Source organism: Erythrolamprus reginae, chromosome 6, assembly GCF_031021105.1.
Source record: "Erythrolamprus reginae isolate rEryReg1 chromosome 6, rEryReg1.hap1, whole genome shotgun sequence".
NCBI classification, from domain to species: domain Eukaryota; kingdom Metazoa; phylum Chordata; class Lepidosauria; order Squamata; family Dipsadidae; genus Erythrolamprus; species Erythrolamprus reginae.
In genome coordinates, this window is record NC_091955.1 from 67,176,357 (window position 1) to 67,290,482 (window position 114,126).

The window sequence follows — 114,126 nt, forward strand, 5'->3', positions numbered from 1 at the left end:
TATGCAATCCTTTTGTGGTCCACATTCTATAAATCAACTGCATCACATTTATGAGGACTCTTTTTATGATGCAGCCAAACAGATTCTAAATACAGTGGAACCTCATCTTACGAACGCCTCTTCTAACGAACTTTTCGAGATACGAACCCAGTGTTTAAGATTTTTTTGCCTCTTCTTCCGAACTATTTTCACCTTACGAACCCAAGCCGCTGCTGCTGGGATGAAGGGGTTTCTTTTTTCCCCCTTTTTTGAAGAAAGAAAAGGGAGGGGCGGCTTGGAGGGGGAAAGAGTTTGCATTTTAAAAAGTAGGAGAACAGCGTGCTTGCACAGGCACTGAAACGGTGTCTTTTGAAGAAAGAAAAGGGAGGGGCGCCCCCCTTGCCTTTCTTCCTTCCCACTCATCCTTTAGCCTAGCCTTGCTTCTTCCACCCGCCCCCTTTAGCTGCTCCTCCCTGCCCTCTGTTCGCCTCCCTTCTAAAGTTTGGGATTTTCCTGAAGGATTTGCACACATTATTTGCTTTTACATTGATTCCTATGGGAAACATTGTTTCGTCTTACGAACTTTTCCCCTTACGAACCTCCTCCTGGAACCAATTAAGTTCGTATCATGAGGTACTACTGTACTGTATATATTTTAAAGTGAGATTAGAATAATACCATCCTAATTCAATTTATCCATCTGGTTTACCATCCCACTTCGATTTGCAATTTGCGATTTGAGAGAAACTGTGTGCCTTCTTCATCAGGCAGCAAAAAAATTATTTCTACCACCACATATGCCATTTCTATTGGGAATTACAAAAATGGACTTTCAAGCTTCCCATCCCTGAAACCAACTGACCCTTCCTGATTTCTCAGGTAGGTACTTAACAATCAGGAGGAACAAATTCCCACTTTCGTCCGATCCTTCAACTTTCTTTCATTCCACAAGTTTCCTAAGATTATGAATAAAAAAATGATACATTTTTCAGCCTGAAATATCATACCAAAACCAAAGGGTTGCAGCGTCAGAAAACGGAGATATGTAGCCAAGACGGTACTTAAAATTCAGAAATTGCCATATTTTGCATACCAGGGTACCTTTTGACTTATTCTGTGTGGGGGCACATGAAAAATGCAATGGTGGGTGGATTATGCATTTGGCTTGACATTATCTCCCTTGACTCTGATGGAAATCTTTGGCTCTAGGCCTCTGTTTAAATGTCTAGCCAAATGCTTTAAATTCCGAAAAATTGGCTCTATGTTTACCATGGCACTAGGAGTTATTTAACCAGATGACTCAATGATCACTAAGCAATCTGGTTTGAAATTTCCTAGGTAAAGGGAGAGTAACAAGAGGAGGTCAATAGCAAAGTGATAAAATCAATGCAATTACCTTTCTTCAGCTGACCAACCAATCAGCAAGATATACTTTGTTTTAGATCAGAATAGCCATAGCTTCTTCCTTTATGTCTTTTACTGTAAATCCTAAAGCTAGAAGCACAGAATCAGAATTGAAAGAAGGTGCAAAGATCCTCTAAATCCAGCCTCATGTGAAGGAATTGAAATTAAAACATTCTAGTCCGATGGTTTCCTGTCCAAATTTGAATATATTCAGAGAAGAGTAGTCCACCTTTTCTAGATCAGGGGGCTCCAAGCTCCACAACTTTAAGACTTGTGGACTTCAACTCTCAGAATTCTGGGAGTTGAATTCCACAAGTTTTAAAGTTGCCAAGGTTGGAGACCCCTGGTCTGTATAGCATGTTTCATTGTTGAACTGTTCTTATTGATAGATAAGGCACCTGTTTTCCTATAACTTAAACTCATTATTCTGTGTCTTGCATTCTGCAATGAGAAAACTTCGTCTATATGGACATTTTTACATCCGATAAAAGAGAACTTATTCACAGAAAACTGTGAAGCTTGCTTTGCAAAGTTTTATTCTTGCAGAAACTTTGGATGGTAGATAATTATTTAAGGATGAAAGCGTGTCTAAATAATTAAATTATAAAGCATGACAGTCATGCTGGCTGGAAGAATTATGGGACTAAACTCCATTCATCTTAAAGCTGCTGAGGATGAGAGGTAAACAAAAAAAGGCAAAAACAGGAAGAAGAAAAGGCTACTAATGCAATATAATGAAATAATGAAGCAACTGTAAAAAAAACAACAACCCCGCAGCAAGAATGTTGAGTCCATTTTAAAGTTTTGAAACATCTGTGCAAACAGTAAGTTTATACACGAAAGAGAAATGATCCCAGCATTTGTACAAGTTGAAAATCATGGAGGCAACCACTCAAAAGACCTTCTCTTGTTTTACAAATTTCCCTTTAGAAAAAAAATAATAATAAACCTTACCAGAGTTCCTGGGTGTTGATGCAAATACTGCAAAATAAAACAGCCAAGCGAAGGCAAAAATGCATGGTCTTTTACACCCTTGTGTCCTTCCCAAAGTAGGTGTGTCAATATCCAAAATTGCTCAGCTGGCCTAGCTTCTGTTGAAAAATTCTGAATTGGAGTTCACACATCTGGAGGATGCCCTGTTTGAAGGAAGCTCTTTGAAAATACAGTGATACCTCTACTTAAGAACTTTTCTAGCTAAGAACCGGATGTTCAAGATATTTTGCCTCTTCTTAAGAACCATTTTCTACTTAAGAACCTGAGCCCGGAAAAATTTCCCAGGAAATTTGAGAGCGGCACAAAGGCCCAGCCATTTTCCTGACATTCCCCCTGGGTTTCTCTCTCTGGCGCAGTGTATGGGAGGCAACCTCACACCAGGTGTATGGGAGACGCGTGCTCCTCCTCGCCGCCTCAGAGTTCCTCTTTTTTTAAATTTAAGCCTTAAAGTTTGGGATTTTCTTGATTCCCCTCACCTCACCTTCTTCCTTCGCCAGCGACTGTCCTCCTCCTCTTCTTCCTCCTCCTCCCACCCAAATTCCGAGCTTTTATTTCTTTCCTAATGGGTTTGTACGCATTATTTGCTTTTACATTGATTCCTATGGGGAAAATGGCTTCTACTTACAAACTTTTCTACTTAAGAACCTGGTCACAGAACAAATTAAGTTCTTAAGTAGAGATACCACTGTATAAAGAAAGAATTAATGAGAAAACCCATTGGCAATGTTGGGAGGGATAGCCAAAAGAACCTTTCTAATAGCTCTAGAGAAGCATGGTTAAAAATGGAAATAGATGACCTATTGCCAATAGGGAGATTGTCACAGCTAAAGGAATCACGCACAAGGGACAAAAGTAAATATTTCCAGCTTACTTCAAGGGCTTCCTATGTGCTTCCTCAGAAGGAAAGCTGATTAAGAGATGATGTGCTTTCTTAGCCAATACATTGCAGGAGTTGCCCTGTTTCTCTCTTAAGAACAAAAGTCGGATCCAGCATTTACCAGCTTCCATGCTGGGCACAAAGGAACTGCACATTCTCCTGCCAATCTGGTGGGAGCTGGCCCGGAGCCTTTTGCTATCCTTTTAATTGTATCTGATGTAGATTCAAGGGTTGAGGAAGGGAGAATGGGCAAGGGAGAGTATTAAAACAAAGCTGCTTTTTTTTTTGGAAAAAGAGGACCAGGAAAACAACTCCTGCGCTCCATTGTGGATGCCAAAAAACGATCACACAAAGACACATTTCATTACTGAAATTTCATCACACAAACGTGATTAAACGCCAGAGGGAGTGGGGAGGCCAAGTAGATTTGTAAGTTATAACTCCGCAAATTAACCTATTATTGGCATAGCTGCTGTGAGCAAACAAGACAGAATTCCTTGTGGTTTCAGTGCGTTTGTCTGCTGACAGTTGTTGCATTCTTTTAACTTCCACTTCACATTATTTCTGAAACTTCTCCCTTAACAAACTCAGTACTGTATTTCCAAATATAAATTCCATTTGCATGTGTGTTTAAATATTAAAAAAGGGGGAGTAGGTAACCTGAAGTCCTAGGACTGTCTACAGTTTTTGCCCTAATTTCACAAGCTCCCTGGAAAAACATCTCAGATCTGGGGCAAATCTGATGTACCCCTCCAGTAGCAACTCCTGGGCATAAAGTAGAATTATGAAAGAATTTTGCCACAGTTGGAACAAATCTGGATATTGCAGCGGGAACCTTTCTTCAGAGTCTGGTTAGCTTTAGTTTCACTCCCAAGACCCTGCATCTGAAACAATTGAATGTTGCATACAAAAAACCCAAGTTATATTTTTAAAAAGAAGTTGCATTAAAAGAAATTGCACTTTAAGAAAGCATGCATCAAGTTTGCATCAAGAGCGAAAAGGAAGGCAATCTGCATCTTAAGCAAACCTTTTTTGACAACATGCATTAACTTGTAGTAGCAGTCCCCAGTACTACTCTGCCGACTGGCATCAGCAGCAGAGTGGGGGGGGGGGGGGGGATGGTTTTGCGTGTGTGCCCACTGCTTTCACAAAATGGAGCTCTGCCTACTCGCCCACTGCTTGTGCAGCTCAATGGACTTGTACGTGGACCAGAGAGGTTGGAACTCCGATTTATAGGAATGATGTTTACAAAGTCTTTGTAGATTATGCCAAAATATCCTGATTTTTTTAAGCAACAATACTGACAATACATTTGTTCTTTAAAGCTAAAAAAAAGTTTGTTGCAGAAAGTAAAGCATTAGAAGCATAATTTTTTTCCATTGCAAAAGTACTTTTAAAATGTTCTCTTTCACCGTTTGAGTGACACAGTGGATTTGGAGGTTTATTTTGCAATACAGTTCACTTATTTACGTTAAGTTTATAAGTTCCTTTTCCTGACATTTTCAGGGATTGTGTTGTTCTTCACAATATTATGAGCATGCAGTTAAGTCAGGCTATGCCAGATAGGGTGGGAAAGAAATGAACTGAGACATAGGTACCATAAAGCATAGATTACAGATGTCAAGCTGACTCTCGCTAGATAGCTCATCAAGGCAACTATCCTTTTTTTGCTGTAGAACAGCCCACTGTAAGGGGATCCTGTTGATTGATAAGAAGTCAGGGCAGGAAAAGGAACAATGGAAGATTTGATGAGAGTTGCTCTGTGATACTCCTGAGAAGCCCAGTGAGCCAGCCTTGATCAGAGGGGAAATTGGGGGGTTTCCAAGGCAACTTGTTCCCGGGCACAAAGGCATGTCTGTTTGGTAGCAAGCAACAGAAATGCCTCCTCTACTACAGGCCCCTGGAAAAAAGCATAGGTCGAAGGCAAAGGGGTCTTTCAGTTGTCTCAAAGGGCATCTGGAAGTTTGGCAGCTGCAGGATCACTTTAAAATCACTTGCGCATAACAGGATGATTAGATACAACACTGAGGAAGCTTCTCCTGCACCACCTTTCTAGTTTGCATTTTATAGCATTTGAAGGGCGGCAAGTACCTTGCTTGGCTCGGCAAAAACAACCACAGAATTAAACCTACTGGGTCTTCAAAACAATAGAAGACTGAGTTATAAAAGCACTACAAAGAGAGAAAAAGAGAGAGAAAGACAGGCAGATTGCTGGTTTTCTTTAGCATTATTTTATATTAAAAAGTAAGCATCCAAGACATTTATAGGGGGATTTGGTATTTATTTACACAAGATATATATATATTGTGGAGTTGTAAAGTTGGAGCATGGAAGAGATTTAATCTGTGATAATTAGTTCATCTACACCCCAGTCTTCATAACTTCCATCCGGCAGGTACCTGCGGATAATTATAGGAATCTTCCGAGCCCTGGAGGAGGGAAGGAGACATTCATAGTCAAGGACACTAAATTGTTGGTATTCAGCAAAGATTACAGTAGTATAATAAAACATTTGAAAGCCTCCAACCCAAATCTAAAAATTCAGCCACAGAAAATAATTTACTGTTCCTTGCCATATCTTAAAAAATAAACAGGAAATAATCTGAATGTAGGACTTCTGAATCTTAATTTTCCAAAGAATTTTCCTAAGACAGACAGAAGTGGGATCACATAAATGACCCTTTCTAATACGCATTATTTAATTGTGTAGAGTGTTCATATAGTGTAATGACATAAACCAAAGAAATGTTCTATGTTTTAAACTATTACAAACTTTTGGCAAACTGAACAACCTGGAACCTAAAGGAAAGAAATTTAAATCCAGTTTAATCTAAATAAGACTTTTTAGGTCAACAATGTAATTAGCCAGCCTGGAATTTGTCCAGGACATCAGGTTTATAATCTTTTCAATACATGAAAAGTAAAAACACAAATTATTTTTTTAAGTTACAGGAGTTCAACAGAATGGTCTTGAAGCCATAATCAGAATAAAATTTTACAGGGAAATTCAAACATTATGATTTTGTATTGGGGTGCCAGTTATAGCTTCACATACTTTAAGTAAACATTATAAGAAGTTTAGTTACGTCAGGGGTCCCCAAAATTGGCAATTTTAAGACCTGTGGACTTTAAATCCCAGAATTTTCCAGCCAGCATAGTCTTAAAGTTGCCAAGTTTGAAGACCTCTAAATAATGTTTGGGTTTACAAACTTTTCTATTAAATAATGTACAAATCTTACATTAGGTGCATAGAAATCTAATAAATAAATAAACAAACAAACAAACAAACAAACAAACAAATAAATAAATGTAAGCCAAATATGAAGAAAGAAAAAAGTAGCTTTTTAAATTTCTTTCTATAATGGGAATTCATGAATCTCAAGCGCATTGTTAAGAGTACAGCTTATTGTCATTTTTCCATTTCTACATAATATTAAATCTGACATTATAGCTCTCTAATCAACGACACTTATAAAAAAAAAGAGAAAAAAAATTATTATCTATTTAAGCCCTGAATTTCAAAACAGTCTGAAACATTTCAATGCTAATAAAAGGGAAATCATCTACTGTGATTATACTTCTATGTTAAAAATCGAAGATGGCAGGAAGTAAATCAGTGACGGCGAATCTTTTTTTGTTTGCGTGCCGAAAGGGTGTGAGTAGGTGTGCTAGCATTTGTGCATGTGCCCACACCCCTTCCCTTCCCCCATGCATGCGTAGCCCATGTGCTGCCCCACACATGTGCACAATCCTCCCATCCCTGCGCATGCACACAGGCCTCACTGAAGCCTGGGATGTGAAAAAACAGCCAAATGGGCAAATCAGACGTTTGGCAAAACGGACTTCCTGTTTGCCCATTGGGCTGCTTTTTGCACTCTAGAGCAGTGATGGCGAACCTATGGTACGGGTGCCACAGGTGGCACGCAGAGCCATATCTGCTGGGACGCAAGCCATTACCCTAGCTCAGCTCCAACTGGAAGGTGTGCTGGCCAGGTGGTTTTTCGCTCGCACAGAGGCTTTGAGAGGGTGTTTTTGGCTTTCAGAGAGCCTCCGGGGGGAAGGGGGAGGGTGTTTTTATCCTCCTCTTCAGCTCCAGGGAAGCCTTTGGAGCCTGGGGAAGGCAAAACATGAGCCTACTGGGCCCACCAGAAGTTTGGAAACAGGCCGTTTCTGGCCTCCAGGTAGTGGGGGAAGCTGTTTTTGCCCTCCCCAGGCATTGAATTATGGGTGTGGGCACTCATTCATGTGCAATAGCGTGCACATATGCTCTTTTGGCACCCAAAGAAAAAAAGGTTCACCATCACTGCTCTAGAGCAGAGGTCCCCAACCGCCGGTCCGCGGACCGGGACCGGGCCGTTGGGGCTTTTCAGCCGGTCCGCGGCGCCAGGGCCCCCTCGGCCTTTCCGCACCACCAGCGGCGCTCTCCCCGCCAGCCAGCCAAGCCCCGCGCCCGCCGGAACCGGCTCCTCGCTCTCCCCCCGCCGCCCACCGCGTTTGCAGGAGGTGGGGAGGGTTGGGCGGCCCGCCAAGGCCAGGAGGGACGCCGCTGCCTCCCCCCCTTCCCTCTCTCCGCCCGCCGCTGCGCCTCCTTGACGCCGAGAGGAAATGCCGGCAAAGGCTTTCCTCAGCGGAGGCCGGCGAAGGTGATATTGAATGTCGGGGGAGAACGGGCGGTTGCACGCGCTCCCTATCCCCCTGCTAGCCCACTCGGAATATTCAAAATAAGAAAAGCCTTCGCCGGCGAAGGCTTTTCTTATTTTGAATATTCCGAGTGGGCTAGCAGGGGGATAGGGAGCGCGTGCAACCGCCCGTTCTTCCCCGACATTCAATATCACCTTCGCCTGCCCCGCCTCTCCTGCAAACCCCCTTGCTGAGAGCCCGGGGCGAAAGTGCTCTCGCAAAGGTGAGGCGAGCAGGGCGTGCGCGCGTCATCGCTGAGAAGAACGGAGAGAGAACGAGAGTGAGTGAGAGCAACAGACAGCAAGATAGAGAGAAAGTGAGAAAGAGAGAGTGAGAAAGGGGGGGAGAGAAAGAGATAGCAAGAGAGAGAACAAGAGAGAGAAAGAGCGTGAGAAAGAAAACAAGAAAGAGTGAGAGAGAGAGAAAGCAAAAGAGACAGAAAGAAAACAAGAGAGAGAAAGTGAGAAGAAGAGAGAGAAAGAGGGGGAGAGAGAGAGAAAGAGAGAGGGGGGAGAGAGAGAAAGAGAGGGAGAGGGAGAAAGAGAGAGGGAGAGGGGGGAGAGATAGCAAGAGAGGGAGAGAGGGAAAGGGGGAGAGAGGGGGGAGAGAAAGAGAGAGGGAGAGAGAGAGGAGATAAAGGAAGAGGAGAGAGAGAAAGGAAGAGAAAGAAAGAAAGAAAGAGGGATAGAAAGAGAGAGAGAGTGAGAGATGCTCAGTGAGCCTTTCTTTGAAGTTGCCTTTCTTTCTTTCTTTCTCTTTCTTTCTTTCTTTCTTGCTCTTTTTCTTTCTCTCTTTTACCTTCCCTTCCTCTATTTCTTCTTTTCTTTCTCCTTCCTACCTTCTTCCCTTACTCTCCCCTTTCATAAGTTTCCTTGCTTCCTTCCTCTGTTCCTGTCCCTTCCCCCTTTCTTTCTTTCTTTCTTTCCTTTCCTCCCTCCATTTCTTGCTTTCCTTTTCCTTCCTCCCTTCTTTCCTCCCTCATTCCCTTCTTTCACTCCTTCCTCTCTTACTCTCCCCTTTCACACCTTTCCTTGCTTCCTTTGCACCCTTCTTTTGTTCCTGTCCCTTCCCTCTTTCCTTCCTTCCTTCCCACCCTCCGTCCATTCATTCACCCATTCCTCTCTTGATCGCCCCTTTTACGGCGCCGCTGACAGCTAGCTCCCCCCCCCCCACCGGGCCATGGAAAACTGGTCTAGCTTAAAGCCGGTCCCTGGTGCAAAAAAGGTTGGGGACATCTGCTCTAGAGGGTTCAGGGAAGCTTTCCTGAAAGTGCCAGAGTGCAAAAAAACAGCACAATGGGCCATCCGGCTCTATGGAACCAACTCCCCCGCCGATGTCCTTACTACTCCCACCCTACTGGCCTTCTGAAAGGCCACGAAGACCTGGCTGTGCCAGCAGGCCGGGGATTCATTAAACTGACATCTGTCATGGCCAATTATATTGTATGTATGTATATATGGTGCCTGGATTAATTGAGTTATGGGGTTTTTAAATTGGAGTTTACAGTTTTAGATTTTCCTTATTTGACTTCTTTTTTATCGTATTTGTATTTTTATATTGTTGTAAGCCGCCCTGAGTCCTTTGGGATAGAAGTCGACCAAACAAACAAACAAACAGGAAGTGCATTTCCTGAACTTCCTGTTTGTCCTTTGGGTGGATTTTTGCACTCCTGAAATGGCAGGAGGGCGAAACAGCCTTCCCCAAGACCAAAAATCAGGTGCCCAGTGTATGAATGTATGCTGGAGCTGACAGAGGGCAACGTGTCACATGCCCTCCGATATGGGTCCACATACCACCTCTGGCACGCGTGCCATAGGTTCACTATCACAGGACTAAATCATAAATTATTTTAATACTTTTAATTAATGTACCTGGAAAGATTATGATACTGAAAATGTGACAATAATGAATTATAATATATTATTGTTTTTATAATTAGTACTTTATTCCTATTCAAAACAATATTACCTCTACTTAGGCAAGTAAAGGCATCTACAAAATGGAACATTCTATGTACCTGTAGATGTCTCTTGTTGGACAACAGAAATTATTTCAGATATTTTATATGTGCATAAAATTAACTAGCTCTCTCCTCCCCCCAATAATTGCCTTTTTGTCATAAGTTTACTGAAAGAGTAGTAGATCCTTGCAACAAACTTCCAGCAGACGTGGTTGGTAAATCCACAGTAGCTGAATTTAAACATGCCTGGGATAAACATATATCCATCCTAAGATAAAATACAGGAAATAATATAAGGGCAGACTAGATGGACCATGAGGTCTTTTTCTGCCATAAGTCTTCTGTGTTTCTATGTTTCTAAGTTGTATGTTAAACATGTAGCTATAAATATTTACTATATAGAGAGCTTCCTCTCATCATCAATGTTCTAAAAATCATGTTTTAAATTGTATGTGGAACCAATACACGTCGGCAAGATTTCAAGCTGCAGAAAATTATCTTGATCTTAAGGACAACTAGAAGAACAGAAAAAGTGAAACTAGCATGTTCACCATACAACCCCTCCTGCTTTAAAGCAGAATGTCCAAATCTAATTAGAGAGGGAACAGTTTATGCACACCTGCACATGGATAAAACCTCTCAACTTACTTCAGTTCTTTCATTGCAATCAGCAAGGGATCTCTTTCTCCTTCAAGCTCTACCATTACTGGGGCACACATCCTGAGGGGGGAAAAGATTTGAGAACTTTTACTGCAACTGGAGTAAACAGAGGATATTAAAAGTTATCAAGTTAAACGAGAATAAGATATACCATTTGGTTTCCTGTCAAACGTGTAATTTGCCTGGAGTTTTTACTCTTGAGAACCTATGCTATAATCTCTGCTTTCTGACATTTTAAAGATTTTCATTTTAGAGCAGGGTGTGTGTGTGTACTTTTGAATCAGTCTTCTTGGCAAAGATTTTCAGAAGTAGTTTTCCACTGCCTGTTTCCTAAGGCTGAGAGAAAGTGGCCCCCCAATTTCTAGCCTGGTACCTTAACCACGAACTGGCTGTTTGTTATTTATTTATTTATTAGATTTGTATGCCGCCCCTCTCCGAAGACTCGGGGCGGCTAACAACAGTATAAAAAGACAATGTAACAAATCTAATATTAAAAAACAATCTAAAAAAACCCCAATTTAAAGAACCACTCATACATACAAGCATACCATGTATAAATTCTATAAGCCTAGGGGGAAGGGAAATTTCAATTCCCCCATGCCTGACGACAGAGGTGGGTTTTAAGGAGCTTGCCAAAGGCAAGGAGGGTGGGGACAACTCTGATATCTGGGGGGAGCTGGTTCCAGAGGGTCGGGGCCGCCACAGAGAAGGCTCTTCTCCTGGGTCCCGCCAAACGACATTGCTTAGTCGACGGGACCCGGAGAAGGCCAACTCTGTGGGACCTAACCGGTCGCTGGGATTCGTGCGGCAGAAGGCGGTCCCAGAGATATTTGTTGGATATACTTCAATAGTAAAATGTTCAAATTAATTATACTTTTAAATTACATATAGAAGTGGTGGTGGTGAGATGGGGTTGCTATTTTGGGCATAAAACAAAATACAAAAATAATAGTAAGATAGACTAAATTCTCACACATGGATATTATTGTCATTCACCTCTATCAAACCAATCTCCATTGGCTTATCAAAGCAACTGTCTACCATGTGATTTCTTCTGAAATAAAGAATAACCAGCCGCTAGTCCTCATTTACTGACTAAAATTGGGACCAGCTACTTCATCATTGACATAGTTGTAAAGTGAAACTTCATGTGACCATACAGTGTTACATCAGTTCTGGATATGGTCATTAAACAAATCACCCATGGTCACTAAGTGAGATGTTACATTATTGCAACTTGCAACTCTGATTTTACTGGAAGCCAGCTATGAAGGTAGCAAATGTTGATCATGTGGCCTTAGAGGTGGACCTCTTGCTTCAGGATCAGGCGATTGTGAGTTCAATCCTAGGTAGAGGCAGATGTAGGGTCTTCTGCTTGGGCAGAGGGTTGGACTAGATGACCTGAAAGGTCCCTTCCAACTCTATTAATATGTTAAAAGACGATGACCATAAAAATGCAAACTGGTTGCCAAGCATCCAAACTGCAACCACATGACTGCAAGGACACTGTGACATAGATTTCAGAACTGGTCATAAATCTACTTTTTCAGCACCATCATAATTTTGAATGGTCACTGATTGTACAGTTGATAAATGAGGACACCCTGTAAGTTTTGGCTTGTTAAACTTCCAGTATGATGCTTCAAATAAGCTCAAGAGCAATACATGCCTTCAAGGAGAAATATTGGGAACATATTGGATATTGAAACATCTATCTGTCTTTTAGTGGCTAATTATTCTAAATATTTCATTTTCCACAAAGAAAAGTAAAATTTTCCCGTCTAGCACCTTCAGAATGGGGAAAAGATTTAAACTGAAAGACATTGTATAACTCCCAAAAATGCAATCTTATTTATGGACCTCTGTTTTCAGTTGCTCATCTTTAAAGTTGCCCCTTAGGAGTGGTGTGATGGCCTAGAGGTGGAGCTCTCGCCTCACAGTGTTTAATCCTAGGTAGAGGCAGATATTTCTCTCTCTGGGCACAATGAGAATATATCTGCTGAACAAAATTCTGCACTGGCAACTTAAAGGGAATCGGTTTCCGGTCACAATTCAAAGTATTGGTAATGACCTTTAAAGCCCTACATGGCATTGGGCCAGAATACATCCGGAACCGCCTGCTACCGCACGAATCCCAGCGGCCGATAAGGTCACACAGAGTTGGCCTTCTCTGGGTCCCGTCGACCAAACAATGTCGTTTGGTGGGCCCCAGGGGAAGAGCCTTCTCTGTGGCGGCCCCGGCCCTCTGGAATCAACTCCCCCCGAGATTAGAACGGCCCCCACCCTCCTTGTCTTTCGCAAATTACTCAAGACTCACCTTTATCGCCAAGTATGGGGGGGTTAAGATATTCTTTCCCCCTAGGCCATTACAAGTTATGCATGGTATGTTTGTGTGTATGTTTGGGTTTACTATAAGGGTTTTTAGTTGTTTTATTAATTGGATTGTTACATGCTGTTTTTTTTATCATTGTTGTTAGCCGCCCCGAGTCTGCGGAGAGGGGCAGCATACAAATACAATAAAAGAAGGAAGGAAGGAAGGAAGGAAGGAAGGAAGGAAGGAAGGAAGGAAGGAAGGAAGGAAGGAAGGAAGAAAAGAAAAGAATCTGGCTAGCTCCATTTAGTTGCCCAGACTCCACCCAACAAGAGATTATGCGGTTGTTAAAAGATGATGATGATCTTAAAGTTGACCCTTCTCTACCACTCTTACTGCCCGATTCTTGAATGAAAGTTAAAATATTCTGCTAGCAGCCTTCCCATTATCCATATATTTCTCTGTATGAATTCTGAAAGACATGTACATAATATTTAGAATAAATATCCTATTTTTAATTATACCGTGTTTCCCCGAAAATAAGACACTGTCTTCTATTAATTTTTGCTCCAAAAGTTGTGCTACGTCTTATTTTCGGGGGGGTGCCTTATATTTCTCAAATAAGACAAATTCACAGGCAGAAAAGCTGAAACCCCCAAAGAAAGTGTTCCGTACGGTACACTGATTACGGTACGGTACCTGTCAGTATGGCACCCACACACACAAACGACGGCACTTATATGGTACAACAGTATACTCCCGCTATTGCAGCTTCCGACCACCAGAGGAACTACAGTCTACGCACTGTAGTGGAGACTGTAATGGCGGTGAGACAACAGCAGACTGTGTCTGCTGTACTGGACGGTACAAAGCGATGGAAGGGGCCAGCAGGGGACGCCACATTATTACGGTACCGCTATGAACAGCTTTGAATGGTACCCTATGTTTTTCCACCGTACCGTATGTAAACTTGACTACGCCTTGTTTTCGGGGGGTGCCTTATATTAGCAAATTCTGCAAAACCTCTGACATGCCTTACTTTCGGGGTACGTCTTATTTTCGGGGAAACAGGGTATCTCACTAATAGTTTAAATACATGCCTGCCAAAGAGCTATGATCGTGGCAAAAGCACAGCTGAAACTGGAAAAACCTTCAGACAGTAATTGGGATAAAAAGACAAATAACTAAATAAATATATATATATCTATATTTACGCTATCTGTAGGGCACGGGTACCAAGAACTCTGGCCCGCTCATATTTGGTCATATAAGGAGTAGTGATCCGCTTCTGATTTGCTTGTTGTCGCTCTCCAGATGGCAAGATTTCCACATTTTCCTGACCCTCCTATGGAATAATACAAAGCAAATGCGATCACACACAGCTATATACCCTGTCGTCTGAGCAGTCGTGCAATTGAAACTGAGAATATGAATGGAAAATATTAAATAAGGTTCTAGGACAAGAATGCTATTAATAAATGTACCTAATACATGATGATAAAATGTAAAACAGACACTAACTTACGAATTCATATATTTTAACCCACTTTCTAAAGTTCACATTTTATACCACTTAAGCATTAGGACTTTAAAGATCTAGGTTACCAGTATAAATGTGTATCCTATTCATTGTCCTTAGCTTCCAGTCAAAGAAACAAAATATATGCTTTATATATAGAACAACTTTGAGGGACACAAAAACACTCAGGATTTTATTATTCTGCCTTACTATGATAAAGAGTATTCCTAGAATCCAATTTCTTGACCTGGCCTGCCTCAAAGGACTGACATAATTATTGAAAATTTATCCAAATTTCTCTCTATCCCATCTGATTAAACAAAATCATGGGGAGGTTATTTTGAATTTGTTTCTCGTGCTTCCCTCTAGGGACTGGTGTCAGCTTTTTGCAAAGCCCTTCTTTAATGGTTTCTCCTCTTAAGTGGCCCTTTCATGAGTTCCCTAAAATCAACTAGGTATTCCTTTATACCGTAATAATGCATAAATACAGCCTTCCAAAGGTATTCATTTTGCCAGCGAAGAATGCCAGAAGTTGAAGTCTAATACAGCTATAGAAGCTATTTCACTTAAAAAATATACAGTGATCCCCCGAGTTTCGCGATCTCGATCATTGCGAAAGGCTATATCGCGATTTTTCCACCCGATGACGTCACTCCCTTCCTTTCTCATCTTTCTTTCTCTCTCTCTTTCTCTATCTTGCTTCTTCCTCTCTCACACTCTCTTCCTCCCTCTCTCATCTCTTTCTTTCCTTCTCTCTCTTTCTCTATCTCTCCCCCTCTTGCTCTCGAGCGGCAAGCGAGCAGCTGGGCGGGCGGGCGAACGGGCAAGCGGCAAGCGAGCAGCCGGGCGGGCGGGCGAACGGGCAAGCGAGCAGCCGGGCGGGCGGGGCGAACGGGCAAGCGGCAAGCGAGCAGCCGGGCGGGCGGGCGAACGGGCAAGCGGCAAGCGAGCAGCCGGGCGGGCGAACGGGCAAGCGGCAAGCGAGCAGCCGGGCGGGGCGGGCGAACGGGCAAGCGGCAAGCGAGCAGCCGGGCGGGCGAACGGGCAAGCGGCAAGCGAGCAGCCGGGCGGGCGAACGGGCAAGCGAGCGGGCCGGGCGAGCGGGTGACGGGCAAGCGGCAAACGATCTTGGGGTTTCCCCTTTGCCTGGGTGGCGGGAAGACCCAGGGAAGGTTCCTTCGGCCGCCCAACAGCTGATCTGCTCCGCAGCGCGGCGGCAGCGAGGAGCCTGGGCAACGGGGAAACCCCATCTTCGGCTCCTCACTGCTGCCGCGCTGCGGAGCAGATCAGCTGTTGGGCGGCCGAAGGGTCTTCCCCGCCGCCCACACGCAAACTCCACCATCTGCGCATGTGCGGCCATGGAAAAAGGGGCGCGCATGCGCAGATGGTGTTTTTACTTCCGCACCACTACATCCCGAAATATCGATTATCGCGAGGGGTCTTGGAACGGAACCCTCGCGATAATCGGGGGATACATCTTTTATTTCAAATCATTCACCAGATTGAAGGCTATTTCAGCATATCACAAGCTAAAGTCACTTACCTCCTCAACATTTTCTAGATCATCAAGTCCTTCATCTTCTTCCACATCATCAAAATCATCTCCATCAAAACTAATAGGAGAAATGTATTAATATTTATGGAAAGTTCTCTAGCAAAACCCTAAAGTATGTTTCTTTTAAGCACTACAAGCTAAATATCACAGATGCTGTCAACACCTAAATTAGCTATCTTGACAAAAACAACATAGGACTGGATTTGATTCATATGTGGAAGTAAGATCACTAGGAAATCCCAGGTTTATAGATCAGGCTGTGAATGGATCACAGAGGAACATGTTTGTCTTTAGACTGGGAGAAAATTAACTTGCCCTTCTTTCAAATTATGTGGCACAAGCCAGAAAAAAGAAACATTCTTGATCATTTAAAGGTCACTAAATACATAGGTATGATTTTTGAATCTACAGCAATTCTGTGCCCTGAGTAATTCTCGTTGAATGTACTCAGTGATGGTGAATAAGCATCAGCTAAGTTTAAGTTTAATCAGATTTGTGTGCCCCCCCCTCTCCGCAGACTTGGGGCGGCTCACAGCAATAACAATACAATGTAAAACAAATCTAATATTTAAGTTAATTTAAAAAACACCACAAATTAAAACCAATCATACATACTAGCGTACCATGCATAAATTTTTATAAGCCTAGGGGGAGGGAACATGTCAATTCCCCCATGCCTGACGACAGAGGTGGGTTTTAAGGAGCTTACGGCTAGGAGGGTGGGGGCAACTCTGATATCTGGAGGGAGTTGGTTCCAAAGGGTCGGGGCCGCCACAGAGAAGGCTCTTCCCCTGGGTCCCGCCAAACGACATTGTTTAGTTGACGGGACCCGGAGAAGGCCAACTCTGTGGGACCTAACTGGTCGCTGGGATTCGTGCGGCAGAAGGCGGTCCCGGAGATATTCTGGTCCAGTGCCATGAAGGGCTTTATAGGTCATAACCAACACTTTGAATTAGGATTTCAAAATTTGCAACTTCAGAGATTACTACAACCTACTGATTCCTTCTTAAGTTCTAAGGAATTTAGGGTCAAATCATACATGAGTCAGGGAATCCACTGGCATGACTGCTTCTATTTAACATACTGTACATAATATAGAAAATGCATTCTGTTCTCAAATTCTGTCCATCTGGTCAGGATAAACTGTTTGAGCCAGAGCATAAACTTAATTAAAATACACATATTAGTATATATATTTAAAGGTCTTGATTTGGCTAGTTATATCTCAATCCCTCTTGTACAGAAAAAATAAAATTATAAAACAAAGGATTCTTGACTTTAACCGTATTTCCGCTGCCACATCTGAAAGGCGTATTACTAAAAGTGTGGGTCATTTAGCTTTTATTTATTTTATTTTATTAATTGGACTTATATGCCGCCCCTCTCCATGGACTCGGGGCAGCTTACAACATTTCGATAAATGTTTCAGAATAAAGCATGCTGAACTAGACAGATCCAAATTTATATATATGTGGGAGACACTATACTTTCCAGTTTCAGTGATGAGCAGAGAAGGAATATGTCATGCCAGTTAAAAATATTTAACTAAGAGCAGTTGCAGGAACTGGGCATAGCCAGTCTGGCTAAGAGAAGGACCAGGGGAGACATGATAGCAGTGTTCAATATTTGAGGGGCTGCCATAGAGAGGAGGGGGTCAGGCTGTTTTCCAAAGCACCAGAGGGCCAGACAAGGAATAATGGATGGAGAGATTCAACCTGGAAAGACTATCTTTGAGACCACCTTCTACCACATAGCTCCCAGTGACTGATAAGGGCCCATAAAGTTGGTCTTCTCTGTGTCCCTTCAGCTAAACAGTGTCAACTGGTGGGTCCTTGGGGGAGAGCCTTCACTGTGGCTGCTCCAACACTCTGGAACCAGCTACCTCCCGAGATCCGGACTGTCCCCACCCTACTGGCCTTCTGGAAAGTTGTAAAGTCCTGGCTTTTTCAGCAGGCCTTGGGCCATTGATCAGATGGTGTATGATCGAAATCTGACCATAAATTGTATGCATGGTTTTTAACAGTTGGATTTAAATTGTTTTTAAATACTTTTTAAAAGTTTTAATATTATCTGTATGTTTTAATTTTTGATTGTGAGCTGCCTACAGTCCCTAGGGAGATGGGCAGCATACAAATGGAATAAACCAGGCTGCAACGCCTTGGTCTCTTCAGCCTTGAAAGACGGCGTTTAAGGGGTGACTTGATCGAAGTGTATAAAATCATGCATGGGATAGAAAAGGTGGATAGAGGAAATATTTTTTCTCTATCACACAATACTAGGACAAGGGGGCACTCCCTAAAGCTCACAGGTAAGAAAGTGAGGACAAATAAAGGGAAATATTTCTTCACCCAGAGGGTCGTTGGTTTATGGAATTCACTTCCAGAAGAGGTTGTAACAGCTGTCAGCCTTGATAGCTTCAAGGTAGGATTAGACAGAGTCATGGATGCCAAGTGTATTGGTGGTTATTGAAACAGATATCCAAGTGCCGCCTCTATATTGGTTGAGGCAGGCAGGATTCCCTTGGGTACCATTTGTTGGGGGGTCAGGGGAAAGGGAGGGTTTTGCCTTATCTTTCTGCTCAAGATCCCCATGGACAATTGGTGGGCCACTGTGTGACATAGAATGTTGGACTTGATTGGCTTTGGCCTGATTCAGCATGGCTCTTCTTATGTTCTCAAATAAATACAAATGGAATAAATAAAATAAGGAGGTATTTCCTGACAGTAAGAGCGATCAACCGCTGGAACAGCTTGTCTGCAGAAATTGTGAGAGCTCCAATTCTTTCAAGAAGAGATTGGACGGCCATTTGTTTGAAATGATATAGGGACTCCTACTTGAATTGGGGGTTGCACTAGATGACCTACAACTGTGATGACGATCCTGTGGCACACGGAGCCATATTGGACAGCATGCAAGGCGTTGCCCTATGTCAGCTCTAGTACGCACTAGCCAGCTGATTTTCGGCCTTGGAGAAGCCCTGGAGTGTGAAAAACCATCCAACAGGTAAACTGGAAGATTGGAAAAATGGACTTCCAGTTTGCCATTATGCTGTTTTTCGCACTCCGGGGCTTCAGGAATCTTCCCTGAAGGCTCCAGAGTGTGTAAAACAGCTCAACGGGGCAAACCAGAAGGGGTTTTTTTCCAAACGTCTGGTTTGCCTGTTTGCTTGTTTTTTCACCATCCCAGGCTTCAGTGAAGCCCGTGCGTCTACATGGGAATGGGGCAGAGATTGTGCACATCTGATGGGGCAGTGGGGGGGAGGGAATGGGTGTGGGCACAAGCATCATAATAATAATAATAATTTATTAGATTTGTATGCCGCCCCTCTCTGCAGACTCGCTAGCACACGCATATATACCCTTTTGGCACGCGAACCAAAAAAAAAGTTCACCATCACTGACCTGCAAGGTCTCTTCCAACTCTAATAATAAATATTTTTTTAAAAATATCACTGTGGTACAAATATCTGAGTAAGTATAGATGGGACTTGGATTTAAATTTCTCCTTAATCACTCCTTGACCCAGCTCATTCTCATTTTGGGACTGGTTCAACAGTGAAAGCAAAATACACACCTTTAAATAACAATTGCTATTGTTATTAACATTAAGTGTTACTACACTGCTCAAAAAATAAAGGGAACACTCAAACAACACAATATAACTCAAAGTAAATCAAGCTTCTGTGAAATCAAACTGTCCACTCAGGAAGCAACACTGATTGACAATCAATTTCACATGTTGTTGTGCACACTCAACTTTGTATAGAACAAAGTATTCAATGAGAATGTGTTGTTTGAGTGTTCCCTTTATTTTTTTTAAGCAGTGTATTAAAGCACAGCAACAGGGGGGGGGGGGGGACAATAGCTGAAAGTTCACAACCTGAGGTTGAATCTAGGGCAGTCTCACCGCTGGGTTTAAAGGGTCCCAGAAGGCTCTTTGCCAACTGCAGGCGGCCTGGGCCAGTGTTTCTCAAACTTGACCTTTGAAGATATGTGGACTTCAACTCCCAGAATTCCCCAGCCAGCCTTGCTGGCTGAGGAATTCTGGGAGTTGAAGTCCAAATATCTTCAAACGGCCAAGCTTGAAGTACACTGGTCAAGCGAACCTTCCTTCCACCCTGGACCAGCTCTCGAAATAAGAATTAGCCTCAACGCCCCGGAAACGCCAAACTGGTTAGATACAGGGCTAGGCAAAGTTGACTCTTCTATGACTTGTGGACTCCAATTCCCAGAATTCCTGAGCCAATCATGCTAGCTCAGGAATTCTGGGAGTTGAAGTTATAGAAGACCCAACTTTGCCTACCCCTGGGTTAGAAGATACGCATTTCTCATTCACCGCTTACTTATCCTCGTTGTCCGACATGTTGAGGCCTTCCCTCGTTCAAGTACGGACCCTCACGGTAATCAATCCCCACCACAAAGCGAAGCGGCCTGACGGGAGACGCGAAGAGCCCTGAAGGGGGGAAAAAACCTCCACCGGCGAGGAAGGAAAAGGGGAGGGGGATGGAGGCAAACACACCCACGCGCTTGCCGTCGAAGCAGCACGCACAGAGCGGTAACACTTCCGGGGGTCAGAGTTGACATTGACGGAAGCGAGCGCCGGAGGGCGGTTGTCATGGTGACGGTAGCCGCCAATTCGGTAAGAAAAGTCCTGCCCACCACCACCTTCTCAAAAAAAAAAATACATTTCTTCTTGGCAAACCTCGCACGCTTCTTCTCACCCAGTATTGTTATCCCTCCCAGGAAAGGGAGCCGAGATCGGACGGGGAAAAAAATCGGCTGCTTGTGGGAATAGCCGAGACTTCAAGTGGGGGTGGCTGCAAGCCGAGAAAGGCACGATTTTCACGTGTACGCTTTTAGATTTTATTTTTATTTTATTTTTATTTTATTTTTATTTTATTTATTTATTTGTTTGTTTGTTTGTTTATTTGACAACATGTAAAGGATAGTAGTTTGTATAAACATAAGACAGAATACGTGTGTGATGTGATCTTAAGAACTGTATAGCTCTTTATCAGTTTCTTTCAGAGTACTATATTACAATGGCTTCTCAAGAGAGGATCAGGCCTGTGGTAAAAGGAAGTGGATTTTGTCATGTTCCCACTGTGAAGGAATATAGCCAAGAAACACATGAGTTGTTAAAAGGTAATCAGCAAGCAGAATAGAAGTTTCCCAGGAAGTAATGCTCCCCACTCCTGGGTATTGCTGCATTTTAAATTACTACTACTTAAATTACTTTTTGTGCAAATTGAGGGTAAACATTAACAATCCCTGGTTTTTGATGATTTTAGTAACTAATGACTATAGGAAAAAAGCCTGTGTTGAATTTCTTCTTTAATATGAGGCACTGATATAAATTCTTGCATACTTTTCTCTGCAGCAGCTAATCACAAGATCTGGTCATGCCAATAAAGTTATATGCTAAAAAACAGTTGCAGAAAAAAATACAGCCTTTCGAATACTACTTGCTTAAAATAAAAAATCCTGAAAAAGCTTCACTTTGGATTTCTGTATTCTAGATAACCACAGTGATAAAAATAATAATTTTGGAGAGAAAACCCAATTAGTTAGAAATTCTGAAAAGGGGTTTTGAATCTAAATTACACACATTCTACAACTGGATGCCCTTCAATTATATTTATATCAAAAAGAGAGCAGGAAGCTATCTCATTGGAAAAAGCTATTACAGATAGATTGGACTGTAGCCTTTTAGCATTTGGGGTACCTTTGCTCAAGATTTGGCGTTCCTTTTTGTATGTAGGTACCATTTGGGTTAAATCTTTTTCTGCAAAGGGAGTAATGTTGCTGATCTGTATATAATTTTTTTTCTCTTTCAGTGATGATGCAAGAATCTAAACTCACTTGTTTCCAGCAACGCCATCTTCTAAATTGCATGAAACGTAAGTATGCTTACAATTTAACTGCTAATAGTTGTGGTTTTCAGATTTCTAAATTTAATTCAGACCTGTGACTTTCTCCAACTAAAAAAATAAATGATCCCCTTGTAAAGGAAAGTTATATAAACTCAGGAAGTCAACAAAACATTAGTGGAAAACTGTAAATCACAAATGATGAATACTTCTTAATAAACTCTAGTTTATCCAACTGTCTAGGATGATAATAAATCTTCTGTAATAGTTTGGGATTTTCAGCATGTACTATAAAGATAGGTTGAGGGACTATTTTAGTTTTAAACAATTCTGAATTCATATTAAAAATGAATAATACCTATTACTCATTTTCTTTTATGCATTTATAAGCATAATTTAATAATAATAATAATAATAATAATAATAATATCAGAGAGTTGGAAGGGACCTTGGAGGTCTTCTAGTCCAACTCCCTGCTTAGACAGGAGACCCTACACTACTTCAGACAAATGGCTATTCCAACATCTTCTTAAAAACTTCTAGTGTTGGAGCATTCACAACTTCTGGAAGCAAGCCACTCCACTGTCAGGAAATTTCTCTTTAGTTCTAAGTTATTTCTCTCCTTGATTAGTTTTCCACCCATTGCTTCTTGTCCTATCTTCAGGTGCTTTGGAGAATAGCCTGACTCCCTTTTCTTTGTGGCAACCCCTGAAACACTGTTGGAACACTGCTATTATGTCTCTCCTAGTCCTTGTTTTCATTAAACTAGTCATACTCAGTTCCTGCAACCATTCTTCATATGTTTTAGCCTCCAGTCCCCTAATAATTTTTGTTGCTCTTCTTTGTACTTTTTCTAGAGTCTCAACGTCTTTTTTACATCATGGTAACCAAAACTGAATGCAGTTTTCCAAGTGTGGCCTTACTAAGACATCATATTAACACTTCATGTGATCTTGATTCTATCCCTCTGTTAATGCAGCCTAGAACTGTGTTGGCTCTTTTGGCAGCTGCTGCACTCTGCTGGCTCATATTTTAATAGTCAACAACTATTAAAATATGAGGTCCCTCTCACAGTTACTACTGTTGACCACATATACTGTACTTATGCATTTTGGTTTTGTTGCCTAAATGTAGAACCTTACTTTTTTCACTATTGAATTTCATTTTGTTTGATAGCGCCCAATGTTCAAGTCTGTCAAGATCCCTCTGTATCTTGAGCCTATCTTCTGGAGAGTTGGCTATTTCTGCAGGTTGGTGTCATCTGCAAATTTGAAGAGATCCCCACTTGTCCCCTCATCCAAGTCATTGATGAAGATGTTGAAGAGCACTGCATACTTCCCTCCATGTAGATGCAGTTCTAAATATATTGGAAGACGTTTTTTTGGTTATTTCTTACTTTTGTCGCAAGCCTTTGTTGATTGTGAGTCTTAGCTTTCCTCACTTCATCTTTACAGGCTCAAGCTACTTGCTGATATTCTGCCTTAGTTATTCCCATTCTTTCCCCTTTTTATACTTGTCCCTTTTGTCTTTCAATTTGTCACAGAGTTCTTTATGCAGCCATGCTGGTTTCTTTCAGGACCTATTATTTTTGTTCTTCATTGGTATTGTGCTAGACTGGGCTTTTATAATCTCCCTTTTCAAAATTTCCCAAGCTTCTTGAGTTGTTTTCCCCTTGAGGATTCTCAACCATGGAATCCTTCCCAAACTTTCTCTAAGTTTATTGAAATTAGCTCTCTGAAAGTCCAAGACTCTAGTTTGACTTTGTTCTGCTGCTTGTGTTTGAATTCCAATATTGCATGATCACTTGCTGCCAAGATTCCTGTAGCTTCAACATCTATCATGTTATCTCTCTTAGTGAGAATTAAGTCCGATATGACTGATCCCCTTTTTTCTTCTCGACTTTTTGGGTAACAAAGTTGTCTGCTAGATTTGTTAGGAACCTGTTGGATCTTCCACTTGGGGAAGAGTTTGTCTCTCAGTTGATGTCAGCTTACCAGTAGTTAAAATCCCCCATTACCATGTGCTTCCTACATACCTTAGCTAGCTGACTAGCAAAAAGTTCATCTACTTCCTCTGTTTGGTTGGGTGGCCTATAGCAGTGTTTCCCAATCTTGGCTACTTAAAGATATTTGGACTTCAACTCCCAGATTTCGCTGGCTGGGGAATTCTGGGAGTTGAAGTCCAAATATCTTCAAGTTGCCAAGGTTGGGAAACACTGGCCCATAGAATAGACCAGTGATGGCAAACCTATGGCATGGGTGCCACAGGTGGCACGCAGAGCCATATCTGCTGGCACGCAAGCTGTTGCCCTAGCTCAGCTCCAACATGCATGTGTATGCTGGCCAGCTGATTTTTGGCTCACACAGGGGCTCTAGGAGGATATTTTTGGCTTCTAGAGAGCCTCTGGGGGAATGGGGGAGGGCATTTTACCCTCCCCTGGCTCCAGAGAAACCTTTGGAGCCTGGTGAGGGCAAAACAAGAGCCTACTGGGCCCACCAGAAGTTGGGAAACAGGCCATTTCTGGCCTCCAAAGGGCCTCGAGGGGGCAGGGGAAGCTGTTTTCACCCTCTCCAGGCATTGAATTATGGGTGTGGGCACTCGCGCGACAGCACGCACCCACACTCTTTTGGCACCTGAAGGAAAAAAAGTTCGCCATCACTGGAATAGACCTATGGCAATGTCATTTGCTCCACCCCCTTTAATATTGACCCAAATGCATGCAAGATAATTTTCATTATTGTTGTGCTCTATTTCTGTAGAGATATAGTTATTTCTTATATACAGTGCAACTCCACCTCCTCTTTTATTTGGTCTATTTCTTTTAAACAATTTAAATCCCTCTAGATGTACATTCCATTTGTCAGTTTCATCCCACCAAGTTTCCATAATGGCAACTATATCGTATCTTCCCTCATTTACTTGAATTTTTAATTCACCCTGTTTATACCTCATACTCTGCATTGGTGTATAGACATTTACGGTAAGTCCATTTTGATTGACCTTGTGTTTACTGTCTACATGACCTGTGTTGTGCCTGACTGCCCCTACTTTCTTGCCACCCGTTTGATTAGTGCACATGGTAGGGCAGACACTATTAAATGTTTGGCTTTGCTTGACAGCAGGACTGAGAAACCTACCCCCCCCCCCCCGCTCCATCTATCACATTTACAGAATCCCTCCCGAAATACTATATGGGAACACATATTTTTACCTAACAATTTAACTTGGGGTCAAAACTAGACATGGCCAAGAATACTACATGGAGGTTTCCAGAGGTGGGCTGCTAAGGTGGAACGGTGACGTGTGCTCGCCCCTGTGGCTCTGAGTGCTAGCGGAATCCAGCGCAATTATGCTACTTCACCTGGGCAGATAGCTAAATCATGCGCGGACACGCGGGTGCAAGCACATGTCACCTTTCCACCTTAGTAGCTCACCTCTGGAGGTTTCTAAGAAGCTGCCAGAGCCTGAACTAGGCTGAAAAGAGGTTCTTGCCATGTATATTTAAAATGGTACATGCATACATTTAATTTACATTTAATTTTTTTCTGACCAATATCTGCCCTTCTTTCTTAGGCGGTGATACTTTCCCTGTACACTGTTATCCAACATCCAGCAGAGAACCAAAGTTGCTGAAACCTGTACCACCAAAAGTTATTTTGACCATCAGTCCCTTTGGTAAACCTCATCTTCGGCCTGCAGAAATCTGTCGTGCAGGAGATGCATATAGCAGAGAAAAATTCAAGCCTCAAGCCACTCGTAAGCAAGAAACATTTGCAAATGATAAATGCAGGAATGGAGAGATAAATAATTATTGTAATCATCATTACTTACACGTAATCCTTGTTCAGCTACTGTACAAGCTGGGCAGCAACCACCTGTAGTAACAATGGGATGAAAATGTGGTTTTGCAACCTCTGGAAATATAACTTCGCAACCAGTGGACACATTTATGGCCTTTGAAGATGTGTTATGCACTGGCCACACCTGGTTTAGCAAAGGGGAGAAGAGTCACGACACATCATGTGACGCAGCTGTGGGTGATGCAAGTCTGTTCTAAGTGATCTGCCAGATTAGTGCAACAGAGAAATGTCTGAAAAAGAGAAAATGATAAGCAAGGGAATGTCTTGTGTGGGGGAAATACTATCTCTAGCTATCTCAGCAGCTGCCATTTGAGTATCTGGGTTCATTTGTACTCATTTGCTTAGGCATTTTAAAGTTGTCTTCTTTTGAGCATAGTCTGTCCTTTATGTTTTGTGTGGTATGGTAATTTTTATTTACTACTTATTAATTTAGGATAAGGTTGATCAAAAAAAATAGTTTTCTTAAAATGTATAAATGCCTGAGATTTGAATCAAACCACGAACTGCTGAGCATTAAGCGTCAACAATCCAAATTCAAACAAGTCAATGGTCCTTCCTCACAACTCTGTGTGTGGGCTGGAGAAGGGGTGGAAAGAATAGTAAGCTATCCCCTCTGGGAATTCTCATCAACATTCTTATAAAGAGCAATAATATTTCTTTTGTATCTACAGGAGACTTGGAGAAGGAGAAAGAAAAACTGCAAAATATCTTAGCAACAGGAAAGGGCAAAGTAGAGAAGAAAACTAAGAAGAAACCAGTCAAGGTAGAAGAAACAGTATCAGAGTTGGACCGATTCGATGAATGTAAGTGGATCCCCTTAGCTAAAAGCAGTGACCTGATATATTCTGGCAGGGTACATACAATACGTTAGCCTAGGAAAAAAGGTTTGTTGTAGTTAAAGAGCTCAGGCATTTACACCTACATACACCTCCGGAATAAAAATATAATACAAAGAATTGCAAATAGAAAGCCTGTGGCAAAACAAAGCAAAGATAATGCCAATAGTAATGGCATTAACATTAACATTTAGATTTATATACCGCTTCACAGTGCTTTACAGCCGTCTCTAAGCAGTTTAGAAGCACAGTCCCAAACAGCCCCAACCTCAAAACCTGCCAGCAAGCTAATATGCTGAAGCTGACCAGGCTAAGGACTAGCCAGATGAACACCTGGTAGGCAGAAGTTTTCCCCCCATATTTTCTTCCCCAAAACTAAGATGCGTCTTATACTCCAAAAATATGGTAAATGCTAAGTTGTCTTTGCAAAAGATTGGTCATACTTCCAGGGTGAAGCACAGTAACACTACTCGTATCCCACTAATGCAGTACAGCAGGATCATTATGTTGGCATAGTGTTATAGACTACCAACCAGGATGACACCAAACCATTTGATGCAACAATACCCATAAGAGATTTCTATATATCAGTTTCAGCAGAGCACATGCAAGGCAAAGCTTATCAGGAACAGGGAAATCATACAATAGACTTTTAAGATGTTTTCCCCATAATAACAGCCACTCTGCCACGAAGCATGGCCTCGCAACGCAGGAGGAAGCAAACTGGCAGCGAGGTTAGAACCCACCCCTGAGTTTCCTAATTAGATTTATTATTTTATGGTTGGGGGACACCACAATATGAGGAAATGTATTAAAGGGCCACAGCATTAGGAAGGTTGAGAACTATTGTTCTAGAACATGGATGTCAAACCCGATCGTATCACGGGCCATATTGTGACATATCATGATGTTGTCTTTGTGGAACCGGGGTGGACATAGCCTGCATGTGATGTATCCAGCTCAGTTTGATAGGACTGTTCTAAAAGTTTTGTGATTTGTTTAGATGCAAACCTAAGCCATGCTTCCATATGTTCTGCCATGGGGTTTTTTTTAATGAGAGGCTTTCTCCTAGCAACTCTTCCAAAGAAATCATACTTATTCAGGTTTTTTTCTAATTGTATTATATTTCAATATTTAACATGCTGCCTGAGACCTTGTAGTGACATAGTCTGAGATGTAACTCTTATTTTTTTTTTGCAATTTCTCTGAGCATTTCACAGTCTAAGATTGAGGTGAATTTGCTGGGACATCTACTCCTAGAAAAATTGGCAACTGTCTTGAATGTTTTCCACTTGTGTATAATCATCTCACTGTAGAATAATGGACTTTAAATTGATTGGAAATAGCTTTATTATCCTTCCTAGATTGATGAGCTGCAACAATTGCTTCTTTAAGATCTTGCTGATGTCTTTTCTCTTTGCTGTTGTCTTCACACACTCCTCTGTGCTGGAGACCAGCAAACTCCTAAAATTCTGGCATTTATAGCGATAATCTCATTTGCCTATGATCAATGGATCAAGGGTACTTGGTTAGTAGCACCTGACTGATATTTGGCCCCTTCATATCTATGAAAGCAATAAGGATGAACTTAGTTTTTCACACATAGCTGCTCCATTTTGCCTTTCTTTTTGTTAAGTAAATGAAGACATGGTGTAATATGTCATGTGTTGTTGTTCATCTAAGATTGTATTTATCTACTTTTAAAAACTGCTAAGGATCAAATGATTTTTGCTGTTGATAGGTAAAACCATAGAACTCAAAGAGGGTGTTCTTTCTCACTACTGTATAACACATTGCATCTATTTTCCCCAAAGGAAGCAATGGTCATTAACAGATTTAAGTAGTGCACATGAAATTAATGTAACATGTTCCACTGTTGTTGTTTTCATGTTGCTGTTGAGAGCCCAGAGTTATGGGCCGTAAGATGGGCTGCTACAAAAGTCTTTTAAGTAAAATAAATGGAAAATTAATGATTTAAACTTCAGAAGAACAACAACGCTTCTGCCTTTTAGTCTTTCATTCCATATTGCTTCTTTTGTCTTTATACTCAGTGGTGAATGAAATTCAAGACCGACAAAATTTCCTGTCAGAAATGGAAGCTTTGGGACAGGGCAAAGTGTATCAAGGAATTATCCAAACCGAAATATCGCAGGTACCTAGTAATTCTGACCTTTACAGGCTTAAATGCAATCTTTTTTCAATATGAGGCTTAAATGCAATCTTTTTTCAATATGATCATGATTTTTTGAGAAAGTAGGGAAAGATTTGGCAGAGGGACACGTGCCTATCAAAAGGGAAGAAGAACTTTTAACCTTGCTGTTCTGTTCGCATTTACTATACACTTACACTGTTTCAGGTATAACGAAATGTAACAATCAGCTTGTAGCAAAAAGGAAACAAAATGAAAAAAAAAAACCCACACTCATAGTAAGAACCCCTCAAATGAGGAAAAGTCAATTAATCACAAGTTTGAGATCTGCATGACAAATAATCTATAGGTTTCAAATTTCATTTCGGATCATGTTGACCCGAGCAGAACAGCAAGGCTAAAAAACATTATAGAGATGATAGTACATCTCCATCCAGAGTAAGACTTGTGTATTATCTTGTAAGAAAATTAAAATTTCTTGAATTCTTATTATGTTTCCTTTCTCTGCTGTTTGCAGAAGCTCCGGGAGATGGAGGTGATTGACAAGCAGAGAACTGCAGAAGTGAAAGAGGCAATAGCCAAGTCTTCCAATATAGACATCAAACATGACAATCCAAGCACTGGTCAAGTAGACCAGTAGTTCTCCCCCCACCCCGCACCCCCTAAGGATATAACTCCTCATCCTTACTTTTTCTGCTGACATAAGAGAATGTGAAGAATTTCGTATTAGTACAGTTTTGGCCCTTTTGTGGCAGATATCTATATACTATACTTAATCTCCAGGAATACTGTATGAGTCCTGAAAAGTGGGAACAATCTGTTTCAATATGTAGTGGCCCGAAGCCTTTTCAAAAATGTGATTCAGAAAAAAAGGATTCAAATGAATCGCTGGGTTTAGAATGAATATTAGCTTGCTTGCCTTGACAAATGAGAAGAAAGGATTTCTACGTATTTCATAACTGGAAAACAGCATCTCTGTTTCTATCATTTTAGAAAAATGCTGCTTTTTACAATTAGAACAGTACAACTCTTAGAATAGATTAAAAAATATTGTATATATGATTCTGCCATCTACTGGGATGCTGCTTCCAGTCAAAATTGCAGTTTTTCACTCATCTTATAAATTGTTAAGTAAACAGTGGTGACTGTTGTATTGGACTGTGAGAGAGAGAGAACCGGAAGGTTTTAGATGGCAGCTATTTTTGATGAATGCTTTTTCAGTAAAATTACAGGCATAGGGCCATCTTTATTATGACTAAGTGACTATTCACACGTCTGTCACTTGTTAAGAAAAGACACAATACCATAACAATAAATGGTTTGTAGTATGGGATGATTTTCTCATGGTGCACTTTTTACTTTGGTCCAGCAGCTCACTTTTGATAGCTGTATATTATTCTACTCATTAAAAAAAAAAGTCCTGGGAATTTTGTGGTTTTCTACTTTGCATACTTTGTGTCCACTTTCTGCCAAGACCTCTCAAACTATAGAAACAAACACAACAGGTACAAAATATAATGTTTTTTATCAGTTTTATTATTGATTTCATCTGTGCCCATCAGTGGAGACAGCAGTTAAACACAAGGTAATTATGTTCCCCAGAATCTGGTAATTTCTGATGGGAATGCATCTGAGGTTATTTGAAAAGATTGACTTGTTTTGTTTTATAAAAGGAAGAGCTGTGCATTGGACAATCTTGTATTGGAGAGCAAGAATCAGATGGTGGCTACTGTTCTGATAGAGCAAAGGTGTCAAATTTGCGCCCCCACCCTGTCATCATGTGACGTATTGCAACTTTTCCCCCTTCTCTAAAATGGGAGTGGGGGTGGCCAGGGCGTGATCCATCCAGCCCATGGGCTACAAGTTTGACACTCCTGTTGTAGAGGTTGAGAAGGTGGTCCCAAACAGAGCTGACACCACCAATGAATTCAGTTCTACTTTAAAAAGGCCAAAACCCTAGCGGCTGCTTTCCAGATGTGTTGATTTATCCATCATTCCCAAACTAGTATTAACATGTCGTACTGGCTGACCAGATGGGAAATGGTAGCATAACACATCTGGAGGGCTCCCAAGTTAGGGAGGGCACTCCAGATTGAAAATCACAGTCGAGGACTGTTTGCCAATTCATCACATTTGAATAAAGCAGCACAGCAATTTGCTAATAAGAACTCAAACCAGCACCTACAATATTATCAACATTTAACTCAGACCAAACAAACATCTCAATAAATAATCCCTCAAGTTAGAGAAGCCGGAAGAGAAAAAAAGGACTCTCCCCTCTGAATTCATACATACACACAAAACGAAAAAGCTGAAAGTCAGATAGGGGGTGGGAGTTTGGCTACAAAAATTATAAAGATCTTTTGCACTCTTGGGGGGGGGGGACGACGTGCACATAAACCCTGAGGGGAGGGAGCTAAGAAGAATTACAGTGGTACCGTGTTGATATTGAAGACAGCTTGACATTCTCTCCTGGCTCTAATGTTTGGCAGGCAATGAGTTATTGTCCCAGCCTGCTTGTGTCCCCTGATATAAATAGCAGCAGCAGAAGCAACTAAGAGGGTTAAAAAGATCCAGTCGTTTTCCATTCACACCTGCACAAATCTGCCCTGTGACAGCAGCTCCCATTTGCTTTACAACAGAGGCCAAAGCTGTCTTAGCCTTTCCTCTGTGGTTTGTTAACTGGTTGCCAAGAGAATCAGCATTCACAGCATAATATCTTCTTTGGAGGCAGAGAAATTTTCCAGAAATAGAGCGCTGGTCAGATTTGGGGGCTGTTTTTAACAGATTTTATACTAAGACTTTTTGACGGTCAAAATATTTTAAAAAGTTGAGCCTTCAACAAAAATCTGCCCTGAAAGGCCAATTTTTTTAAAAAAAATTGAATAAGCAAAGAGGAGCAAAAGAATGTGAAAAGGAATTTGAAAGAGATAACCAGAGGCTCCCAAACTACAATGGGGATTCCCTTCCTCCTCCCTCCCCCAAAGAGATTATTAGGCACATGTGACTATCACAGTTAAAAGGAAGAAGAGAATTAGTGCAACTTTCCCCATAACACGCATGATTAAAAGTTCTGAACAATCAAAGATATAATAGGTGCACGACTGAGGAAGTCTAAAGCTATTTTATTTGTCCATTCCCATCCCCACCCTGAAAGGGAAAATGGCAAACAGCTACTTCCTCCATGTCTGTCCCTCTCTGTAATGTGCTCATAAGACTTGCCATATTTCCCCCTTTTCTTAACACCTGCTGCTGTGGAAGATGGTTGGATTTCTCCGAGATAAAGCCAGCTTTGGTGTATGGCAAGGCACAACCTCTTTTTTTAAAAAAATGGGCAAAAGCAGGAAGCCATCCTACTTGCCAGGCACAGCATGCCCAGCTAAATGGGGCTGAGCAGTCAAAGAGACTAGCAGCCCCATTACTCTTTTTGGTTGCCAGATGCTTTAGCTTTTTTCCTTGGGGGATTTGCTTTTTGAGTCAGGTTTATTTCCAAGTAACTTCAGCACTTTCATTGGTTTGAATTTTCCTTTCTTCTTGCTGTCAGCCTCGGAGTCCTTGCGAAATTCTGGAGAGAGAAAAGGGTTAGGGTTAGTGGCATGCAATGTAGGGGGGATTAAGAGCATAGAAGATTCCCTTAGAATCAGCCAGACTATTCCAACTGTCTGCTTAAACTGAACAAAAAGCTCTTCATTTTCAGAAACTATTCTTTCCTAACCTTACCTGCAACGCTCTCTACATGGGGCTACCTTTGAAAAGTGTTCGGAAACTTCAGATCATGCAGAACGCAGCCGCGAGAGCCGTCGTGGGGCTTCCAAGATTCGCCCACGTTTCCTCAATACTCCGTGGCTTGCATTGGCTGCAGATCAGTTTCTGGTCACAATTCAAAGTGTTGGTCATGACCTTTAAAGCCCTACATGGCATTGGACCAGATTACCTCCGGAACCACCTGCTACCGCACGAATCCCAGTGACCGATAAGGTCCCACAGAGTTGGCCTTCTCCAGGTCCCGTCGACTAAACAATGTTGTTTGGCGGGCCCCAGGGGAAGAGCCTTCTCTGTGGCGGCCCCGGCCCTCTGGAACCAACTCCCCCCGGAGATTAGAACTGCCCCCACCCTCCCTGTCTTTCGTAAACTACTCAAGACTCACATGCCACCAGGCATGGGGGAGTTGAGATATTCCTTCCCCCTAGGCCATTACAAGTTATGCATGGTATGTTTGTGTGTATGTTTGGTTTTATAATAAGGGTTTTTAGTTGTTTTATTAATTGGATTGTTACATGCTGTTTTTTATCATTGTTGTTAGCCGCCCCGAGTCTACGGAGAGGGGCGGCATACAAATCCAATAAATAAATAATAAATAAATAAATACCTGATCAAGCACTGAACTAACCCAATATCCTTTGTATAACATGTGGAAAGACTTTCTTAGATCACAGTTGCTTAAGCAATACATCCAGAACATGCCTCAATGATAGGATTTACAGGAATGTAAATTTTATAATTTAAAATGTACATTTAGTGACTAATATTCAAAACTTGTGCATAGATATTATCTAAGAATCTAAATACATGTACTTGTGTGATTTCTAAAACTTAGATAATATTGGAATCGGAGGTAGCAAAGTTTACAGAATCTGCAGTTGTGTTCAGATTTCCACTCCCTTCTTATATTGGATTAAGAAAAAAAAAGATTTTCAGGTGGAAAATATTAAGAGCACAACAGCCATTGAACTTATTCATTACTGAACCTGCACCACTCTGGGAATGAAAACAGAATCTCAATTTAGAATTATTACACTGTACTCAGAATCAATCCCATCCAGTATGTATGCTGTGATTCTCCAGGTCAAAGAAAAAATCATTTTCTCTTGACAATGAACTGTTCTTGTTAACAGAAAAAGTTTCTAGCTTTTATGACAAATCACAAAGGATCCTGGATTTCCAATATTTTTGGCAGAACGTCTATGCTTTCTATTTGTTTTTGATCCACAGCTACCAAAATCAATGTAAAATAACTAATTAAATGCATGTTATTGAAAAAGGTTCATGACCTGCATTTTTTCCTTTTGAGGTATTTGCTTCAAAGGGAAGGAGGATTGACCTCTTCTATACTGGAACTGGAAGAAAAAAGGCAGATTCACTGGTACAATGCCTCAGTTTATCTCCTCTTTTCACCTAACTTTCTTTGATTTCCAAGATAGCAAGAGCTATCATGAGCTTTTCCAAATATGCCCATGTTACACCAACACTCCGCAGTCTGCATTGGTTGCCGATCAGTTTCCGGTCGCAATTCAAAGTGTTGGTTATGACCTATAAAGCCCTTCATGGCACCGGACCAGATTATCTCAGGGACCGCCTTCTGCTGCACGAATCCCAGCGACCAGTTAGGTCCCACAGAGTGGGTCTTCTCCAGGTCCCGTCAACTGAACAATGTCGCTTGGTGGGACCCAGGGGAACAGCCTTCTCTGTGGCGGCCCCGGCCCTCTGGAAGCAACTCCCCCCAGAGATTAGAATTGCCCCCACCCTCCTTGCCTTTCGTAAGCTGCTTAAAACCCACCTCTGCCGCCAGGCATGGGGGAATTGAGATACTCTTTCCCCCTAGGCCTTTACAATTTTATGCATGGTATGTCTGTATGTATGTTTGGTTTTATAATAAGGGTTTTTAACTGTTTTAGTATTGGATTATTATTATATGCTGTTTTATTGCTGTTGTTAGCCGCCCCGAGTCTGCGGAGAGGGGCGGCATACAAATCCAATAAATAAATAAATAAATAAATAAATAAATAAATAAATAAATAAATAAATAAATAAATAAATAAATAAATAAATAAATAAATAAATAAATAAATAAATAAATAAATAAATAAATAAATAAATAAATAAATAAATAAATAAATAAATAATAATAATAAATAAAAGCTATCTGCTACTCTCCTGTGTTGGCAAAGGGAAATAAGCTAAACCAACACAACTTCCCTCTCCCTTGGTTCATGGTTGCAAATGTGCTGCCACTTTTGACAAAGATGTACCCTAACAACATAGAAGTGTGCCAATACTACATACTGCCAAAGTCAATTTAGGATGGAGAAACATTACTTTGTATTTCCCATTTCAAATTCCTCCCATCTGCAAGGAACAAAAAGTATACTTTACTGCTAAGATGTATTATGGAAAACAGGATAAGTTACCTATTTGGTTTATATTTTATACTTCATTAAACTATTAGCATTTTTTTTAGGATAGAACTGAAGTTGGTCTGGGTATAGATATTAAACATATTTTGTACAGAAGACAAACATATTTAATAGTTAAACAACAATATCAGTGCCTAATTCTGCAAACAGCAACTGCATCTGAGACTGGGAAGTCTGAATGACTAGGCCTCATTCTTCTTACCTTTTTTTTTAATCATGGCTTCCAACATTTTATCTTCCTCTTCCTCCCTGGCAAAACAAGCAAAACAATCAGATCCCGTTTTAGTCAATGTAGCCAGTCGGACTGATTAGAACAAGAATCGTGCTCCTAAAGCAGCGATGAGCTGCTATTTGGTGACCAAAGTCTGGGTTTAATATTTTTCAAGTGGATGAAGGTCCAAATAGGGAAAATGCATCACACGTATGCTATTGCCTGGGTTTTACAATTTTTTAAAAAAATTGTTTTTAGTTCAATTAAATCCATTTTGGGACATTGATTACATTTTGTGAATGTATCCTTTCCTAAAAAGATAGCTAATGGTGGCAGGAGATTCCAGAAGCTGTATATTGCCCACCCCTCGCGTATATAAATTAACACACTACCCTTTTGCCCAAGTTGCTAATATCACCTGGCTTAGCTTATCAAAGAACTGATGGTAAGAATCACACATTCAATTATGCTCTGCAGTGCTACATCAGCATTTCCCAGACCAATTGTTTTCAATGAACCAAAAACACAGCCATTCGCTTTTCATTTCACTACCTTTGCCGATCCTCATCCAGACTGTTGACAATGGCATTCCGTTGTTCAATAATAGTTACAAGCTCTTCCATCAATACCTTCTCCCTGATTCGGTCATCATCTGTCCAGTCTTTATCTAGTGCCCAACAGAAAGAAAGAGAGGAAACAAATTATATAATAAAGACAATTTATGCTCTATAAAATGTTACATGAGAAAAGTGCTTCTGACCCCCATTTATGCATCTTCTTCACTACATATTAAATGCGGTGAGAATACATTGGTACCTCTACTTACAAACTTAATTTGTTCCGTGACCAGGTTCTTAAGTAGAAATGTTTGTAACAAGAAGCAATTTTTCCCATAGGAATCAATGTAAAAGCAAATAATATGTGTGATTGGGGAAACCACAGGGAGGGTGGAGGCCGTTTCCTCCTGGGAGATCCCTAGAGAGGCCCCACGGAGGCTTCTCCCTGCCTTTTCCGGCCCTGTTTCCTCCTGGGAGATCCCTAGAGAGGCCCCACAGAGGCTTCTCCCTACCTTTTCCAGTTACAGTTTCGGAGGCTTGGGTTTGTAAGTGGAAAATGGCTCTTGAGAGGAGGCAAAAAATTATTGAACATCCGGTTCTTATCTAGAAAAGTTATAATTGGGGGTTTTGTAGGTAGAGGTACCACTGTATATAAAAGATTGGGCAAATTTTGCTTTCCTATCTTGCTTCTATAGTGGCATCTTCAGTAACACAGCACCATGATTCTGTGGAAATCCACTGCCATTAGAACAAACGATAGTAGATTTACAAGTTCCTATATTTTATGTGCCATTGAGGTTTTTTTGGCTGAAAATGAATGAGAGCTCACCAAAATATATATTAAAAGGGGGGATCGAATAATCATAATCCCAAACATCTGGACCACCACTTGAACACTATTGGTATTGACAAAATCACCACCAGTCAATTGCAAATGGCAGCTTTTCTTAGAACAGCTCACATCCTCTGACAATACCTTTAACACCATCAAACAACATCTGTCTATCCCAGGTCTCTGGGAAAGATTTGATAGGGGTAAAAAATGCCAAATCCAGTCTAAACATCTGGTTGACTATGCCACCATAATTATTATTACCATGTATATTAAAGGATCGGCTGTGGGTTGTCATTTGAATGTTGTTATGAATCAGTAAGTTCTGATATCTTTCAACAGGTCATTATACTTTCAACCTATTTTGGGAGTTTCTTTTTTGTTGGATTCATGCTTTTAGGGCAGAAATAGAGGGCATACAGAAAAGCTCTTGGTTAGAAACAGATACTCTGCTTTTACAGAACAGTACTCCCTGCTGGCAACCAAAATATGGTGAAACAAATAAAAAAACATAAAAAAGCAATAAACACAATTCAGTCTTCCTCCATGTAATTCCTCCCAGATGTGTCAAACTGTAATTCTCATCATTTCCCTCCAGTACAGTCCATGCATGACCGATACTGGATTAGGAAATAACCAAGCCCAATGAGAGAACAGATGCTTACGATTTAAATAATTTCCTAATGCTACAACATATTTCATTTAATTTTTTTTTCTTTTTAAAAAAGCAAACAGCAGGCTAACACCCTTTAAGACTTGCCAGGTTTATTAAGAAGACATCGCAATTCATACTCCACATCAGCTTGACGCTGCTCCAAGTTCTGCTGCTTAAAACTCGAAAGAAGAAACAGAGCATGTATTATTGCTTTAATTATTGTAAAAACTGATATACCATCTTTAAGGATTGACACAGTTCTCTCAAATCTTCAGTAAAAGAAAATATTCTTTATTCTCCGGTATTTTTGCACAATTTCTGCTTGTGGCTGCCTCCATATTTGCATTTCTGTTATCATTATTGAATTTGTCGCTATTGAAATATTGAATGAAATCCAGGTAGATCACTTTTCCAAAGGTCAAAAGAACTACTGTGAATACTTTATACTAATTATCTCTGGGCTTCCTACAAATAATCAACTGACCATTTTGAAACAATATTGAATAAAATAGGTAAGCCAGGGGTCCTCAAATTTGGCAACTTTAAGACTTGTGGACTTCAACTCCCAGAATTCTCCAGCCGGCATAGCTGGCTAGAGAATTCTGGGAGTTGAAGTCCACAAGTCTTAAAGTTGCCAAGTTAGCCATTCTGCTTTCATTCTACGCCCCATACATAGGAAATCATCCAACTAATAAACTGCTTCTCACTGTAGAGATTTTAGGAAGAGAGCCACATTAATTTATAGTGGTGAACAATGTGAAGGAGTCTAATGGCATATTTATTCAAAAGTTAAGACTTGCTGAATTCAATGTACAGTGTTCCCTTGATTTTCGCGGATTCGAACTTCGCAAAACGCCTATACCACAGTTTTTCAAAAATATTAATTAAAAAATACGTCGCGGGTTTTTCCCCTATACCACGATTTTTCCCGCCCGATGGCGTCATATGTCATCGCCAAACTTTCGTCCGCCTTTAATAAATATGTTTTTTAATAAACTTTATTAAATAAACATGGTGAGTAATAATCTGAATGGTTGCTAAGGGAATGGGAAATTGTAATTTAGGGGCTTAAAGTGTTAAGGGATGGCTTGTGATACTGTTCATAGCCAAAAATAGTGTATTTACTTCCGCATCGCTACTTTGCGGAAATTCGACTTTCGCGGGTGGTCTCGGAACGCATCCCCTGCGAAAATTGAGAGAACACTGTATTAGTAAGCATGTTTGGGATTGCAGCTTATATTGTACTCACATATAGATAAGTTCAGACTCCCGACGCACTAGCATATGTTTCTCATGAATCAGCTTAAACCAATCCACCAGCAAACCGTCTTCAGGGACATCTGCCAATTGGAGACAGGACAGGGTGAGGTCAGAAAAACACACTTCCTTCCCTTGTCCAGTCTTAGGAGTAGCATCAGCTAGCCTACCATTCTCTATGCTGCGGAGTTTTCTTTCCAGCTCAACTCCTCGGTGTTCTAACTCATCCAGCTGTTGCTCAATGCTGTCCATCTCACCATAAATATTCTCCACTGGGACATACTGATCCGACTGAACCTATAAAAAAGAAGAAAAAACCCAAAGAACTGCAAATATCCCACACAAGATTTGTATATCGTATCAACTACAGTGATCCCCCGGTTATTGCGTCCCCAACCATTGCGAACAGGGTAATTTGCGATTTTTGAACCCGGAAGTCAAAACACCATCTGCGCATGCATGCCCTTTTTTTCTATGGGCACACATGCGTAGATGGCACCCGGCAGATCAGCTGCTGGGCGGCTTCCCTGGGTCTTCCCCCTCTTGCTGGCGGGAGGGCGAGCGGCGGGCATCAGCAAGGAGTTTCCCCACCGCCCACGCAAACTCCTCGCTGCCGCCCGCCCTTCGCCCGCCCACGCCGTTCATTCTCGCCGCTTCCCACCTGAGTCCTGAAGCGAATTCGCTTCAGGACTCAGTTGGAAAGCGGCGAGAGCGAGCGCTAGCGAACGTCTTGTCCGCCGCCCGCTCGGCGTCCCGCACCCACGCCGTTCATTCTCGCCGCTTTCCAGCTGAGTCCTGAAGCGAATTCGCTTCAGGACTCAGGTGGAAAGCGGCAAGAATGAACGGCGTGGGCGCGGGACGCCGAGCGGGCGGCGGACAAGCCGTTCGCTAGCGCTCACTCTCGCCGCTTTCCACCTGAGTCCTGAAGCGAATTCGCTTCAGGACTCAGCTGGGAAGCGCGAGCGAGCAGCGCCAGCGAACGGCTTGTCCGCCGCCTGCCTGCCCACTAGCGAGGAGCCGAAGATTGGGTGGCGGCGCGGCTGTTTTAAAACGTCGCCGCCGGCATGGGGGGCTTCCTAGCAGCCCCCCAAACCCGGGTTGGGGGTCCGGGGGGTGCTGGCAAGCCCCCCATGCCGGCGGCGACGTTTTAAACCCTCGCAACGAGCGGGGGATCACTGTATTTCCAGAGTAGACAGAGAGAAATAATAGTTACTGACAATAAGACAGAAGAAGGACAGAATTTAGGAGAAGATACAAAATGCCAAATTCCTTCTGACTTCTTGCCATTGACTGCCTAGCTTCATAACCGTGAAAGGCAGGCAGGGAATTGTTTATTGTCTTTTATTTAACTGAACATTCATAGAAACATAGAAACATAGAAGACTGACGGCAGAAAAAGACCTCATGGTCCATCTAGTCTGCCCTTATACTATTTCCTGTATTTTATCTTACAATGGATATATGTTTATCCCAGGCATGTTTAAATTCAGTTACTGTGGATACGTCTTTCGGCAAATCTGAATACATGCTTATTATCTATGTAAAGGTATTTACAAATTTAAAATAAAGAATGAATATTACATGCACAAAGTTTCGGAACACCCTTTTAGTCACCACTTCATAACACAGCCTTGGAAGAATTGAAAACTTCCAAGTGTTTCCTATAGTCAGAAAAGTATTTTTCTATTTTCTTTCTTAGATTTTTTTTTCACATCTCACTGATAGAAATAACTTTTTTATCTTAAACATTCTTTTGGGAAATTCAATTTCCAAAATTTGCCACCCATAACTGGCATTGAAAATGAAGAACGGTTGCGGGAACTGGGTATGTCTAGTTCAGGGGTCCCCAACCTTGGCAACTTTAAGACTTGTGGACTTCAACTCCCAGCTATAGTAGGTGGAGAATTCTGGGAGTTGAAGTCCACAAATCTTAAAGTTGCCAAGTTTGAAGATCTCTGTCTAGTTTAATGAAAAGAAGGACTATTGGAGACATGATAGCAGGGGTCTCCGGGGTTGCCACAAATAAGAGGGAGTCAAAGTAATCTCCAAAGCACCTGAGGGTACAACAAGAAGCAATGGGTGGAAATTAAACAAGGAGAGAAGCAACTTAGAACTAAGTAGAAATTTCTTGACAATTAGAACAATTAATCAGTGGAACAGCTTGCCTCCAAAAGTTGTGAATGCTCCAACATGGAAGCTTTTAAGAAGATTGGATAATTATTTATCTGAAGTAGTGTAGGTTTCCTGCCTAAGAAGGGTGATTGGACTAGAAGACTTCTAAGGTCCCTTCCAACTCTGTTGTTGTTGTTAAAATTCTGGAAAATGAAGCTTATCTAAGCTATCTTAGTATTCAATCCCTCCCTTAGAAGATTAGTAACCCTCTTCCAGCATCTGTTAAAAAAAAGGAAGTTCAGGAAGCACCATGCAAAATTATTTCCCCATTTATCCCCAATTTTAATTACCTTCCGTTTGATTAGTGGGAAACCATGTCCAGGAGCAGGAGGCCTTGCTGGTTTGGGTCCCTTTGAAGCTTTCTTAATAGAGGGGGAAGCGGCAGGTGATGGCTTCCGGTTGAAGGGATTCTCCTTACAGGATGACTAGGTACAATAAAAACACATGATTCTATCAAGACTGTATAATTATCTTCTTTAATTGTTATTGCCCTTGGTGACAATTTTATACCTAAATATTTAACTCTTTTTACAATTTGTAGTTCTAATTTGTTTTCTAATATTTGCTTTTCTTTATTTGTTAAATTTTTTATCAATACTTTAGTTTTTTGTTTATTAATTTTTAATCCTGCTACTTTACCAAATTTAGTAATCTCATTTAATAAATTTTCACCAGATTCAATGGGGTCTTCTATGCTTGGATCTTATATTCTTGCCCCTTTATTTTCAACCCTTTAATGTCTTTGTTAGATCGTATCTGTGTTAATAAAACTTCTATAGCCAATACAAATATTAAGGGGGAGAGAGGGCATCGCTGTCTTACTCCTTTTTCAATGTTTATATTCTCTGTTAATTGTCCATTGATAATAACTTTTGCTGATTGTTTAGAATAGATAGTCCGGATGGTTCTTACAAATTTTTCTTTGAATTTCATCTTTATTAGCTGATTAATAAAAAAATTCCAATTTAAGTTATCGAACGCTTTTTCTGCATCTAAAAATATCAAAGCCAAATTTTTCCCCGGGTTTGCTTCGTAATATTCTAGTAGGTTTATTATATTTCTCAAATTATTTTTAATGTTGGGTCCCTTTGAAGCTTTCTTAATAGAGGGGGAAGCGGCAGGTGATGGCTTCCGGTTGAAGGGATTCTCCTTACAGGACAACTAGTTACAATAAAAACACATGATTCTAGCTGCACCTTCATTCTTTAATGGAAACATTCCAAATGCATCGATAAAGAGTGTATCCCCTTCAAAAAAAAAATTCAAAATTTTCCCCTCCAGGTCAAATAAGTGGGAACAGATGAATATATTGTCCATCTCATACATCTAGATCAGTATGAGATTTCTGAAGTAAAGGAAAATAGATGCTATAAGAAGCTGCAAGTACTGTGGAAACACTAAAAGATTAGACAGTATTTTTCTGCCAAACATTAAAAGCCAAGAATCTAAGTGTTCTGTCGGGCTCTCTGATAGGAGCCTCCTGAAAATTCAAGGATACAAATTTCAGACACACACACACACGTTTTAAAATTCAAAACAATGTTCTTTATCACAAAAGTCAAAATAAACTAAGCACTCTTTTTGTATTGCAAAGAGCACTCTTCCCAAAACAACCGGGTAGTCTGTACAATGTCCCTTAAGCAGTCATTAAGTACTTAGCCAGCAGCTGTGGAGAAACTTCACACCCCTTCTTCTTCCAAGGAAGGGAGACACACACACACACGCTGCTCTGCTTTGGTTTCAAAGGCATGAAAAAGCAACAAAGTCCAGCACACAAGATTCCTGATGAAACTACAACAGATATTCTTCCACAATGGCTAAACCCACATGCTGCTATTTATAGCAGCAGCCCTAACTACTGGAGCCCCACCTAAACACAGGTGGCCTCCCTTATTTCCTGTAATATGTTCTTACTTGGTCTCTTCTACGCATAATTCTGTGCTTGAGTGTGTCCAACATGTCATTATCTGAAGCTATAGAAGATAAGGGAGATTGACTGCCTGGGCTGTGTGCCAAGCCCCCCTCTGCCGAGTCACTCCCACCTTCTTCTTCATCTGAGGAAACTAAACTCTGAACTGATTCTGTCGGCAATAACACAGGCCTGTGACATGTTGAAGTTTCCCCTGCAGCCGCCTCCCCATTCCCTGGGGCAGGAGCTGGGCCAGAGCCAACCACAGCACTAAGACTGTAGGAAGTTCCACTTTTAACTGTCAATCCATCTTTTAGAATCAAACGGGCAATATCACAATTTAAGACAAAAATTCTTCCAGCCCTACTATTCAATTGAATGGCAGCTTGAATTTGGACAGCATAATTTAGTTTGGGAACTGAATGTTGAGCAGTCTTTTTGTTTGTTTCTTTGTCTTAGGTAAGAGTCACTGCATAAAAACAAAAGTACCATTAGGCAACTATCTTATAAGAACATGGGTACATCTAGTTCAGTTTTATTATTACTGACTATTGTGCCAGATTCCATGACGGAGTCCTCCCAGACCTACCTGAAAATACAATCCTTACTATGCAAAGGGTGTGCTCCACTATTGAGCTCCACTATTCTTGTCTTCTCTTGTTTACATAATTTGTCCCATTTCTGGGGAAATAATTCAGAAGCAAATAAAATGAACTTTTTGGTGAAGGCAGCGTCAAGAGTATTCTCGCTCATCAAAGTGAGATAGATTTTTGCTCTCCAAATGAGCCTAGCTCTTTAACCCTCCCCTGAGTAAAACCAAGTTTATTTCTTTATTTCTTTATTGGATTTGTATGCTGCCCCTCTCCGTGGACTCGGGGCGGCTAACAACAGTGATAAAAACAGCATGTACAAATCCAATACTAAAACAGCTAAAAACCCTTGTTATAAAACCAATCATACATACAAACATACCATGCATAAATTGTACAAGCCTAGGGGGAAGGAATATCTCAGTTCCCCCATGTCTGACGGCAGAGGTGGGTTTTGAGGAGCTTATGAAAGGCAAGGAGGGTGGGGGCTATTCTAATCTCTGGGGGGAGTTGGTTCCAGAGGGCCGGGGCTGTCACAGAGAAGGCTCTTCCCCTGGGTCCCACCAAACGACATGGTTTAGTTGACGGGACCCGGAGAAGACACACTCTGTGGGACCTAACTGGTCGCTGGGATTCATGCAGCAGAAGGCGGTCCTGGAGATAATCTGGTCCGGTGCCATGAAGGGCTTTATAGGTCATAACCAACACTTTGAATTGTGACCGGAAACTGATCGGCAACCAGTGCAGACTGCGGAGTGTTGGTGTGACATGGGCATATTTAGGAAAGCCCATGATTGCTCTCGCAGCTGCATTCTGCACGATCTGAAGTTTCCAAACACTTTTCAAAGGTAGCCCCATGTAGAGAACTTCAGAAGCAAATATCATTGGCCCTAATTCTAAAGTGATGCCAGGGGACCAAAGAAGCATTTCATGGACAAAAATGGAATTGCCTGAATGCTTTATAGCAAACAAATCCTAAGTTTCCTAGAAAGATATGTATACCAATGAGTAGCTTTGGTAGAGGGAAACAGGAGAGATTTAAGGGAAGGGAAGAAAAAGACAGAGAGCTCCCAGCTATGCCTGCCACCTACCTTTGGCTGTGCTTTGGGTGAAGGAGAGTTCCTTGCAGACCCACTGTTCAGCTCAGATGCCAAGAGAATGGGAGTGGGAGATGCCCCAACAGGAGGCTTAGGAAAGATATTCCCAGGGCTTGTTTTCAAGTTCCCAGATGAAGAAATCCTGGCAGTCTGTACATGTCCACCTTGTGCCTCATCCCCAAAGCCCGTCAAATCACTGGATGATGATAAGGAGGAATCAGTAGAACGAGCAGGCAGAATGGTAAGTCCCTCACCGGAAGGGACACTGATCAGCGGGGAGTCCGAATGGGAAAGGATGGAAGCAGCTGGAGCATGGACTGTCGGCTCAGAGGAGCTCTTGGGCACCGAGGCATCGTTCAGGTTATCAGCAGCCTTGGCCAAACACTCAGAGGTGATGCTCTCCAAGCTGAGCGCTGGAGACGGCGTGGAAGAAGAGGGTTCTGAATGGGAAAGCCTGGAGATGGGATGGGGAACTGCAATATAGAAAGACAGAGTTTAGGATTTTATTTATTAGATTTGTATGCCGCCCCTCTCCGTAGACTCGGGGCGGCTCACAACAGTGATAAAAACAATACATGGTAACAAATCTAATAATTAAAATCTAAAATAACAGTTTTACATTAAAAGTCTAAAAAGAAAAAAAAAACCCAATAGATCAAATACATACACACAATCATATCATGCACAAAATTACATAGGCAAGGAGGCGACAGAGGTGGGTTTTAAGGAGTTTACGAAAGGCAAGGAGGGTGGGGGCAGTCCTAATCTCTGGGGGGAGTTGATTCCAGAGGGTCGGAGCCGCCACAGAGAAGGTTCTTCCCCTGGGTCCCGCCAGACGACATTGTTTAGTCGACGGGACCCAGAGAAGACCAACTCTGTGGGACCTAACCGGCCGCTGGGATTCGTGCGGCAGAAGGCGGTTTCACAGATATCCTGGTCCGGTGCCATGAAGGGCTTTATAAGTCATAACCAACACTTTGAATTGTGACCGGAAACTGATAGGCAACCAATGCAGGCTGCGGAGTGTTGGAGTAACATGGGCATACTTAGGAAAGTGAAGCCGAGCCTTGTGAGCAGACAAAACCACCCTAACTCGCCTGAGGGGGGAGGAGCTGAGGGCATTGTTGGGTCAGGGGCCCACGCGCTAATTGCAGGGATGACTTGTGGTGGGCCCGTCACAACCCTCCGGTAGCCTCTGCCCGCAGTTCAGTGTCACCTCAAGCAACAAAGGGAACGACTGCCTCTTTTTCCGCTGCCGTCGCTTACTGCCGCCTGCTGCCGCCGCCTCTTCTTCCTGGATCCCTCTTGCCTTGAGCTTCCCCTTCCCCTGCCCTCACTCTGAGCACCGGTGCTGCCACCGCCGCCATGGGAGATGCCGGCAGCGAGCGCACCAAAGCCCTCAGCTTGCCGCCCCGTTGCCCCTGCGGGTTCTGGGGGTAAGTAAAACCAGGAATGGAGGAGGGAGGGAGGGGGAGGAAGGAAGGAAGGAAGGAAGGAAGGAAGGAAGGAAGGAAGGAAGGAAGGAAGGAAGGAAGGAAGGAAGGAAGGAAGGAAGGAAGGGAATTTCTCCACTTCACGGAAATTTGACTTTCGTGGGCGGTCTTGGAACGTATCCCCCGCAAAAGTCAAAGGACCACTGTAATTGCATTTGTTTTGGAAGCAACTGAAAGAGCAAATCATCCATGATCTATACCAGAAGTCTTCAAACTTGACAACTTTTAAGACTTGTGGACTTCAGCTCCCATAATTCTGGGAGTTGAAGTCCACAAGTCTTAAAGTTGTCAAGTTTGAAGACTTCTGAATACAGTGGTACCTCATCTTACAAACCCCTCGTCACACAAACTTTTCAAGATGCAAACCCGGGGTTTAAGATTTTTTTGCCTCTTCTTACAAACTATTTTCACCTTACAAACCCACCGCCGCCTCCAGCAAAGCACCCGTTTTTGCACTGCTGGGATTCCCCTGAGGCTCCCCTCCATGGGAAACCCCACCTCTGGACTTCCGTGTTTTTGTGATGCTGCAGGGGAATTGGGGGTGGGGTTTCCCAGCAAGGGGAGCCTCAGTGAAATCGCAGCATCGCAAAAACACAGAGGTCCGGAGGTGGAGTTTCGAGGACTTCGGTGTTTTTGTGATGTTGTGATTTCACTGATGCTCCCTTCGCTGGGAAACCCTACCTTCGGACTTCCGTTGCCAGCAAAGCGCTCGTTTTTGCAATGCTGGGATTCCCCTGCAGAATCGCAAAAACACAGAAGTCTGGAGGTGGGGTTTCCCATGGAGTAGAGCCTCAGGGGAATCCCAGCAGCGCAAAAACGGGCAGTTCGGCTGGCAAAAGGGGTGAATTTTGGGCTTGCATGCATTAATTGCTTTTCCATTGATTCCTATGGGAAACATTGTTTCATCTTACAAACTTTTCACCTTAAGAACCTCGTCCCGGAACCAATTAAGTTAGTAAGACAAGGTATCACTGTACTGTAAAAAGAAGGCATTCACATGCTGGATAAGTCAGAATTCACATCTAGAGGCATCCCCCTCCCCCCCTCATTTTAAAACTTGCTGTAGGAACTCACTAAGTGGGGAGGCACTGGGTGCTCTTGGAGCTGGTCGCTTCTTTGTCTTGGGGCTGCTCGTGGGAGTAATGCCGTACCACGGATGGGTGGGCTTGAGACCCTCCTCCTCATCCTTTTGCTCTTGCTTTTGTGTGCTCTTTGGTAAGACAACTTCTGACTCATTCTCTTCCTCTTCTTCGTCTTCAAAGGGATTGTAAGGCTTCGACTCTTCCGGGACAGGTCTGTCTTCCCTGGTGTGTGCCTTTCCTCCTCTTCCTCTCCCTTCATTCTCTTCAAAGGCCACTGGTGAGCTTTCCTTGCTATTGCCTGGTGGTCGAGGAGCTGCTTTCTTCCTGGGTTCTTTTTGAACCAGTGCAATCCACGGAGGGTCCCTGGGCCTTAGCAGTTCACCAGCGCTAGTTGGAGGACAAGAAAGGACATAAGGAGGGATGAAAAGGAAGACTGGAATCCCAGCACCTAGAAAGTTAGTTAGTTAGCTAGTGAGTTAGTGAGTTAGTGAGTGAGTGAGTTAGTTAGTTAGTTAGCTAGTTAGCTAGTTAGTTAGCTAGCTAGTTATATTTGTATGCTGCCCACTCTAATAGGACTCAGGGCGGCTAGCAATAATTACTAAAAACAGTAAAAAATTACAACTATAGCAAAATAGCAACATTATTAAAAATACGTAAGGAATAAGCTTAAAAACCATACATACACACAGTCATTCTCAATTCCAGGCCTGCCAGAAAAGCCAGGTCTTAATGGCTTTCCAGAAGACCGGTAGTGTGGAGATAGTACAGATCTCTTGGGGCAGTTGGTTCCAAAGAGGCAGAGCCGCCACATAGAAGGCTCTCCCCCCAGGATCCTGCCAGCCGACATTGTTTGGCGGACAGAACCCGGAAAAGTCCAATTCTGTGGGCTCTTACTGGCCCGTAGCGAGGCATGAGGCTGGAGGTGGTCCCGTATGTAGTCTGGCCCTGAGCCATTTAGGGCTTTAAAGGCGATAACCAACATAATTGTGTCCAGAGACTAACTGGTAACCAATGGAGCTTGCGAAAAGTTGGTGTGATACGGGTGTACCTTGGTACACCCGTAATTGCGCACGCCGCTGCATTTTGTACCAGCAATCCCTGAGTAGAGGAAGATGTGTTCCTGTGTCTCCTTGGGAGAAAACAAGATGCACTTTCTGATATGTACAAATCGAAATAGTCTGCAAGTATGCTACACAATGCAAAGGAAGGCTATTAAGGAATAGCTAAACACAAAATAATTATTCCCGCAATTTAACCAAAGTCCTCAAAACCCCACCTCCAACCTCTGTGTTTTTGTGATGCTGCGATTTCACTGAGGCTCCCCTCGCTGGGAAACCCCACTTCCGGACTTCCGTTGCCAGTGAAGCGCCCGTTTTTGCGCTGCTGGGATTCCCCTGCAGCGTCACAAAAACATGGAAGTCCGGAGGTGGGGTTTCTCATGGAGGGGAGCCTCAGGGGAATCCCAGCAGCGCAAAAACGGGTGCTTCGCTGGCAACGGAAGTCCGGAGGCGGGGCATCCCAGTGGCGGCAGTGGGTTTGTAAGGTGAGAATAGTTTGTAAGAAGAGGCAAAAAAATCTTAAACCCTGGGTTTGTATCTCGAAAAGTTTGTATGATGAGACGTTTGTAAGACGAGGTATATAGTGTTGGGTGAACCCATTGAAGTTCGGGGTCGGCGGGTTCGGCCGAACTTGGCAGCAGGGTTTGGGTAAGTTCGCTGAACCCAAACCTGAACCCCAACACTTCTGGCCCCGCCCTCCCGTCTTCCGCCAAAGCAACCCGCGGCCGCCTGTCTCCTTTTACTTCTTACGGAAAAGGCGTGGCTGCAGCGTCCTCTTTGCCTTTTGTAAACTTCTTAAAACCCACCTCTGCCATCAGACATGGGGGAACTGAGATATCTTCCCCAGGCCTACATAGTTTATGCATGGTATGTTGTGTGTATGTTTTTTAAATTATGGGTTTTTAGTTTTTTAAATATTAGATTTGTATTGTACATTGTTTTCTACTATTGTTGTGAGCCGCCCCGAGTCTACGGAGAGGGACGGCATACAAACTTAATTAATAATAATAATAATAATAATAATAATAATAATAATAATAATATTTCCTTCCCTCTCAATAAGATTTTCAAGAAAAGGACATACCGATCTGAGGATGTAGGCCTGCCCCTCGGCTTTGGAACGGGAGGGCTGAGCTCAGGAAATTTACCTATTTCAGAAATGAAGAAGACATACTTAGGTGCTACTCTCTAAAACCACTTCCAAAATCATTACACTGAATATTTTAAAAGGTCTATTCTTTGCTTTTATGCCTAGGAATCAAAGCTTGGCTATGTATCTATTCAGTATCCTATATTAAAGGACATGTTTTTCTGGAAGAAGAGGCACATTCTCTTATTTCTGGACTCTGCCATAATTCTTTGGCACATGCTTAAAAGCCAGAAACCCTTTGGATGTATAGTACATTATCCCAACCGGGATCATCACTGCTGGTAGGGAATGATGGATATTCAGGCCCAACTAATGGGAAAGCATCAAAACGGGGATACCCAAGCAATAGCAACCTGTCGCTTTCTACAATTTTTCTATGTATTTCATATATCAAGCTTTGCTGGTCCATCATTAGATTTTCTATCAGGACATCAAGACTGCAAAGAAGTATTAAAATAAAATATTATTACATTATGGGTATTAAAAGTAGGCCAGGTTTCCCTAACCTGTCTCTTCCAAATGTGTTGCATTACAATTCCCATAATCCTAAATCAGAATGACCATAATGACATTTGTTCTCCAGGACATGTAAAGGCACTAGACTCGGCTCAAGCAAGCAAGACAACACTGAATGGACACTTATCCGCTGTAGCATAAAACATTTTAGAAAAATAAGTATTAAGATGCCTTCGTGGGAGGGGAAATCCATGAATGCATATATACATCAGTATTCCTTGTTTCTATAAAAGACACATATTTTCCTTACTTTGGTGTGACCTGAACATACAGGGTTACAAAGAGTGCAGTTTGGAGGTTTAAATTACTTCCTGTGTCCATGTTTCCTTACTGTTGGTATGTCTCGGTATAGCTGGGCTAAGAGACCTTAGGCATACACCGAGCAGAGAATTTTAACAGAGCGTGGAGGTGTGATAAAGCCAAAGAAAAATACACAGACTTAGTTATGCTTAATAAGTACTATTTACATATAGACAAAAGATAGAAACAATTCATAATAAGCACTAAGCAAATACAGTGATACCTTGTCTTACAAACTTAATTGGTTCCGGGACAAGGTTCTTAAGGTGAAAAGTTTGTAAGATGAAACAATGTTTCCCATAGGAATCAATGGAAAAGCGATTAATGCGTGCAAGCCCAAAATTCACCCCTTTTGTCAGCCGAAACGCGCATTTTTGCGCTGCTGGGATTCCCCTGAGGCTCCCCTCCATGGGAAACCCCACCTCCGGACTTGCGTATTTTTGCGATGCTGCAGGGGAATCCCAGCAGGGGAATCCCAGCAGTGCAAAAACAGGTGCTTCGCTGGCAACGGAAGTCCGGAGGCAGGGCATCCCAGCAGCGGCAGTGGGTTTGTAAGGTGAAAATAGTTTGTAAGAAGAAGCAAAAAAAATCTTAAACCCCGGGTTTGTATCTCGAAAAATTTGTATGACAAGGCATTTGTAAGACGAGGTATCACTGTACAATAAAATACGCACAAAGCAAAATACACTCCCCCCTCCAGGCAAAGTAAAGTAAGAATGCCTGAGCAGAAAATGAGCGTCACAGCGTCATTTGAGGGAAGGAGTACTGGCGCCCTCTTATGACGAACCAGCCTAGCATATTTAACATTTAAAGTAGTACAAGTTTACAGTGGCAAACCCTAACAAACATGTACCCTGTACTAACACTTACCATTGACCAAATCAGACGGTGGCTCACTGGAACTCTCGTTTTGCATATTGGCTCTGGGCCTTGGGACCGGATATAAGTTGAGTGGCGACAGACTGGCTGGGTCTGTGCTCCTCCGAGGGGCAGGGGTAGGCCGAGGTTCTTTGAGCTGCCCATGTTGCAAGCTAACCTTTTCTTGGACAAGTGTCGGTGGCTTGGTTGGTACAGGCGGCTTGGAAGGCATCCGTAAGCAAGAGCCAGAAGTGGAAGAAGTGGGCACTTCATCCTTTGGCCGGATACAAGGTATCTCAAGCTCGGTGCCGACTTCACCAACAGTTCTTTCCTCTATTTTGCCCATCTCTTCCATGGCTGATGAGTGACCTTCTGATATGCCGTTCTTTTCTTCCATCTCGTTACTCACTGTCCCAGCTTCTGTATTTTCCTTTCCAAGCAGAGGTTCTGGAGTCAGCTGGTGCTCAGTCCTCCCGCTCAGTTTGTTCAGCTTACCACGATGCTGGGTACACACAAACGTGCCCGATTCAAGTCCAGGTTTGTAAGATCCAGGAATGAGTGTGCTGGCACATTCTTTGCATCTGCCGGAGACGTGAATCCATGATCAAAAAGAGAAGAAAAAAAGAGGAAAGCTCTCAAGTTCTTGTTTGCCTTTTGATAACAGGAAAACCCAAAGGAAATAAAATTCTATCCGTGATTTTGCTACAGATTCACTCAGTGTATGTACGTGGGGGGGAATCGCTTATCATTTTTATCAGTTCCCATCATCCCCACTTTTTAAAAAATTTCTTTATTGTTTTCAAAAATATTTCTCACGTTTTCTTTAGGTTTTACAGATCCTATTCCATCTCTATTACCTTTTGTATATATCTTTCATTTCTTTATATCTTTTATTTAATAGTATACATTCAATTATATATATCATTGGTATAATACATCTTTGAGATAAAAGGAAAGAGGGAAAATGTTTGCTCTTCATTTCTGTTGACATTCGTAAGGTATTTGTTATTCTTTCTATATATATCCTGATACTTTGTATTGTAACATTTTTAGTTTTACTTTTGAATCCATTCATGCCATTTGTACCATGATCGTTTTGGTTCTTTGATTTTAGTTCCCTTAACTGAGTTTGTGATTTCATCCATCTCTACACATCTATATATTTTGTCAATAATTAGGCTTTCAGTTGGGATCTGTCCCATCATCCCCACTTTTAAGCAACTTCCCTCGATTTTCGCGGGTTCAAACTTTGCGAAAAGTCTATACCACGGTTTTTGAAAAATATTAATTAAAAAATGCTTCATGGGTTTTTTCCCTATACCACGGTTTTTCCCGCCCGATGACGTCATATGTCATTGCCAAACTTTTGTTTGCCTTTAATAATTTTTTTAAAAATAAACTTTAATAAATAAACAGGGTGAGTAATAATCTAAATGGTTGCTAAGGGAATGGAAATTGCAATTTAGGGGCTTAAAGTGCTAAGGGAAGGCTTGTGATACTGTTCATAGCCAAAAATAGTGTATTTACTTCCGCATCTCTACTTCGCGGAAATTCAACTTTCACAGGCGGTCTCGGAACGCACCTCCCGCGAAAATCGAGGGAACTCTGTATATACCAATACAGGTAGCACAGGCAAAGGCAGCATTTTGCTGCTTCCCTCTCCCAACTCAGAGTCATTTTTGTCTATGGCTGCAGCCCACTGAAACCTGTAAAAGAAAAAAATATATACCTATTCCTAGGCTATTGTAAATTCAGGCCCCATCCTGCAGGACTGATCCAAAACTGCCACCACCCACAATGTCCACACGAAGACCAAATATTTCTTCATGACAATATTTCTGTTATTAAGCCCATAATACTTTGTGTGGCTATATTATAAGCCTCCATCTCACCTTCTCTTTATTGAACAAGCACATCCCATCCTAATGTCTTGTATCTGGCCTTACTGCTTGTAGAAATTAAAATCCACAATTGTTTTCCAACGTGAATGACATAGAAAGCTGTTTTTTAAAACTGTATTTACCGTATTGCATTCAACTTTTGCCTTTTCTCTGAGAGTTCAAGATTACATTAAGAGAGTTAAAGTCAAATTTTCCCCCTATTTTTATCCCCACAACAACAATGTGAAGTGAAGCCACGACAGCTCCACAGTAAATCGTAAACTCTCTGGTCTAAGTTCAACTCTTTAACCGCTGTGCCTGAAGGGTTTAGATTTTGGGTTTTCAACTCAACAAGACAGTTATATAGAACTGGAAATAACACAATTGAATCTCACAGTACTGTAATTTGTATTAGACAGTCCAGAAAAACCAAAATAGGGTTTCTCTTGATTTCTTTCAAAGATAAAAAGATAAAAGAAAGAAGGAAGGAAGGAAGGAATTGATTGATTGATTGATTGATTGATTGATTGACTGAACTTATATGCTGCCCCTCTCTTTGGACTCGGAACGGCTCACAACATTCCGATAAAAAGATACAATATAAAACATTCCTAAACCAATTCATAGAATAATTACTTTTAAAAATATGTCTTAAAAACTAGTCATTTAAAAACGAACAATCACATCCATGCTGTCACATTCAATAAATTTACTGGACAGAGGCTGAGGCCTAGTGTCCCCAAGCCTGCTGACATAGATGCGTTTTTCAAGTTCTTACGGAAGGCAAGGAGGGTGAGGGCAATGCAAATCTCTGGTGGGAGCTGATTCCAGAGGACCGCCCCCCCCACAGAGAAGGCTCTTCCCATAGGACCCGCCAAACGACATTGTTTAGTTGACGGGATCTGGAGGCCAACTCTGTGGGACCTGACCGGGCGCTGGGATTCGTGCGGCAGAAGGCGGTCCCCCAATTGGAGGTGACCTTATTTTTTCCCCCCTGTTTTTTAAAAAAATAACATGGTAACATAGTAAACTGCCAGGACATCATGGGCTTGAAATGATGGAAAAAGGAAGAAGTGTCCTAAGTTACCGTGGCCCAACTACAGATTTTTTCTTCAGGACTAGAGATGAGAGACCCGTTTTCAGTGGACTTGGATAGGAAGAGCTTACCTGAAACACTGACGATGGTAAAGTTTGCCCTCAACCAAGTAGCGCTGGACCAGATGAACGTGTTGCTGGCAAGCTGCACAAGGGCTGCTAAGGGAAGTCTGCGAGGAATCCTCTGCCAGGCTTTCAATAACACTGTCCTGAGACAACAAGAATTGAGGGGAGAATGTCTCCATGAACTGGGATTTTACAGACCTGAGACCAAGAGCTGGCCTTTCTCGTTAATGATATGAAAGACAGAAAAAAACCCCAAACATTTAGAATAATATTTTTTAAGCCTTCTCTCAAAGTTGCTAGGTCAATGAAGGAATGGGAGGATTTTTTTTTTACAGTGCCTCAAAATTACACTTATAAAATGCAACCCTGAGTGGTTTTGATTTTATTATTATTATTATTATTTATTGGATTTGTATGCCGCCCCTCTCCATAGACTCGGGGCGGCTAACAACAATGATAAAAACAACATGTAACAATCCAATACTAAAACAACTAAAAAACCCTTATTATAAAACCAAACATACACGCAAACATACCATGCATAAATTGTAAGGCCTAGGGGGAAGGAATATCTCAGTTCCCCCATGCTTGACGGCAGAGGTGGGTTTTAAAGAGCTTACAAAAGGCAAGGAGGGTGGGGGCAATTCGAATCTCTGGGGGGAACTGGTTCCAGAGGACTGGGGCCGCCACAGAGAAGGCTCTTCCCCTGGGTCCCGCCAAACGACATTGTTTAGTTGACGGGACTCGGAGAAGGCCCACTCTGTGGGACCTAACTGGTTGCTGGGATTCGTGCGGCAGAAAGCGGTCGCAGAGATAATCTGATTTGAGATGGGCAGAAAATAAGTGTAATAAATAAATAAAATAGATAAATAAAATGCTGATAAAGTGACTTGATGCCATCTGACAACCATGACATGGTATTCCTTTCCGAGCAATTGAGTAATGGTCTGAGACTAAGGGGCTTAGAAGTGTTGCCTTTGTCATGGTCAGACCATTTTCTACTACGGCTTGACTTCCTGGCTCCAATCCTCCCCCGCAGGGAGGCGGAACCAATGAAGATGTTCCGCCCCAGGCGCCTGATGGACCCAGAGGGCTTTCAGACGGCGCTTGGGGTTATTCCAGAGGCACTCGTCCACAGTTCGGCGGAGTCTCTCGCGGAGGCCTGGAACACGGCTGCAGCGGGGGCTCTTGACCGGATTGCGCCTTTGCGACCTCTCCGAGGCGTTAGACCCCGTAGAGCCCCATGGTTCAACGAGGAGCTCCGGGAGTTGAAACGCCAAAAGAGACGTCTAGAGAAGCGATGGAGGAAGAGTAGGTCTGAATCCGATCGAACACTTGTAAGAGCTTTTATTAAGACTTACAAAGTGGCGCTCAAGGCGGCAAGATGCGCGTACCATGCCGCCTTGATTGCATCAGCGGAATCCCGCCCGGCCGCTCTGTTTAGGGTGACCCGCTCCCTTCTCAACCAGGGGGGAGTTGGGGAGCCCTTGCAGAGTAGTGCCGAGGATTTTAACACGTTTTTCGCTGATAAAGTCGCTCGGATCCGGGCCGATCTCGACTCCAATTGTATAACAGAGTCGACTGACAATGAGTCAGTCGAGGTGACTGGGGCACGTACTTGTCCACCTGTCTGGGAAGAGTTTGATCTGGTGACACCTGATGAAGTGGACAAGGCCATCGGAGCTGTGAGTTCCGCCACCTGTTTACTGGATCCGTGTCCCTCCTGGTTGGTCTCGGCCAGCAGGGAGGTGACACGGAGCTGGGCCCAGGAGATTACCAACGCTTCCTTGGGGAGGGGAGTTTTTCCATCACTCTATAAAGAAGCGCTTGTGCGCCCCCTCCTCAAGAAGCCCTCCCTGGACCCAGCCGTACTTAACAACTATCGTCCAGTCTCCAACCTTCCCTTTATGGGGAAGGTTGTCGAGAAGGTGGTGGCACTCCAGCTCCAGCGGTCCTTGGAAGAAGCCGATTATCTAGGTCCCCAGCAGTCGGGTTTCAGGGCCGGTTACAGCACGGAAACCGCTTTGGTCGCGTTGATGGATGATCTCTGGCGGGCCCGGGACAGGGGTTTATCCTCTGTCCTGGTGCTCCTTGACCTCTCAGCGGCTTTCGATACCATCGACCATGGTATCCTTCTGCACCGGCTGGAGGGGTTGGGAGTGGGAGGCACTGTCCTTCAGTGGTTCTCCTCCTACCTCTCTGGCCGGTCGCAGTCGGTGTTAGTGGGGGGCCAGAGGTCGACTCCTAGGTTTCTCCCTTGTGGGGTGCCTCAGGGGTCGGTCCTCTCCCCCCTGCTATTCAACATCTACATGAAACCGCTGGGCGAGATCATCCAAGGACATGGGGTGAGGTATCATCAATATGCGGATGATACCCAGCTTTACATCTCCACCCCATGCCCAGTCAACGAAGCGGTGGAAGTGATGTGCCGGTGCCTGGAGGCTGTTGGGGCCTGGATGGGTGTCAACAGACTCAAGCTCAACCCGGATAAGACGGAGTGGCTGTGGGTTCTGCCTCCCAAGGACAATCCCATCTGTCCGTCCATCACCCTGGGGGGGGAATTATTGACCCCCTCAGAGAGGGTCCGCAACTTGGGCGTCCTCCTCGATCCACAGCTCACATTAGAACAACATCTTTCAGCTGTGGCGAGGGGGGCGTTTGCCCAGGTTCGCCTGGTGCACCAGTTGCGGCCCTATCTGGACCGGGACTCATTGCTCACAGTCACTCATGCCCTCATCACCTCGAGGTTCGACTACTGTAATGCTCTCTACATGGGGCTACCTTTGAAAAGTGTTCGGAAACTCCAGATCGTGCAAAATGCAGCTGCGAGAGCAGTCATGGGCCTACCCAGGTATGCCCATGTTTCACCATCACTCCGCAGTCTGCATTGGTTGCCGATCAATTTCCGGTCACAATTCAAAGTGTTGGTTATGACCTTTAAAGCCCTTCATGGCATCGGACCAGAATATCTCCGAGACCGTCTCCTGCCGCACGAATCCCAGCGACCGATTAGGTCCCACAGAGTGGGCCTTCTCCGGGTCCCGTCAACTAAACAATGTCGGTTGGCGGGCCCCAGGGGAAGAGCCTTCTCTGTGGCGGCACCGACTCTCTGGAACCAACTCCCCCCGGAGATTAGAACTGCCCCTACTCTTCCTGCCTTCCGTAAACTCCTTAAAACCCACCTTTGCCGTCAGGCATGGGGGAACTGAAACATCTCCCCTGGGCACGTTTAATTTATGCATGGTATGTCTGTGTGTGTGACTGTTAGCATATGGGGTTTTTTAAATATTTAAATATTTTAAATTGTCTGATTGCTTATGATTTGTTTTTTTACATGTTGTGAGCCGCCCCGAGTCTTCGGAGAGGGGCGGCATACAAATCTAAGTAATAAATAAATAAATAATAATAAATAATGATTGACACCTTTAAGAAAACCTTCAAAACTTATTTATTCATCCAAAAGCAACTATTTTGTTCAGAGGTGCAGTCATAGCTGGGCTGTTAGCATTTTGGAATGGATGTTTTATTTTTTTGTCATTTTAACATTGAGAGCTGCTGAATATTAATATGGGTTTGATTTATGCTTTCTTTCTTTGTGTGTTCATCAGTCATCCTGAGACAAGTTGTACCCTAAAAATATATTTTACATTTTAAAAAGAAAGCACTATAATTAGAGATATCCTCCCCCCCGCCCCACTTCCATCCAATCATATCCAATTCTCAGAGAAGTCCCTGTGGTTTTCTTGGCAGAACTGGTTTGCCATTGCCTCCTTCCTAGGGATGAGAGAACGTGACTGGCATAAGATATCCCGATGGCTTTGTATTTAAGGCAGCGGTCACCAAACTATAGCCCGCGGGCCGCATGTGGCCCGCTGAGGCCATTTATCCGGCCCGCGGGTGAGTGACACAACACAGCGTTCCATCTAATTTTCTATGAATAAAATGCGGTATTTGGTTAGTAACTAATATCAATCATCAAAAAAGTTGCAAAAGGTTTTTTTTCTAATTTTGTCATCTAGTTACATTCATTTTCTTTTAATTAAATTCCCTCCTTAACGTTCCTTTAAAAGGTACACCAATTATATTTCTAACTTATTAACCATTATGCCAAAGTGCTTCCTTCTTTCTTTATACATTTTTCTATAAGCCAAGAAAACCTAGAATCAGATGTTAATGAAAGAAAATTAAAAACAAAACATAAACATATATGAATTTCAGACTTCTTCCCCCCCCCTCTAAATAGTACATTCCCGTTTTGTTTTTTAATTTAAAATAAGGTATGTGCAGTGTGCATAGGGATTTGTTCATAGGTTTTTTTTATAGTCCGGCCCTACAACATTCTGAAGGACAGTGAACTGGCCCCCTGTGTAAAAAGTTGGGGGACCCCTGATCTAAGGGAAGGGATTAGAAGTTACAGCCTCCCAGTTTCTAGACTGATGCCTTAACCATTGCACCAAACATTATATCCCACTTTTGGATCCTGTGTGCAAATGATATCTGCTTCTTTATGTACAATTTTCTTCACAACCATAAAGCCCTTAAGCCTATTTCTAATCCACATGCATCATTACATTTCAACTCAGTGAATATTTCCTTAATAAAAAGCTTTGTGCTTTTCTGGGCAGGAAACTATGGAGATAAAGCAATCAAAACTAGTAATGTAAACAATTAAAAAGGCTTAGTCTTTACAGGCATCAAAGACTTGTTTTTCTTTGGTTTGGTCCTATGAAACTGTTAATAGTAAAAGTTTCAGACAAAGATTTATTGAAGCGAGGCGGAGGAGGGGAAGCATTAGCTTTCATAGGCACTGCTTCCTGGAACTAGCCAAATCAATGAAGAGTCTTACTATACTGCAACACTAAAGCAATCTTTGATGCAGCTTTTCCTCATGAAGCTGATATGTGATTTGAAATGTACAAACCAAGTCCAACAGGGCTACTATTTCTCTCTGGCAAACGTTTTTACCCCAGTTCCTGGGGCACCCACCTTCCAAAAATTTATCAGTGTTTAATACTTATTTTAATGTAAAATAAATTAAAATAAATAAATGAATTAAATTACTGGTTTTGCAAAAAAAAATATCAGTGTTTAATACTTATTTTAATGTAAAATAAAATAAAATAAATAAATGAATTAAATTACTGGTTTTGCAAATGGGTTAATAAATGAGGTGTGCTAAGTGGCAATTATTGCAACTCAAGTACCGTGGGGCCCTCGGCAACTTGTGTTTGTATAATGCCAGACAGATGATGTAGCATTTATCCAGTTTGTATTGGTGTGTCATACATGGCATGATGAAGGAGGAATGTAACTATAATCATAAAATCCACAGAAAGGCGTTAAGTGATCAACAAAACCCTCAAAAGTAAAGAAGACAGAAGAGGATGAGTTGTTAAATCAGGCACTTCAAATATGCAATGAAATTTCACCTTAATGTATGCCGATTAGTGTACATTCAAAATGACAATAAAGTGATACTAAAAATTGGCCTTTCTTAAAGAACATGGATTCAGAAGCAAGTACCTGAAATAAACTGGAGAGGCAAAGAGAGTTTACAGTTTGATCAAACTTAATACCTGGGACGTAGATGAAGTTTCAAGTACAGGCAAATCTTTCTGAGCTGAGAGAGCTGATGAGGAGGCAACAGCTGGATATTTCATAGGTATGCCGACTCTGGCTGCAAAAATAAAGAAAAAAAGGGAAATTAATCTACGGGGCAATAGATAAGTCAGAAAAAATAAGGTATGGAGTAATTTTTCTCCAGTCAGTTAGGCTTGGGGAAGTTGCCTTTCAGTATATTGTGGTACAGCTACCAATTATTTTGCCAGAGATAAGCATTCCATGTCTTTTGAGGATACAGAAGTACACATATTGTTTTCTACATTTTTACTTGCACTTAGTTCTGTCCTACAATGCTTTACTTCTTCTGGGCAATGAGAAAAATGAAGTAAATTCTGGGTCTCTTGAGTAAAGATCTTGAGTAAAGGAGGGAGCCAGGGTGAAATAAGGAAATAGTCAGAGCACACCTGAGTAGCATTATGGGTTCAAAACCAATATTCCACCCACAACCTTAGGACCAAAGGCAAAGAGGGGACAGAGTCTTTCTACATTCCATTATTTTTTCAGACATATTTGGAAGGAAGACCACAGCCAGCCCTAACATTCATTCATTCATTCATTCATTCATTCATTCATTTATTTATTTATTTATTGGATTTGTATGCCGCCCCTCTCCGCAGACTCAGGGCGGCTAACAACAGTAATAAAACAGCATATAATAATAATCCAATACTAAAAACAGTTAAAAACTCATTATTATAAAAAACAGACATACATACAGATATGCCATGCATAAAATTGTAAAGGCGTAGGGGGAAAGAGTATCTCAATTCCCCCATGCCTGGCGGCAGAGGTGGGTTTTAAGCAGCTTACGAAAGGCAAGGAGGGTGGGGACAATTCTAATCTCTGGGGGGGAGTTGGTTCCAGAGGGCCGGGGCCGCCACAGAGAAGGCTCTTCCCCTGGGTCCCGCCAAGCGACATTGTTTAGTTGACGGGACCCGGAGAAGACCCACTCTGTGGGACCTAACTGGTAGCTGGGATTCATGCAGCAGAAGATGGTCCCTGAGATCATCTGGTCCGGTGCCATGAAGGGCTTTATAGGTCATAACCAACACTTTGAATTGTGACCGGAAACTGATCGGCAACCAATGCAGACTGCGGATTGTTGGTGTGACATGGGCATATTTAGGAAAGCCCATGATAGCTCTCGCAGCTGCATTCTGCACGATCTGAAGTTTCCGAACACTCTTCAAAGGTAGCCCCATGTAGAGAGTGTTACAGTAGTCGAGCCTCGAGGTGATGAGAGCATGAGTGACTGTGAGCAGTGACTCCCGGTCCAAATAGGGCCGCAACTGGTGCACCAGGCGAACCTAAGCAAGGTCATAAAGGGACAGCTAAGGTTTTTGAACACATTACTTATCTTTTTTTTACTGCCATGAGTCAGAAGTGTTACTAATGGGATGGTTCGGTTGGTTATGGTGTTAGTACCCACACTCCACACAAACACCAAACCCAAGAGCTTTTTAAAAATTTCATCCCGCTTACTTTGGGACGTTTACCATAACATTATGGTAAACATTATTAACATTATGCATTCCTGGAAAGTCCACAGCCTCTAGCTAGTATGAGGAGACTAGTTCTGCTACATCAAAGGAAATGAAGGAACTCTTCCTCCTTTATAATTATAATTATAATATATAATTATATATATGTATAATTATCTGTTGAAGCTCTCACCTTGGGTAGGGTTGTTAAAATGGTTGTAATACTGGGACACATATGTCATGATGCTGAGGCAGTCGGGAACTCTCATGGAGACCATATCATTGGGATCCAACAAGGCAGGGATCCCCAGTTCTTGTTCAGCCACTTCAAATGCCTGTCAAAGCAACCAGGAGAGAACAGTTTGTTTATTTATTTATTTATTTATTTATTAGATTTGTATGCCGCCCCTCTCCGTAGACTCGGGGCGGCTCACAACAATAACAAGAACAATGTAAAAAACAAATCTAATAATTTAAAAAACACTAAAAAACCCATTATTAAAAGCAAACACACACACAAACATTCCATGTATAAACTGTATAGGCCTGGGGGAGATGTGTCAATTCAGGGTCGGGGCCGCCACAGAGAAGGCTCTTCTCCTGGGTCCCGCTAAACGACATTGTTTAGTCGACGGGACCCGGAGAAGGCCAACGAGTTGATGGAAGATGACACAGAGGCAGACTCCAGAGCAGGGAACTCCAAATTTGGCAATTTCATGGACTTCAGCTCCCAGAATTCCTCAGCCAGTTGATCCCTGCGCCAGTGGAACAAGATGAGGTGAAAACAAAGGAAGAGAAAAAATACCAAGACAGACATTTGACAGAAAAAAATGTATAAGAATACTGATTATTTCTATTTAATTGAATTAATTTGAATTAATTTTCACTGCACTTAAATGAAATCAAACTTAATTTTGTCCATCATATTATTCACAGGTAGAATAAGGCTCACAAGCCTATAAATCATCACTGATTTATCATTTTGAAAATCACTACAGTATAGCCAGTGTGGCGCAGCAGGTAGAGTGCTGTACTGCAGGCCACTGAAGCTGACTGTAGATCTATAGGTCAGTGGTTCAAAGCTCATCACCAGCTCAAGGTTGACTCAGCCTTCTATCCTTCCGAGGTGGGTAAAATGAGGACCCGGATTGTGGGGGCAATATGCTGGCTCTGTTAAAAAGTACTATTGCTAACATGTTGTAAGCCGCCCTGAGTCTAAGGAAAAGGGCGGCATAAAAATTGAGTGAGTGAGTGAATGAATGAATGAATGAATGAATGAATGAATGAATGAATGAATGAATGAATCAATCAATCAATCAATCAATCAATCAATCAATCAATCAATCAATCAACCAACCAACCAACCAACCAACCAACCAACCAACCAACCAACCAACCAACCAACTAACCAACCAACCAACCAACCAATAAATAAATAAATTCACTTTGCCTGTTAGAAAACAAGGAGTAGGCCATGCTATTCCAGAATATTCAAAATGGCCAGTTATGAAGTGAAACCTTCTATGTTAGGATTATAACTTTGTGCAATGTTGAGAATGTCAGATTTAGGAGATAATTTAGAGCCCGCGTGGACTATAATAAATCAAATCTGGAGGCGATGGATTAAAGCACAGAAACAGCTTTCAAACGAAGTTACTTTTATTAAGAAAAATAAAGAAAATAGCTAATGCCTGTTTCAGGCATCTGAGATGCGTGTTACATCTTTGAGAACAAAAAAAAGGAAGATGGATTCTTCCAAAGAAGAAAGGAAGTGATGCTTGTATGACAGGCAGGATTTTACATCATAATGGGCGGAGCTAACTGACATACACAGTGTTAACTAATTAATTACTGAATGTCTCTGAATATCTCTGGGGCTGGTAATACACAACGTGACAGAGAATGCTCTAAGTTTGAGAGTGGTCTGCATAATCCTAGTTCTTATACCATATTTTGAGACCTTTCATATCAGGTAAGTCATATATAGTATTTCTGCTTAAACATATGTTTGGCTGTAGTCAGAGTGAAACAAACACTGAGCCATAATTAAAAAAATAATAATGATGTAACTGTTGGTGTATCAAGCTATGATTAAGACAACTCAGCTTCAAATTCCTGTTCAGCTACAAAGCTAATAACATGCCCTGGGGCAAATCATCAGCTTTCAGCCTGACTTATTTTGGCACAAATAAAATGGAGACAGCAAATTACAAGCATTGCCTTGATGAAACACAAAAGCAATAAATGAAAAGGTAATAAACATAAAACAAACAAACATATAAAAAGTGATGGAAGGTGGCATATTCTGTTTTTCCCATGTATATCTTGCGGCAGAACCTTTTGCCTCCTTTGAGTTGTTATACACAACACCCTTTCCAGCACTAAAATTCCTGCCCAATCCCCCTCCAAATTTTGAGCGCACAAAAAATTGCTTTTAGAAAATATTATACAACTAAATATCATATTAATTATAAAGACATTATGGTGATATCATACTAATGGACAAATGAAATTACCAAGGCAAAGTGTTTCCAGTCATTAAGCAATTACCAGGGACAATGAGTGAAGCAGAAATAAGAGAGATTAATGATGGTGCAAGATTTGCTTCTTATATAATCCATTACACTAGACCAGTTGGCTGGGGAATTCTGGGAGTTGAAGTCCACACATCTTCAAACGGCCAAGGTTGAGAAACACTGCACTAGACAGAAGGTTGGATTGTTGACCAATTCTCAGCTGAACCAAAGTCTAACTGGATGAATCAACTGGTGTTCCTTAATCTAAGAATGCCAAAGTTTAGCTGCTTTTATGCAAAAGTTATAATGGGTTTGTAATTTATTATTAAAGATATTTTTAACCTTTTTTTAAAGCAAAGCATACAATATACAGTATTAAGAATAACAGCACTAAACTGTAAAAAAAAATAGCAAGAAGTGCATTATTTTTAAAAGAACCTTAAAAACAGATTGATTGATTGATTGATTGATTGATTGATTAATTGATTGATTGATTGATTGATTGGATTTGTATGCCGCCCCTCTCCGTGGATTCGGGCGGCTAACAACAATGATAAAAACAGCATGTAACAATCCAATACTAAAACAACTAAAAAAAACCTTATTATGAAACCAAACATACATACAAACATACCATGCATATAATCCATCTGTGAAAATGCCCATCATAAAAGCGAATATGTTTCCATCAAGAGCCCAGAGACTGAGCATTCACACAAAATGTTGAGACATAAAAACCCGATGCCATAATGTTCATAATGTGCAAAAACAAACAGTATCTTAACTGAAGTTTTAAAAAAGTGTGCATCGACATCTATACATTAAAAAAGTGTTAATATTGCGCATTTCCTCTCACATTAAAACCAGCAACAATTACATCTCAACCTAGTCTATTGCTAGTCAGAACGTTACAATTACATCAGCACTGTTTTCCTAGACTATTATTTGCAGTCTTTGGATAATTTACACTGGCCACAGAGGCAAAATCTAAGCACATTCTTTCACTGTCCCGACAAGCCCATGGTACTGGATTGCACTCTTATATCTGCCAAATTCGTTGTACAAATATGAAATCGACTACAACAATACTGTATGTAAGATTAAACACCTTTAGAATGCAAATATCCTGGGCCTAGAAAGTTTAGAACTAAGACGCCTTAAACAAGATCTAAGTATTGCCCACAAGATCATATGCTGTAATGTCCTGCCTGTCGGTGACTACTTCAGCTTCAACCACAACAACACAAGAGCACACAACAGATTTAAACTTAATATTAACCGCTCCAAATTTGACTGTAAAAAATATGACTTCAGTAACCAAGTTGTCAAAGCGTGGAACTCATTACCGGACTCCATAGTGTCATCCCCAAACCCCCAACACTTTACCCTTAGATTATCTATGGTTGACCTATCCAGATTCCTAAGAGGTCAGTAAGGGGCGAGTACAAGTGCACTAGAGTGCCTTCCATCCCCTGTCCTATTGCTCTCCTATATCTCCTATTCCTTTCTTCTATTCCTATATCTCTTCTTCTATTCTTTCATTGATATGTTCTATTACTATACCTTCTTTTCTATTATTTCTTAGAAATATTTTACTATGAGTATCTCCTCTATAGCCTTCATCATGTATTTTACTATAGATATACTGTATACCCACTAAAACCCTCATTGTGTATTGGACAAAATAAATAAATAAAATAAATAAATATGTTACTTTTCAAGCTGAAAAAAATCTAACTCCTGAAGAACCTTGCTAACAGAGCAACTAGATTAATGATTTGCCAGAAAACTATCACTATTCTAATCCCTCTTCCCTGATACCAACTTCTAGAAAGATTGTGATAGTGAAAGTTAGAAATAGGCTTGCATGAGAAATTAAAATCAACAAGACTACACCGGGTTGGGAAAACGTAAACACTTTTCAGGTTGAGTTTAGCTTCGAGTGGACTTCACACACAAATTTGTGTAGTTCTCTTGTCGGCAATATGGAATTGTGTTGCCACTATTTTTTCCTCGGGTTTTTTTTAGCTTCCCAATCAAGCCCATCGCTCTGATATTCCCAAGAAAATTCACATTAAAGTACTAACCAGCCAATTTATGAACCAGGACAAAGTCAATCTACTGCCATCACTGGCAGAGATACTTTATTGGAAAAGGCTGCACTTAATGAATATTGATTTTAAAAAATGTGGAAATAAGTAACTCAGAAAGTGAGACATTGAAATTTCTCCTCCCCACTTTTCAGAACTGACATTTTATTCTATTTCTCTCGTCTCTACAACTTTAGAACTGGTTAACAGTCATGCTATCCAGACATCTGGAGCGTTATAAATCAACACATCTGGATAACGCCCTGTGAAGCAAAGCTGAATTCATCATAAGAAAAACTTGCTTTTTTTCACCAGCAGATTTCTAGTCATTCATATATATCAGTGTTTCCCAACCTTGGCAACTTGAAGATATCTGGACTTCAACTCCCAGAGTTCCCCAGCCAGCTGGCTGGGGAATTCTGGGAGTTGAAGTCCAAATATCTTCAAGTTGCCAAGGTTGGGAAACACTGATATATAGCATGCAGGGCACTCATTTCATGTAACTAGCACATGGTTTTCACAGCAGATATATTAACTACAGTTGGAAAAAGGGACTAAAAAGCAAGCATGATGAAGTATGATTGCAATGAAGCCAGAGGCCACAACTTACCAAACGATTGTTCTCATATACATTTTCTTTGGACAGGGAAGCAAAGTCCCTGCAAATTGAAAGGAAAAGAAGATTGTCATAAAACAAGTACATTAGATTATACAGCTCAAGGTTGCAATATTTCTCAGTAGCCAACAGTAAAATTTTCAGAGAATAGAGTCTTTGTAGTCCATTCTTTGAACAGTTGAACAAGAAAAGCTTTAAATTGTGGACATTTCAACAACACGTAAGAAAGGAAACTCTTAACTTTAAAACAATCCCAATTGAAGTGTTTTTTAAAAAAAGAGATCTAGCATTAAAAGTATTCTGATTAGCTTTACAGCACTTTCTTTGCAACTTGTCAAAAATATATCCCAATGGGTTCACCTGAAATCTAGGTTCAAAACCATTTTTCAGGGATACACTCAATTTTCTCAATTCCTTTCCACAGTTTCCTTGCATGTGTTTCCACTATGTGAGAAAATCACAAGTTTGATTTAGGGGTAGTGATTTCTGACAGTCTCAAAATGGGTGAACAGTGCAGTCAGGCGGTAGGGAAAGCAAGTAGGATGCTTGGCTGCATAGCTAGAGGTATAACAAGCAGGAAGAGAGAGATTATGATCCCGCTATATAGAATGCTGGTGAGACCACATTTGGAATACTGTGTTCAGTTCTGGAGACCTCATCTACAAAAAGATATTAACAAAATTGAACGGGTCCAAAGATGGGCTACAAGAATGGTGGAAGGTCTTAAGAATAAAACGTATCAGGAAAGACTTAATGAACTCAATCTGTATAGTCTGGAGGACAGAAGGAAAAGGGGGGACATGATCGAAACATTTAAATATATTAAAGGGTTAAATAAGGTCCAGGAGGGAAGTGTTTTTAATAGGAAAGTGAACACAAGAACAAAGGGACATAATCTGAAGTTAGTTGGGGGAAGATCAAAAGCAACATGAGAAAATATTATTTTACTGAAAGAGTAGTAGATCCTTGGAACAAACTTCCAGCAGACGTGGTAGATAAATCCATAGTAACTGAATTTAAACATGCCTGGGATAAACATATATCCATCCTAAGATAAAATACAGAAAATAGTATAAGGGCAGACTAGATGGACCATGAGGTCTTTTTCTGCCGTCAGACTTCTATGTTTCTATGTTTCTATGTTTCTATTGAAAACTGTCAGTGAAGCTAAAATCATGAGATTGTTAAGCTAAATTCAAGAAAAACAGAATACAAGGCAGGAACCAGTATAAAATATACGTATACATCAGAGATGGGCAGCCAAAATTTTTACTGTCACACTGTGGGTGTGGCTTATTTTGTGGATGTGGTTTGATGGTCATGTGACTGGGTAGGAGTGGCTTGCCAGCCATGTGACCAGGTGGGAGTGGCTTGAACGATCATCATCGTTCAAGTGAACTGTTAAGTCCTCGACTTGCAACTTCACCAATGTCGCTCGCTGGAGTGACAATTTGCTTTGCGTTTCCCGCTTTCTCCTTCCTGGGCTGCCCCCTGCCTCAGGCTGGGTAGCTAGGCGAATGGGTGCCGATTAGTTGTTGAGAAAAGAGGGGGGAGGAAAAGGGCCCCCTGCAACTCCTGCCAGTGATGGTCTCCCTGCCACTTTCCAAGGAGTAGGAGGAGGATGTGGAAAGGGATTTAAAAATATTGGAAAGCCAAGGGAGAGTTACAAGGTTATTATTGCCGCACAATGCCTTTTCATCTCAGCTGCAGGTAGAGCGAGGGCTTCGCAAGGGGGGAAAAAACCACAGTCCAGACCTCTTTGACACGGCTCCACTCAGCTTGGCTCAGTTCTCCTTTTTTCCCTGCTGCTGCTGCTCGCTCCTTGCTTTTTTCCTCTTTCTTCCTTCCTGGCCTCAGGAGGTGGCCGTGTGAGGCTGGAGGGGAGCCAGGCAGGAGAGAGGGAAGCTCGTCTGAAGCCAGGAAGGAGGAAAGAGGAAAAAAGCGAGGAGCGCAGACACAGACACAGCAGCAGGGGGAAAAAGGAGAGCCCAGGCAAGACCTGTAATCCCGGAAGTGACTGCCACTGGTCAGCTGGAGCTGGGCATGTAGAAACATAGGAACATAGAAAACTGACGGCAGAAAAAGACCTCATGGTCCATCTAGTCTTCCCTTATACTACCGTACTTTTGTATTTTATCTTAGGATAGATCTATGTTTATCCCAGGCATGTTTAAATTCAGTTACTGTGGATTTACCAACCACGTCTGCTGGAAGTTTGTTCCAAGGATCTTCTACTCTTTCAGTAAAATAATATTTTTATCACGTTGCTTTTGATCTTTCCCCCAACTAACTTCAGATTGTGTCCCCTTATTCTTATGTTCACTTTCCTATTAAAAACACTTCCCTCCTGAACCTTATTTAACCCTTTGACATATTTAAATGTTTAGATCATGACCCCCCTTTTCCTTCTGTCCTCCAGACTATACAGATTGAGTTCATTAAGTCTTTCCTTACAAGACCTTCCACCATTCTTGTAGCCCGTCTTTGGATGTAGCTTCATTTCAACCGGTGGAACTGCATTCCATCCCGTCCTGCTTGCTGCCGACCCCTGATATACATATACTGTAAATAATATGTATATATATATTGCAGAGGGCAGATACATTTTTACAATACACACAGAATACATCAGCATGTCTCTGGTGGGTTCGTTAATAATTCCTAAACATATTTTGAAGAGGGGGAAGCTGATCAAATCCTATTTTGCTAGTATGTATACAATGAGGGCAACAGGACCTGAAAATCAAATAATAACTGCATATAGTTGGAAGTGAGTTTTATGATTATTTACCATATATATGCAGGATCAGCCTTTATTTATCTTTTTGTTTATGTTTACTTAATAGGGAGAGTTAGAATAATTTAAATTTGATGCTAGATCTACTAATAATGATTACACACAACACTACAGAACCTGTACCATTCTTACTGTTACGTAGAAGATCTTATTAACTATTAACTATGGGGCTAAAAATATACATCTCCTTAAGTTTCATTTATGATCCCAGAAATTAGACTTCGGTATGATTTGATACTATTCTGCCTTACAGTCAGCAGTACTTGCTGATGGACTTTATTATATATTTTCAAGTCCATGTTAACTCTTAGTAATCAGATATACTTTCTCCAAGATGATCTGTCCCCAGCCAGGCCTTTCGGGTCTTCTAAAAAAGCATCCTTTGCTGCTGTCATTGAGTCCATCACCATTTATTACTGTAGTTGTCCTTCCTTTTTCCTTTCCCAGCATTATTTATTTATTTATTTTATTTTATTTTATTAGATTTGTATGCCGTCTCTCTCCGAAGACTCGGGGCGGCTCACAACAACAATAAAAAACAGTATAAACAATGGAACAAATCTAATAATAAGAATTATATAAAAAAACCCAACTGTTAAAAAAACATACAACACAAACATACCAAACATAAAATATAAGAAAGCCTGGGGGAGATGTCTTAGTTCCCCCATGCCTGGCGATATAGGTGGGTCTTGAGTAACTTGCGAAAGACAAGGAGGGTGGGGGCTGTTCTGTTCTCCGGGAGGAGTTGATTCCAGAGGGCCGGGGTCACCACAGAGAAGGCTCTTCCCCTGGGGCCCGCCAAACGACATTATGGACTTTGCAAGAGACTTGAATCTTTCCCAGCGTTATGGACTTTGCAAGGGACTTGAATCTTTTGCACAATGTGTTTTAAAGCTGGGGTCACCAAACTGTCAGACCTCAGGGACCACTACATTCATAATTTTAAACCCAGCACCTCAAATGGAAGTCCTTACCTCCCTGAGCAGTTTGCCTAAGGAAAAGTTAGAGGGGGATGCAGAATCAGGGTCAGAAGGCAATCCAAAAATCTAAGATACAAATGTAGGTCATGGTGAAGAAGCAAGAGGGTGTTTTTCACAAGATGCAGTCACACTCACGTAATTGTTCCCAACAAGGGACTGATTGCTAGCAGTGGTTCTAAAATAGAGCCTCTACCAGGTGCAAGGAATTAATTACCAGTGGAAACACCCTTGTGTGGCAAAGAGCTGCTCAGATCTTCTCGGTTCTGCCCTTCATTCAGCCTTATGTGCCTTAGGCCTAGGTAGGAGCAGATCCTGGACCAGAAGTGTCATTCTCTGATGCTTCCAGCTGCTCAAAATGCTCTGCAACCCTATCAGTCCTATGTGTGTCCCTGCTGCTTTCTAAGATGTCCCCTTAGACTCCTTCCAGTTTGACACATTCTGTGAATTTCAGATTGGCTAGAAAACTTGTGAATTTCCATTTGCAACAGTGATTAAAGCATAAGCTTAAGAAACTTCCATATTAAACAGTTTCAACTCATACCCCCAAAACGTCGCTATAGACCACCGCACACCAAGACAACTAGACACAAGAATAGTTTTTCCCCGAATGCCATCCCTCTGCTAAACAAATAATCCCCTCAACACTGTCAAAGCATTCACTAAAGTTGCACTACTATTACTATTAGTTTTTTCTCATCATTCCTATCACCCATCTCCTCATATGACTCTATGACTGTAACTTGTTGCTTGTATCCTTAATATTCTTATTAATATTGTTTCCTGATTGCTTATTTGACCCCTATGACAATCAGTGTGTTGTACCTCATGATTCTTGACAAATGCATATATATATATATATATATATATTTGTTTTCGTAAATTTTCACGGGTATATGTATGTAGATTGTTCTGAGTTCGGGTTTTGCCCTGTGTAATGTTTTGCATGTCTATGCGACGTTTCGGTAAAATCACATTTACCATCATCAGGCTGGAGTTCCAATCTCTGTGTTTTTGCAAATGAATATTAGCAACTGACATTTCTTCTTAGCATGTAGTGTGGGGGTGGAGATTTGCTTTGAATGTAGCAAATAGATTGGGTGACTATGCTTCCGTGATCTGATTGGTTGGTGTAATCATGGTTATAGAAGGAATGGTATGAAGATTATGAAGTGTTTTGTTTAAGTCTGATTTCCAAATATAAAATTCTAAAATCATAATAATTAAAGGATTGACATATTGATTATAATGAAGTTTTTATTTTGTTTAAGGCTGGTTTCCAAATCTCTGGCAGACGTGAGGTATCATCCCGTTTATTTAAACAAAAAGATCTTTTTTCAATTTCAATAGCTTCTAGAGAGATTCTTTTATATAAATTCTCTGTTTTGTGGAGTAATTTAGTTTTTTCAAAGTCAATTTCGTGCCCTGTTCTTTTAATGTGCTGGACAAGGGAGGAGGTCTTCTCCTGTTTCTTGACTGCATTCATATGTTCTGCCATGCGCTGGCTCACTCTTCGGTTAGTTTGTCCAATGTATGTGGCTGCACATGTTTTGCAAGGGATTTCATAGATACCTTGGTATTCTAATTGGATTTTATCTTTGGGGCTCCTTAGGATATTAGATATTTTTTGGTTAGTGCAAAATGAGGTTTTGATGTTATGTTTTTGTAGAATTTTACTAATTTTATCCGTGGTGCCTTTGATGTAAGGAAGGATGGTGGTGCCATTGTCCTGTTCTTGATCTTGTTTTTTGGGGGGTGTCTCTTTATTGATTAGGTTTGTTATTGTTTTCTCTTTGAATCCATTAGAAATTAGTACATCTTTGAGTTTGTTCAATTCAGTTTTTAAGTGCTCATGGTCAGCTAAGCGTTTGGTTCTGGTGATGAGAGTTTTGGCCACTGAGGTGATTTGTGCGGGGTGGTGGTGTGAGTGTGCATTTAGATAACGGTTGGTATGGGTTTTCTTTTGGTAGATAGTATGTCCTAGGCTGCCATTGGGTTTTTTATAGACCAGTACATCTAGAAAGGGAAGTTGATCATTGATTTCTGTTTCCATAGTAAACTGTATTTTGGGGTGTAGGCTGTTGAGATGAGTGAGGAAATTGTCTAGTTTTTCTTTACCATGTGGCCAAATTACAAAGGTATCATCAACATATCTCAGCCAAAGTTTGGGTTTGTATTTGGCTTGCTCTAAAGCATTATTTTCGAAATATTCCATATAGAGGTTGGCTATGACAGGTGATAGAGGTGATCCCATGGGGGCTCCCTCTATTTGTTTATATCTTTGTTCATTATAGATGAAGTATGTATTGGTCAGGCAGTGGTTGGTAAGGTCTAGGATATATTTGGGGGGTTTGTGTTTGTCTTGGATAGCTGTCAAGGCTTCTGTAATAGGTATTTGTGTGAACAGGGACACGACATCGAAACTTACAAGTAGGTCATCGGGTTGTAGGTTTTGTTTTTTAATTATTTGTATAAAGTGGGATGAATTTTGAACATATGAGGTAATAGTTTCTGTATATGGTTGAAGGTATTTGGCTAAAAATTTGGCAAGGTTTTGTAGAGGGGAGCCTATAGAACTGACTATTGGCCTGAGAGGTATTCCTTCTTTGTGTATTTTTGGAAGGCCATAGAGTTTTGGACATATGGAAGATTTTTCTCTGGGGATGATTTTTTGCTGGATTTCTTCGCTGATGGGAGAGGCCTTGATTTTAGATTTGGTGGTTTTTTCTAGGTAGGTGGTAGGATCTGTGCTTAGGAGTTTGTAGGCCGGATTTTTTAGAAGATTTGTCATTTTTTCCTTGTATTCTGCTGTGTTCATTACTATAGTGGAGTTTCCTTTATCAGCTGGAAGGATTATTATATCCTGGTTTTTCTTTAGATTGATAAGTGCCTCTCTTTCTTCCTGCTGTATGTTGCTTTTTGGAGGTTTACTAGAGCACAGAATATTAGTGACTTGGAGTCTAATTTTGTTAGCAGTATCTGGGTTGATTTTATGTAAAGTTGTTTCAATTCCACATATGATATTTTCAGTTGGTATTCGTCTTGGAGTTATTGCAAAATTAAATCCTTTTGAAAGAATATTGGTTTCTGTAGTGGTGAGTATCTTGTCTGATATGTTATGTACTGTTTTGGTCATAAGTTGTTGTGGAGGGCTGGGTTTTTGCTGTACCTCTAGTATTTGGAGTTTCTTATTATGTGTGTCTGTTTTGTATTGGGTTTCTGTTTCTGCCCTCCAGATTGATATTTGTTTGAATTTATCCCAGAGTAAAGGATGTATTTGGTTACTGATTTTAAGGTGAAGAGAGAGTAGACTTTTGTTGATTTCATCAAGTATGAATCTTTTTTTGTGGAGTTCATTTCTGATTAGGGCTAATTCAGTTCTTTTTAGGATCCTCTCTATGGTTGGGGTTTTTGGGTGGAATTTTAGTTGGAAGTATTTGGGAATTATTTTTTTGTCCCTGCAGTTGCGTAGGAATGTGAGATCACATAAGATGGAGGCTTTTCTGACTTCAAGTTTTTCATAGGTCCTAGTCAGTAGGAAAGTGTCCTCCCCGTAGAGGCAAGATATTTGTTTTCGTAAATTTTCACGGGTATATGTATGTAGATTGTTCTGAGTTCGGGTTTTGCCCTGTGTAATGTTTTGCATGTCTATGCGACGTTTCGGTAAAATCACATTTACCATCATCAGGCTGGAGTTCCAATCTCTGTGTTTTTGCAAATGAATATTAGCAACTGACATTTCTTCTTAGCATGTAGTGTGGGGGTGGAGATTTGCTTTGAATGTAGCAAATAGATTGGGTGACTATGCTTCCGTGATCTGATTGGTTGGTGTAATCATGGTTATAGAAGGAATGGTATGAAGATTATGAAGTGTTTTGTTTAAGTCTGATTTCCAAATATAAAATTCTAAAATCATAATAATTAAAGGATTGACATATTGATTATAATGAAGTTTTTATTTTGTTTAAGGCTGGTTTCCAAATCTCTGGCAGACGTGAGGTATCATCCCGTTTATTTAAACAAAAAGATCTTTTTTCAATTTCAATAGCTTCTAGAGAGATTCTTTTATATAAATTCTCTGTTTTGTGGAGTAATTTAGTTTTTTCAAAGTCAATTTCGTGCCCTGTTCTTTTAATGTGCTGGACAAGGGAGGAGGTCTTCTCCTGTTTCTTGACTGCATTCATATGTTCTGCCATGCGCTGGCTCACTCTTCGGTTAGTTTGTCCAATGTATGTGGCTGCACATGTTTTGCAAGGGATTTCATAGATACCTTGGTATTCTAATTGGATTTTATCTTTGGGGCTCCTTAGGATATTAGATATTTTTTGGTTAGTGCAAAATGAGGTTTTGATGTTATGTTTTTGTAGAATTTTACTAATTTTATCCGTGGTGCCTTTGATGTAAGGAAGGATGGTGGTGCCATTGTCCTGTTCTTGATCTTGTTTTTTGGGGGGTGTCTCTTTATTGATTAGGTTTGTTATTGTTTTCTCTTTGAATCCATTAGAAATTAGTACATCTTTGAGTTTGTTCAATTCAGTTTTTAAGTGCTCATGGTCAGCTAAGCGTTTGGTTCTGGTGATGAGAGTTTTGGCCACTGAGGTGATTTGTGCGGGGTGGTGGTGTGAGTGTGCATTTAGATAACGGTTGGTATGGGTTTTCTTTTGGTAGATAGTATGTCCTAGGCTGCCATTGGGTTTTTTATAGACCAGTACATCTAGAAAGGGAAGTTGATCATTGATTTCTGTTTCCATAGTAAACTGTATTTTGGGGTGTAGGCTGTTGAGATGAGTGAGGAAATTGTCTAGTTTTTCTTTACCATGTGGCCAAATTACAAAGGTATCATCAACATATCTCAGCCAAAGTTTGGGTTTGTATTTGGCTTGCTCTAAAGCATTATTTTCGAAATATTCCATATAGAGGTTGGCTATGACAGGTGATAGAGGTGATCCCATGGGGGCTCCCTCTATTTGTTTATATCTTTGTTCATTATAGATGAAGTATGTATTGGTCAGGCAGTGGTTGGTAAGGTCTAGGATATATTTGGGGGGTTTGTGTTTGTCTTGGATAGCTGTCAAGGCTTCTGTAATAGGTATTTGTGTGAACAGGGACACGACATCGAAACTTACAAGTAGGTCATCGGGTTGTAGGTTTTGTTTTTTAATTATTTGTATAAAGTGGGATGAATTTTGAACATATGAGGTAATAGTTTCTGTATATGGTTGAAGGTATTTGGCTAAAAATTTGGCAAGGTTTTGTAGAGGGGAGCCTATAGAACTGACTATTGGCCTGAGAGGTATTCCTTCTTTGTGTATTTTTGGAAGGCCATAGAGTTTTGGACATATGGAAGATTTTTCTCTGGGGATGATTTTTTGCTGGATTTCTTCGCTGATGGGAGAGGCCTTGATTTTAGATTTGGTGGTTTTTTCTAGGTAGGTGGTAGGATCTGTGCTTAGGAGTTTGTAGGCCGGATTTTTTAGAAGATTTGTCATTTTTTCCTTGTATTCTGCTGTGTTCATTACTATAGTGGAGTTTCCTTTATCAGCTGGAAGGATTATTATATCCTGGTTTTTCTTTAGATTGATAAGTGCCTCTCTTTCTTCCTGCTGTATGTTGCTTTTTGGAGGTTTACTAGAGCACAGAATATTAGTGACTTGGAGTCTAATTTTGTTAGCAGTATCTGGGTTGATTTTATGTAAAGTTGTTTCAATTCCACATATGATATTTTCAGTTGGTATTCGTCTTGGAGTTATTGCAAAATTAAATCCTTTTGAAAGAATATTGGTTTCTGTAGTGGTGAGTATCTTGTCTGATATGTTATGTACTGTTTTGGTCATAAGTTGTTGTGGAGGGCTGGGTTTTTGCTGTACCTCTAGTATTTGGAGTTTCTTATTATGTGTGTCTGTTTTGTATTGGGTTTCTGTTTCTGCCCTCCAGATTGATATTTGTTTGAATTTATCCCAGAGTAAAGGATGTATTTGGTTACTGATTTTAAGGTGAAGAGAGAGTAGACTTTTGTTGATTTCATCAAGTATGAATCTTTTTTTGTGGAGTTCATTTCTGATTAGGGCTAATTCAGTTCTTTTTAGGATCCTCTCTATGGTTGGGGTTTTTGGGTGGAATTTTAGTTGGAAGTATTTGGGAATTATTTTTTTGTCCCTGCAGTTGCGTAGGAATGTGAGATCACATAAGATGGAGGCTTATCTAAATGCACACTCACACCACCACCCCGCACAAATCACCTCAGTGGCCAAAACTCTCATCACCAGAACCAAACGCTTAGCTGACCATGAGCACTTAAAAACTGAATTGAACAAACTCAAAGATGTACTAATTTCTAATGGATTCAAAGAGAAAACAATAACAAACCTAATCAATAAAGAGACACCCCCCAAAAAACAAGATCAAGAACAGGACAATGGCACCACCATCCTTCCTTACATCAAAGGCACCACGGATAAAATTAGTAAAATTCTACAAAAACATAACATCAAAACCTCATTTTGCACTAACCAAAAAATATCTAATATCCTAAGGAGCCCCAAAGATAAAATCCAATTAGAATACCAAGGTATCTATGAAATCCCTTGCAAAACATGTGCAGCCACATACATTGGACAAACTAACCGAAGAGTGAGCCAGCGCATGGCAGAACATATGAATGCAGTCAAGAAACAGGAGAAGACCTCCTCCCTTGTCCAGCACATTAAAAGAACAGGGCACGAAATTGACTTTGAAAAAACTAAATTACTCCACAAAACAGAGAATTTATATAAAAGAATCTCTCTAGAAGCTATTGAAATTGAAAAAAGATCTTTTTGTTTAAATAAACGGGATGATACCTCACGTCTGCCAGAGATTTGGAAACCAGCCTTAAACAAAATAAAAACTTCATTATAATCAATATGTCAATCCTTTAATTATTATGATTTTAGAATTTTATATTTGGAAATCAGACTTAAACAAAACACTTCATAATCTTCATACCATTCCTTCTATAACCATGATTACACCAACCAATCAGATCACGGAAGCATAGTCACCCAATCTATTTGCTACATTCAAAGCAAATCTCCACCCCCACACTACATGCTAAGAAGAAATGTCAGTTGCTAATATTCATTTGCAAAAACACAGAGATTGGAACTCCAGCCTGATGATGGTAAATGTGATTTTACCGAAACGTCGCATAGACATGCAAAACATTACACAGGGCAAAACCCGAACTCAGAACAATCTACATACATATACCCGTGAAAATTTACGAAAACAAATATCTTGCCTCTACGGGGAGGACACTTTCCTACTGACTAGGACCTATGAAAAACTTGAAGTCAGAAAAGCCTCCATCTTATGTGATCTCACATTCCTACGCAACTGCAGGGACAAAAAAATAATTCCCAAATACTTCCAACTAAAATTCCACCCAAAAACCCCAACCATAGAGAGGATCCTAAAAAGAACTGAATTAGCCCTAATCAGAAATGAACTCCACAAAAAAAGATTCATACTTGATGAAATCAACAAAAGTCTACTCTCTCTTCACCTTAAAATCAGTAACCAAATACATCCTTTACTCTGGGATAAATTCAAACAAATATCAATCTGGAGGGCAGAAACAGAAACCCAATACAAAACAGACACACATAATAAGAAACTCCAAATACTAGAGGTACAGCAAAAACCCAGCCCTCCACAACAACTTATGACCAAAACAGTACATAACATATCAGACAAGATACTCACCACTACAGAAACCAATATTCTTTCAAAAGGATTTAATTTTGCAATAACTCCAAGACGAATACCAACTGAAAATATCATATGTGGAATTGAAACAACTTTACATAAAATCAACCCAGATACTGCTAACAAAATTAGACTCCAAGTCACTAATATTCTGTGCTCTAGTAAACCTCCAAAAAGCAACATACAGCAGGAAGAAAGAGAGGCACTTATCAATCTAAAGAAAAACCAGGATATAATAATCCTTCCAGCTGATAAAGGAAACTCCACTATAGTAATGAACACAGCAGAATACAAGGAAAAAATGACAAATCTTCTAAAAAATCCGGCCTACAAACTCCTAAGCACAGATCCTACCACCTACCTAGAAAAAACCACCAAATCTAAAATCAAGGCCTCTCCCATCAGCGAAGAAATCCAGCAAAAAATCATCCCCAGAGAAAAATCTTCCATATGTCCAAAACTCTATGGCCTTCCAAAAATACACAAAGAAGGAATACCTCTCAGGCCAATAGTCAGTTCTATAGGCTCCCCTCTACAAAACCTTGCCAAATTTTTAGCCAAATACCTTCAACCATATACAGAAACTATTACCTCATATGTTCAAAATTCATCCCACTTTATACAAATAATTAAAAAACAAAACCTACAACCCGATGACCTACTTGTAAGTTTCGATGTCGTGTCCCTGTTCACACAAATACCTATTACAGAAGCCTTGACAGCTATCCAAGACAAACACAAACCCCCCAAATATATCCTAGACCTTACCAACCACTGCCTGACCAATACATACTTCATCTATAATGAACAAAGATATAAACAAATAGAGGGAGCCCCCATGGGATCACCTCTATCACCTGTCATAGCCAACCTCTATATGGAATATTTCGAAAATAATGCTTTAGAGCAAGCCAAATACAAACCCAAACTTTGGCTGAGATATGTTGATGATACCTTTGTAATTTGGCCACATGGTAAAGAAAAACTAGACAATTTCCTCACTCATCTCAACAGCCTACACCCCAAAATACAGTTTACTATGGAAACAGAAATCAATGATCAACTTCCCTTTCTAGATGTACTGGTCTATAAAAAACCCAATGGCAGCCTAGGACATACTATCTACCAAAAGAAAACCCATACCAACCGTTATCTAAATGCACACTCACACCACCACCCCGCACAAATCACCTCAGTGGCCAAAACTCTCATCACCAGAACCAAACGCTTAGCTGACCATGAGCACTTAAAAACTGAATTGAACAAACTCAAAGATGTACTAATTTCTAATGGATTCAAAGAGAAAACAATAACAAACCTAATCAATAAAGAGACACCCCCCAAAAAACAAGATCAAGAACAGGACAATGGCACCACCATCCTTCCTTACATCAAAGGCACCACGGATAAAATTAGTAAAATTCTACAAAAACATAACATCAAAACCTCATTTTGCACTAACCAAAAAATATCTAATATCCTAAGGAGCCCCAAAGATAAAATCCAATTAGAATACCAAGGTATCTATGAAATCCCTTGCAAAACATGTGCAGCCACATACATTGGACAAACTAACCGAAGAGTGAGCCAGCGCATGGCAGAACATATGAATGCAGTCAAGAAACAGGAGAAGACCTCCTCCCTTGTCCAGCACATTAAAAGAACAGGGCACGAAATTGACTTTGAAAAAACTAAATTACTCCACAAAACAGAGAATTTATATAAAAGAATCTCTCTAGAAGCTATTGAAATTGAAAAAAGATCTTTTTGTTTAAATAAACGGGATGATACCTCACGTCTGCCAGAGATTTGGAAACCAGCCTTAAACAAAATAAAAACTTCATTATAATCAATATGTCAATCCTTTAATTATTATGATTTTAGAATTTTATATTTGGAAATCAGACTTAAACAAAACACTTCATAATCTTCATACCATTCCTTCTATAACCATGATTACACCAACCAATCAGATCACGGAAGCATAGTCACCCAATCTATTTGCTACATTCAAAGCAAATCTCCACCCCCACACTACATGCTAAGAAGAAATGTCAGTTGCTAATATTCATTTGCAAAAACACAGAGATTGGAACTCCAGCCTGATGATGGTAAATGTGATTTTACCGAAACGTCGCATAGACATGCAAAACATTACACAGGGCAAAACCCGAACTCAGAACAATCTACATACATATACCCGTGAAAATTTACGAAAACAAATATCTTGCCTCTACGGGGAGGACACTTTCCTACTGACTAGGACCTATGAAAAACTTGAAGTCAGAAAAGCCTCCATCTTATGTGATCTCACATTCCTACGCAACTGCAGGGACAAAAAAATAATTCCCAAATACTTCCAACTAAAATTCCACCCAAAAACCCCAACCATAGAGAGGATCCTAAAAAGAACTGAATTAGCCCTAATCAGAAATGAACTCCACAAAAAAAGATTCATACTTGATGAAATCAACAAAAGTCTACTCTCTCTTCACCTTAAAATCAGTAACCAAATACATCCTTTACTCTGGGATAAATTCAAACAAATATCAATCTGGAGGGCAGAAACAGAAACCCAATACAAAACAGACACACATAATAAGAAACTCCAAATACTAGAGGTACAGCAAAAACCCAGCCCTCCACAACAACTTATGACCAAAACAGTACATAACATATCAGACAAGATACTCACCACTACAGAAACCAATATTCTTTCAAAAGGATTTAATTTTGCAATAACTCCAAGACGAATACCAACTGAAAATATCATATGTGGAATTGAAACAACTTTACATAAAATCAACCCAGATACTGCTAACAAAATTAGACTCCAAGTCACTAATATTCTGTGCTCTAGTAAACCTCCAAAAAGCAACATACAGCAGGAAGAAAGAGAGGCACTTATCAATCTAAAGAAAAACCAGGATATAATAATCCTTCCAGCTGATAAAGGAAACTCCACTATAGTAATGAACACAGCAGAATACAAGGAAAAAATGACAAATCTTCTAAAAAATCCGGCCTACAAACTCCTAAGCACAGATCCTACCACCTACCTAGAAAAAACCACCAAATCTAAAATCAAGGCCTCTCCCATCAGCGAAGAAATCCAGCAAAAAATCATCCCCAGAGAAAAATCTTCCATATGTCCAAAACTCTATGGCCTTCCAAAAATACACAAAGAAGGAATACCTCTCAGGCCAATAGTCAGTTCTATAGGCTCCCCTCTACAAAACCTTGCCAAATTTTTAGCCAAATACCTTCAACCATATACAGAAACTATTACCTCATATGTTCAAAATTCATCCCACTTTATACAAATAATTAAAAAACAAAACCTACAACCCGATGACCTACTTGTAAGTTTCGATGTCGTGTCCCTGTTCACACAAATACCTATTACAGAAGCCTTGACAGCTATCCAAGACAAACACAAACCCCCCAAATATATCCTAGACCTTACCAACCACTGCCTGACCAATACATACTTCATCTATAATGAACAAAGATATAAACAAATAGAGGGAGCCCCCATGGGATCACCTCTATCACCTGTCATAGCCAACCTCTATATGGAATATTTCGAAAATAATGCTTTAGAGCAAGCCAAATACAAACCCAAACTTTGGCTGAGATATGTTGATGATACCTTTGTAATTTGGCCACATGGTAAAGAAAAACTAGACAATTTCCTCACTCATCTCAACAGCCTACACCCCAAAATACAGTTTACTATGGAAACAGAAATCAATGATCAACTTCCCTTTCTAGATGTACTGGTCTATAAAAAACCCAATGGCAGCCTAGGACATACTATCTACCAAAAGAAAACCCATACCAACCGTTATCTAAATGCACACTCACACCACCACCCCGCACAAATCACCTCAGTGGCCAAAACTCTCATCACCAGAACCAAACGCTTAGCTGACCATGAGCACTTAAAAACTGAATTGAACAAACTCAAAGATGTACTAATTTCTAATGGATTCAAAGAGAAAACAATAACAAACCTAATCAATAAAGAGACACCCCCCAAAAAACAAGATCAAGAACAGGACAATGGCACCACCATCCTTCCTTACATCAAAGGCACCACGGATAAAATTAGTAAAATTCTACAAAAACATAACATCAAAACCTCATTTTGCACTAACCAAAAAATATCTAATATCCTAAGGAGCCCCAAAGATAAAATCCAATTAGAATACCAAGGTATCTATGAAATCCCTTGCAAAACATGTGCAGCCACATACATTGGACAAACTAACCGAAGAGTGAGCCAGCGCATGGCAGAACATATGAATGCAGTCAAGAAACAGGAGAAGACCTCCTCCCTTGTCCAGCACATTAAAAGAACAGGGCACGAAATTGACTCTGAAAAAACTAAATTACTCCACAAAACAGAGAATTTATATAAAAGAATCTCTCTAGAAGCTATTGAAATTGAAAAAAGATCTTTTTGTTTAAATAAACGGGATGATACCTCACGTCTGCCAGAGATTTGGAAACCAGCCTTAAACAAAATAAAAACTTCATTATAATCAATATGTCAATCCTTTAATTATTATGATTTTAGAATTTTATATTTGGAAATCAGACTTAAACAAAACACTTCATAATCTTCATACCATTCCTTCTATAACCATGATTACACCAACCAATCAGATCACGGAAGCATAGTCACCCAATCTATTTGCTACATTCAAAGCAAATCTCCACCCCCACACTACATGCTAAGAAGAAATGTCAGTTGCTAATATTCATTTGCAAAAACACAGAGATTGGAACTCCAGCCTGATGATGGTAAATGTGATTTTACCGAAACGTCGCATAGACATGCAAAACATTACACAGGGCAAAACCCGAACTCAGAACAATCTACATACATATACCCGTGAAAATTTACGAAAACAAATATCTTGCCTCTACGGGGAGGACACTTTCCTACTGACTAGGACCTATGAAAAACTTGAAGTCAGAAAAGCCTCCATCTTATGTGATCTCACATTCCTACGCAACTGCAGGGACAAAAAAATAATTCCCAAATACTTCCAACTAAAATTCCACCCAAAAACCCCAACCATAGAGAGGATCCTAAAAAGAACTGAATTAGCCCTAATCAGAAATGAACTCCACAAAAAAAGATTCATACTTGATGAAATCAACAAAAGTCTACTCTCTCTTCACCTTAAAATCAGTAACCAAATACATCCTTTACTCTGGGATAAATTCAAACAAATATCAATCTGGAGGGCAGAAACAGAAACCCAATACAAAACAGACACACATAATAAGAAACTCCAAATACTAGAGGTACAGCAAAAACCCAGCCCTCCACAACAACTTATGACCAAAACAGTACATAACATATCAGACAAGATACTCACCACTACAGAAACCAATATTCTTTCAAAAGGATTTAATTTTGCAATAACTCCAAGACGAATACCAACTGAAAATATCATATGTGGAATTGAAACAACTTTACATAAAATCAACCCAGATACTGCTAACAAAATTAGACTCCAAGTCACTAATATTCTGTGCTCTAGTAAACCTCCAAAAAGCAACATACAGCAGGAAGAAAGAGAGGCACTTATCAATCTAAAGAAAAACCAGGATATAATAATCCTTCCAGCTGATAAAGGAAACTCCACTATAGTAATGAACACAGCAGAATACAAGGAAAAAATGACAAATCTTCTAAAAAATCCGGCCTACAAACTCCTAAGCACAGATCCTACCACCTACCTAGAAAAAACCACCAAATCTAAAATCAAGGCCTCTCCCATCAGCGAAGAAATCCAGCAAAAAATCATCCCCAGAGAAAAATCTTCCATATGTCCAAAACTCTATGGCCTTCCAAAAATACACAAAGAAGGAATACCTCTCAGGCCAATAGTCAGTTCTATAGGCTCCCCTCTACAAAACCTTGCCAAATTTTTAGCCAAATACCTTCAACCATATACAGAAACTATTACCTCATATGTTCAAAATTCATCCCACTTTATACAAATAATTAAAAAACAAAACCTACAACCCGATGACCTACTTGTAAGTTTCGATGTCGTGTCCCTGTTCACACAAATACCTATTACAGAAGCCTTGACAGCTATCCAAGACAAACACAAACCCCCCAAATATATCCTAGACCTTACCAACCACTGCCTGACCAATACATACTTCATCTATAATGAACAAAGATATAAACAAATAGAGGGAGCCCCCATGGGATCACCTCTATCACCTGTCATAGCCAACCTCTATATGGAATATTTCGAAAATAATGCTTTAGAGCAAGCCAAATACAAACCCAAACTTTGGCTGAGATATGTTGATGATACCTTTGTAATTTGGCCACATGGTAAAGAAAAACTAGACAATTTCCTCACTCATCTCAACAGCCTACACCCCAAAATACAGTTTACTATGGAAACAGAAATCAATGATCAACTTCCCTTTCTAGATGTACTGGTCTATAAAAAACCCAATGGCAGCCTAGGACATACTATCTACCAAAAGAAAACCCATACCAACCGTTATCTAAATGCACACTCACACCACCACCCCGCACAAATCACCTCAGTGGCCAAAACTCTCATCACCAGAACCAAACGCTTAGCTGACCATGAGCACTTAAAAACTGAATTGAACAAACTCAAAGATGTACTAATTTCTAATGGATTCAAAGAGAAAACAATAACAAACCTAATCAATAAAGAGACACCCCCCAAAAAACAAGATCAAGAACAGGACAATGGCACCACCATCCTTCCTTACATCAAAGGCACCACGGATAAAATTAGTAAAATTCTACAAAAACATAACATCAAAACCTCATTTTGCACTAACCAAAAAATATCTAATATCCTAAGGAGCCCCAAAGATAAAATCCAATTAGAATACCAAGGTATCTATGAAATCCCTTGCAAAACATGTGCAGCCACATACATTGGACAAACTAACCGAAGAGTGAGCCAGCGCATGGCAGAACATATGAATGCAGTCAAGAAACAGGAGAAGACCTCCTCCCTTGTCCAGCACATTAAAAGAACAGGGCACGAAATTGACTTTGAAAAAACTAAATTACTCCACAAAACAGAGAATTTATATAAAAGAATCTCTCTAGAAGCTATTGAAATTGAAAAAAGATCTTTTTGTTTAAATAAACGGGATGATACCTCACGTCTGCCAGAGATTTGGAAACCAGCCTTAAACAAAATAAAAACTTCATTATAATCAATATGTCAATCCTTTAATTATTATGATTTTAGAATTTTATATTTGGAAATCAGACTTAAACAAAACACTTCATAATCTTCATACCATTCCTTCTATAACCATGATTACACCAACCAATCAGATCACGGAAGCATAGTCACCCAATCTATTTGCTACATTCAAAGCAAATCTCCACCCCCACACTACATGCTAAGAAGAAATGTCAGTTGCTAATATTCATTTGCAAAAACACAGAGATTGGAACTCCAGCCTGATGATGGTAAATGTGATTTTACCGAAACGTCGCATAGACATGCAAAACATTACACAGGGCAAAACCCGAACTCAGAACAATCTACATACATATACCCGTGAAAATTTACGAAAACAAATATCTTGCCTCTACGGGGAGGACACTTTCCTACTGACTAGGACCTATGAAAAACTTGAAGTCAGAAAAGCCTCCATCTTATGTGATCTCACATTCCTACGCAACTGCAGGGACAAAAAAATAATTCCCAAATACTTCCAACTAAAATTCCACCCAAAAACCCCAACCATAGAGAGGATCCTAAAAAGAACTGAATTAGCCCTAATCAGAAATGAACTCCACAAAAAAAGATTCATACTTGATGAAATCAACAAAAGTCTACTCTCTCTTCACCTTAAAATCAGTAACCAAATACATCCTTTACTCTGGGATAAATTCAAACAAATATCAATCTGGAGGGCAGAAACAGAAACCCAATACAAAACAGACACACATAATAAGAAACTCCAAATACTAGAGGTACAGCAAAAACCCAGCCCTCCACAACAACTTATGACCAAAACAGTACATAACATATCAGACAAGATACTCACCACTACAGAAACCAATATTCTTTCAAAAGGATTTAATTTTGCAATAACTCCAAGACGAATACCAACTGAAAATATCATATGTGGAATTGAAACAACTTTACATAAAATCAACCCAGATACTGCTAACAAAATTAGACTCCAAGTCACTAATATTCTGTGCTCTAGTAAACCTCCAAAAAGCAACATACAGCAGGAAGAAAGAGAGGCACTTATCAATCTAAAGAAAAACCAGGATATAATAATCCTTCCAGCTGATAAAGGAAACTCCACTATAGTAATGAACACAGCAGAATACAAGGAAAAAATGACAAATCTTCTAAAAAATCCGGCCTACAAACTCCTAAGCACAGATCCTACCACCTACCTAGAAAAAACCACCAAATCTAAAATCAAGGCCTCTCCCATCAGCGAAGAAATCCAGCAAAAAATCATCCCCAGAGAAAAATCTTCCATATGTCCAAAACTCTATGGCCTTCCAAAAATACACAAAGAAGGAATACCTCTCAGGCCAATAGTCAGTTCTATAGGCTCCCCTCTACAAAACCTTGCCAAATTTTTAGCCAAATACCTTCAACCATATACAGAAACTATTACCTCATATGTTCAAAATTCATCCCACTTTATACAAATAATTAAAAAACAAAACCTACAACCCGATGACCTACTTGTAAGTTTCGATGTCGTGTCCCTGTTCACACAAATACCTATTACAGAAGCCTTGACAGCTATCCAAGACAAACACAAACCCCCCAAATATATCCTAGACCTTACCAACCACTGCCTGACCAATACATACTTCATCTATAATGAACAAAGATATAAACAAATAGAGGGAGCCCCCATGGGATCACCTCTATCACCTGTCATAGCCAACCTCTATATGGAATATTTCGAAAATAATGCTTTAGAGCAAGCCAAATACAAACCCAAACTTTGGCTGAGATATGTTGATGATACCTTTGTAATTTGGCCACATGGTAAAGAAAAACTAGACAATTTCCTCACTCATCTCAACAGCCTACACCCCAAAATACAGTTTACTATGGAAACAGAAATCAATGATCAACTTCCCTTTCTAGATGTACTGGTCTATAAAAAACCCAATGGCAGCCTAGGACATACTATCTACCAAAAGAAAACCCATACCAACCGTTATCTAAATGCACACTCACACCACCACCCCGCACAAATCACCTCAGTGGCCAAAACTCTCATCACCAGAACCAAACGCTTAGCTGACCATGAGCACTTAAAAACTGAATTGAACAAACTCAAAGATGTACTAATTTCTAATGGATTCAAAGAGAAAACAATAACAAACCTAATCAATAAAGAGACACCCCCCAAAAAACAAGATCAAGAACAGGACAATGGCACCACCATCCTTCCTTACATCAAAGGCACCACGGATAAAATTAGTAAAATTCTACAAAAACATAACATCAAAACCTCATTTTGCACTAACCAAAAAATATCTAATATCCTAAGGAGCCCCAAAGATAAAATCCAATTAGAATACCAAGGTATCTATGAAATCCCTTGCAAAACATGTGCAGCCACATACATTGGACAAACTAACCGAAGAGTGAGCCAGCGCATGGCAGAACATATGAATGCAGTCAAGAAACAGGAGAAGACCTCCTCCCTTGTCCAGCACATTAAAAGAACAGGGCACGAAATTGACTTTGAAAAAACTAAATTACTCCACAAAACAGAGAATTTATATAAAAGAATCTCTCTAGAAGCTATTGAAATTGAAAAAAGATCTTTTTGTTTAAATAAACGGGATGATACCTCACGTCTGCCAGAGATTTGGAAACCAGCCTTAAACAAAATAAAAACTTCATTATAATCAATATGTCAATCCTTTAATTATTATGATTTTAGAATTTTATATTTGGAAATCAGACTTAAACAAAACACTTCATAATCTTCATACCATTCCTTCTATAACCATGATTACACCAACCAATCAGATCACGGAAGCATAGTCACCCAATCTATTTGCTACATTCAAAGCAAATCTCCACCCCCACACTACATGCTAAGAAGAAATGTCAGTTGCTAATATTCATTTGCAAAAACACAGAGATTGGAACTCCAGCCTGATGATGGTAAATGTGATTTTACCGAAACGTCGCATAGACATGCAAAACATTACACAGGGCAAAACCCGAACTCAGAACAATCTACATATATATATATATATATATATATATACATTTATATTTACATTGAAGGGATTAGATACTGTAGCCTAGAGATTAATTCTCTGCCTTACAAGGCAAAGGTTACAAGTTCAAGTCCCAGTGAGAGTATGGCTAGCTGATGAAGCCAAAATAAGGCCAAAATAGATATATCCTAGTGTCCCTTAATTTTCAAATTCAGCAAAAAAACCATGTGACATATATATATGCCAAGACCGTCATACCTGTACCCGTGAAAATCTATGAAAACACACACACACACACACACATATATGTACAGTGAGAGCGTATGCACCAAAGACAAATTCCTTGTGTGTCCAATCACACTTGGCCAATAAAGAATTCTATTCTATTCTACTCTATTCTATTCTATATTAAATGATTGTCCACAAAATCTAATTAATATTAAATTAGACATTGTATTGTACATGGTGATATTATTTATTTATTTGTTTGTTTGTTTTTTGTTGTTATTGTTATTATTATTACTATTATTATTGGAGAGTTGAATTGCAGGTTTTTAAACTGGAGTTTTATAGTTTTAGATTTCTATATTTGATTTCTTTTTTATTGTATTGTAACTTTTTTAAGTTATTGCAAGCCGCCCTTGAGTCCTTCAGGATTGGGCAGCATAGAAGTCAAAAAAGAAAGAAAGAAAGAAAGAAAGAAAGAAAGAAAGAAAGAAAGAAAGAAAGAAAGAAAGAAAGATAGATTACTGTTTTTCTACATATTCTGGACCATGAAAGCAGTGGCATCCCTTTTTTTGTTTTTTGTTTTATATATACTGAGTAGTAAGCAGTATGATTTTCAGGTTAAAAGTGTCAATTTTTAATTCATTTCAATTTCTTGGTATTGCAGATGTTAACCAGTACTAAAGGTGAGGTAAAGGTTTCCCCTGTCCAGTTATGTCCAACTCTGGGGCAATGCTCACCTATTTCTTAGCTAAGGAACCCTACAAGGAACCCATGATTATATGTTGAGGTACACAGAACGCTGTTACCTTCCCACCAAAACGACACCTATTAGTCTACTCACATTTGTATACTTTCTAACTGCCAGGTGGGCAGGAACTGGGACCAGTAAAGGGAACTCGCCCCATTCTGTGGGGCTCGGATCTTGAACTTGGGCTGTCGGCTTTCCAGCTAACAGGCTCAGTGTCTTTAATTGCTCAGATATCACAGCCCCCCATATGTAATAGATTCATTTAATCTTTCATTGTGTTATGCTTTTTTGCATATTCCATAATACCATTTAAAATTCTGTCTTTACATCTTGAGTTTCTTTTCCTGCATTAGGAACAAGATGCCCTGTTGACTTCAGTGCAGCTGCATCCATTCTATTCTATTCTATTCTATTCGGAAACTTCAGGTCGTGCAGAATGCAGCTGCGAGAGCAATCATGGGCTTCCCTAAATATGCCCATGTTACACCAACACTCCGCAGTCTGCATTGGTTGCCGATCAATTTCCGGTCACAATTCAAAGTGTTGGTTATGACCTATAAAGCCCTTCATGGCATCGGACCAGATTATCTCCGGGGCCGCCTTCTGCCGCATAAATCCCAGCGACCGGTTAGGTCCCACAGAATTGGCCTTCTCTGGGTCCCGTCGACTAAGCAATGTCGTTTGGCGGGACCCAGGAGAAGAGCCTTCTCTGTGGCGGCCCCGACCCTCTGGAACCAGCTCCCCCCAGATATCAGAGTTGCCCCCACCCTCTTTGCCTTTTGCAAGCTCCTTAAAACCCACCTCTGTCGTCAGGCATGGGGGAATTGAAATTTCCCTTCCCCCTAGGCTTATAGAATTTATACATGGTATGTTTGTATGCATGAGTGGTTCTTTAAATTGGGGTTTTTTAGATTGTTTTTAATATTAGATTTGTTTACATTGTCTTTTTATATTGTTGTTAGTTGCCCCAAGTCTTCGGAGAGGGGCGGCATACAAATCTAATAAATAATAATAATAATAATTCTATTCTATTCTATATTAAAGGATTGTCCACTAAGTCTAATTAATATTAAATTAGACATTGTATTGTACGTGGTGATATTATTTATTTATTTATTTGTTTGTTTGTTTGTTTGTTGTTATTATTACTATTATTATTGGATAGTTGTACATCTAAAAATCCTCAGGTCTTCCTCAATAGCATATTGAATGCCATCCAGCTGGAAAGACCCATTTGGTATCTTATCATCCATTGCTGCAACCCATTTTCCACAAGTCTTCTTGCACAGCCATTTTGAGAGGGCAAAAGCGAACGTATCCAACCTATTAAGACTCACTCATAAACTATTACAACTTATTTATTTTTTCAATATTTGGGGTTTTTTTATTGTCAACAGGAATTTAGGTTTCTCATTGGAAACCAGCTCAGAGTTTTAAAACAGGATTAGACAGCTCATAACCTGATAGGTCATTGCTTCAGAGATATTTCCTTGCCATATTCAAAGATGTATCTGCCTTAAAAACAACCCGTGTTGTTGAACTATACAATCTATACAACTACACAGTGTATAGCACAATCAAATATCAGCAGCTAACTACAGGAAATCTTTTATGACATTTTGTATGGTGTCATAAAATGCCAACCAGTTCATCAAGGGATCTGATAAAATAAAACTTAGGGAAAACAAGATTTATTTTGATCTACCAATGGAGTGATTTTTGACCATTTCTTTCTATCCTTTGATCCTCTTGCTTCCAAGTCAAGACATGCTGAAGCAGTTAAAATGATTCAACATTCCCTTCAGAATGTTCCTTGGAAATTTATTTCTTAACATGCCATTTCCTTGTAAGGCTCTATGTGTCAAGTTGGTGATGCAGTTTACTACCGTTAACTAAGAAGTGCTTACTTAGATCATTTGTAAGAGCAGAGATTCATAGCTGAGGTATTTCACAGCAGTAACTTGTGCTTAATGGACTCTGGGCTGAATTCACCTCTTTGGAGCAACTCGCTTCAAAAAGCAATAGCAGTAGCATTTAGACTTATATACCGCTTCATAGTGCTTTTACAGCCCTCCCTAAGCAGTTTACAGAATCAGCATATTGCCTCCACCAATCTGGGTCCTCATTTTACCCACCTTGGAAGGATGGAAGGCTGAGTCAACCTTGAGCTGGAGGTGAACTACAGCTTGCAGTTAGCTCAAGTAGCCTGCAGTGCTGTACTCTAACCACTGTGCCACTCCTGCTCAAAGGCCTTGTGCTTACTGGACAGCTGCTTCATAGGTCCTCAACACCCTTACATTCATTTAAAAACTATTGAATGACTATCACCAAGTATCTTTATCAGTCATTCATCAATTCTATTCTTTATTCTAATTGGATTTCTATGCTGTCCCTCTCAGAGGACTCAGGGCAGGTCACAATACACAGTATACAATACACATATCTTGAATCCAATTAATTAATTAAGAATCTAAAAACCCCAAAAAGCATAAAATGTCATACCTAATTTAATTTGATCTAATAGAGAGCTAGTGTGGTTTAGTGCAGGGGTAGGCAAAGTTGGCTCTTCTATAACATGTGAACTTCAACTCCCAGAATACCTCAACTAGCATGATTGGCTTAGGAATTCTGGGGGTTGAAGTCCGCAAGTCATAGAAGAGCCACCTTTGCCCACCCCAGGTCTAGTGGTTAAGGCACCAGGCTGGAAGCCATTGAACATTGTTATACTCCTGCCATTAGGCATGAAATTCAACAGGGTGACATTGGGTCAGTAATTCTCTCTCAACCTAACTCACCCCACACAGAACTGTTGTTGTACAGAAAAGAGCAGGAGGAAGAAGTATGTTTGTTCTCTGCCTTGTTATTTATAAACAATATTCACGGTGGGATAAAAATAAATAATCTAGCTTTCCCCAATCTGATGTTCTCCAGGAATCGTACTTCAATAATTCAAGAATTTAACCAGTTGCAGTCCCACTGTATCTGGAAGGCACCAAGATGAAAAAGGTTGCTTAACACAGTACCATCATAGATTTGTCATATTTTTAAAAGTTAGCCAGTTGTAAGAGAACAGCGCTAAACAAGAGCTTGAATTTGATTATTTCTACTGTGCTTTCCGATTATAATTCTGTAATTGCATCATAGCATACTGGAGTAGGCAGACGGGAGAAGAAGGATTATCAAATATGGTTTGTAGGGTAGACAAATATCCTCTAAATAATTATTTGCAATATTTTTCTCCCAGAGTTAAGTTGGATCGGGACTCAGTAAATGTATTTACATAATATACTTAACCATTAGTTAAAGACCTGATGCTGCTATTTGCACTATATGCAAAACTGGTTAGTTTTAAACTTAATTCATATATTTAGCTTAATTCTTTGCATAAACTCACCTCATTAAGTTGGTTTACTGATCTTGTGCAAATAAATAAGTTAATTTATTAACACTATTGTTTAAAAGCAGCTCAGGCTTATCCAGAACAAAAAATAAGGGGGGTCTTTGGATGGAGACCTTCCTTCCCCCACCTTCCTGCCTGTTATTCCACCCAAGCACTTATTCTGATTAGAAAAAGCAATATATTAAAACAGAGGTCTTCTGGATGGGGTTTAACTAATTGGAAGGAACCATAAAATTGTTTATATATTATTCCAATTTAAATGTTAAATGTTAGATATTTTTATGGTTATATTTGTAATAATTGTTATACTACTGGTATTGTTATTGTGGAACTTTTATTCTCTATACAAACTGAATCATAATATTGCAGTGGTTTACAAAGCTAGTAAATAAGCACATTTAACTCCCTCTCCATTATATACAACACAGAAATAAATTTAGGACACATATAGGATCATATTTTCAGTAGATATTAGTTTCAGTACATATTGTAGTGTTGTTTCAAACATGTCTGTAACAACATGGACAACAAAGTAGTTGTTTGATTATTGCAACACAAGTTTGCAAGATAACACTACAAAAGAGAAGCATTAATATTTGCCAGCAAGAATACATTTGAAAACTATAATTCTGCTAAATATCAGGGATAGAGCATACTAATTTAATGAATTTCTGGTTAGTGAATTTGCACTAACCAGAAATTCTGTAAAAAAAATAAATAAATCCAATCATGTACTGCCAACTATTTTGTAAGTGACAACTGTTAAAAAGATAATGTTTGTGGATGTATTTTCAGTTGTGAAATGATTTACAAAAGTGGACAGGTCATGTAATTCTGGAGTGGCTAACAGACTGAAATAAGACCACACCTTCTTCAGCTTGCATTTGGCTCTCTTCCTCATCTTTGTCAATTTTAATAAAATGTTACATGACTATTGGCTTAATGTTTAATGCTTCATATTGGTATTTTAATGGTTGCAAGACACCTAGAGGCACCTTCAGACAAAATGTGTAGCATATAGTTTTAATAAATAAAGCGTTTACTGTAATAAATAAATAAAAATATTACCAAACCTTTTATTGTTTGGCTTAGGTAAAGATCTTGGATATTAAAACAGAGTTTAATGATTAATACAAAACTCCAATACCTATCTCCAAACTGGAAAGCTGCTTTAGGATAACAAAACTAATGGCAGATATAGAACCCATCCATACATCCCTGCAACATCAAAAAAGACTAAAAGCATAAAGCAAAGCAGGGTAGAAACTTTCAATTGAGAAAAGTTCTGAAAAAGAAAGCACAACCATAAAGTAAGATTTCTTATTTTTTTTTCAGAGTCAAAAAGACGAGCTTCCCCTATATTACTTGGCTATGTCTGTTAGAATCGTACAGCAAACAATAAGAAAACATATTTCACATAGCTTCAAACTGTATTCCCTGATTATGGTCTGGTTGATAATAGCTTTTAGAAAGTCACTTAGGTGAGATAAGTGTTATAAAATTTTGATAAACAAATAGTCTACACTTGTTTTTGGAATTTTTTCTGGTGATAAAGACTGGGCTATTTTGACACAGGGCAGGTTATCAATCAGCTTGAAGTAAAAGAATCTGTGATGTTAAAAATATCACTCTATTGTAGGATGAAATTACCATTTCTTCCACAAGCCATCTCAGAGACGAGGAACAAGGAGGAAGACTGAAACTGACTTTTAGCCAAATCTGGAAAGTATAAAACTCAGCTTCATAAAAAAAAAATGTCATAAAAGCAGACGCATCCATTTCATTATTGTAGACAGGCAAAGATTACAATATGAATTTTGATTATCGTTTGATTTGGAGCAGAGAAAAAAAGTTTATTAAAATCAGGAACTAGTTTTCTATGCTATTTTTATACTATTCACAACTGAATAATTCATCCTATTTCAGGAAACGTCTGAATGACAAGGGAGCAGATCCCATGTCAAACACATCTGAATAGCCCAGATTTTCCTTTTTTTTCTCCTTCCTTCCTTCCTTCCTTCCTTCCTTCCTTCCTTCCTTCCTTCCTTCCTAACATAGAAACATAGAAGATTGACAGCAGAAAAGGACCTCATCTAGTCTGCCCTTATACTATTTCCTGTATTTTATGTTAGGATGGATATATGTTTATCCCGGGCATGTTTGAATTCAGTTACTATGGATTTAGCAAACACGTCTGCTGGAAGTTTGTTCCAAGCATCTACTACTCTTTCAGTAAAATATTTTCTCACGTTGCTTCTGATCTTTCCCCCAACTAACCTCAGATTGTGCCCCCTTGTTCTTGTTTTCACTTTCCTATTGAAAACACTTCCTTCCTCCCTTCCTCCCTTCCTGTTTGTTTGTTTGTTTGTTTGTTTGTTTGTTTGAATTAAATTTATATGCCACCCACTCCTTCAGGACGGCTTACAGCAATAATTATAAAACAATTGAATCAAATTAAAGATACACAATGAATTTCCAGTTGCACCACCGATTGCAGAGTTGGAAACAGTCCTTGTTTAGGATCAGTTGCTAGGGAGCAAAAGGGTGCCAGTTGGTACCTTTGCTAGAGGAGTAGGAACAGCTGGGTGGGGGTCTCTCTCTAAACCAATGTTTCCCAACCTTGGCAAACTTGAAGATATTTGGACTTCAACTCCCAGAATTCCCCGGCTGGGGAATTCTGGGAGTTGAAGTCCAAATATCTTCAAGTTGCCAAGGTTGGGAAACACTGCTCTAAGCATTACTTTCAGATGACTTCATGCCCAGCTGTCTTTTCTTCTCCCTCTTCAAAATCCCCAAAAGAGGAAAATGCCGGTTCCCATCCCACACACACAGTCTCTGGCGCTGGCAAGGAGCTCCTTCCTGGAGCGGCCGGTGGTCGAGCCAAGCTCGGGGTTGCTGGGCCTAGTCCCGCACGTCCTTGTATGCATGCGGAGGAGAGTAAGGGGTGGGGAAGGAGAGGCGGTCGCCCCGGTACTCACAGCAAATCAGGCCGGTTCCTATGGAGGATGGCGCAAAAGGCCAGGCCATCCCGGAAGGAGCTGCTGAGGTTTCGGATCTCCACGCCCGGGTAACCCTCGCATTGGCGGCGGCACCAGGCCTGCAAGGCGCTGCGGGGTCCCGACATCGGAAAGGAGGAGAAGGGAACGCGGTTCAGGGAGCCTCTGCCTGAGGAAGCGGCATGGACGGAGACCCTGGGCGCGCCTCCCGGGCGAGCCAACGGAAAGCGGCGGGGCTGAGCCCTTCAGCGCGGCTCCCGGCCCCGGTTGCCTGGGCGGGGACGCCGAGCTTCGCCCGTTCCCCGCTCGGGTTCTCTGGCGGTTCCCCGCTCCCCTCCTACCCCCGGGGGGCGCCTCCTACCTCTCCCGCCCAGCCACACCGTCGGACTCTGCTCAGACCTGTCCCTTCTCCGCCCATGATGAGCCATGAGACGCAGCGCGTTGCTCTTAAGTCATCCGTCAGCCCCGGGGACGGGAGAGAGGCGGCCGGGCGCAAACGGAGGCCCTGGATGAGGCGACCTCCGTCGTTAGTCCGGGGCTGCCTTTGACGGTCACTCAGTCTAGCCTCCATGTTCAGAAGAGGTAGGGAAACTAGAGTTATTACCAGTGGTGGGCTCCTACGGGTACGGTCAGGTACGCAGTACTGGTAGCAAAATTTTGGTCAGGTACACAGTTCCGATAGCAAAATTTTGATATTTTTTTTCCCTTCCTCTTCTTTTCCCTTCTGGGCTCTGGGTATGTTTTTCCTATCACAATAAATGAGTTTGAATGTGTATAATTTTAGAAGAGCTGTGCGTGCATGTGTGTACATACACTTTACATAGTACATAATCTGGTGGGCTACTGCCTGGATGGGAGATAACGCAGTGGGGTAGCAAAAATGGAGCGCCAAAGCCCCCAATTTGCACTGAAAGATGTTGAAACAAAATGCATAGACCACGTCCACAGTGTGGTAGTAAAAATTGTGGTAGCCCATCACTGGTTATCACCACCACCTGGACGTCCTGCTCTGACCTCAAGGGTGCTGTGCCAAAGGGTGGCACCTTTATTAATATTGATTGTTTCTTCATTGCTTATTTGACCCCTATGACAATCATTAAGTGTTGTACCACATGATTCTTGACAAATCTATATTTTCTTTTATGTACACTGAGAGCATATGCACCAAGGCAAATAGCCTGTGTGTCCAATCACACTTGGCCAATAAAGTATTCTATTCTATTCTATTAGGGCTTGATTGAGAATGAGAGATTCTGTGCATTCAAACAAGAATAGCCCATGAAACCATCCGCTACACAATGTCCTTCCTGTCATCGACTACTTCAGCTTCAACCATAACAACACACGAGCACACAATAGATACAAACCTAAAAGTAAACCGCTCCAAACCCGACTGCAGGAAATATGACTTTAGTAACCGAGTAGTTGATGCATGGAACTCAATACCTGACTCTGTAGTATCGTCACCTAACCCCCAAAACGGTACCCTTAGACTATCCACTGTTGACCTCACCTGATTCCTAAGAGTCAGTAAGGGGTGTGCATAAGTGCACCAGAGTGCCTACTGCCCCCTGTCCTAATGTTTCTCTCTTACTAGTATCATGTATATAAACATTGTTATATCTTTGTATACTACCAATTCGTACGTACATAAATAAATAGGGAAGGAAGGGAAGGAAGGAAGGAAGGAGAAAGAGAAAGAAAAGAAAAGAAAGACAGAAAGAAAGATTCCTAATTAGATCAGGCCATGCTGTCCAGGTTATCACTCCACTGTGCATAACTGGGAACCACATACCTTAAAATTATGAAGTTCCTAGTTCATAGATTGGCTCCCACCCCTCATCTAGATGCCCTTCCCTAAATGTGGGCACCATCAAATATTCAGATTAGCAATATTCAGCAATCAGATTAATCTGAGAGATGTATAAATCCTGAATCCTTTTCCCCCCTTGCAGATACAAAAGAATCCATCCATCCATCCATCCATCAATCAATCCATCTATCTGTCTAAATTTATAGGCCGCCCAATTCCTTCTGGACTCTTGGCAGCATACAACCATTAAAAACAATATTTTAAAAACAGTTAAAAACCCGTAAAAATAGAAATCATTCATATCCTATTGGCCAGGTCTACATGGTGCCATTACTCAACGGCCCCAGGCCTGCCGGCAAAGCCAGGTTTTGACAGCCTTCTGGAAGGCCACTAAGGTGGGGGCAGTCTGAACCTCCAGAGGTAGCTGGTTCCTGAGAGATGGCACCACCACAGAGGAGGCCCTCCCACGTGGTCCCACCAACCAACACTGTCTAGTCGACGGAACCCGAAGAAGGCCAACCCCATGGGTCCTAATCGGTCACAGGGAGGTATCATTCAGGGTGTCTGGTGAAGAGCTAATCATTTGAAAATATTGATTGAATTTGAGATTTTGATTGAGCCCCCAAATTTCTCCTGCGAAACAATTTTGGTAACACAATCATTAAATGAATCTGACTTCCCCCTTGCCTTTTCTTGTCAGAATATCCCAGAAAGTAATCACTGCAACCGTCATAAATACATTCCAGTTGCCCAATGTCCTAATTTTGATCCCTGAACTATGGGGATGCTGCAATGGTCGTAAATGTGAAAAAAGTCATAAATCATTTTTTTCAGTGCCATTGTAACTTCATATAATCATTAAATGAATGATTGTAAGCTGAGTACTACCTCGACTTTATTTACTGTTAGATAACTGTGCTATCCATATGGAAATATGCAGAATGCAGCTGCGAGAGCAATCATGGGCTTTCCCAAATATGCCCATGTAACACCAACACTCCGCAGTCTGCATTGGTTGCCAATCAGTTTCCGGTCACAATTCAAAGTGTTGGTTATGACCTATAAAGCCCTTCATGGCACCGGACCAGATTATCTCAGGGACCGCCTTCTGCCGCACGAATCCCAGCGACCAGTTAGGTCCCACAGAGTGAGCCTTCTCCGGGTCCCATCAGCTAAACAATGTCATTTGGCGGGGCCCAGGGTAAGAGCCTTCTTTGTGGCAGCCACAGCCCTCTGGAACCAACTCCCCCCGGAGATTAGAATTGCCCCCACCCTCCTTGCCTTTCGTAAGCTCCTTAAAACCCACCTCTGCCGTCAGGCATGGGGGAACTGAGATATTCTTTCCCCCTAGGCCTTTACAATTTATGCATGGTATGTTTGTATGTATGTTTGGTTTTAAAATAAGGTTTTTTTTTAGTTGTTTTAGTATTGGATTGTTACATGCTGTTTTTTATCATTGTCATTAGCCAGACTCAGTCTACGGAGAGGGGCAGCATACAAATCCAATAAATAAATAAATAAATATAGGAATTATTGAAAATGTTATTCAAAGTTAATAGAAGGTGTGGATGAGCGTGTACATGCTTACACATGTTTTTCCATGCAGTTCTAAGAGGTTGAACTATCTGCAATGAAATTAGAAAGAAATGAACTGTGGAGCACACTCAGTCCCATTCACAATGCAGCGAGTTGTGTTTCCACATCAGCAGTGTCACCAATGAGCTGTGGTGATTTATTTCTGACATTAGTATTGCTATAGACATTTTTATTTGTTTATTTTAAGAATGAATGCTTCTTTCCTTTTGAAAGGAATATTTATTTCCACGCAGCTTCCTTCAGTAGCACAAGCAAAAAGAACTTAGAGTGAATTTATCTTTGTTTCCTGTTTTGTATCCCTCTTCAGAATCAGTTGAGGCTGCATGGAAAACATCAGGTTTGGGGGGAAATTTACTGCTTGCATTATACTTCTCCCTTATGACTGGTGTGTGTGTGTGTTATTGCTGCAGTTTTCCTGCAGCAATCAAGAAAATTTGAGAATTTTCACTGCTAGTTTTTAGCATTTCATGTCAGAAGATGTCAATAATGCTATAAATATGCTATAACACTCAGACAGCAGGCACCTCCATTCTTTCACCGTTTTCATTTTCTAAATCATACTTCAAATACAGAATCCCCAAGTGGAAATGTCCAGCTTTTTGATTTGGGAATGAATACAGCAGTAAGGATGTTTATGCTACTATATATAAATTCAAATAGCAAAATTGTTTCCAAAGCTTTCTTTAACCTAGATCTAGGATACATAATACAGTTTGTGCATTCCCTAATGTTTTGGATACAAACCTATCATATAATACAAACATATGATTACTACTAAGGCATTTAACTATTATTAAAATAGAGTTTCTGCCCTTACCCATGTTTTATATCCATCTCTCAGAAGGGACTCATTTTGGAATGCCCAGCTTTGTAAACCCCTTTAATATAAAATAATACACAGCTGCCCCACAAAATTGCATATCCTTGCAACAGATGCCCCTATTATTTATACTATAGGTTGTTCTGCAGGAAGTTTCCCAAGAGAAACTGCCCTACTAAATATTATATTTAAACATACATACCAGAGCAAATATGGAGTTCAACAATAGCAAATTCTTCAGGCAAAGAAATTAAAGAAATTTCATTGAAGAAAATATTAATAAAAGACAATTGAGAAGTAGTGTTCATTCAGGCAGATCCATCAGGTTATTCCATTTGAGAGCTACATTATGCAAAGCACAAGAAACATTCTGCAGAGCTCAAAAGAGCTGGAAGGCCAAAAAAAATTCCAAGAGATAAGAAAAGAATACATAACTTTGTTCACATCAATGCCATGCCCTGCTCTTTCTCTCCAAACCATGTTTGCTTTTATCATATCCATTCAGATTTGGATGAAACTTCTTGTTCTTTAAATATCTCACTGGGGATATTTTTTCAGGATCTTCCCAATAGCATGAAACAATTTTCTCATTCTCTCATTCCTATATGTAAGTGTGTATGTGTGTGTGTAATGAAGTATGCAAACATACTTAATGCGTCCACCTCTCATTTACCCCATACAACAACCCATGAGTGAGGTTGGGTTGAGACAGTCCCTAGCTAAAAGTCACTCAAATAGTTTTCACGTGCAAGGCAAGACTAGAACTCACACTGCTTGTTCCTAGTTTTCTGGATTCTTATTCAGTCTCTATGACTAAACCACAACAAAAGGTTTCCTCTGTATTGTTCATATATGTTTACATCTAGGCTGCATTAATTTAGTAGCCATCCATTCTTGACTTCCTGTGTCCTGTGCACTCAAAGGGGATATAGCATTCCCTGAGGAAATAGTATTTAAACAATATTTAAGGGTAGCTATGTACACTCAGGGCGGGCTTACAGCACAGCGAAACCTGCAGGTTTTGTGGGAAAGGTTGAGTCCAATGTAGGCTCTGTCCATGTTCTCTTCTTTGCCTTAAAAAGTTCTGAATCCATTTGGGGATGTTATTGATTGCCTTTGCTTTATATTCAGTGGGAAATAAGAAAGAGACTGAAATACACCTTGTATATAAAAGTGGGGAACAAAGGTAGAACAAAGGGATGACACGCCAGCCTGTAGAGATAACCTGGCGGAAGGAAGAAGGAAAAGCTTGCATTTGAAAATTGTGTGGATAGGCAGGAAAGCTCTTACTTACTTACTTACTTACTTACTTACTTACTTACTTACTTACTTACTTACTTACTTACTTACTTACTTATTGGATTTGTATGCCGCCCCTCTCTGTGGACTCGGGGCGGCTAACAACAGTGACAAAAAATAGAATGTAAAAATCCAATACTACAACATCTAAAAACCCTTGTTATAAAACCAATCATACATACAAAAATACCATGCATAAATTGTAGAAGCCTAGGGGGAAAGATTATTTTAATTCCCCCATGCCTGACGGCAGAGGTGGGTTTTGAGGAGCTTATGAAAGGCAAGGAGGGTGAGGGCTATTCTAATCTCTGGGGCGAGTTGGTTCCAGAGGGTCGGGGCCGCCACAGAGAAGGCTCTACGGGACCCGGAGAAGGCCCCCTCTGTGGGATCTAACCGGTCGCTGGGATTCGTGCGGCAGAAGGCGGTCCCTGAGATAATCTGGCCCGGTGCCATGAAGGGCTTTATAGGTCATAACCAACACTTTGAATTGTGACTGGAAACTGATCGGCAACCAATGCAGACTGCGGAGTGTTGGTGTGATATGGGCATATCTAGGGAAGCCCATGATTGCTCTCGCAGCTGCATTCTGCACGATCTGAAGTTTCCGAACACTTTTCAAAGGTAGCCCCATGTAGAGAGCATTACAGTAGTCGAGCCTCAAGGTGATGAGGGCATGAGTGACTGTGAGCAGTGACTCCTGGTCCAAATAGGGCCGCAACTGGTGCACCAGGCGAACCTGGGCAAACGCCCCCCTCGCCACAGCTGAAAGATGTTTCTCTTAAGAAGCATTGTAGTGTATCCCCATGTTTCCTTCAATAAATACTCTGTGATAAAAGCTTTTCTCTGTATAAGCTTTAAAATGGTTCAGCATTGGGATGACAAGGATGAGAGTATCTCAGGACCTGCTTGAAAAGGAAGTGGGATGGGGGTGCTGGGGGTTTGCTTATAATGGATGTACAGTGGCAAAGGATTTATAATGAAGTCCTTTACCACTGTACATCCATTAAAAGTGAAGATACTTTTTAAAAAATAACAGACATAATGATTGCGGTAGATTGAATTACACCAATTTTTCCATCAAAGTATAGTAGCAGTTATGTGTGGTTTGCAATAGCAAGAGACTTCGCTGGAAACTTTATTAAACTGCATAGACCAGTCAGACAAGAAAGACTGGAATGAGGAGTTCCACAAGGTAGGTGTGGATGGGTGTGTCTTTTGTTACAGCAGTTCTAGCCAAGCAGAGCATCAGCTTCCCCTTTACAAATGCAGACAGAAATGTTTTGAGTCTGAACTCTCAATAGCCTTGCAGTGCTATAATTAACCAGCCTTTACAAAAACCAGTGTTCCTCACGCTGGGTGAGGAATTCTGAGAGTTGAAGTCCGTACCTCTTAAAAAGTTGCTAAGATTGAGAAACACAACTTCAAGCAATTGCAAACATTGTATGTGTTTGTAAAGATAGAAAAACCATTGGACAGAGTAGCATCCCCTCAGCTATTATGATTTATGTATGGTTTATTTGGGTTGTATGATTGTTTTTTATTATAAAGATTTTAAATACTGTTTTTAATATTGGATTTGTACTTCTGTATATTGCTTGTTGTGAGCCGCTCCAAGTCTTCGGAGAGGGGCGGCATACAAATCTTATTATTATTATTATTATTATTATTATTATTATTATTATTATTATTATTATTATTATTATTATGTCAGTACAACACAGCAAACAAGATCACTATGCTGGATTTCATATTTCATCACCAGTCGGGCGCTTCCCAAGCACCTAGGACTGCGTGATGTAGCGGCGAATTACAGTATGTTTGCCGATCCCAGTAAAGCGGCCTTTTACAATTGACAGAGATTTTGTCAATTCCGATGGTTTTCAAATGTCCGCTGAGATCCTTTGGCACTGCGCTCAGTGTGCCAAGTACCACTGGGACCACTTTCACTAGCTTATGCCAGAGTCGTTGCAGCTCGATTTTTAGATCTTCATATTTCACTAATTTCTCTAGCTGCTTCTCCTCAATTCTGCTGTCCCCTGGGGGATTGCTATGTCAAATAATGGACCCACCCAGACGCAGAGTTAGGCGTAGAAGAGACCAATTGAGGGCTTTTTATCTATCTATCTATCTATCTATCTATCTATCTATCTATCTATCTATCTATCTATCTATCTATCTATCTGTATGCCGCCCCTCTCCATAGACTTACAGGAGATATAGAGGCCACCTGTGTTTGGGTGGGGCTCCAGTAATTAGTGCTGCTTATATAAATAGCAGCGTGTGGGTTTGGCTGTTGTGGAAGATTATCTGATCGTTGTTCTTCAGGACTGCCTTGCTGTCTCCAGACTTTGTTTGATTTTTCACGACTTTGAAACCAAAGCAGAGCAAAGTGTGTGTGTGTTTCACTTCGTGGGAGAAGAAGGGCTGTGACGTTTCTTCACAGCTACAAGCAAAGTACTTAATGGACCCACGCAGGCGCAGAGTACTGATTAAGGGAATTGTACAGACTACCAGGTTGTTTTGGGACGAGTGCTCTTGGCAATACAAAAAGAGTGCTTAGTTTATTTTGAATTTTGTGATAAAGAACATTGTTTTGAATTTTCAAACGTGTGTGTGTCTGAAATTTGTACCCTTGAATTTTCAGGAGGCTCACATCAGAGAGCCCGGCAGAACAAATAATAATAATAATAATAATAATAATAATAATAATAATAATAATAATAATAATAATATCTGTTGTGGTTGGCTCTGACCCATAATAATAATAATAATAATAATAATAATAATAATAATAATAATAATGTACAAATAATAGAAAGAAAATTCTGAACAATTGCAATGTGGAAGAATGCCAAAGAATATTGTACACTGCTTTAGGGTGTTACTGCAGATGTTGAGCCATAGCCATGGCACGAACTATTCAGGGGTGGATTTCTATTACCACCGCTACTGGTGTGCTGCGCACTCAGCTTGTGTGTCCCCATATCCCAGCATGTTTTTGCTATTGTGCATGCACAAGAAGCAAAATCTCGCGAGGGGATGCACAGGAGAGATTTCAGCAATTTTTTTGCTTCTGCACTTACACAGAAATCAAATCAATGCAGCATCCTTTGCCTTACTGGTAGCAACTCACTACTGGAACTGTTGCAAAAATCAGGGATGAAAGGTGTTCTGGTTAGGCTTGTAATTATCATATATTTTCAGTTTGTGGCTCCCTCAGCTTATGACTTGGTCCCCAAATTCCAAACAGTCCACAGAAGACCCATTCTTCCATTTCTTCATGTTGATATTTCCTAAGAACTGGAAAGGTCTTGAGCGGGACCTTGGAGGGATTGAATCTGCGTTGCCTGAACTCATCCTCCTGTTCTATACCCTCTAGCTATGAATATTATAAAGCCAGGAAGCTGTTCTTTGGCAGAGTATCCACTTGAGACATCATTGTACCACAATAATACCCTTTGTTCTACCTTTGCAGTGGCCAATGCTTCAAGGATTGTAAGGAAACTTCATTAGTGATGAAAAACAGCTTCCTCTGGATTCACCTCTATTCCTGGCCTTCTCCAGTTCTAAGAAGCTGCTTCTGCTGCTTAAAAGCTCTAAAGGCCACCTAAATGTGGATTAGGAGTGATCAGTCCTCCACTCTGCCAGGTCTATATATGAACAAGGGGACACAATCTGAAGTTAGTTGAGGGAAAGATCAAAAGCAACATGAGAAAGTATTATTTTACTGAAAGAGTAGTAGATCCTTGGAACAAACTTCCAGCAGACGTGGTTGGTAAATCCACAGTACCTGAATTTAAACAGGCCTGGGATAAACATATATCCATCCTAAGATAAAATACAGAAAATAGTATAAGGGCAGACTAGATGGACCATGAGGTCTTTTTCTGCCGTCAGTCTTCTATGTTTCTATGTTTCTTAGTTAAGAGTAGTTGGGATAAAATCCCTTATGATTAGGATTTGGTCTGAATCACCACTCGATTTTTAAATCTTCCTGTGTGCAAATTCATATAACTTTTAATTAGGGCATTAATATCTTTGTGACAATTTCAGACTTTGTTCAGCTATCAAATTCTTTTTTAAAAAAAATGTTGTTGTAAGACAGTGTTTCCCAACCTTGGCAACTTGGAGATGTTTGGACTTCAACTCCCAGAAACCCCCAGCCAGCAAATGCTGGCTGGTGGTTCTGGGAGTTGAAGTCCAAACATCTCCAAGTTGCCAAGGCTGGGAAACACTGCTGTAAGATGTGAGTTCTCCTAATGCTCAGCATGGAAAATAGCATACAAAGAAACTAAATGCTGAGATGTTTTCCAGCTGCAGCTGTACTTTAGGGATGGGCAGGAAACAAACATGATAAATGCCTGGAAGGAAGGAAGTAGTTCATCTATTTTCAGTTATCATGAAAGTACACTTTTTTATGGAGGTATTAAAAAAAGTCTAAGAGCGAAATACAACGAGAAAAGGCAACAGCACTGCATCTTCAAAACTATTTGACGATGCTGGAAATGACACAAAGTGAAAGTTGTTTATCTCTTTAAATCTGTCATAAAATCAGGATTTGTTATTATTCACACACACAACATATGCTGCATAATTTTGAGATGTGCTGAGCATGATAGTACAGAGCACACCATTTCTTTTGGCTTGCATTAATTATGGAAGGAAAAAAACGGATGATAAACATTTATAGACTAGGTTTCAAAGGTATGTACATTCCTATGCTCTCCCTGTCTTCCCTTAATGTTTATGCTCTGCTCTCTAATTTAACACAATTATCACAGTGCATTGTATGTTTCATAATTGAGATACAACATGAGTTTGAAGTTTAAGAGATGGAAAATTTGTATTCAAGTCAGATGACAAATCATTGTCATTGTTCCGGCTAAAACGTTCCAAGCCTGCCTTCATAAAAATATATATTTGACGACTAATTAACTCCAGACTATGACAGATAGAAACTTTTCCATTTTAAAAGCAAATCTCTAATCTGATCCTTTTTATGGTGACTGATATAATGTGCAAAACTGTTGAAGTGAGCTTAACCAGGCTTCAGAATATGTGAAGCAGTTTTCTACAGCCTTTTCACTATGCCCTTCTCCACCTGCTTTTCAATCCTTGTTTGGGCTTTTTCAATTTGCTGTATGCCAACTATCTCCAGAACAAGAAGGAAAAAAAAGACTCATACTGGATTAAACCAACAGCCTGTCTAGTCCAGTACACAGAATTAGATTGTTGCCAACCAAAAGAACTCAGGAAGTTTGTCAATGCAGACAGGAAATGATATCTCTCTTCAATTGCTGTTTTTAGCACGTGGTATTTAACATATATTAGTAGAGTAGTACTAAATAGACATAAAGCCTAATAGGCAGTAATAATTAACTGCATGCATATTTATAATGCCATCAAAATTAGTTTCTTGTTGCACCTGATGGAAGCAAATATCATTTTAACTATCCATTGTGTAAAATACTTTTAAACTGGTCCTGAATCTCATTACTTAAGAGCCATGGTGCGAAGTGGTTAGAATGTAGTACTGTAGGTTACTTCTGCTGATTCCCAACAGTTTGGCAGCTTGATTCTCATGGGCTCAAGGTGGATTCAGCCTTCCATCCTTCTGAGGTCAGTCAAAAGAGGACCCAGATTGATAGGGGCAATATCCTGTCTCTGTAAAGCAATGAACTGTAAAGCATTGAAGCACTTTGTAAATGTAAGTGCTACTGCTATTGCTGCTTGATATTGTTTCTTCATTGCTTATTTGACTCCTATGACAATCATTAAGTGTTGTACCTCAGGATTCTGGACAAATATATATTTTCTTTTATGTACGCTGAAAGCATATGCACCAGGACAAATTCCTTGTGTGTCCAATCACATTTGGCGAATAAAGAATTCTATGTCTATGTCTATCTCTATACTGAGACTTTTAAAGATGCCATATCTATAAGGAAGTACAGTGGTACCTCTACTTAAGAACTTAATTTGTCCCGTGACCAGGTTCTTAAGTAGAAACGTTCCTAAGTAGAAGAAATTTTTCCCATAGGAATCAATGTAAAAGCAAATACTAATGTGGGAAAACCCATTAGGAAAGAAATAAAAGCTCGCAATTTGGGTGAAAGGAGGAGGAGGAAGAAGAGGAGGAGGACAGTTGCTGCCGAAGGAAGAAGGTGAGGTGAGCGCCCCCTTTTGCCTTTCCGCGCCCAGACATTCCGGGAGGCAACCTCATTCCAGGTGTATGGGAGGCAGTGTGAGGTTGTCACCACAGCGAAGTGGTTTGTTCCCTCTCCAAGCGGCCAGAGAAAAGAAAATGCTCCGTTCGCTCCAGGCTGCCAAAGCCTCCTTAAGCGCCACCGAAAGGCTCCTCTGGCAGCCCAGAAAAGCCCGAGATGGCCAGAATTAAAGGAGGAATTGCAAGAAACTGGCTGGGCCTTCGTGCCGCTCTCAAATTTCCTGGGAATTTTTTCCGGGCTCAGGTTCTTAAGTAAATAATGGTTCTTAAGTAGAGGCAAAAAAATCTTGAACACCAGGTTCTTATCTAGAAAAGTTCTTAAGTAGAGGCATTCTTAAGTAGAGGTACCACGGTGTTGTGGTTAGCTCTGGCCCAGCTCCTGCCCCAAGGACTGTGGATGTGGGGGAGACATCCACATGCTGCAGGCCTGATTTCCCCCCCAGTGAAATCTGCTGATGAAGGCTCCTCTGACCAAGAAGACATGAGTGACAGGGAGGAGGAGAGTGTGGCAGACAGCTCAGAAGGAGATCAATTATCTAGCTCCTCCTTGGATTCAGAACAAGAGTTAATGATACAGTCACGCATGCGGAGAGCGATGCATAGGCAGCAACAACTGAGAGATTATTATCAAAGAAAATGAGGCCACCTGTGGTTGGGTGGGGCTGTGGTAATTAGTGAGGCTGCTATAAATAGCAGCCTGTGGGTTTGGCCATTGTGGAGGATTATCTGATCGTTGTGTTTCGTGACTGCTTTACTGACTTTGACCTTTTGTGCTGATTTTTCCCCACTTTGAAACTAAACCAGGACAAAGTGTGTTTCACTTTGTGAAAGAAGGACTGTGAATTGTCTCACAGCTGCAAGCTAAGTATCACAGAACTGATAAGGGACTTGTACAAATTACCAGTTTGTTTGGAGATGAGTGCTCTTTGCTATACCAAAAGAGGACTTAGGTTAAGTGAATTTTCATTATAAAGAACATTGTTTTATATTTTCAAACATGTGTGTGTCTGAAATTTGTACCTGTGAATTTTTGGGAGGAGTCTACCAGAGTCCGACAGAACACACTGTATGCTTTTGATCAAATTTACAGGATGTTACGTCAAACAACATTGTATATAAAATTATATCACTATAGTATTCTGTATGCTTGGCGTCTTGTTCAAAAATCATTTTTCACCAAGCAGTTCCATGACATGACTGCTTCCAAGACCAGACTACTGATCACTATAATAAATTAATACTGGATGCAATTGGGTCAAGGAGCCAAATTAAATTGTTGACAGGTCATACAGATAGGTCATTTTGCTTGGTCAAAATCAACCTTACACTGGATCTGGTCAGTGTAAAGCAGTATCATCCTGTCAAGAAATGTGGGGAGAAAAATCACTTGTAGCTCCAATTTTATTTCATTTTAGCTATTCAGAGCTCTGAAGGGGTTTTATCGCTGAGCTGCATCAGCCCAGAATTTATAATGGCAGTTGAGCCCGGAGCTGAGATTTAAAAACAATGTGGCTATACAGAAACCTCACCAGCGTTTCAACAATTGGGCTCTCTGTTAATGCGGCTGCATACTTTGAATTCCTTTAGGTTCAGTTGGTGCCAGGCGCAGACTGAAACAGCCTGCCTTTCCGCTTGCTACAAAGAGCAACTGGCCAGAAGGTCTTTTCAGAAGGTCAGCTGTGATGAAGTGAGCCCGCCCACACCTGTTGCCACTTAGAAACATAGAAACATAGAAGACTGACGGCAGAAAAAAGACCTCATGATCCATCTAGTCTGCCCTTATACTATTTTTTTGTATTTTATCTTAGGATGGATATATGTTTATCCCAGGCATGTTTAAATTCAGTTACTGTGGATTTACCGACCACGTCTGCTGGAAGTTTGTTCCAAGCATCTACTACTCTTTCAGTAAAATATTTTCTCACGTTGCTTTTGATCTTTCCCCCAACTAACTTCAGATTGTGTCCCCTTGTTCTTGTGTTCACTTTCCTATTAAAAACACTCCCCCACAGAAGCTTATTTAACCCTTTGACATATTTAAATGTTTTGATCATGTCCCCCCTTTTCCTTCTGTCCTCCAGACTATACAGATTGAGTTCATGAAGTCTTTCCTGATACGTTTTATGCTTAAGACCTTCCACCATGCTTGTAGCCCATCTTTGGACCCGTTCAATTTTGTCAATATCTTTTTTGTAGGTGAGGTCTTCAGAACTGAACACAGTACTGTATTCCAAATGTGGTCTCACCAGTGCTCTATATAGCGGGATCACCATCTCCCTCTTCCTGCTTGTTATATCTCTAGCTATGCAACCAAGCATCCTACTTGCTTTTCCTACCGCCCGACCACACTGCTCACCCATTTTGAGACTGTCAGAAATCACTACCCCTAAATCCTTCTCTTCTGAAGTTTTTGCTAACACAGAACTGCCAATACAATACTCAGATTGAGGATTCCTTTTCCCCAAGTGCATTATTTTACATTTGGAAACATTAAACTGCAGTTTCCATTGCTTTGACCATTTATCTAGTAAAGCTAAATCATTTACCATATTACAGACGCCTCCAGGAATATCAACCCTACTGCACACTTTAGAGTCATCGGCAAATAGGCAAACCTTCCCCACCAAACCTTCCCCTATGTCTTAAACAGAAGTGTGATGCGGGCATCAATACACAGCACATGGTATTTGCATCCTCAGAGATTGTCGAGGGAATGGTTACAGGTGCAAATGAAAAGACCACTTCAGGTAATATTTGATCACACTTGCTAAAAGATCATCCTCGGTTGGACTTAAGAATGCTACCGGAGCCATCTCCATAAGAAGAAAGTGCCCGAAGAAATACTTCTGGCTGTTTGAAGTGAACCTATTGATCTATAACAGTGGTTCTCAATCTGGGGGTCGGGACCCCTTTGGGGGGCGAATGACTGTTTCACAGGAGTCGCCTAGGACCATGGGAAAGACAAATTTCCCATAGTGTTAGGAACTAAAGTTTCTATTCTGGCGCCTTGGAACATATTTTTACAAACCGACCAATCAGGCGTTTACAGTGGGGACGTCCCTCTGAACTCCCTGCCAATCGGCTTCAAGCTCTGTTGGGAGAATTGGCGCTAGACCTATGGTTGGGGGTCACTCCAACATGAAGAACTGTATTAAGGGGTCGCGGCATTAGAAAGGTTGAGAACCACTGATCTATACAATGCTAAAACAGCTGCGGGGAGGAATAGCTAGAAAAAATGAAGAATAGCAGCATGACACTAGAAGAAATTCTTCACAGAACAGGAATTACAGAAATTGGCTCTTTTAGAGAGGATTTGACAAATTATTGGCAGATACATTTATCAAAATAACTTTTTACAGTAGCTTTATTTTTCCTCCTCCACAAGAGACCCCAGCGCTTGTTAACACTAATTGCTTGGAAGAATGTTGTTATCCTCATGAACTTTCAACACCATCTATTTGGTCACCATGGGGACAGAAATTTGGATTTAGCAATCCTATTGGATGTGAATAGTGGTTCTTATTTCTGAAGTAGTACATAGCCAATAGCTGTTAATAAAAGTGGTCCCATAACATTACAGTATATCAAATCTTATTTATCCTCAAGGCAATTTGGGATTATAACAATTCATATTATTTTTAAAAAGTGATAAAACAGACTGAAAAATAGAGGCTAGCCAAAAATCACCCATAAAGGTTTGTGGTTGAGCAGGGACCTTAATCTATTTATTTATAAATAAATAATATTTTTATTGGTTTTTTGTATTATTTTCCTTTTTTTCTAGATATAGAAACTACCATATTTTTTGGAGGATAAGACACACTTTTTTCTTCCCTAAAAGAGGCTAATAATTTGCGTGTGTCTTATACTTTGAAGATACCCTCGCCACCAGCCCTAACTAGCTGCTAACCATCTTCCCAGCTCTTACCTTGCAGGCTCCTTCGTTGTTTCTCTGCAAAAAATGTTTTCCAAGCCCTAAGTCTTTGCAAGGTTTTTTTCATTGCGCTAACTTGCTCCGAATACGCTTCTTTCCAGCCCTAACCACTTGCTAACAACGTTCCCAGCTCTTACCAGCTTGCAAGCTGTTTGTTACTCTCTGCAAAGAATGTTTTCCAAGCCCTAAGTCTTGGCAGGTTTTCCCCCCATTGGTTTAACTTGCACCAGCCCTAACCAGGTTCTAACAATGTTCCCAGTTCTTACTGGCTTGCAAACTCTTTAATTGTAACTCTCTCCAAATAAAGTTTTTTAAAGTCCTAACCAGGGGATAAAATAATGTGCCGAAGCTGACCAGACTAAGGACGTTAGCCAGATGAAAGCAGATTCTTTTACCTATTTTCCTCCCCCAAAACTAAGGTGCATCTTATACTCCGAAAAATATGGTAAGATATATGTTCTGCCGGGCTCTATGGTATGAGTCTCCCGAAAATTCAAGGGTAAAAATTTCAGACACACACACACACACTTGAAAGTTCAAAAACAAAGTTCTTTATCACAAAATTCAAAAGAAGCAAAGCACCCTTTTTGTATTGCAAAGAGCACTCGTCCCAAAACAACCTTGTATGCTGTACAATCCCCGTAATCAGTTCTTAAGTACTTAGCTAGCAGCTGTGAAGAAATGTCACAGCCCTCCTTCTTCCACGAAGTGAGACACACACACTTTGCTCTGCTTTGGTTTCAAAGTCGTGAAAAATCAACAAACAAAGTCTGGAAACAGCAAGGCATGGTCCTGAAGAAACAACGATCAGATAATCTTCCACAACGGCCAAGCCAGCACGCTGCTATTTATATCAGCAGCTCACCCAAACACAGGTGGCCTCTCTTATCTCCTGTAATATTTCTTCAATTGGTCTCTTCTATGCATAATTCTGCGCATGCGAGGGTCTAACACTTCCTCATCCGAATCGACCGAAGATAATGGTGATTGGCTTCCTGGGCTGTGTGCCAAGCCCCCCTCTTCCAAGTCACCCCCACCTTCTTCTTCGTCCGAGGAAACTGCACTACCTGACTCTGTCGGCAATAAAACAGGCCTATGACATGTTGATGTTTCCCCTGCATCCACCTCCACATTCCTTTGGGCAGGAGCTGGGCCAGAGCCAACCACAACAGACATATAAACAGAAATATTGGGAATGAGAACAAAGCACAATGAAATCACCACTGGAAGAGTCAATAAATCCCTAACAAGGTTTCAAAGAGACAGTAAAACACAGATTCTCAAACTCTAAAGTGTGCCCGTTTTGTGGCGAACTTGTAATAGGAAAGGAGCTTGCAGATTTTCAGTTTTTCTATGAACTCAGCACTCCCTCATCTGCCTTTTCTAATCAACAAACATTTCCCAAGAAGTGTTAGCTAGCCTCACACTGAGAATACAATTGAAAGAATTGGCAGTCCTAATTTCATCTGCTTACCCTCAGTAGGAAAGCTGGAAGGAGTCTAACATGAACAAATTGCTTATACAGTAATACCTCATCTTATGAACTTAATTGGTTCCGGGAGGAGGTTCGTAAGGCGAAAAGCGATTAATGCGTGCAAGGGGGGGGGGGAATCGCAAAATGGGGAAATCCCACAGAGTTGGCCTTCTCCGGGTCCCGTCAACTAAACAATGTCGTTTGGCGGGACCCAGGGGAAGAGCCTTCTCTGTGGCAGCCCCGACCCTTTGGAATCAACTCCCCCCAGATATCAGAGTTGCCCCCACCCTCCTAGCCTTTTGTAAGCTCCTTAAAACCCACCTCTGTCGTCAGGCATGGGGGAATTGACATGTTCCTTCCCCCTAGGCTTATAAAATTTTTGTATGGTATGCTAGTGTGTATGATTGGTTTTTAACTTGTGGTGTTCTTAAAATTAATTTAATATTGGATTTGTCTTGTATTGCTGTTGCTGTGAGCCGCCCCGAGTCTGCGGAGAGGGGCGGCATACAAATCTGATTAAACTAAACTAAACTAAACTAAAATGGTGCTGCGCTGGGCGCCGCCGCCTGGCTGTCACCTTTTGAAACAGTCGGGGGGCTTCTCGGCGTTCTCCTGAACCCGAACTTCTGCAGAACTTTTTAGGTTCGGGTTTGGGAGGCCGCCGAGAAGCGCCCGGCTGTTTCAGAAGGTTACAGCCGGGCAGCACCGCCCAGCGGAGCGCCGTTCTTGCGATCGGCGACAGGTTCGTAAGGCAAAAAAAGTTCGCAAGAAGAGGCAAAAAATTTCCGAACCCCGGGTTCGTATATCGAAAAGTTCGTATCACGAGGGGTTCGTATCACGAGGTACCACTGTATTTTTAAGCAATGTTGCTTCATTACTGTCAGAAGTGTTCCATAACATGCGCTATACTTTGTCACACACTGAAACCTCCTAACATTTGACCCGATACAAATAAACAGACATATCCTTTGGGCGGCCCAATCCTAAAATGTTTTCATAATTGCTTTTATTTCATCTAAAAAGACTTTGATGGTTTGTTTGCAGTATTTTTCGATATCATTTTTTTTAAGGAGAGAAATTTAATCATAAATGAGAAGAAGGACGCTTATCAACTTCATTATCAACTGGGTATAGATTGATTTTGCACATTAAAAAAAACAAGAACAGGATACATGGATATTGCCAAAAATCATGTGTGGGCCTATCCATGAGGTCACTAAGAACTGAGCCTTATTCAGAGACTTCGCCTTTCCTGTCCCAGTTCCTCACATTAAAAGAAAAAAAAATACATCATAAAAGATCTGGAAGATACTCGGAGGCAATCAATCTTAGAGGGATTAAATCTACTGTCTCATGGAAATCATTTGGACATAGCATTTTCTCTTTTCCTTTCTTTTAACAATGCAGGGCATTGTGATTTTACATTTTAAAGCTATAGAAGGGCAGGCTCACAGTTTTGTGAAATCAGCATTAACACAGACCACGCTTTAAAATAGAGGTGTAACTTGGCAAACACTCCGCCAGCTATCCAAAACACTTCCTATAGAATGAAAGTTGACAGTCCCTATAACTAAGATATCACCATCACTCCGCAGTCTGCATTGGCTGCCGATCAATTTCCGGTCACAATTCAAAGTGTTGGTTATGACCTTTAAAGCCCTTCATGGCATTGGACCAGAATACCTCCGAGACCGCCTCCTGCCGCACGAATCCCAGCGACCGATTAGGTCCCACAGAGTGGGCCTTCTCCGGGTCCCGTCAACTAAACAATGTCGGTTGGCGGGCCCCAGGGGAAGAGCCTTCTCTGTGGTGGCACCGGCTCTCTGGAACCAACTCCCCCCGGAGATTAGAACTGC

At 40.8% G+C, this 114,126-nt stretch overlaps 3 protein-coding genes across 4 annotated transcripts; 1 reads left to right on the plus strand and 2 right to left on the minus strand.

The window, feature by feature from the left end:
* Nucleotides 1–5,513: 5,513 nt before the first annotated feature.
* On the minus strand, nt 5,514–20,494 carry POLR2F (RNA polymerase II, I and III subunit F). The gene is made up of 5 exons (XM_070756176.1): nt 20,281–20,494; nt 15,927–15,996; nt 14,079–14,209; nt 10,542–10,613; nt 5,514–5,682 (listed from the first exon to the last, which is right to left on the minus strand). The coding sequence occupies exons 1-5, from the start codon at nt 20,298–20,300 to the stop codon at nt 5,592–5,594; spliced, it is 384 nt and encodes a 127-aa protein (XP_070612277.1). The 5' UTR covers nt 20,301–20,494; the 3' UTR covers nt 5,514–5,591.
* Nucleotides 20,476–30,079, plus strand: C6H22orf23 (chromosome 6 C22orf23 homolog). 2 transcript variants are annotated; one of them, XM_070756175.1, is made up of 7 exons: nt 20,476–20,576; nt 20,956–21,082; nt 21,775–21,837; nt 25,381–25,563; nt 26,339–26,470; nt 28,555–28,655; nt 29,170–30,079. In XM_070756175.1, the coding sequence occupies exons 1-7, from the start codon at nt 20,553–20,555 to the stop codon at nt 29,290–29,292; spliced, it is 753 nt and encodes a 250-aa protein (XP_070612276.1). In that variant the 5' UTR covers nt 20,476–20,552; the 3' UTR covers nt 29,293–30,079. The 2 variants fall into 2 exon arrangements, with proteins under 2 accessions (XP_070612276.1, XP_070612275.1); XM_070756174.1 differs by lacking the exon at nt 20,476–20,576 and adding an exon at nt 20,713–20,785.
* A 91-nt stretch (nt 30,080–30,170) lies between these two features.
* On the minus strand, nt 30,171–95,541 carry MICALL1 (MICAL like 1). The gene is made up of 16 exons (XM_070756169.1): nt 95,091–95,541; nt 65,944–65,992; nt 60,921–61,062; nt 59,201–59,301; nt 53,631–53,767; nt 50,596–51,164; nt 48,844–48,907; nt 46,694–47,088; nt 44,121–44,599; nt 40,821–40,955; nt 38,529–38,655; nt 38,351–38,441; nt 37,207–37,280; nt 35,610–35,724; nt 35,049–35,095; nt 30,171–32,217 (listed from the first exon to the last, which is right to left on the minus strand). The coding sequence occupies exons 1-16, from the start codon at nt 95,234–95,236 to the stop codon at nt 32,096–32,098; spliced, it is 2,793 nt and encodes a 930-aa protein (XP_070612270.1). The 5' UTR covers nt 95,237–95,541; the 3' UTR covers nt 30,171–32,095.
* Between the last annotated feature and the right edge of the window lie 18,585 nt (nt 95,542–114,126).

What these genes read in the sequence shown, in the direction of transcription:
- C6H22orf23 (XM_070756175.1), top strand. Translation starts at nt 20,553, where the DNA reads ATGGTGACGGTAGCCGCCAATTCG. An exon ending in AACACATGAGTTGTTAAAAG is followed by an intron (nt 21,083 to 21,774) that starts GTAATCAGCAAG and finishes TTTCTCTTTCAG; the next exon opens with TGATGATGCAAGAATCTAAA. An exon ending in ATTCAAGCCTCAAGCCACTC is followed by an intron (nt 25,564 to 26,338) that starts GTAAGCAAGAAA and finishes TTGTATCTACAG; the next exon opens with GAGACTTGGAGAAGGAGAAA.
- POLR2F (XM_070756176.1), bottom strand. Translation starts at nt 20,300, where the DNA reads ATGTCGGACAACGAGGATAA. An exon ending in ACCCGTGCCCTACAGATAGC is followed by an intron (nt 10,614 to 14,078) that starts GTAAATATAGAT and finishes TTCCCCCCTCAG; the next exon opens with GATGTGTGCCCCAGTAATGG. An exon ending in ATTGCAATGAAAGAACTGAA is followed by an intron (nt 5,683 to 10,541) that starts GTAAGTTGAGAG and finishes TCCCTCCTCCAG; the next exon opens with GGCTCGGAAGATTCCTATAA.
- MICALL1 (XM_070756169.1), bottom strand. Translation starts at nt 95,236, where the DNA reads ATGTCGGGACCCCGCAGCGCCTTGCAGGCCTGGTGCCGCCGCCAATGC. An exon ending in ACCGTCTGATTTGGTCAATG is followed by an intron (nt 48,908 to 50,595) that starts GTAAGTGTTAGT and finishes TTTCTGAAATAG; the next exon opens with GTAAATTTCCTGAGCTCAGC. An exon ending in ATGTCTTCTTAATAAACCTG is followed by an intron (nt 35,725 to 37,206) that starts GCAAGTCTTAAA and finishes GTTGGGCACTAG; the next exon opens with ATAAAGACTGGACAGATGAT.